Genomic DNA, 142,848 nt, shown 5'->3' with positions numbered 1-142,848 from the left:
GCAGTTGTTGATCCAGCTGTGGTAGATGTTGCTCCGGTGCTTGGGGCAGCTGTGGTAGATGTTGCACCAGTTGTAGCAGTTGTTGATTCAGCTGTGATGGCAGTTGCTTCAGTGATTAGGGCAGATGTGGTAGATGTTGCACCACTTGTAGCTGTTGTTGATCCAGCTGTGGTAGATGTTGCACCACTTGTAGCAGTTGTTGATTCAGCTGTGATGGATGTTGCTTCAATGAATGTTGCAGCTGTGGTAGATTTTGCACCACTTGTAGCAGTTGTTGATTCAGCTGTGATGGATGTTGCCCCTGTAGTTCTAGATTGCAATTCAGCTGTGGTAGATGTTGCACCACTTGCAGCAGTTTTTGATTCAGCAGTGATGGATGTTGCTCCTGTAGTTGTAGTTAGCAATTCACCTGTGGTAGATTTTGCACCACTTGTTGCAGTTGTTGATTCAGCTTTGATGGATGTTGCTCCTATAGTTTTAGTTAGCAATTCAGCTGTGGTAGATGTTTCACCACTTGTAGCAGTTGTTGATTCAGCTGTGATGGAAGTTGCTCCAATGATTGGGGCAGCTGTGGTAGATGTTGCACCACTTGCAGCAGTTGTTGATTCAGCTGTGATGGATTTTGCTCCAATGATTGGGGCAGCTTTGGTAGATGTTGCACCACTTTCAGCAGTTGTTGATTCAGCTGTGATGGATGTTGACCTTGTAGTTGTAGTTAGCAATTCGGCTGTGGTAGATGTTGCACCACTTGTAGCAGTTGTTGATCCAGCTGTGATGGATGTTTCACCATTTGCAGCAGTTGTTGATTCAGCTCTGATGGATGTTGCTCCACTTGCAGCAGTTGTTGATTCTGCTGTGATTGATGTTGCTTCGATGATTGGGGCAACTGTGGTAGATGATGCATCACTTGAAGCAGTTGTTGATTCAGCTGTGATGGAAGTTGATTCAGTGATTGGGGCAGCTGTGGTAGATGTTGCACCACTTGGAGTAGTTGTTGATCCAGCTGTGGTGGATGTTGCAACACTTGCAGCAGTTGTTGATTCAGCTGTGATGGATGTTGCTCCACTTGAAGCAGTTGTTGATTCTGCCGTAATTGATGTTGCTCCGGTGATTGGGGCAACTGTGGTAGATGTTGCATCACTTGAAGCAGTTGTTGATTCAGCTGTGATGGATGTTGACCTTGTAGCTGTAGTTAGCAATTCTGCTGTGGTAGATGTTGCACCACCTTTAAGAGTTGTTGATTCAGCTGTAATGGACGTTGCTCCACTTGCAGCAGTTGTTGATTCAGCTGTGATTGATATTGCTCCAATGATTGGGGCAGTTGTGGTAGATGTTGCATCACTTGAAGCAGTTGTTGATTCAGCTGTGATGGAAGTTGCTTCAGTGATTAGGGCAGCTGTGGTAGATGTTGCACCACTTGTAGCAGTAGTTGATCCAGCTGTGGTAGATGTTGCACCACTTGTAGCAGTTGTTGATTCAGCTGTGGTAGATTTTGCTCCAGTGCTTGGGGCAGCTGTGGTAGATGTTGCACCACTTGTAGCAGTTGTTGATTCAGCTGTGGTAGATTTTGCTCCAGTGCTTGGGGCAGCTGTGGTAGATGTTGCACCACTTGTAGCAGTTGTTGATACAGCTGTGATGGAAGTTTCTTCAGTAATTGGGGCAGCTGTGGTAGATGTTGCACCACTTGTAGCAGTTGTTGATCCAGCTGTGGTAGATGTTGCACCACTTGCAGCAGTTGTTGATTCAGCTGTGATGGATGTTGCTCCAGTGATTGTGGCAGCCGTGGTAGATGTTGCACCACCTGCACCATTGGATGTTTCACCTGTAGTTGTAGTTAGCAATTCTGCTGTGGTAGATGTTGCACCAGCTGTAAGAGTTGTTGATTCAGCTGTAATGGATGTTGACCCAGTAATTGGGACAGCTGTTGTAGATGTTGCACCACTTGTAGCAGTTGTTGATTCAGCTGTGATGGATGTTGCTTCAATAAATGTTGCAGCTGTGGTAGCTGTTGCACCATTTGTAGCAGTTGTTGATTCAGCTGTGTTGGATGTTGCTTCAATGATTTGGGTAGCTGTGGTAGATGTTGCAGCACTTGTAGCAGTTGTTGATTCAGCTGTGATGGATGTTGCTCCACTGATTGGGGCAGCTGTGGTAGATGTTGCACCACTTATAGCAGTTGTTGATACAGCTGTGATGGAAGTTTCTTCTGTGAATGGGGCCGCTGTGGTAGATGTTGCATCACTTGACTTAGTTGTTGATTCAGCTTTGATGGATGTTGACCTTGTAGTTGTAGTTAGCAATTCGGCTGTGGTAGATGTTGCACCACTTGTAGCAGTTTTTGATCCAGCTGTGGTAGATGTTGCACCACTTGCAGCAGTTGTTGATTCAGCTGTGATGGATGTTATTCCACTTGAAGCAGTTGTTGACTCAGCTGTGATTGATGTTGCTTCGGTGATAGGGGCAACTGTGGTAGATGTTGCATCACTTGACGCAGTTGTTGATTCAGCTCTGATGGATGTTGCTCCACTTGCAGCAGTTGTTGATCCAGCTGTGGTAGATGTTGCATCACTTGACGCAGTTGTTGATTCAGCTTTGATGGATGTTGACCTTGTAGTTGTAGTTAGCAATTCGGCTGTGGTAGATGTTGCACCACTTGTAGCAGTTGTTGATCCAGCTGTGATGGATGTTTCACCATTTGCAGCAGTTGTTGATTCAGCTCTGATGGATGTTGCTCCACTTGCAGCAGTTGTTGATTCTGCTGTGATTGATGTTGCTTCGATGATTGGGGCAACTGTTGTAGATGATGCGTCACTTGAAGCAGTTGTTGATTCAGCTGTGATGGAAGTTGATTCAGTGATTGGGGCAGCTGTGGTAGATGTTGCACCACTTGGAGTAGTTGTTGATCCAGCTGTGGTGGATGTTGCAACACTTGCAGCAGTTGTTGATTCAGCTGTGATGGATGTTGCTCCACTTGATGCAGTTGTTGATTCTGCCGTAATTGATGTTGCTCCGGTGATTGGGGCAACTGTGGTAGATGTTGCATCACTTGAAGCAGTTGTTGATTCAGCAGTGATGGATGTTGACCTTGTAGCTGTAGTTAGCAATTCTGCTGTGGTAGATGTTGCACCACCTTTAAGAGTTGTTGATTCAGCTGTAATGGATGTTGCTCCACTTGCAGCAGTTGTTGATTCAGCTGTGATTGATATTGCTCCAATGATTGGGGCAGTTGTGGTAGATGTTGCATCACTTGAAGCAGTTGTTGAGTCAGCTGTGATGGAAGTTGCTTCAGTGTTTGGGGCAGCTGTGGTAGATGTTGCACCACTTGGAGTAGTTGTTGATCCAGCTGTGATGGATGTTTCACCATTTGCAGCAGTTGTTGATTCAGCTGTGATGGATGTTGCTCCACTTGCAGCAGTTGTTGATTCAGCTGTGATGGATTTTGCTCCAATGATTGGGTTAGCTGTGGTAGATGTTTCACCACTCTCAGCGGTTGTTGATTCAGCTGTGATGGACGTTGCTCCAGTGCTTGGGGCAGTTGTGGTAGATGTTGCACCACTTGTAGCAGTTGTTGATCCAGCTGTGGTAGATGTTGCACCACTTGCAGAAGTTGTTGATTCAGCTGTGATGGATTTTGCTCCAATGATTGGGGCAGCTGTGGTAGATGTTGCATCACTTGCAGCAGTTTTTGATTCAGCTGTGATGGAAGTTACTTCAGTGATTAGGGCAGCTGTGGTAGATGTTGCATCACTTGTAGCAGTTGTTGATCCAGCTGTGGTAGATGTTGCTCCGGTGCTTGGGGCAGCTGTGGTAGATGTTGCACCAGTTGTAGCAGTTGTTGATTCAGCTGTGATGGCAGTTGCTTCAGTGATTAGGGCAGATGTGGTAGATGTTGCACCACTTGTAGCTGTTGTTGATCCAGCTGTGGTAGATGTTGCACCACTTGTAGCAGTTGTTGATTCAGCTGTGATGGATGTTGCTTCAATGAATGTTGCAGCTGTGGTAGATTTTGCACCACTTGTAGCAGTTGTTGATTCAGCTGTGATGGATGTTGCCCCTGTAGTTCTAGATTGCAATTCAGCTGTGGTAGATGTTGCACCACTTGCAGCAGTTTTTGATTCAGCAGTGATGGATGTTGCTCCTGTAGTTGTAGTTAGCAATTCACCTGTGGTAGATTTTGCACCACTTGTTGCAGTTGTTGATTCAGCTTTGATGGATGTTGCTCCTATAGTTTTAGTTAGCAATTCAGCTGTGGTAGATGTTTCACCACTTGTAGCAGTTGTTGATTCAGCTGTGATGGAAGTTGCTCCAATGATTGGGGCAGCTGTGGTAGATGTTGCACCACTTGCAGCAGTTGTTGATTCAGCTGTGATGGATTTTGCTCCAATGATTGGGGCAGCTTTGGTAGATGTTGCACCACTTTCAGCAGTTGTTGATTCAGCTGTGATGGATGTTGACCTTGTAGTTGTAGTTAGCAATTCGGCTGTGGTAGATGTTGCACCACTTGTAGCAGTTGTTGATCCAGCTGTGATGGATGTTTCACCATTTGCAGCAGTTGTTGATTCAGCTCTGATGGATGTTGCTCCACTTGCAGCAGTTGTTGATTCTGCTGTGATTGATGTTGCTTCGATGATTGGGGCAACTGTGGTAGATGATGCATCACTTGAAGCAGTTGTTGATTCAGCTGTGATGGAAGTTGATTCAGTGATTGGGGCAGCTGTGGTAGATGTTGCACCACTTGGAGTAGTTGTTGATCCAGCTGTGGTGGATGTTGCAACACTTGCAGCAGTTGTTGATTCAGCTGTGATGGATGTTGCTCCACTTGAAGCAGTTGTTGATTCTGCCGTAATTGATGTTGCTCCGGTGATTGGGGCAACTGTGGTAGATGTTGCATCACTTGAAGCAGTTGTTGATTCAGCTGTGATGGATGTTGACCTTGTAGCTGTAGTTAGCAATTCTGCTGTGGTAGATGTTGCACCACCTTTAAGAGTTGTTGATTCAGCTGTAATGGATGTTGCTCCACTTGCAGCAGTTGTTGATTCAGCTGTGATGGATGTTGACCTTGTAGTTGTAGTTAGCAATTCTGCTGTGGTAGATGTTGCACCACCTTTAAGAGTTGTTGATTCAGCTGTAATGGATGTTGCTCCACTTGCAGCAGTTGTTGATTCAGCTGTGATTGATATTGCTCCAATGATTGGGGCAGTTGTGGTAGATGTTGCATCACTTGAAGCAGTTGTTGATTCAGCTGTGATGGAAGTTGCTTCAGTGATTAGGGCAGCTGTGGTAGATGTTGCACCACTTGTAGCAGTAGTTGATCCAGCTGTGGTAGATGTTGCACCACTTGTAGCAGTTGTTGATTCAGCTGTGGTAGATTTTGCTCCAGTGCTTGGGGCAGCTGTGGTAGATGTTGCACCACTTGTAGCAGTTGTTGATTCAGCTGTGGTAGATTTTGCTCCAGTGCTTGGGGCAGCTGTGGTAGATGTTGCACCACTTGTAGCAGTTGTTGATACAGCTGTGATGGAAGTTTCTTCAGTAATTGGGGCAGCTGTGGTAGATGTTGCACCACTTGTAGCAGTTGTTGATCCAGCTGTGGTAGATGTTGCACCACTTGCAGCAGTTGTTGATTCAGCTGTGATGGATGTTGCTCCAGTGATTGTGGCAGCCGTGGTAGATGTTGCACCACCTGCACCATTGGATGTTTCACCTGTAGTTGTAGTTAGCAATTCTGCTGTGGTAGATGTTGCACCAGCTGTAAGAGTTGTTGATTCAGCTGTAATGGATGTTGACCCAGTAATTGGGACAGCTGTTGTAGATGTTGCACCACTTGTAGCAGTTGTTGATTCAGCTGTGATGGATGTTGCTTCAATAAATGTTGCAGCTGTGGTAGATGTTGCAGCACTTGTAGCAGTTGTTGATTCAGCTGTGATGGATGTTGCTCCACTGATTGGGGCAGCTGTGGTAGATGTTGCACCACTTGCAGCAGTTTTTGATTCAGCTGTGATGGATGTTGCTCCAGTGATTGTGGCAGCCGTGGTAGATGTTGCACCACCTGCACCATTGGATGTTGCACCTGTAGTTGTAGTTAGCAATTCTGCTGTGGTAGATGTTGCACCAGCTGTAAGAGTTGTTGATTCAGCTGTAATGGATGTTGACCCAGTAATTGGGACAGCTGTTGTAGATGTTGCACCACTTGTAGCAGTTGTTGATTCAGCTGTGATGGATGTTGCTTCAATAAATGTTGCAGCTGTGGTAGCTGTTGCACCATTTGTAGCAGTTGTTGATTCAGCTGTGTTGGATGTTGCTTCAATGATTTGGGTAGCTGTGGTAGATGTTGCAGCACTTGTAGCAGTTGTTGATTCAGCTGTGATGGATGTTGCTCCACTGATTGGGGCAGCTGTGGTAGATGTTGCACCACTTATAGCAGTTGTTGATACAGCTGTGATGGAAGTTTCTTCTGTGAATGGGGCCGCTGTGGTAGACGTTGCATCACTTGACTTAGTTGTTGATTCAGCTTTGATGGATGTTGACCTTGTAGTTGTAGTTAGCAATTCGGCTGTGGTAGATGTTGCACCACTTGTAGCAGTTTTTGATCCAGCTGTGGTAGATGTTGCACCACTTGCAGCAGTTGTTGATTCAGCTGTGATGGATGTTATTCCACTTGAAGCAGTTGTTGACTCAGCTGTGATTGATGTTGCTTCGGTGATAGGGGCAACTGTGGTAGATGTTGCATCACTTGACGCAGTTGTTGATTCAGCTCTGATGGATGTTGCTCCACTTGCAGCAGTTGTTGATTCTGCTGTGATTGATGTTGCTTCGGTGATTGGGGCAACTGTGGTAGATGATGCATCACTTGAAGCAGTTGTTGATTCAGCTGTGATGGAAGTTGATTCAGTGATTGGGGCAGCTGTGGTAGATGTTGCACCACTTGGAGTAGTTGTTGATCCAGCTGAGGTGGATGTTGCACCACTTGCAGCAGTTGTTGATTCAGCTGTGATGGATGTTGCTCCACTTGAAGCAGTTGTTGATTCTGCCGTAATTGATGTTGCTCCGGTGATTGGGGCAACTGTGGTAGATGTTGCACCACTTGTAGCAGTTGCTGATTCAGCTGTGATGGATGTTGCTCCAATGATTGGGGCAGCTGTGGTAGATGTTGCACCACTTGTAGCAGTTGTTGTTTCAGCTGTGATGGCAGTTGCTTGAGTGATTAGGGCAGCTGTGGTAGATGTTGCACCACTTGTAGCAGTTGTTGATCCAGCTGTGGTAGATGTTGCACCACTTGTAGCAGTTGTTGATTCAGCTGTGGTAGAATTTGCTCCAGTGCTTGGGGCAGCTGTGGTAGATGTTGCACCACTTGTAGCAGTTGTTGATTCAGCTGTGATGGATGTTGCTCCAGTGATTGGGGCAGGTGTGGTCGATGTTGCACCAGTTATAGCAGTTGTTGATTCAGCTGTGATGGATGTTGCTTCAATAAATTTTGCAGCTTTAGTAGCTGTTGCACCACTTGTAGCAGTTGTTGATTCAGCTGTGTTGGATGTTGCTTCAATGATTTGGGTAGCTGTGGTAGATGTTGCACCACGTGCAGCAGTTGTTGATTCAGCTGTGATGGATGTTGCTCCAGTGATTGTGGCAGCCGTGGTAGATGTTGCACCACCTGCACCATTGGATGTTGCACCTGTAGTTGTAGTTAGCAATTCTGCTGTGGTAGATGTTGCACCAGCTGTAAGAGTTGTTGATTCAGCTGTAATGGATGTTGACCCAGTAATTGGGACAGCTGTTGTAGATGTTGCACCACTTGTAGCAGTTGTTGATTCAGCTGTGATGGATGTTGCTTCAATAAATTTTGCAGCTTTAGTAGCTGTTGCACCACTTGTGGCAGTTGTTGATTCAGCTGTGATGGATGTTGCTCCACTGATTGGGGCAGCTGTGGTAGATGTTGCACCACTTATAGCAGTTGTTGATACAGCTGTGATGGAAGTTTCTTCTGTGATTGGGGCCGCTGTGGTAGATGTTGCATCACTTGACACAGTTGTTGATTCAGCTTTGATGGATGTTGAGCTTGTAGTTGTAGTTAGCAATTCGGCTGTGGTAGATGTTGCACCACTTGTAGCAGTTGTTGATCCAGCTGTGATGGATGTTTCACCATTTGCAGCAGTTGTAGATTCAGCTGTGATGGATGTTGCTCCACTTGCAGCAGTTGTTGATTCTGCCGTAATTGATGTTGCTCCGGTGATTGGGGCAACTGTGGTAGATGTTGCACCACTTGTAGCAGTTGTTGATTCAGCTGTGATGGAAGTTGATTCAGTGATTGGGGCAGCTGTGGTAGATGTTGCACCACTTGGAGTAGTTGTTGATCCAGCTGTGGTGGATGTTGCACCACTTGCAGCAGTTGTTGATTCAGCTGTGATAGATGTTGCTCCACTTGAAGCAGTTGTTGATTCTGCTGTATTTGATGTTGCTCCGGTGATTGGGGCAACTGTGGTAGATGTTGCATCACTTGAAGCAGTTGTTGATTCAGCTGTGATGGATGTTGACCTTGTAGTTGTAGTTTGCAATTCTGCTGTGGTAGATGTTGCACCACCTTTAAGAGTTGTTGATTCAGCTGTAATGGATGTTGCTCCACTTGCAGCAGTTGTTGATTCAGCTGTGATTGATATTGCTCCAATGATTGGGGCAGTTGTGGTAGATGTTGCATCACTTGAAGCAGTTGTTGATTCAGCTGTGATGGAAGTTGCTTCAGTGATTGGGGCAGCTGTGGTAGATGTTGCACCACTTGGAGTAGTTGTTGATCCCGCTGTGGTAGATGTTGCACCACTCTCAGCAGTTGTTGATTCAACTGTGATGGACGTTGCTCCAGTGCTTGGGGCAGTTGTGGTAGATGTTGCACCACTTGTAGCAGTTGTTGATCCAGCTGTGGTAGATGTTGCACCACTTGCAGAAGTGGTTGATTCAGCTGTGATGGATTTTGTTCCAATGATTGGGGCAGCTGTGGTAGATGTTGCATCACTTGTAGCAGTTGTTGATCCAGCTGTGGTAGATGTTGCTCCGGTGCTTGGGGCAGCTGTGGTAGATGTTGCACCAGTTGTAGCAGTTGTTGATTCAGCTGTGATGGCAGTTGCTTCAGTGATTAGGGCAGATGTTGTAGATGTTGCACCACTTGTAGCTGTTGTTGATCCAGCTGTGGTAGATGTTGCACCACTTGTAGCAGTTGTTGATTCAGCTGTGATGGATGTTGCTTCAATGAATGTTGCAGCTGTGGTAGATTTTGCACCACTTGTAGCAGTTGTTGATTCAGCTGTGATGGATGTTGCCCCTGTAGTTCTAGATTGCAATTCAGCTGTGGTAGATGTTTCACCACTTGTAGCAGTTGTTGATTCAGCTGTGATGGAAGGTGCTCCAATGATTGGGGCAGCTGTGGTAGATGTTGCACCACTTGCAGCAGTTGTTGATTCAGCTGTGATGGATTTTGCTCCAATGATTGGGGCAGCTTTGGTAGATGTTGCACCACTTTCAGCAGTTGTTGATTCAGCTGTGATGGATGTTGCTCCAATGATTGGGGCAGCTGTGGTAGATGTTGCACCACTTGCAGCAGTTGTTGATTCAGCCATGATGGATGCTGCTCCAGTGCTTGGGGAAGCTGTGGTAGATGTTGCACCACCCTTAGCAGTTGTTGATTCAGCTGTGATGGAAGTTGCTTCACTGATTGGGGCAGCTGTGGTAGATGTTGCACCACTTGTAGCAGTTGTTGATCCAGCTGTGGTAGATGTTATTCCACTTGCAGCAGTTGTTGATTCAGCTGTGATGGATGTTGCTCCAGTGACTGGGGCAGCTGTGGTAGATGTTGCACCACCTGCACCATTGGATTTTGCACCTGTAGTTGTAGTTAGCAATTCTGCTGTGGTAGATGTTGCACCACTTGTAGCAATTGTTGATTCAGCTGTGATGGATGTTATTCCAGTGATTGGGGCAGCTGTGGTAGATGTTGCACCACTTGCAGCAGTTGTTGATTCAGCTGTGATGGAAGTTGCTTCAGTGATTGGGGCAGCTGTGGTAGATGTTGCACCACTTATAGCAGTTGTTGATCCAGCTGTGGTAGATATTGCACCACTTGCAGCAGTTGTTGATTCAGCTATGATGGATGTTGCTCCAGTGATTGGGGCAACTGTGGTAGATGTTGCACAACTTGTTGCAGTTGTTGTTTCAGCTGTGATGGATGTTGCGTCAATGAATGTTGCAGCTGTGGTAGATGATTCAACACTTGCAGCAGTTGTTGATTCAGCTGTGATTGATGTTGCTTCAATGATTTGGGTAGCTGTGGTAGATGTTGCACCACTTGTAGCAGTTGTTGATCCAGCAGTGGTAGATATTGCACCACTTGCAGCAGTTGTTGATTCAGCTGTGATGGATTTTGCTCCAATGATTTGGGCAGCTGTGGTAGATGTTACACCTCTTGTAGCAGTTGATAATTCAGCTGTGATGGAAGTTGCTTGAGTGATTGGGTTAGCTGTGGTAGATGTTGCACCACTTGCAGCAGTTGCTGATTCAGCTGTGATGGATGTTGCTCCAGTGCTTGGGGCAGTTGTGGTAGATGTTGTACCACTGGTAGCAGTTGTTGATCCAGCTGTGGTAGATGTTGATTCATCTGTGATGGATTTTGCTCCAATGATTGGGGTAGCTGTGGTAGATGTTGCACCACTTGCAGCAGTTTTTGATTCAGCTGTGATGGAAGTTTCTCCATTGATTAGGGCAGCTGTGGTAGATGTTGCACCACTTGTAGCAGTTGTTGATTCAGCTGTGGTAGATGTTGCTCCAGTGCTTTGGGCAGCTGTGGTAGATGTTGCACCACTTGTAGCAGTTGTTGATTCAGCTGTGATGGATGTTGCTCCAGTGATTGGGGCAGCTGTGGTCGATGTTGCACCAGTTATAGCAGTTGTTGATACAGCTGTGATGGAAGTTTCTTCAGTGATTGTGGCAGCTGTGGTAGATGTTGCACCACTTGTAGCAGTTGTTGATCCAGCTGTGGTAGATGTTGCACCACTTGCAGCAGTTGTTGATTCAGCTGTGATGGATGTTGCTCCACTTTCAGCAGTTGTTGATTCAGCTGTGATGGATTTTGCTCCAATGATTGGGTTAGCTGTGATAGATGTTTCACCACTCTCAGCAGTTGTTGATTCAACTGTGATGGACGTTGCTCCAGTGCTTGGGGCAGTTGTGATAGATGTTGCACCACTTGTAGCAGTTGTTGATCCAGCTGTGGTAGATGTTGCACCACTTGCAGAAGTTGTTGATTCAGCTGTGATGGATTTTGCTCCAATGGTTGGGGCAGCTGTGGTAGATGTTGCACCACTTGCAGCAGTTGTTGATCCAGCTGTGGTAGATGTTGCTCCAGTGCTTGGGGCAGCTGTGGTAGATGTTGCACCACTTGTCGCAGTTGTTGATTCAGCTGTGATGGATGTTGCTCCAATGATTGGGGCAGCTGAGGTAGATGTTGCACGACTTTTAGCAGTTGTTGTTTCAGCTGTGATGGCAGTTGCTTGAGTGATTAGGGCAGCTGTGGTAGATGTTGCATCACTTGTTGAAGTTTTTGATCCAGCTGTGGTAGATGTTGCACCACTTGTAGCAGTTGTTGATTCAGCTGTGGTAGATTTTGCTTGAGTGATTGGGTTAGCTGTGGTAGATGTTGCACCACTTGCAGCAGTTGTTGATTCAGCTGTGATGGATGTTGCTCCAATGATTGGGGCAGCTGAGGTAGATGTTGCACCACTTGTAGCAGTTGTTGATTCAGCTGTGATGGATGTTGCTTCAATAAATTTTGCAGCTGCGGTAGCTGTTGCACCACTTGAAGCAGTTGTTGATTCTGCTGTAATTGATGTTGCTCCGGTGATTGGGGCAACTGTGGTAGATGTTGCATCACTTGAAGCAGTTGTTGATTCAGCTGTGATGGATGTTGACCTTGTAGTTGTAGTTTGCAATTCTGCTGTGGTAGATGTTGCACCACCTTTAAGAGTTGTTGATTCAGCTGTAATGGATGTTGCTCCACTTGCAGCAGTTGTTGATTCAGCTGTGATTGATATTGCTCCAATGATTGGGGCAGTTGTGGTAGATGTTGCATCACTTGAAGCAGTTGTTGATTCAGCTGTGATGGAAGTTGCTTCAGTGATTGGGGCAGCTGTGGTAGATGTTGCACCACTTGGAGTAGTTGTTGATCCAGCTGTGGTAGATGTTGCACCACTCTCAGCAGTTGTTGATTCAACTGTGATGGACGTTGCTCCAGTGCTTGGGGCAGTTGTGGTAGATTTTGCACCACTTGCAGCAGTTGTTGATTCAGCTGTGATGGATGCTGCTCCACTTGAAGCAGTTGTTGATTCAGCTATGATGGAAGTTGCTTCAGTGATTGGGGCAGCTGTGGTAGATGTTGCACCACTTGGAGTAGTTGTTGATCCAGCTGTGGTAGATGTTGCACCACTTGCAGCAGTTGTTGATTCAACTGTGATGGATGTTGCTCCACTTGAAGCAGTTGTTGATTCAGCTGTGATGGATTTTGCTCCAATGATTGGGTTAGCTGTGATAGATGTTTCACCACTCTCAGCAGTTGTTGATTCAACTGTGATGGACGTTGCTCCAGTGCTTGGGGCAGTTGTGATAGATGTTGCACCACTTGTAGCAGTTGTTGATCCAGCTGTGGTAGATGTTGCACCACTTGCAGAAGTTGTTGATTCAGCTGTGATGGATTTTGCTCCAATGATTGGGGCAGCTGTGGTAGATGTTGCACCACTTGCAGCAGTTTTTGATTCAGCTGTGATGGAAGTTACTTCAGTGATTAGGGCAGCTGTGGTAGATGTTGCATCACTTGTAGCAGTTGTTGATCCAGCTGTGGTAGATGTTGCTCCAGTGCTTGGGGCAGCTGTGGTAGATGTTGCGCCACTTGTAGCAGTTGTTGATTCAGCTGTGATGGATGTTGCTCCAATGATTGGGGCAGCTGTGGTAGATGTTGCACCACTTGTAGCAGTTGTTGTTTCAGCTGTGATGGCAGTTGCTTGAGTGATTAGGGCAGCTGTGGTAGATGTTGCACCACTTGTAGCAGTTGTTGATCCAGCTGTGGTAGATGTTGCACCACTTGTAGCAGTTGTTGATTCAGCTGTGGTAGATTTTGCTCCAGTGCTTGGGGCAGCTGTGGTAGATGTTGCACCACTTGTAGCAGTTTTTGATTCAGCTGTGATGGATGTTGACCCAGTAATTGGGACAGCTGTTGTAGATGTTGCACCACTTGTAGCAGTTGTTGATTCAGCTGTGATGGATGTTGCTTCAATAAATTTTGCAGCTGTGGTAGCTGTTGCACCACTTGTAGCAGTTGTTGATTCAGCTGTGTTGGATGTTGCTTCAATGATTTGGGTAGCTGTGGTAGATGTTGCACCACTTGTAGCAGTTGTTGATACAGCTGTGATGGAAGTTTCTTCTGTGATTGGGGCCGCTGTGGTAGATGTTGCATCACTTGACACAGTTGTTGATTCAGCTTTGATGGATGTTGACCTTGTAGTTGTAGTTAGCAATTCGGCTGTGGTAGATGTTGCACCACTTGTAGCAGTTGTTGATCCAGCTGTGATGGATGTTTCACCATTTGCAGCAGTTGTTGATTCAGCTGTGATGGATGTTTCTCCACTTGCAGCAGTTGTTGATTCTGCTGTGATTGATGTTGCTTCGGTGATTGGGGCAACTGTGGTAGATGATGCATCACTTGAAGCAGTTGTTGATTCAGCTGTGATGGAAGTTGATTCAGTGATTGGGGCAGCTGTGGTAGATGTTGCACCACTTGGAGTAGTTGTTGATCCAGCTGTGGTGGATGTTGCACCACTTGCAGCAGTTGTTGATTCAGCTGTGATAGATGTTGCTCCACTTGAAGCAGTTGTTGATTCTGCTGTAATTGATGTTGCTCCGGTGATTGGGGCAACTGTGGTAGATGTTTCATCACTTGAAGCAGTTGTTGATTCAGCTGTGATGGATGTTGACCTTGTAGTTGTAGTTTGCAATTCTGCTGTGGTAGATGTTGCACCACCTTTAAGAGTTGTTGATTCAGCTCTGATGGATGTTGCTCCACTTGCAGCAGTTGTTGATTCTGCTGTGATTGATGTTGCTTCGATGATTGGGGCAACTGTGGTAGATGATGCATCACTTGAAGCAGTTGTTGATTCAGCTGTGATGGAAGTTGATTCAGTGATTGGGGCAGCTGTGGTAGATGTTGCACCACTTGGAGTAGTTGTTGATCCAGCTGTGGTGGATGTTGCAACACTTGCAGCAGTTGTTGATTCAGCTGTGATGGATGTTGCTCCACTTGAAGCAGTTGTTGATTCTGCCGTAATTGATGTTGCTCCGGTGATTGGGGCAACTGTGGTAGATGTTGCATCACTTGAAGCAGTTGTTGATTCAGCTGTGATGGATGTTGACCTTGTAGCTGTAGTTAGCAATTCTGCTGTGGTAGATGTTGCACCACCTTTAAGAGTTGTTGATTCAGCTGTAATGGATGTTGCTCCACTTGCAGCAGTTGTTGATTCAGCTGTGATTGATATTGCTCCAATGATTGGGGCAGTTGTGGTAGATGTTGCATCACTTGAAGCAGTTGTTGATTCAGCTGTGATGGAAGTTGCTTCAGTGATTAGGGCAGCTGTGGTAGATGTCGCACCACTTGTAGCAGTAGTTGATCCAGCTGTGGTAGATGTTGCACCACTTGTAGCAGTTGTTGATTCAGCTGTGGTAGATTTTGCTCCAGTGATTGTGGCAGCCGTGGTAGATGTTGCACCACCTGCACCATTGGATGTTGCACCTGTAGTTGTAGTTAGCAATTCTGCTGTGGTAGATGTTGCACCAGCTTTAAGAGTTGTTGATTCAGCTGTAATGGATGTTGACCCAGTAATTGGGACAGCTGTTGTAGATGTTGCACCACTTGTAGCAGTTGTTGATTCAGCTGTGATGGATGTTGCTTCAATAAATTTTGCAGCTGTGGTAGCTGTTGCACCACTTGTAGCAGTTGTTGATTCAGCTGTGTTGGATGTTGCTTCAATGATTTGGGTAGCTGTGGTAGATGTTGCACCACTTGTAGCAGTTGTTGATACAGCTGTGATGGAAGTTTCTTCTGTGATTGGGGCCGCTGTGGTAGATGTTGCATCACTTGACACAGTTGTTGATTCAGCTTTGATGGATGTTGACCTTGTAGTTGTAGTTAGCAATTCGGCTGTGGTAGATGTTGCACCACTTGTAGCAGTTGTTGATCCAGCTGTGATGGATGTTTCACCATTTGCAGCAGTTGTTGATTCAGCTGTGATGGATGTTGCTCCACTTGCAGCAGTTGTTGATTCTGCTGTGATTGATGTTGCTTCGGTGATTGGGGCAACTGTGGTAGATGATGCATCACTTGAAGCAGTTGTTGATTCAGCTGTGATGGAAGTTGATTCAGTGATTGGGGCAGCTGTGGTAGATGTTGCACCACTTGGAGTAGTTGTTGATCCAGCTGTGGTGGATGTTGCACCACTTGCAGCAGTTGTTGATTCAGCTGTGATAGATGTTGCTCCACTTGAAGCAGTTGTTGATTCTGCTGTAATTGATGTTGCTCCGGTGATTGGGGCAACTGTGGTAGATGTTGCATCACTTGAAGCAGTTGTTGATTCAGCTGTGATGGATGTTGACCTTGTAGTTGTAGTTTGCAATTCTGCTGTGGTAGATGTTGCACCACCTTTAAGAGTTGTTGATTCAGCTGTAATGGATGTTGCTCCACTTGCAGCAGTTGTTGATTCAGCTGTGATTGATATTGCTCCAATGATTGGGGCAGTTGTGGTAGATGATGCATCACTTGAAGCAGTTGTTGATTCAGCTGTGATGGAAGTTGATTCAGTGATTGGGGCAGCTGTGGTAGATGTTGCACCACTTGGAGTAGTTGTTGATCCAGCTGTGGTGGATGTTGCACCACTTGCAGCAGTTGTTGATTCAGCTGTGATAGATGTTGCTCCACTTGAAGCAGTTGTTGATTCTGCTGTAATTGATGTTGCTCCGGTGATTGGGGCAACTGTGGTAGATGTTGCATCACTTGAAGCAGTTGTTGATTCAGCTGTGATGGATGTTGACCTTGTAGTTGTAGTTTGCAATTCTGCTGTGGTAGATGTTGCACCACCTTTAAGAGTTGTTGATTCAGCTGTAATGGATGTTGCTCCACTTGCAGCAGTTGTTGATTCAGCTGTGATTGATATTGCTCCAATGATTGGGGCAGTTGTGGTAGATGTTGCATCACTTGAAGCAGTTGTTGATTCCGCTGTGATGGAAGTTGCTTCAGTGATTGGGGCAGCTGTGGTAGATGTTGCACCACTTGGAGTAGTTGTTGATCCAGCTGTGGTAGATGTTGCACCACTCTCAGCAGTTGTTGATTCAACTGTGATGGACGTTGCTCCAGTGCGTGGGGCATTTGTGGTAGATGTTGCACCACTTGTAGCAGTTGTTGATCCAGCTGTGGTAGATGTTGCACCACTTGCAGAAGTTGTTGATTCAGCTGTGATGGATTTTGCTCCAATGATTGGGGCAGCTGTGGTAGATGTTGCACCACTTGCAGCACTTTTTGATTCAGCTGTGATGGAAGTTACTTCAGTGATTAGGGCAGCTGTGGTAGATGTTGCATCACTTGTAGCAGTTGTTGATCCAGCTGTGGTAGATGTTGCTCCAGTGCTTGGGGCAGCTGTGGTAGATGTTGCACCAGTTGTAGCAGTTGTTGATTCAGCTGTGATGGCAGTTGCTTCAGTGATTAGGGCAGATGTGGTAGATGTTGCACCACTTGTAGCTGTTGTTGATCCAGCTGTGGTAGATGTTGCACCACTTGTAGCAGTTGTTGATTCAGCTGTGATGGATGTTGCTTCAATGAATGTTGCAGCTGTGGTAGATTTTGCACCACTTGTAGCAGTTGTTGATTCAGCTGTGATGGATGTTGCCCCTGTAGTTCTAGATTGCAATTCAGCTGTGGTAGATGTTGCACCACTTGCAGCAGTTTTTGATTCAGCAGTGATGGATGTTGCTCCTGTAGTTGTAGTTAGCAATTCACCTGTGGTAGATTTTGCACCACTTGTTGCAGTTGTTGATTCAGCTTTGATGGATGTTGCTCCTATAGTTTTAGTTAGCAATTCAGCTGTGGTAGATGTTTCACCACTTGTAGCAGTTGTTGATTCAGCTGTGATGGAAGTTGCTCCAATGATTGGGGCAGCTGTGGTAGATGTTGCACCACTTGCAGCAGTTGTTGATTCAGCTGTGATGGATTTTGCTCCAATGATTGGGGCAGCTTTGGTAGATGTTGCACCACTTTCAGCAGTTGTTGATTCAGCTGTGATGGATGTTGACCTTGTAGTTGTAGTTAGCAATTCGGCTGTGGTAGATGTTGCACCACTTGTAGCAGTTGTTGATCCAGCTGTGATGGATGTTTCACCATTTGCAGCAGTTGTTGATTCAGCTCTGATGGATGTTGCTCCACTTGCAGCAGTTGTTGATTCTGCTGTGATTGATGTTGCTTCGATGATTGGGGCAACTGTGGTAGATGATGCATCACTTGAAGCAGTTGTTGATTCAGCTGTGATGGAAGTTGATTCAGTGATTGGGGCAGCTGTGGTAGATGTTGCACCACTTGGAGTAGTTGTTGATCCAGCTGTGGTGGATGTTGCAACACTTGCAGCAGTTGTTGATTCAGCTGTGATGGATGTTGCTCCACTTGAAGCAGTTGTTGATTCTGCCGTAATTGATGTTGCTCCGGTGATTGGGGCAACTGTGGTAGATGTTGCATCACTTGAAGCAGTTGTTGATTCAGCTGTGATGGATGTTGACCTTGTAGCTGTAGTTAGCAATTCTGCTGTGGTAGATGTTGCACCACCTTTAAGAGTTGTTGATTCAGCTGTAATGGATGTTGCTCCACTTGCAGCAGTTGTTGATTCAGCTGTGATTGATATTGCTCCAATGATTGGGGCAGTTGTGGTAGATGTTGCATCACTTGAAGCAGTTGTTGATTCAGCTGTGATGGAAGTTGCTTCAGTGATTAGGGCAGCTGTGGTAGATGTCGCACCACTTGTAGCAGTAGTTGATCCAGCTGTGGTAGATGTTGCACCACTTGTAGCAGTTGTTGATTCAGCTGTGGTAGATTTTGCTCCAGTGATTGTGGCAGCCGTGGTAGATGTTGCACCACCTGCACCATTGGATGTTGCACCTGTAGTTGTAGTTAGCAATTCTGCTGTGGTAGATGTTGCACCAGCTTTAAGAGTTGTTGATTCAGCTGTAATGGATGTTGACCCAGTAATTGGGACAGCTGTTGTAGATGTTGCACCACTTGTAGCAGTTGTTGATTCAGCTGTGATGGATGTTGCTTCAATAAATTTTGCAGCTGTGGTAGCTGTTGCACCACTTGTAGCAGTTGTTGATTCAGCTGTGTTGGATGTTGCTTCAATGATTTGGGTAGCTGTGGTAGATGTTGCACCACTTGTAGCAGTTGTTGATACAGCTGTGATGGAAGTTTCTTCTGTGATTGGGGCCGCTGTGGTAGATGTTGCATCACTTGACACAGTTGTTGATTCAGCTTTGATGGATGTTGACCTTGTAGTTGTAGTTAGCAATTCGGCTGTGGTAGATGTTGCACCACTTGTAGCAGTTGTTGATCCAGCTGTGATGGATGTTTCACCATTTGCAGCAGTTGTTGATTCAGCTGTGATGGATGTTGCTCCACTTGCAGCAGTTGTTGATTCTGCTGTGATTGATGTTGCTTCGGTGATTGGGGCAGCTGTGGTAGATGTTGCACCACTTGGAGTAGTTGTTGATCCAGCTGTGGTAGATGTTGCACCACTCTCAGCAGTTGTTGATTCAACTGTGATGGACGTTGCTCCAGTGCGTGGGGCATTTGTGGTAGATGTTGCACCACTTGTAGCAGTTGTTGATCCAGCTGTGGTAGATGTTGCACCACTTGCAGAAGTTGTTGATTCAGCTGTGATGGATTTTGCTCCAATGATTGGGGCAGCTGTGGTAGATGTTGCACCACTTGCAGCAGTTTTTGATTCAGCTGTGATGGAAGTTACTTCAGTGATTAGGGCAGCTGTGGTAGATGTTGCATCACTTGTAGCAGTTGTTGATCCAGCTGTGGTAGATGTTGCTCCAGTGCTTGGGGCAGCTGTGGTAGATGTTGCACCAGTTGTAGCAGTTGTTGATTCAGCTGTGATGGCAGTTGCTTCAGTGATTAGGGCAGATGTGGTAGATGTTGCACCACTTGTAGCTGTTGTTGATCCAGCTGTGGTAGATGTTGCACCACTTGTAGCAGTTGTTGATTCAGCTGTGATGGATGTTGCTTCAATGAATGTTGCAGCTGTGGTAGATTTTGCACCACTTGTAGCAGTTGTTGATTCAGCTGTGATGGATGTTGCCCCTGTAGTTCTAGATTGCAATTCAGCTGTGGTAGATGTTGCACCACTTGCAGCAGTTTTTGATTCAGCAGTGATGGATGTTGCTCCTGTAGTTGTAGTTAGCAATTCACCTGTGGTAGATTTTGCACCACTTGTTGCAGTTGTTGATTCAGCTTTGATGGATGTTGCTCCTATAGTTTTAGTTAGCAATTCAGCTGTGGTAGATGTTTCACCACTTGTAGCAGTTGTTGATTCAGCTGTGATGGAAGTTGCTCCAATGATTGGGGCAGCTGTGGTAGATGTTGCACCACTTGCAGCAGTTGTTGATTCAGCTGTGATGGATTTTGCGCCAATGATTGGGGCAGCTGTGGTAGATGTTGCACCACTTGCAGCAGTTGTTGATTCAGCTGTGATGGATTTTGCGCCAATGATTGGGGCAGCTTTGGTAGATGTTGCACCACTTTCAGCAGTTGTTGATTCAGCTGTGATGGAAGTTGATTCAGTGATTGGGGCAGCTGTGGTAGATGTTGCACCACTTGGAGTAGTTGTTGATCCAGCTGTGGTGGATGTTGCACCACTTGCAGCAGTTGTTGATTCAGCTGTGATAGATGTTGCTCCACTTGAAGCAGTTGTTGATTCTGCTGTAATTGATGTTGCTCCGGTGATTGGGGCAACTGTGGTAGATGTTGCATCACTTGAAGCAGTTGTTGATTCAGCTGTGATGGAAGTTGCTTCAGTGATTGGGGCAGCTGTGGTAGATGTTGCACCACTTGGAGTAGTTGTTGATCCAGCTGTGGTAGATGTTGCACCACTCTCAGCAGTTGTTGATTCAACTGTGATGGACGTTGCTCCAGTGCGTGGGGCAGTTGTGGTAGATGTTGCACCACTTGTAGCAGTTGTTGATTCAGCTGTGATGGATTTTGCGCCAATGATTGGGGCAGCTTTGGTAGATGTTGCACCACTTTCAGCAGTTGTTGATTCAGCTGTGATGGATGTTGCTCCACTTGCAGCAGTTGTTGATTCTGCTGTGATTGATGTTGCTTCGGTGATTGGGGCAACTGTGGTAGATGATGCATCACTTGAAGCAGTTGTTGATTCAGCTGTGATGGAAGTTGATTCAGTGATTGGGGCAGCTGTGGTAGATGTTGCACCACTTGGAGTAGTTGTTGATCCAGCTGTGGTGGATGTTGCACCACTTGCAGCAGTTGTTGATTCAGCTGTGATAGATGTTGCTCCACTTGAAGCAGTTGTTGATTCTGCTGTAATTGATGTTGCTCCGGTGATTGGGGCAACTGTGGTAGATGTTGCATCACTTGAAGCAGTTGTTGATTCAGCTGTGATGGATGTTGACCTTGTAGTTTTAGTTAGCAATTCTGCTGTGGTAGATGTTGCACCACCTTTAAGAGTTGTTGATTCAGCTGTAATGGATGTTGCTCCACTTGCAGCAGTTGTTGATTCAGCTGTGATTGATATTGCTCCAATGATTGGGGCAGTTGTGGTAGATGTTGCATCACTTGAAGCAGTTGTTGATTCCGCTGTGATGGAAGTTGCTTCAGTGATTGGGGCAGCTGTGGTAGATGTTGCACCACTTGGAGTAGTTGTTGATCCAGCTGTGGTAGATGTTGCACCACTCTCAGCAGTTGTTGATTCAACTGTGATGGACGTTGCTCCAGTGCGTGGGGCATTTGTGGTAGATGTTGCACCACTTGTAGCAGTTGTTGATCCAGCTGTGGTAGATGTTGCACCACTTGCAGAAGTTGTTGATTCAGCTGTGATGGATTTTGCTCCAATGATTGGGGCAGCTGTGGTAGATGTTGCACCACTTGCAGCAGTTTTTGATTCAGCTGTGATGGAAGTTACTTCAGTGATTAGGGCAGCTGTGGTAGATGTTGCTTCACTTGTAGCAGTTGTTGATCCAGCTGTGGTAGATGTTGCTCCAGTGCTTGGGGCAGCTGTGGTAGATGTTGTACCAGTTGTAGCAGTTGTTGATTCAGCTGTGATGGCAGTTGCTTCAGTGATTAGGGCAGATGTGGTAGATGTTGCACCACTTGTAGCTGTTGTTGATCCAGCTGTGGTAGATGTTGCACCACTTGTAGCAGTTGTTGATTCAGCTGTGATGGATGTTGCTTCAATGAATGTTGCAGCTGTGGTAGATTTTGCACCACTTGTAGCAGTTGTTGATTCAGCTGTGATGGATGTTGCCCCTGTAGTTCTAGATTGCAATTCAGCTGTGGTAGATGTTGCACCACTTGCAGCAGTTTTTGATTCAGCAGTGATGGATGTTGCTCCTGTAGTTGTAGTTAGCAATTCACCTGTGGTAGATTTTGCACCACTTGTTGCAGTTGTTGATTCAACTTTGATGGATGTTGCTCCTATAGTTTTAGTTAGCAATTCAGCTGTGGTAGATGTTTCACCACTTGTAGCAGTTGTTGATTCAGCTGTGATGGAAGTTGCTCCAATGATTGGGGCAGCTGTGGTAGATGTTGCACCACTTGCAGCAGTTGTTGATTCAGCTGTGATGGATTTTGCGCCAATGATTGGGGCAGCTTTGGTAGATGTTGCACCACTTTCAGCAGTTGTTGATTCAGCTGTGATGGATGTTGCTCCACTTGCAGCAGTTGTTGATTCTGCTGTGATTGATGTTGCTTCGGTGATTGGGGCAACTGTGGTAGATGATGCATCACTTGAAGCAGTTGTTGATTCAGCTGTGATGGAAGTTGATTCAGTGATTGGGGCAGCTGTGGTAGATGTTGCACCACTTGGAGTAGTTGTTGATCCAGCTGTGGTGGATGTTGCACCACTTGCAGCAGTTGTTGATTCAGCTGTGATAGATGTTGCTCCACTTGAAGCAGTTGTTGATTCTGCTGTAATTGATGTTGCTCCGGTGATTGGGGCAACTGTGGTAGATGTTGCATCACTTGAAGCAGTTGTTGATTCAGCTGTGATGGATGTTGACCTTGTAGTTGTAGTTTGCAATTCTGCTGTGGTAGATGTTGCACCACCTTTAAGAGTTGTTGATTCAGCTGTAATGGATGTTGCTCCACTTGCAGCAGTTGTTGATTCAGCTGTGATTGATATTGCTCCAATGATTGGGGCAGTTGTGGTAGATGTTGCATCACTTGAAGCAGTTGTTGATTCAGCTGTGATGGAAGTTGCTTCAGTGATTGGGGCAGCTGTGGTAGATGTTGCACCACTTGGAGTAGTTGTTGATCCAGCTGTGGTAGATGTTGCTCCACTCTCAGCAGTTGTTGATTCAACTGTGATGGACGTTGCTCCAGTGCGTGGGGCAGTTGTGGTAGATGTTGCACCACTTGTAGCAGTTGTTGATCCAGCTGTCGTAGATGTTGCACCACTTGCAGAAGTTGTTGATTCAGCTGTGATGGATTTTGCTCCAATGATTGGGGCAGCTGTGGTAGATGTTGCACCACTTGCAGCAGTTTTTGATTCAGCTGTGATGGAAGTTACTTCAGTGATTAGGGCAGCTGTGGTAGATGTTGCATCACTTGTAGCAGTTGTTGATCCAGCTGTGGTAGATGTTGCTCCAGTGCTTGGGGCAGCTGTGGTAGATGTTGCACCAGTTGTAGCAGTTGTTGATTCAGCTGTGATGGCAGTTGCTTCAGTGATTAGGGCAGATGTGGTAGATGTTGCACCACTTGTAGCTGTTGTTGATCCAGCTGTGGTAGATGTTGCACCACTTGTAGCAGTTGTTGATTCAGCTGTGATGGATGTTGCTTCAATGAATGTTGCAGCTGTGGTAGATTTTGCACCACTTGTAGCAGTTGTTGATTCAGCTGTGATGGATGTTGCCCCTGTAGTTCTAGATTGCAATTCAGCTGTGGTAGATGTTGCACCACTTGCAGCAGTTTTTGATTCAGCAGTGATGGATGTTGCTCCTGTAGTTGTAGTTAGCAATTCACCTGTGGTAGATTTTGCACCACTTGTTGCAGTTGTTGATTCAGCTTTGATGGATGTTGCTCCTATAGTTTTAGTTAGCAATTCAGCTGTGGTAGATGTTTCACCACTTGTAGCAGTTGTTGATTCAGCTGTGATGGAAGTTGCTCCAATGATTGGGGCAGCTGTGGTAGATGTTGCACCACTTGCAGCAGTTGTTGATTCAGCTGTGATGGATTTTGCGCCAATGATTGGGGCAGCTTTGGTAGATGTTGCACCACTTTCAGCAGTTGTTGATTCAGCTGTGATGGAAGTTGATTCAGTGATTGGGGCAGCTGTGGTAGATGTTGCACCACTTGGAGTAGTTGTTGATCCAGCTGTGGTGGATGTTGCACCACTTGCAGCAGTTGTTGATTCAGCTGTGATAGATGTTGCTCCACTTGAAGCAGTTGTTGATTCTGCTGTAATTGATGTTGCTCCGGTGATTGGGGCAACTGTGGTAGATGTTGCATCACTTGAAGCAGTTGTTGATTCAGCTGTGATGGATGTTGACCTTGTAGTTGTAGTTTGCAATTCTGCTGTGGTAGATGTTGCACCACCTTTAAGAGTTGTTGATTCAGCTGTAATGGATGTTGCTCCACTTGCAGCAGTTGTTGATTCAGCTGTGATTGATATTGCTCCAATGATTGGGGCAGTTGTGGTAGATGTTGCATCACTTGAAGCAGTTGTTGATTCAGCTGTGATGGAAGTTGCTTCAGTGATTGGGGCAGCTGTGGTAGATGTTGCACCACTTGGAGTAGTTGTTGATCCAGCTGTGGTAGATGTTGCACCACTTGTAGCAGTTGTTGATCCAGCTGTGGTAGATGTTGCACCACTTGCAGAAGTTGTTGATTCAGCTGTGATGGATTTTGCTCCAATGATTGGGGCAGCTGTGGTAGATGTTGCACCACTTGCAGCAGTTTTTGATTCAGCTGTGATGGAAGTTACTTCAGTGATTAGGGTAGCTGTGGTAGATGTTGCATCACTTGTAGCAGTTGTTGATCCAGCTGTGGTAGATGTTGCTCCAGTGCTTGGGGCAGCTGTGGTAGATGTTGCATCACTTGTAGCAGTTGTTGATTCAGCTGTGGTAGATGTTGCTCCAGTGCTTGGGGCAGCTGTGGTAGATGTTGCACCAGTTGTAGCAGTTGTTGATTCAGCTGTGATGGCAGTTGCTTCAGTGATTAGGGCAGATGTGGTAGATGTTGCACCACTTGTAGCTGTTGTTGATCCAGCTGTGGTAGATGTTGCACCACTTCTAGCAGTTGTTAATTCAGCTGTGATGGATGTTGCTTCAATGAATGTTGCAGCTGTGGTAGATTTTGCACCACTTGTAGCAGTTGTTGATTCAGCTGTGATGGATGTTGCCCCTGTAGTTCTAGATTGCAATTCAGCTGTGGTAGATGTTGCACCACTTGCAGCAGTTTTTGATTCAGCAGTGATGGATGTTGCTCCTGTAGTTGTAGTTAGCAATTCACCTGTGGTAGATTTTGCACCACTTGTTGCAGTTGTTGATTCAGCTTTGATGGATGTTGCTCCTATAGTTTTAGTTAGCAATTCAGCTGTGGTAGATGTTTCACCACTTGTAGCAGTTGTTGATTCAGCTGTGATGGAAGTTGCTCCAATGATTGGGGCAGCTGTGGTAGATGTTGCACCACTTGCAGCAGTTGTTGATTCAGCTGTGATGGATTTTGCGCCAATGATTGGGGCAGCTTTGGTAGATGTTGCACCACTTTCAGTAGTTGTTGATTCAACTGTGATGGACGTTGCTCCAGTGCGTGGGGCATTTGTGGTAGATGTTGCACCACTTGTAGCAGTTGTTGATTCAGCTGTGATGGATTTTGCGCCAATGATTGGGGCAGCTTTGGTAGATGTTGCACCACTTTCAGCAGTTGTTGATTCAACTGTGATGGACGTTGCTCCAGTGCGTGGGGCATTTGTGGTAGATGTTGCACCACTTGTAGCAGTTGTTGATCCAGCTGTGGTAGATGTTGCACCACTTGTAGCAGTTGTTGATTCAGCTGTCATGGATGTTGCTTCAATGAATGTTGCAGCTGTGGTAGATTTTGCACCACTTGTAGCAGTTGTTGATTCAGCTGTGATGGATGTTGCCCCTGTAGTTCTAGATTGCAATTCAGCTGTGGTAGATGTTGCACCACTTGCAGCAGTTTTTGATTCAGCAGTGATGGATGTTGCTCCTGTAGTTGTAGTTAGCAATTCACCTGTGGTAGATTTTGCACCACTTGTTGCAGTTGTTGATTCAGCTTTGATGGATGTTGCTCCTATAGTTTTAGTTAGCAATTCAGCTGTGGTAGATGTTTCACCACTTGTAGCAGTTGTTGATTCAGCTGTGATGGAAGTTGCTCCAATGATTGGGGCAGCTGTGGTAGATGTTGCACCACTTGCAGCAGTTGTTGATTCAGCTGTGATGGATTTTGCGCCAATGATTGGGGCAGCTTTGGTAGATGTTGCACCACTTTCAGCAGTTGTTGATTCAACTGTGATGGACGTTGCTCCAGTGCGTGGGGCATTTGTGGTAGATGTTGCACCACTTGTAGCAGTTGTTGATCCAGCTGTGGTAGATGTTGCACCACTTGCAGAAGTTGTTGATTCAGCTGTGATGGATTTTGCTCCAATGATTGGGGCAGCTGTGGTAGATGTTGCACCACTTGCAGCAGTTTTTGATTCAGCTGTGATGGAAGTTACTTCAGTGATTAGGGCAGCTGTGGTAGATGTTGCATCACTTGTAGCAGTTGTTGATCCAGCTGTGGTAGATGTTGCTCCAGTGCTTGGGGCAGCTGTGGTAGATGTTGCACCAGTTGTAGCAGTTGTTGATTCAGCTGTGATGGCAGTTGCTTCAGTGATTAGGGCAGATGTGGTAGATGTTGCACCACTTGTAGCTGTTGTTGATCCAGCTGTGGTAGATGTTGCACCACTTGTAGCAGTTGTTGATTCAGCTGTGATGGATGTTGCTTCAATGAATGTTGCAGCTGTGGTAGATTTTGCACCACTTGTAGCAGTTGTTGATTCAGCTGTGATGGATGTTGCCCCTGTAGTTCTAGATTGCAATTCAGCTGTGGTAGATGTTGCACCACTTGCAGCAGTTTTTGATTCAGCAGTGATGGATGTTGCTCCTGTAGTTGTAGTTAGCAATTCACCTGTGGTAGATTTTGCACCACTTGTTGCAGTTGTTGATTCAGCTTTGATGGATGTTGCTCCTATAGTTTTAGTTAGCAATTCAGCTGTGGTAGATGTTGCACCACTTGTAGAAGTTGTTGATCCAGCTGTGGTAGATGTTGCACCACTTGTAGCAGTTGTTGATTCAGCTGTGGTAGATGTTGCTCCAGTGCTTTGGGCAGCTGTGGTAGATGTTGCACCACTTGTAGCAGTTGTTGATTCAGCTGTGATGGATGTTGCTCCAGTGATTGGGGCAGCTGTGGTCGATGTTGCACCAGTTATAGCAGTTGTTGATACAGCTGTGATGGAAGTTTCTTCAGTGATTGGGGCAGCTGTGGTAGATGTTGCACCACTTGTAGCAGTTGTTGATCCAGCTGTGGTAGATGTTGCACCACTTGCAGCAGTTGTTGATTCAGCTGTGATGGATGTTGCTCCACTTTCAGCAGTTGTTGATTCAGCTGTGATGGATTTTGCTCCAATGATTGGGTTAGCTGTGATAGATGTTTCACCACTCTCAGCAGTTGTTGATTCAACTGTGATGGACGTTGCTCCAGTGCTTGGAGCAGTTGTGATAGATGTTGCACCACTTGTAGCAGTTGTTGATCCAGCTGTGGTAGATGTTGCACCACTTGCAGAAGTTGTTGATTCAGCTGTGATGGATTTTGCTCCAATGATTGGGGCAGCTGTGGTAGATGTTGCACCACTTGCAGCAGTTTTTGATTCAGCTGTGATGGAAGTTACTTCAGTGATTAGGGCAGCTGTGGTAGATGTTGCATCACTTGTAGCAGTTGTTGATCCAGCTGTGGTAGATGTTGCTCCAGTGCTTGGGGCAGCTGTGGTAGATGTTGCACCACTTGTCGCAGTTGTTGATTCAGCTGTGATGGATGTTGCTCCAATGATTGGGGCAGCTGAGGTAGATGTTGCACCACTTTTAGCAGTTGTTGTTTCAGCTGTGATGGCAGTTGCTTGAGTGATTAGGGCAGCTGTGGTAGATGTTGCATCACTTGTAGAAGTTGTTGATCCAGCTGTGGTAGATGTTGCACCACTTGTAGCAGTTGTTGATTCAGCTGTGGTAGATTTTGCTTGAGTGATTGGGTTAGCTGTGGTAGATGTTGCACCACTTGCAGCAGTTTCTGATTCAGCTGTGATGGATGTTGCTCCAATGTTTGGGGCAGCTGAGGTAGATGTTGCACCACTTGTAGCAGTTGTTGATTCAGCTGTGATGGATGTTGCTTCAATAAATTTTGCAGCTGTGGTAGCTGTTGCACCACTTGTAGCAGTTGTTGATTCAGCTGTGTTGGATGTTGCTTCAATGATTTGGGTAGCTGTGGTAGATGTTGCACCACTTGTAGCAGTTGTTGATTCAGCTGTGATGGATGTTGCTCCACTGATTGGGGCAGCTGTGGTAGATGTTGCACCACTTATAGCAGTTGTTGATACAGCTGTGATGGAAGTTTCTTCTGTGATTGGGGCCGCTGTGGTAGATGTTGCATCACTTGACACAGTTGTTGATTCAGCTTTGATGGATGTTGACCTTGTAGTTGTAGTTAGCAATTCGGCTGTGGTAGATGTTGCACCATTTGCAGCAGTTGTTGATTCAGCTGTGATGGATGTTGCTCCACTTGCAGCAGTTGTTGATTCTGCTGTGATTGATGTTGCTTCGGTGATTGGGGCAACTGTGGTAGATGATGCATCACTTGAAGCAGTTGTTGATTCAGCTGTGATGGAAGTTGATTCAGTGATTGGGGCAGCTGTGGTAGATGTTGCACCACTTGGAGTAGTTGTTGATCCAGCTGTGGTGGATGTTGCACCACTTGCAGCAGTTGTTGATTCAGCTGTGATAGATGTTGCTCCACTTGAAGCAGTTGTTGATTCTGCTGTAATTGATGTTGCTCCGGTGATTGGGGCAACTGTGGTAGATGTTGCATCACTTGAAGCAGTTGTTGATTCAGCTGTGATGGATGTTGACCTTGTAGTTGTAGTTTGCAATTCTGCTGTGGTAGATGTTTCACCACCTTTAAGAGTTGTTGATTCAGCTGTGATGGATGTTGACCTTGTAGTTGTAGTTTGCAATTCTGCTGTGGTAGATGTTGCACCACCTTTAAGAGTTGTTGATTCAGCTGTAATGGATGTTGCTCCACTTGCAGCAGTTGTTGATTCAGCTGTGATTGATATTGCTCCAATGATTGGGGCAGTTGTGGTAGATGTTGCATCACTTGAAGCAGTTGTTGATTCAGCTGTGATGGAAGTTGCTTCAGTGATTGGGGCAGCTGTGGTAGATGTTGCACCACTTGGAGTAGTTGTTGATCCAGCTGTGGTAGATGTTGCACCACTCTCATCAGTTGTTGATTCAACTGTGATGGACGTTGCTCCAGTGCGTGGGGCATTTGTGGTAGATGTTGCACCACTTGTAGCAGTTGTTGATCCAGCTGTGGTAGATGTTGCACCACTTGCAGAAGTTGTTGATTCAGCTGTGATGGATTTTGCTCCAATGATTGGGGCAGCTGTGGTAGATGTTGCACCACTTGCAGCAGTTTTTGATTCAGCTGTGATGGAAGTTACTTCAGTGATTAGGGCAGCTGTGGTAGATGTTGCATCACTTGTAGCAGTTGTTGATCCAGCTGTGGTAGATGTTGCTCCAGTGCTTGGGGCAGCTGTGGTAGATGTTGCACCAGTTGTAGCAGTTGTTGATTCAGCTGTGATGGCAGTTGCTTCAGTGATTAGGGCAGATGTGGTAGATGTTGCACCACTTGTAGCTGTTGTTGATCCAGCTGTGGTAGATGTTGCACCACTTGTAGCAGTTGTTGATTCAGCTGTGATGGATGTTGCTTCAATGAATGTTGCAGCTGTGGTAGATTTTGCACCACTTGTAGCAGTTGTTGATTCAGCTGTGATGGATGTTGCCCCTGTAGTTCTAGATTGCAATTCAGCTGTGGTAGATGTTGCACCACTTGCAGCAGTTTTTGATTCAGCAGTGATGGATGTTGCTCCTGTAGTTGTAGTTAGCAATTCACCTGTGGTAGATTTTGCACCACTTGTTGCAGTTGTTGATTCAGCTTTGATGGATGTTGCTCCTATAGTTTTAGTTAGCAATTCAGCTGTGGTAGATGTTTCACCACTTGTAGCAGTTGTTGATTCAGCTGTGATGGAAGTTGCTCCAATGATTGGGGCAGCTGTGGTAGATGTTGCACCACTTGCAGCAGTTGTTGATTCAGCTGTGATGGATTTTGCGCCAATGATTGGGGCAGCTTTGGTAGATGTTGCACCACTTTCAGCAGTTGTTGATTCAACTGTGATGGACGTTGCTCCAGTGCGTGGGGCATTTGTGGTAGATGTTGCACCACTTGTAGCAGTTGTTGATCCAGCTGTGGTAGATGTTGCACCACTTGCAGAAGTTGTTGATTCAGCTGTGATGGATTTTGCTCCAATGATTGGAGCAGCTGTGGTAGATGTTGCACCACTTGCAGCAGTTGTTGATTCAGCTGTGATGGAATTTACTTCAGTGATTAGGGCAGCTGTGGTAGATGTTGCATCACTTGTAGCAGTTGTTGATCCAGCTGTGGTAGATGTTGCTCCAGTGCTTGGGGCAGCTGTGGTAGATGTTGCACCAGTTGTAGCAGTTGTTGATTCAGCTGTGATGGATGTTGCTCCAATGATTGGGGCAGCTGAGGTAGATGTTGCACCACTTTTAGCAGTTGTTGATTCAGCTGTGATGGATTTTGCTCCAATGATTGGGGCAGCTGTGGTAGATGTTGCACCACTTGCAGCAGTTTTTGATTCAGCTGTGATGGAAGTTACTTCAGTGATTAGGGCAGCTGTGGTAGATGTTGCATCACTTGTAGCAGTTGTTGATCCAGCTGTGGTAGATGTTGCTCCAGTGCTTGGGGCAGCTGTGGTAGATGTTGCACCACTTGTCGCAGTTGTTGATTCAGCTGTGATGGATGTTGCTCCAATGATTGGGGCAGCTGTGGTAGATGTTGCACCACTTTTAGCAGTTGTTGTTTCAGCTGTGATGGCAGTTGCTTGAGTGATTAGGGCAGCTGTGGTAGATGTTGCATCACTTGTAGAAGTTGTTGATCCAGCTGTGGTAGATGTTGCACCACTTGTAGCAGTTGTTGATTCAGCTGTGGTAGATTTTGCTTGAGTGATTGGGTTAGCTGTGGTAGATGTTGCACCACTTGCAGCAGTTGCTGATTCAGCTGTGATGGATGTTGCTCCAATGTTTGGGGCAGCTGAGGTAGATGTTGCACCACTTGTAGCAGTTGTTGATTCAGCTGTGATGGATGTTGCTTCAATAAATTTTGCAGCTGTGGTAGCTGTTGCACCACTTGTAGCAGTTGTTGATTCAGCTGTGATAGATGTTGCTCCACTTGAAGCAGTTGTTGATTCTGCTGTAATTGATGTTGCTCCGGTGATTGGGGCAACTGTGGTAGATGTTGCATCACTTGAAGCAGTTGTTGATTCAGCTGTGATGGATGTTGACCTTGTAGTTGTAGTTTGCAATTCTGCTGTGGTAGATGTTGCACCACCTTTAAGAGTTGTTGATTCAGCTGTAATGGATGTTGCTCCACTTGCAGCAGTTGTTGATTCAGCTGTGATTGATATTGCTCCAATGATTGGGGCAGTTGTGGTAGATGTTGCATCACTTGAAGCAGTTGTTGATTCAGCTGTGATGGAAGTTGCTTCAGTGATTGGGGCAGCTGTGGTAGATGTTGCACCACTTGGAGTAGTTGTTGATCCAGCTGTGGTAGATGTTGCACCACTCTCAGCAGTTGTTGATTCAACTGTGATGGACGTTGCTCCAGTGCGTGGGGCAGTTGTGGTAGATGTTGCACCACTTGTAGCAGTTGTTGATTCAGCTGTGATGGATTTTGCGCCAATGATTGGGGCAGCTTTGGTAGATGTTGCACCACTTTCAGCAGTTGTTGATTCAGCTGTGATGGATGTTGCTCCACTTGCAGCAGTTGTTGATTCTGCTGTGATTGATGTTGCTTCGGTGATTGGGGCAACTGTGGTAGATGATGCATCACTTGAAGCAGTTGTTGATTCAGCTGTGATGGAAGTTGATTCAGTGATTGGGGCAACTGTGGTAGATGTTGCATCACTTGAAGCAGTTGTTGATTCAGCTGTGATGGATGTTGACCTTGTAGTTGTAGTTTGCAATTCTGCTGTGGTAGATGTTGCACCACCTTTAAGAGTTGTTGATTCAGCTGTAATGGATGTTGCTCCACTTGCAGCAGTTGTTGATTCAGCTGTGATTGATATTGCTCCAATGATTGGGGCAGTTGTGGTAGATGTTGCATCACTTGAAGCAGTTGTTGATTCAGCTGTGATGGAAGTTGCTTCAGTGATTGGGGCAGCTGTGGTAGATGTTGCACCACTTGGAGTAGTTGTTGATCCAGCTGTGGTAGATGTTGCACCACTTGTAGCAGTTGTTGATCCAGCTGTGGTAGATGTTGCACCACTTGCAGAAGTTGTTGATTCAGCTGTGATGGATTTTGCTCCAATGATTGGGGCAGCTGTGGTAGATGTTGCACCACTTGCAGCAGTTTTTGATTCAGCTGTGATGGAAGTTACTTCAGTGATTAGGGTAGCTGTGGTAGATGTTGCATCACTTGTAGCAGTTGTTGATCCAGCTGTGGTAGATGTTGCTCCAGTGCTTGGGGCAGCTGTGGTAGATGTTGCATCACTTGTAGCAGTTGTTGATTCAGCTGTGGTAGATGTTGCTCCAGTGCTTGGGGCAGCTGTGGTAGATGTTGCACCAGTTGTAGCAGTTGTTGATTCAGCTGTGATGGCAGTTGCTTCAGTGATTAGGGCAGATGTGGTAGATGTTGCACCACTTGTAGCTGTTGTTGATCCAGCTGTGGTAGATGTTGCACCACTTGTAGCAGTTGTTAATTCAGCTGTGATGGATGTTGCTTCAATGAATGTTGCAGCTGTGGTAGATTTTGCACCACTTGTAGCAGTTGTTGATTCAGCTGTGATGGATGTTGCCCCTGTAGTTCTAGATTGCAATTCAGCTGTGGTAGATGTTGCACCACTTGCAGCAGTTTTTGATTCAGCAGTGATGGATGTTGCTCCTGTAGTTGTAGTTAGCAATTCACCTGTGGTAGATTTTGCACCACTTGTTGCAGTTGTTGATTCAGCTTTGATGGATGTTGCTCCTATAGTTTTAGTTAGCGATTCAGCTGTGGTAGATGTTTCACCACTTGTAGCAGTTGTTGATTCAGCTGTGATGGAAGTTGCTCCAATGATTGGGGCAGCTGTGGTAGATGTTGCACCACTTGCAGCAGTTGTTGATTCAGCTGTGATGGATTTTGCGCCAATGATTGGGGCAGCTTTGGTAGATGTTGCACCACTTTCAGCAGTTGTTGATTCAACTGTGATGGACGTTGCTCCAGTGCGTGGGGCATTTGTGGTAGATGTTGCACCACTTGTAGCAGTTGTTGATCCAGCTGTGGTAGATGTTGCACCACTTGTAGCAGTTGTTGATTCAGCTGTGATGGATGTTGCTTCAATGAATGTTGCAGCTGTGGTAGATTTTGCACCACTTGTAGCAGTTGTTGATTCAGCTGTGATGGATGTTGCCCCTGTAGTTCTAGATTGCAATTCAGCTGTGGTAGATGTTGCACCACTTGCAGCAGTTTTTGATTCAGCAGTGATGGATGTTGCTCCTGTAGTTGTAGTTAGCAATTCACCTGTGGTAGATTTTGCACCACTTGTTGCAGTTGTTGATTCAGCTTTGATGGATGTTGCTCCTATAGTTTTAGTTAGCAATTCAGCTGTGGTAGATGTTTCACCACTTGTAGCAGTTGTTGATTCAGCTGTGATGGAAGTTGCTCCAATGATTGGGGCAGCTGTGGTAGATGTTGCACCACTTGCAGCAGTTGTTGATTCAGCTGTGATGGATTTTGCGCCAATGATTGGGGCAGCTTTGGTAGATGTTGCACCACTTTCAGCAGTTGTTGATTCAACTGTGATGGACGTTGCTCCAGTGCTTGGGGCATTTGTGGTAGATGTTGCACCACTTGTAGCAGTTGTTGATCCAGCTGTGGTAGATGTTGCACCACTTGCAGAAGTTGTTGATTCAGCTGTGATGGATTTTGCTCCAATGATTGGGGCAGCTGTGGTAGATGTTGCACCACTTGCAGCAGTTTTTGATTCAGCAGTGATGGATGTTGCTCCTGTAGTTGTAGTTAGCAATTCACCTGTGGTAGATTTTGCACCACTTGTTGCAGTTGTTGATTCAGCTTTGATGGATGTTGCTCCTATAGTTTTAGTTAGCGATTCAGCTGTGGTAGATGTTTCACCACTTGTAGCAGTTGTTGATTCAGCTGTGATGGAAGTTGCTCCAATGATTGGGGCAGCTGTGGTAGATGTTGCACCACTTGCAGCAGTTGTTGATTCAGCTGTGATGGATTTTGCGCCAATGATTGGGGCAGCTTTGGTAGATGTTGCACCACTTTCAGCAGTTGTTGATTCAACTGTGATGGACGTTGCTCCAGTGCGTGGGGCATTTGTGGTAGATGTTGCACCACTTGTAGCAGTTGTTGATCCAGCTGTGGTAGATGTTGCACCACTTGTAGCAGTTGTTGATTCAGCTGTGATGGATGTTGCTTCAATGAATGTTGCAGCTGTGGTAGATTTTGCACCACTTGTAGCAGTTGTTGATTCAGCTGTGATGGATGTTGCCCCTGTAGTTCTAGATTGCAATTCAGCTGTGGTAGATGTTGCACCACTTGCAGCAGTTTTTGATTCAGCAGTGATGGATGTTGCTCCTGTAGTTGTAGTTAGCAATTCACCTGTGGTAGATTTTGCACCACTTGTTGCAGTTGTTGATTCAGCTTTGATGGATGTTGCTCCTATAGTTTTAGTTAGCAATTCAGCTGTGGTAGATGTTTCACCACTTGTAGCAGTTGTTGATTCAGCTGTGATGGAAGTTGCTCCAATGATTGGGGCAGCTGTGGTAGATGTTGCACCACTTGCAGCAGTTGTTGATTCAGCTGTGATGGATTTTGCGCCAATGATTGGGGCAGCTTTGGTAGATGTTGCACCACTTTCAGCAGTTGTTGATTCAACTGTGATGGACGTTGCTCCAGTGCTTGGGGCATTTGTGGTAGATGTTGCACCACTTGTAGCAGTTGTTGATCCAGCTGTGGTAGATGTTGCACCACTTGCAGAAGTTGTTGATTCAGCTGTGATGGATTTTGCTCCAATGATTGGGGCAGCTGTGGTAGATGTTGCACCACTTGCAGCAGTTTTTGATTCAGCTGTGATGGAAGTTACTTCAGTGATTAGGGCAGCTGTGGTAGATGTTGCATCACTTGTAGCAGTTGTTGATCCAGCTGTGGTAGATGTTGCTCCAGTGCTTGGGGCAGCTGTGGTAGATGTTGCACCAGTTGTAGCAGTTGTTGATTCAGCTGTGATGGCAGTTGCTTCAGTGATTAGGGCAGATGTGGTAGATGTTGCACCACTTGTAGCTGTTGTTGATCCAGCTGTGGTAGATGTTGCACCACTTGTAGCAGTTGTTGATTCAGCTGTGATGGATGTTGCTTCAATGAATGTTGCAGCTGTGGTAGATTTTGCACCACTTGTAGCAGTTGTTGATTCAGCTGTGATGGATGTTGCCCCTGTAGTTCTAGATTGCAATTCAGCTGTGGTAGATGTTGCACCACTTGCAGCAGTTTTTGATTCAGCAGTGATGGATGTTGCTCCTGTAGTTGTAGTTAGCAATTCACCTGTGGTAGATTTTGCACCACTTGTTGCAGTTGTTGATTCAGCTTTGATGGATGTTGCTCCTATAGTTTTAGTTAGCAATTCAGCTGTGGTAGATGTTTCACCACTTGTAGCAGTTGTTGATTCAGCTGTGATGGAAGTTGCTCCAATGATTGGGGCAGCTGTGGTAGATGTTGCACCACTTGCAGCAGTTGTTGATTCAGCTGTGATGGATTTTGCGCCAATGATTGGGGCAGCTTTGGTAGATGTTGCACCACTTTCAGCAGTTGTTGATTCAACTGTGATGGACGTTGCTCCAGTGCGTGGGGCATTTGTGGTAGATGTTGCACCACTTGTAGCAGTTGTTGATCCAGCTGTGGTAGATGTTGCACCACTTGCAGAAGTTGTTGATTCAGCTGTGATGGATTTTGCTCCAATGATTGGGGCAGCTGTGGTAGATGTTGCACCACTTGCAGCAGTTTTTGATTCAGCTGTGATGGAATTTACTTCAGTGATTAGGGCAGCTGTGGTAGATGTTGCATCACTTGTAGCAGTTGTTGATCCAGCTGTGGTAGATGTTGCTCCAGTGCTTGGGGCAGCTGTGGTAGATGTTGCACCAGTTGTAGCAGTTGTTGATTCAGCTGTGATGGCAGTTGCTTCAGTGATTAGGGCAGATGTGGTAGATGTTGCACCACTTGTAGCTGTTGTTGATCCAGCTGTGGTAGATGTTGCACCACTTGTAGCAGTTGTTGATTCAGCTGTGATGGATGTTGCTTCAATGAATGTAGCAGCTGTGGTAGATTTTGCACCACTTGTAGCAGTTGTTGAATCAGCTGTGATGGATGTTGCCCCTGTAGTTCTAGATTGCAATTCAGCTGTGGTAGATGTTGCACCACTTGCAGCAGTTTTTGATTCAGCAGTGATGGATGTTGCTCCTGTAGTTGTAGTTAGCAATTCACCTGTGGTAGATTTTGCACCACTTGTTGCAGTTGTTGATTCAGCTTTGATGGATGTTGCTCCTATAGTTTTAGTTAGCAATTCAGCTGTGGTAGATGTTGCACCACTTGTAGCAGTTGTTGATCCAGCTGTGGTAGATGTTGCACCACTTGTAGCAGTTGTTGATTCAGCTGTGGTAGATGTTGCTCCAGTGCTTTGGGCAGCTGTGGTAGATGTTGCACCACTTGCAGCAGTTGTTGATTCAGCTGTGATGGATGTTGCTCCAGTGATTGGGGCAGCTGTGGTCGATGTTGCACCAGTTATAGCAGTTGTTGATACAGCTGTGATGGAAGTTTCTTCAGTGATTGGGGCAGCTGTGGTAGATGTTGCACCACTTGTAGCAGTTGTTGATCCAGCTGTGGTAGATGTTGCACCACTTGCAGCAGTTGTTGATTCAGCTGTGATGGATGTTGCTCCACTTTCAGCAGTTGTTGATTCAGCTGTGATGGATTTTGCTCCAATGATTGGGTTAGCTGTGATAGATGTTTCACCACTCTCAGCAGTTGTTGATTCAACTGTGATGGACGTTGCTCCAGTGCTTGGGGCAGTTGTGATAGATGTTGCACCACTTGTAGCAGTTGTTGATCCAGCTGTGGTAGATGTTGCTCCAGTGCTTGGGGCAGCTGTGGTAGATGTTGCACCACTTGTCGCAGTTGTTGATTCAGCTTTGATGGATGTTGCTCCAATGATTGGGGCAGCTGAGGTAGATGTTGCACCACTTTTAGCAGTTGTTGTTTCAGCTGTGATGGCAGTTGCTTGAGTGATTAGGGCATCTGTGGTAGATGTTGCATCACTTGTAGAAGTTGTTGATCCAGCTGTGGTAGATGTTGCACCACTTGTAGCAGTTGTTGATTCAGCTGTGGTAGATTTTGCTTGAGTGATTGGGTTAGCTGTGGTAGATGTTGCACCACTTGCAGCAGTTGCTGATTCAGCTGTGATGGATGTTGACCTTGTAGTTGTAGTTTGCAATTCTGCTGTGGTAGATGTTGCACCACCTTTAAGAGTTGTTGATTCAGCTGTAATGAATGTTGCTCCACTTGCAGCAGTTGTTGATTCAGCTGTGATTGATATTGCTCCAATGATTGGGGCAGTTGTGGTAGATGTTGCATCACTTGAAGCAGTTGTTGATTCAACTGTGATGGAAGTTGCTTCAGTGATTGGGGCAGCTGTGGTAGATGTTGCACCACTTGGAGTAGTTGTTGATCCAGCTGTGGTAGATGTTGCACCACTTGCAGCAGTTGTTGATTCAGCTGTGATGGATGTTGCTCCACTTGAAGCAGTTGTTGATTCAGCTGTGATGGATTTTGCTCCAATGATTGGGTTAGCTGTGATAGATGTTTCACCACTCTCAGCAGTTGTTGATTCAACTGTGATGGACGTTGCTCCAGTGCTTGGGGCAGTTGTGATAGATGTTGCACCACTTGTAGCAGTTGTTGATCCAGCTGTGGTAGATGTTGCACCACTTGCAGAAGTTGTTGATTCAGCTGTGATGGATTTTGCTCCAATGATTGGGGCAGCTGTGGTAGATGTTGCACCACTTGTAGCAGTTGTTGTTTCAGCTGTGATGGCAGTTGCTTGAGTGATTAGGGCAGCTGTGGTAGATGTTGCACCACTTGTAGCAGTTGTTGATCCAGCTGTGGTAGATGTTGCACCACTTGTAGCAGTTGTTGATTCAGCTGTGGTAGATTTTGCTCCAGTGCTTGGGGCAGCTGTGGTAGATGTTGCACCACTTGTAGCAGTTGTTGATCCAGCTGTGGTAGATGTTGCACCACTTGCAGCAGTTGTTGATTCAGCTGTGATGGATGTTGCTCCAGTGATTGTGGCAGCCGTGGTAGATGTTGCACCACCTGCACCATTGGATGTTGCACCTGTAGTTGTAGTTAGCAATTCTGCTGTGGTAGATGTTGCACCAGCTTTAAGAGTTGTTGATTCAGCTGTAATGGATGTTGACCCAGTAATTGGGACAGCTGTTGTAGATGTTGCACCACTTGTAGCAGTTGTTGATTCAGCTGTGATGGATGTTGCTTCAATAAATTTTGCAGCTGTGGTAGCTGTTGCACCACTTGTAGCAGTTGTTGATTCAGCTGTGTTGGATGTTGCTTCAATGATTTGGGTAGCTGTGGTAGATGTTGCACCACTTGTAGCAGTTGTTGATACAGCTGTGATGGAAGTTTCTTCTGTGATTGGGGCCGCTGTGGTAGATGTTGCATCACTTGACACAGTTGTTGATTCAGCTTTGATGGATGTTGACCTTGTAGTTGTAGTTAGCAATTCGGCTGTGGTAGATGTTGCACCACTTGTAGCAGTTGTTGATCCAGCTGTGATGGATGTTTCACCATTTGCAGCAGTTGTTGATTCAGCTCTGATGGATGTTGCTCCACTTGCAGCAGTTGTTGATTCTGCTGTGATTGATGTTGCTTCGATGATTGGGGCAACTGTGGTAGATGATGCATCACTTGAAGCAGTTGTTGATTCAGCTGTGATGGAAGTTGATTCAGTGATTGGGGCAGCTGTGGTAGATGTTGCACCACTTGGAGTAGTTGTTGATCCAGCTGTGGTGGATGTTGCTCCGGTGATTGGGGCAACTGTGGTAGATGTTGCATCACTTGAAGCAGTTGTTGATTCAGCTGTGATGGATGTTGACCTTGTAGTTGTAGTTTGCAATTCTGCTGTGGTAGATGTTGCACCACCTTTAAGAGTTGTTGATTCAGCTGTAATGGATGTTGCTCCACTTGCAGCAGTTGTTGATTCAGCTGTGATTGATATTGCTCCAATGATTGGGGCAGTTGTGGTAGATGTTGCATCACTTGAAGCAGTTGTTGATTCAGCTGTGATGGAAGTTGCTTCAGTGATTGGGGCAGCTGTGGTAGATGTTGCACCACTTGGAGTAGTTGTTGATCCAGCTGTGGTAGATGTTGCTCCACTCTCAGCAGTTGTTGATTCAACTGTGATGGACGTTGCTCCACTGCGTGGGGCAGTTGTGGTAGATGTTGCACCACTTGTAGCAGTTGTTGATCCAGCTGTGGTAGATGTTGCACCACTTGCAGAAGTTGTTGATTCAGCTGTGATGGATTTTGCTCCAATGATTGGGGCAGCTGTGGTAGATGTTGCACCACTTGCAGCAGTTTTTGATTCAGCTGTGATGGAAGTTACTTCAGTGATTAGGGCAGCTGTGGTAGATGTTGCATCACTTGTAGCAGTTGTTGATCCAGCTGTGGTAGATGTTGCTCCAGTGCTTGGGGCAGCTGTGGTAGATGTTGCACCAGTTGTAGCAGTTGTTGATTCAGCTGTGATGGCAGTTGCTTCAGTGATTAGGGCAGATGTGGTAGATGTTGCACCACTTGTAGCTGTTGTTGATCCAGCTGTGGTAGATGTTGCACCACTTGTAGCAGTTGTTGATTCAGCTGTGATGGATGTTGCTTCAATGAATGTTGCAGCTGTGGTAGATTTTGCACCACTTGTAGCAGTTGTTGATTCAGCTGTGATGGATGTTGCCCCTGTAGTTCTAGATTGCAATTCAGCTGTGGTAGATGTTGCACCACTTGCAGCAGTTTTTGATTCATCAGTGATGGATGTTGCTCCTGTAGTTGTAGTTAGCAATTCACCTGTGGTATATTTTGCACCACTTGTTGCAGTTGTTGATTCAGCTTTGATGGATGTTGCTCCTATAGTTTTAGTTAGCAATTCAGCTGTGGTAGATGTTTCACCACTTGTAGCAGTTGTTGATTCAGCTGTGATGGAAGTTGCTCCAATGATTGGGGCAGCTGTGGTAGATGTTGCACCACTTGCAGCAGTTGTTGATTCAGCTGTGATGGATTTTGCGCCAATGATTGGGGCAGCTTTGGTAGATGTTGCACCACTTTCAGCAGTTGTTGATTCAGCTGTGATGGATGTTGCTCCACTTGCAGCAGTTGTTGATTCTGCTGTGATTGATGTTGCTTCGGTGATTGGGGCAACTGTGGTAGATGATGCATCACTTGAAGCAGTTTTTGATTCAGCTGTGATGGAAGTTGATTCAGTGATTGGGGCAGCTGTGGTAGATGTTGCACCACTTGGAGTAGTTGTTGATCCAGCTGTGGTGGATGTTGCACCACTTGCAGCAGTTGTTGATTCAGCTGTGATAGATGTTGCTCCACTTGAAGCAGTTGTTGATTCTGCTGTAATTGATGTTGCTCCGGTGATTGGGGCAACTGTGGTAGATGTTGCATCACTTGAAGCAGTTGTTGATTCAGCTGTGATGGATGTTGACCTTGTAGTTGTAGTTTGCAATTCTGCTGTGGTAGATGTTGCACCACCTTTAAGAGTTGTTGATTCAGCTGTAATGGATGTTGCTCCACTTGCAGCAGTTGTTGATTCAGCTGTGATTGATATTGCTCCAATGATTGGGGCAGTTGTGGTAGATGTTGCATCACTTGAAGCAGTTGTTGATTCAGCTGTGATGGAAGTTGCTTCAGTGATTGGGGCAGCTGTGGTAGATGTTGCACCACTTGGAGTAGTTGTTGATCCAGCTGTGGTAGATGTTGCACCACTCTCAGCAGTTGTTGATTCAACTGTGATGGACGTTGCTCCAGTGCGTGGGGCATTTGTGGTAGATGTTGCACCACTTGTAGCAGTTGTTGATCCAGCTGTGGTAGATGTTGCACCACTTGTAGCAGTTGTTGATTCAGCTGTGATGGATGTTGCTTCAATGAATGTTGCAGCTGTGGTAGATTTTGCACCACTTGTAGCAGTTGTTGATTCAGCTGTGATGGATGTTGCCCCTGTAGTTCTAGATTGCAATTCAGCTGTGGTAGATGTTGCACCACTTGCAGCAGTTTTTGATTCAGCAGTGATGGATGTTGCTCCTGTAGTTGTAGTTAGCAATTCACCTGTGGTAGATTTTGCACCACTTGTTGCAGTTGTTGATTCAGCTTTGATGGATGTTGCTCCTATAGTTTTAGTTAGCAATTCAGCTGTGGTAGATGTTTCACCACTTGTAGCAGTTGTTGATTCAGCTGTGATGGAAGTTGCTCCAATGATTGGGGCAGCTGTGGTAGATGTTGCACCACTTGCAGCAGTTGTTGATTCAGCTGTGATGGATTTTGCGCCAATGATTGGGGCAGCTTTGGTAGATGTTGCACCACTTTCAGCAGTTGTTGATTCAACTGTGACGGACGTTGCTCCAGTGCGTGGGGCATTTGTGGTAGATGTTGCACCACTTGTAGCAGTTGTTGATCCAGCTGTGGTAGATGTTGCACCACTTGCAGAAGTTGTTGATTCAGCTGTGATGGATTTTGCTCCAATGATTGGGGCAGCTGTGGTAGATGTTGCACCACTTGCAGCAGTTTTTGATTCAGCTGTGATGGAAGTTACTTCAGTGATTAGGGCAGCTGTGGTAGATGTTGCATCACTTGTAGCAGTTGTTGATCCAGCTGTGGTAGATGTTGCTCCAGTGCTTGGGGCAGCTGTGGTAGATGTTGCACCAGTTGTAGCAGTTGTTGATTCAGCTGTGATGGCAGTTGCTTCAGTGATTAGGGCAGATGTGGTAGATGTTGCACCACTTGTAGCTGTTGTTGATCCAGCTGTGGTAGATGTTGCACCACTTGTAGCAGTTGTTGATTCAGCTGTGATGGATGTTGCTTCAATGAATGTAGCAGCTGTGGTAGATTTTGCACCACTTGTAGCAGTTGTTGATTCAGCTGTGATGGATGTTGCCCCTGTAGTTCTAGATTGCAATTCAGCTGTGGTAGATGTTGCACCACTTGCAGCAGTTTTTGATTCAGCAGTGATGGATGTTGCTCCTGTAGTTGTAGTTAGCAATTCACCTGTGGTAGATTTTGCACCACTTGTTGCAGTTGTTGATTCAGCTTTGATGGATGTTGCTCCTATAGTTTTAGTTAGCAATTCAGCTGTGGTAGATGTTGCACCACTTGTAGCAGTTGTTGATCCAGCTGTGGTAGATGTTGCACCACTTGTAGCAGTTGTTGATTCAGCTGTGGTAGATGTTGCTCCAGTGCTTTGGGCAGCTGTGGTAGATGTTGCACCACTTGTAACAGTTGTTGATTCAGCTGTGATGGATGTTGCTCCAGTGATTGGGGCAGCTGTGGTCGATGTTGCACCAGTTATAGCAGTTGTTGATACAGCTGTGATGGAAGTTTCTTCAGTGATTGGGGCAGCTGTGGTAGATGTTGCACCACTTGTAGCAGTTGTTGATCCAGCTGTGGTAGATGTTGCACCACTTGCAGCAGTTGTTGATTCAGCTGTGATGGATGTTGCTCCACTTTCAGCAGTTGTTGATTCAGCTGTGATGGATTTTGCTCCAATGATTGCGTTAGCTGTGATAGATGTTTCACCACTCTCAGCAGTTGTTGATTCAACTGTGATGGACGTTGCTCCAGTGCTTGGGGCAGTTGTGATAGATGTTGCACCACTTGTAGCAGTTGTTGATCCAGCTGTGGTAGATGTTGCACCACTTGCAGAAGTTGTTGATTCAGCTGTGATGGATTTTGCTCCAATGATTGGGGCAGCTGTGGTAGATGTTGCACCACTTGCAGCAGTTTTTGATTCAGCTGTGATGGAAGTTACTTCAGTGATTAGGGCAGCTGTGGTAGATGTTGCATCACTTGTAGCAGTTGTTGATCCAGCTGTGGTAGATGTTGCTCCAGTGCTTGGGGCAGCTGTGGTAGATGTTGCACCACTTGTCGCAGTTGTTGATTCAGCTGTGATGGATGTTGCTCCAATGATTGGGGCAGCTGAGGTAGATGTTGCACCACTTTTAGCAGTTGTTGTTTCAGCTGTGATGGCAGTTGCTTGAGTGATTAGGGCAGCTGTGGTAGATGTTGCATCACTTGTAGAAGTTGTTGATCCAGCTGTGGTAGATGTTGCACCACTTGTAGCAGTTGTTGATTCAGCTGTGGTAGATTTTGCTTGAATGATTGGGTTAGCTGTGGTAGATGTTGCACCACTTGCAGCAGTTGCTGATTCAGCTGTGATGGATGTTGCTCCAATGTTTGGGGCAGCTGAGGTAGATGTTGCACCACTTGTAGCAGTTGTTGATTCAGCTGTGATGGATGTTGCTTCAATAAATTTTGCAGCTGTGGTAGCTGTTGCACCACTTGTAGCAGTTGTTGATTCAGCTGTGTTGGATGTTGCTTCAATGATTTGGGTAGCTGTGGTAGATGTTGCACCACTTGTAGCAGTTGTTGATTCAGCTGTGATGGATGTTGCTCCACTGATTGGGGCAGCTGTGGTAGATGTTGCACCACTTATAGCAGTTGTTGATACAGCTGTGATGGAAGTTTCTTCTGTGATTGGGGCCGCTGTGGTAGATGTTGCATCACTTGACACAGTTGTTGATTCAGCTTTGATGGATGTTGACCTTGTAGTTGTAGTTAGCAATTCGGCTGTGGTAGATGTTGCACCATTTGCAGCAGTTGTTGATTCAGCTGTGATGGATGTTGCTCCACTTGCAGCAGTTGTTGATTCTGCTGTGATTGATGTTGCTTCGGTGATTGGTGCAACTGTGGTAGATAATGCATCACTTGAAGCAGTTGTTGATTCAGCTGTGATGGAAGTTGATTCAGTGATTGGGGCAGCTGTGGTAGATGTTGCACCACTTGGAGTAGTTGTTGATCCAGCTGTGGTGGATGTTGCACCACTTGCAGCAGTTGTTGATTCAGCTGTGATAGATGTTGCTCCACTTGAAGCAGTTGTTGATTCTGCTGTAATTGATGTTGCTCCGGTGATTGGGGCAACTGTGGTAGATGTTGCATCACTTGAAGCAGTTGTTGATTCAGCTGTGATAGATGTTGACCTTGTAGTTGTAGTTTGCAATTCTGCTGTGGTAGATGTTGCACCACCTTTAAGAGTTGTTGATTCAGCTGTAATGGATGTTGCTCCACTTGCAGCAGTTGTTGATTCAGCTGTGATGGATGTTGCTCCACTTGAAGCAGTTGTTGATTCAGCTGTGATGGATTTTGCTCCAATGATTGGGTTAGCTGTGATAGATGTTTCACCACTCTCAGCAGTTGTTGATTCAACTGTGATGGAAGTTGCTTCAGTGATTGGGGCAGCTGTGGTAGATGTTGCACCACTTGGAGTAGTTGTTGATCCAGCTGTGGTAGATGTTGCACCACTTGCAGCAGTTGTTGATTCAGCTGTGATGGATGTTGCTCCACTTGAAGCAGTTGTTGATTCAGCTGTGATGGATTTTGCTCCAATGATTGGGTTAGCTGTGATAGATGTTTCACCACTCTCAGCAGTTGTTGATTCAACTGTGATGGACGTTGCTCCAGTGCTTGGGGCAGTTGTGATAGATGTTGCACCACTTGTAGCAGTTGTTGATCCAGCTGTGGTAGATGTTGCACCACTTGCAGAAGTTGTTGATTCAGCTGTGATGGATTTTGCTCCAATGATTGGGGCAGCTGTGGTAGATGTTGCACCACTTGTAGCAGTTGTTGTTTCAGCTGTGATGGCAGTTGCTTGAGTGATTAGGGCAGCTGTGGTAGATGTTGCACCACTTGTAGCAGTTGTTGATCCAGCCGTGGTAGATGTTGCACCACCTGCACCATTGGATGTTGCACCTGTAGTTGTAGTTAGCAATTCTGCTGTGGTAGATGTTGCACCAGCTTTAAGAGTTGTTGATTCAGCTGTAATGGATGTTGACCCAGTAATTGGGACAGCTGTTGTAGATGTTGCACCACTTGTAGCAGTTGTTGATTCAGCTGTGATGGATGTTGCTTCAATAAATTTTGCAGCTGTGGTAGCTGTTGCACCACTTGTAGCAGTTGTTGATTCAGCTGTGTTGGATGTTGCTTCAATGATTTGGGTAGCTGTGGTAGATGTTGCACCACTTGTAGCAGTTGTTGATACAGCTGTGATGGAAGTTTCTTCTGTGATTGGGGCCGCTGTGGTAGATGTTGCATCACTTGACACAGTTGTTGATTCAGCTTTGATGGATGTTGACCTTGTAGTTGTAGTTAGCAATTCGGCTGTGGTAGATGTTGCACCACTTGTAGCAGTTGTTGATCCAGCTGTAATGGATGTTTCACCATTTGCAGCAGTTGTTGATTCATCTGTGATGGATGTTGCTCCACTTGCAGCAGTTGTTGATTCTGCTGTGATTGATGTTGCTTCGGTGATTGGGGCAACTGTGGTAGATGATGCATCACTTGAAGCAGTTGTTGATTCAGCTGTGATGGAAGTTGATTCAGTGATTGGGGCAGCTGTGGTAGATGTTGCACCACTTGGAGTAGTTGTTGATCCAGCTGTGGTGGATGTTGCACCACTTGCAGCAGTTGTTGATTCAGCTGTGATAGATGTTGCTCCACTTGAAGCAGTTGTTGATTCTGCTGTAATTGATGTTGCTCCGGTGATTGGGGCAACTGTGGTAGATGTTGCATCACTTGAAGCAGTTGTTGATTCAGCTGTGATGGATGTTGACCTTGTAGTTGTAGTTTGCAATTCTGCTGTGGTAGATGTTGCACCACCTTTAAGAGTTGTTGATTCAGCTGTAATGGATGTTGCTCCACTTGCAGCAGTTGTTGATTCAGCTGTGATTGATATTGCTCCAATGATTGGGGCAGTTGTGGTAGATGTTGCATCACTTGAAGCAGTTGTTGATTCAGCTGTGATGGAAGTTGCTTCAGTGATTGGGGCAGCTGTGGTAGATGTTGCACCACTTGGAGTAGTTGTTGATCCAGCTGTGGTAGATGTTGCACCACTCTCAGCAGTTGTTGGTTCAACTGTGATGGACGTTGCTCCAGTGCGTGGGGCATTTGTGGTAGATGTTGCACCACTTGTAGCAGTTGTTGATCCAGCTGTGGTAGATGTTGCACCACTTGCAGAAGTTGTTGATTCAGCTGTGATGGATTTTGCTCCAATGATTGGGGCAGCTGTGGTAGATGTTGCACCACTTGCAGCAGTTTTTGATTCAGCTGTGATGGAAGTTACTTCAGTGATTAGGGCAGCTGTGGTAGATGTTGCATCACTTGTAGCAGTTGTTGATCCAGCTGTGGTAGATGTTGCTCCAGTGCTTGGGGCAGCTGTGGTAGATGTTGCACCAGTTGTAGCAGTTGTTGATTCAGCTGTGATGGCAGTTGCTTCAGTGATTAGGGCAGATGTGGTAGATGTTGCACCACTTGTAGCTGTTGTTGATCCAGCTGTGGTAGATGTTGCACCACTTGTAGCAGTTGTTGATTCAGCTGTGATGGATGTTGCTTCAATGAATGTTGCAGCTGTGGTAGATTTTGCACCACTTGTAGCAGTTGTTGATTCAGCTGTGATGGATGTTGCCCCTGTCGTTCTAGATTGCAATTCAGCTGTGGTAGATGTTGCACCACTTGCAGCAGTTTTTGATTCAGCAGTGATGGATGTTGCTCCTGTAGTTGTAGTTAGCAATTCACCTGTGGTAGATTTTGCACCACTTGTTGCAGTTGTTGATTCAGCTTTGATGGATGTTGCTCCTATAGTTTTAGTTAGCAATTCAGCTGTGGTAGATGTTTCACCACTTGTAGCAGTTGTTGATTCAGCTGTGATGGAAGTTGCTCCAATGATTGGGGCAGCTGTGGTAGATGTTGCACCACTTGCAGCAGTTGTTGATTCAGCTGTGATGGATTTTGCGCCAATGATTGGGGCAGCTTTGGTAGATGTTGCACCACTTTCAGCAGTTGTTGATTCAGCTGTGATGGATGTTGCTCCACTTGCAGCAGTTGTTGATTCTGCTGTGATTGATGTTGCTTCGGTGATTGGGGCAACTGTGGTAGATGATGCATCACTTGAAGCAGTTGTTGATCCAGCTGTGGTGGATGTTGCACCACTTGCAGCAGTTGTTGATTCAGCTGTGATAGATGTTGCTCCACTTGAAGCAGTTGTTGATTCTGCTGTAATTGATGTTGCTCCGGTGATTGGGGGAACTGTGGTAGATGTTGCATCACTTGAAGCAGTTGTTGATTCAGCTGTGATGGATGTTGACCTTGTAGTTGTAGTTTGCAATTCAGCTGTGGTAGATGTTGCACCACTTGCAGCAGTTTTTGATTCAGCAGTGATGGATGTTGCTCCTGTAGTTGTAGTTAGCAATTCACCTGTGGTAGATTTTGCACCACTTGTTGCAGTTGTTGATTCAGCTTTGATGGATGTTGCTCCACTTGAAGCAGTTGTTGATTCTGCTGTAATTGATGTTGCTCCGGTGATTGGGGCAACTGTGGTAGATGTTGCATCACTTGAAGCAGTTGTTGATTCAGCTGTGATGGATGTTGACCTTGTAGTTGTAGTTTGCAATTCTGCTGTGGTAGATGTTGCACCACCTTTAAGAGTTGTTGATTCAGCTGTAATGGATGTTGCTCCACTTGCAGCAGTTGTTGATTCAGCTGTGATTGATATTGCTCCAATGATTGGGGCAGTTGTGGTAGATGTTGCATCACTTGAAGCAGTTGTTGATTCCGCTGTGATGGAAGTTGCTTCAGTGATTGGGGCAGCTGTGATAGATGTTGCACCACTTGGAGTAGTTGTTGATCCAGCTGTGGTAGATGTTGCACCACTCTCAGCAGTTGTTGATTCAACTGTGATGGACGTTGCTCCAGTGCGTGGGGCATTTGTGGTAGATGTTGCACCACTTGTAGCAGTTGTTGATCCAGCTGTGGTAGATGTTGCACCACTTGCAGAAGTTGTTGATTCAGCTGTGATGGATTTTGCTCCAATGATTGGGGCAGCTGTGGTAGATGTTGCACCACTTGCAGAAGTTGTTGATCCAGCTGTGGTAGATGTTGCTCCAGTGCTTGGGGCAGCTGTGGTAGATGTTGCTCCAGTGCTTGGGGCAGCTGTGGTAGATGTTGCACCAGTTGTAGCAGTTGTTGATTCTGCTGTGATGGCAGTTGCTTCAGTGATTAGGGCAGATGTGGTAGATGTTGCACCACTTGTAGCTGTGATTGATCCAGCTGTGGTAGATGTTGCACCACTTGTAGCAGTTGTTGATTCAGCTGTGATGGATGTTGCTTCAATGAATGTTGCAGCTGTGGTAGATTTTGCACCACTTGTAGCAGTTGTTGATTCAGCTGTGATGGATGTTGCCCCTGTAGTTCTAGATTGCAATTCAGCTGTGGTAGATGTTGCACCAGTTGTAGCAGTTGTTGATTCAGCTGTGATGGCAGTTGCTTCAGTGATTAGGGCAGATGTGGTAGATGTTGCACCACTTGTAGCTGTTGTTGATCCAGCTGTGGTAGATGTTGCACCACTTGTAGCAGTTGTTGATTCAGCTGTGATGGATGTTGCTTCAATGAATGTTGCAGCTGTTGTAGATTTTGCACCACTTGTAGCAGTTGTTGAATCAGCTGTGATGGATGTTGCCCCTGTAGTTCTAGATTGCAATTCATCTGTGGTAGATGTTGCACCACTTGCAGCAGTTTTTGATTCAGCAGTGATGGATGTTGCTCCTGTAGTTGTAGTTAGCAATTCACCTGTGGTAGATTTTGCACCACTTGTTGCAGTTGTTGATTCAGCTTTGATGGATGTTGCTCCTATAGTTTTAGTTAGCAATTCAGCTGTGGTAGATGTTTCACCACTTGTAGCAGTTGTTGATTCAGCTGTGATGGAAGTTGCTCCAATGATTGGGGCAGCTGTGGTAGATGTTGCACCACTTGCAGCAGTTGTTGATTCAGCTGTGATGGATTTTGCGCCAATAATTGGGGCAGCTTTGGTAGATGTTGCACCACTTTCAGCAGTTGTTGATTCAGCTGTGATGGATGTTGCTCCACTTGCAGCAGTTGTTGATTCTGCTGTGGTAGATGTTGCACCACTTGTAGCAGTTGTTGATTCAGCTGTGATGGATGTTGCCCCTGTAGTTCTAGATTGCAATTCAGCTGTGGTAGATGTTGCACCACTTGCAGCAGTTTTTGATTCAGCAGTGATGGATGTTGCTCCTGTAGATGTAGTTAGCAATTCACCTGTGGTAGATTTTGCACCACTTGTTGCAGTTGTTGATTCAGCTTTGATGGATGTTGCTCCTATAGTTTTAGTTAGCAATTCAGCTGTGGTAGATGTTTCACCACTTGTAGCAGTTGTTGATTCAGCTGTGATGGAAGTTGCTCCAATGATTGGGGCAGCTGTGGTAGATGTTGCACCACGTGCAGCAGTTGTTGATTCAGCTGTGATGGATTTTGCTCCAATGATTGGGGCAGCTTTGGTAGATGTTGCACCACTTTCAGCAGTTGTTGATTCAGCTGTGATGGATGTTGCTCCAATGATTGGGGCAGCTGTGGTAGATGTTGCACCACTTGCAGCAGTTGTTGATTCAGCCATGGTGGATGTTGCTCCAGTGCTTGGGGAAGCTGTGGTAGATGTTGCACCACCCTTAGCAGTTGTTGATTCAGCTGTGATGGAAGTTGCTTCACTGATTGGGGCAGCTGTGGTAGATGTTGCACCACTTGTAGCAGTTGTTGATCCAGCTGTGGTAGATGTTATTCCACTTGCAGCAGTTGTTGATTCAGCTGTGATGGATGTTGCTCCAGTGACTGGGGCAGCTGTGGTAGATGTTGCACCACCTGCACCATTGGATTTTGCACCTGTAGTTGTAGTTAGCAATTCTGCTGTGGTAGATGTTGCACCACTTGTAGCAATTGTTGATTCAGCTGTGATGGATGTTATTCCAGTGATTGGGGCAGCTGTGGTAGATGTTGCACCACTTGTAGCAGTTGTTGATTCAGCTGTGATGGAAGTTGCTTCAGTGATTGGGGCAGCTGTGGTAGATGTTGCACCACTTATAGCAGTTGTTGATCCAGCTGTGGTAGATATTGCACCACTTGCAGCAGTTGTTGATTCAGCTATCATGGATGTTGCTCCAGTGATTGTGGCAGCTGTGGTAGATGTTGCACCACCTGCACCATTGGATGTTGCACCTGTAGTTGTAGTTAGCAATTCTGCTGTGGTAGATGTTGCACCACCTGTAAGAGTTGTTGATTCAGCTGTAATGGATGTTGACCCAGTAATTGGGACAGCTGTTGTAGATGTTGCACCACTTGTAGCAGTTGTTGATTCAGCTGTGATGGATGTTGCTTCAATAAATGTTGCAGCTGTGGTAGCTGTTGCACCACTTGTAGCAGTTGTTGATTCAGCTGTGTTGGATGTTGCTTCAATGATTTGTGTAGCTGTGGTAGATGTTGCACCACCTGCACCATTGGATTTTGAACCTGTAGTTGTAGTTAGCAATTCTGCTGTGGTAGATGTTGCACCACTTGTAGCAATTGTTGATTCAGCTGTGATGGATGTTGCTCCACTGATTGGGGCCGCTGTGGTAGATGTTGCATCACTTGTAGCAGTTGTTGATCCAGCTGTGGTAGATGTGTCACCACTTGTAGCAGTTGTTGTTTCAGCTGTGATGGAAGTTGCTTCAGTGATTAGGGCAGCTGTCGTAGATGTTGCCCCACTTGTAGCAGTTGTTGATCCAGCTGTGGTAGATGTTGCACCACTTGCAGCAGTTGTTGATTCAGCTGTGATGGATGTTGCTCCAATGATTGGGGCAGCTGTGGTAGATGTTGCACCACTTGTAGCAGTTGTTTTTTCAGCTGTGATGGAAGTTGCTTCAGTGATTAGGGCAGCTGTGGTAGATGTTGCCCCACTTGTAGCAGTTGTTGATCCAGTTGTGGTAGATGTTGCACCACTTTCAGCAGTTGTTGATTCAGCTGTGATGGATGTTGCTCCAATGATTGCGGCAGCTGTGGTAGATGTTGCACCACTTGTAGCAGTTGTTGATCCAGCAGTGGTAGATGTTGCACCACTTGCAGCAGTTGTTGATTCAGCTGTGATGGATTTTGCTCGTATGATTTGGGCAGGTGTGGTAGATGTTACATCATTTGTAGCAGTTGATAATTCAGCTGTGATGGAAGTTGCTTGAGTGATTGGGGCAGCTGTGGTAGATGTTGCACCACTTGCAGAAGTTTTTGATTCAGCTGTGATGGAAGTTTCTCCATTGATTAGGGCAGCTGTGGTAGATGTTGCACCACTTGTAGCAGTTGTTGATTCAGCTGTGATGGCAGTTGCTTCAGTGATTAGGGCAGCTGTGGTAGATGTTGCACCACTTGTAGCAGTGCTTGATTCAGCTGTGATGGCAGTTGCTCCAGTGATTGGGGCAGCTGTGGTCAATGTTGCACCAGTTATAGCAGTTGTTGATACAGCTGTGATGGAAGTTTCTTCAGTGATTGGGGCAGCTGTGGTAGATGTTGCACCACTTGTAGCAGTTGTTGATCCAGCTGTGGTAGATGTTGCACCACTTGGAGCAGTTGTTGATTCAGCTGTGATGGATGTTGCTCCAGTGATTGTGGCAGCTGTGGTAGATGTTGCACCACCTGCACCATTGGATGTTGCACCTGTAGTTGTAGTTAGCAATTCTGCTGTGGTAGATGTTGCACCACCTGTAAGAGTTGTTGATTCAGCTGTAATGGATGTTGACCCAGTAATTGGGACAGCTGTTGTAGATGTTGCACCACTTGTAGCAGTTGTTGATTCAGCTGTGATGGACGTTGCTTCAATAAATGTTGCAGCTGTGGTAGCTGTTGCACCACTTGTAGCAGTTGTTGATTCAGCTGTGTTGGATGTTGCTTCAATGATTTGGGTAGCTGTGGTAGATGTTGCACCACCTGCACCATTGGATTTTGCACCTGTAGTTGTAGTTAGCAATTCTGCTGTGGTAGATGTTGCACCACTTGTAGCAATTGTTGATTCAGCTGTGATGGATGTTGCTCCACTGATTGGGGCCGCTGTGGTAGATGTTGCATCACTTGTAGCAGTTGTTGATCCAGCTGTGGTAGATGTTGCACCACTTGCAGCAGTTGTTGATTCAGCTGTGATGGATGTTGCTCCAGTGATTGTGGCAGCTGTGGTAGATGTTGCACCACCTGCACTATTGGATGTTGCACCTGTAGTTGTAGTTAGCAATTCTGCTGTGGTAGATGTTGCACCACCTGTAAGAGTTGTTGATTCAGCTGTAATGGATGTTGACCCAGTAATTGGGACAGCTGTTGTAGATGTTGCACCACTTGTAGCAGTTGTTGATTCAGCTGTGATAGATGTTGCTTCAATAAATGTTGCAGCTGTGGTAGCTGTTGCACCACTTGCAGCAGTTGTTGATTCTGCTGTGTTGGATGTTGCTTCAATGATTTGGGTAGCTGTGGTAGATGTTGCACCACCTGCACCATTGGATTTTGCACCTGTAGTTGTAGTTAGCAATTCAGCTGTGGTAGATGTTGCACAACTTATAGCAGTTGTTGATACAGCTGTGATGGAAGTTTCTTCTGTTATTGGGGCCGCTGTGGTAGATGTTGCATCACTTGACGCAGTTGTTGATTCAGCTCTGATGGATGTTGACCTTGTAGTTGTAGTTAGCAATTCGGCTGTGGTAGATGTTGCACCACTTGTAGCAGTTTTTGATCCAGCTGTGGTAGATGTTGCACCACTTGCAGCAGTTGTTGATTCAGCTGTGATGGATGTTATTCCACTTGAAGCAGTTGTTGATTCAGCTGTGATGGATTTTGCTCCAATGATTGGGTTAGCTGTGGTAGATGTTTCACCACTCTCAGCAGTTGTTGATTCAACTGTGATGGACGTTGCTCCAGTGCTTGGGGCAGTTGTGGTAGATGTTGCACCACTTGTAGCAGTTGTTGATTCTGCTGTGATTGATGTTGCTTCGGTGATTGGGGCAACTGTGGTAGATGATGCATCACTTGAAGCAGTTGTTGATTCAGCTGTGATGGAAGTTGATTCAGTGATTGGGGCAGCTGTGGTAGATGTTGCACCACTTGGAGTAGTTGTTGATCCAGCTGTGGTGGATGTTGCACCACTTGCAGCAGTTGTTAATTCAGCTGTGATAGATGTTGCTCCACTTGAAGCAGTTGTTGATTCTGCTGTAATTGATGTTGCTCCGGTGATTGGGGCAACTGTGGTAGATGTTGCATCACTTGAAGCAGTTGTTGATTCAGCTGTGATGGATGTTGACCTTGTAGTTGTAGTTTGCAATTCTGCTGTGGTAGATGTTGCACCACCTTTAAGAGTTGTTGATTCAGCTGTAATGGATGTTGCTCCACTTGCAGCAGTTGTTGATTCAGCTGTGATTGATATTGCTCCAATGATTGGGGCAGTTGTGGTAGATGTTGCATCACTTGAAGCAGTTGTTGATCCAGCTGTGGTAGATGTTGCACCACTTGCAGAAGTTGTTGATTCAGCTGTGATGGATTTTGCTCCAATGATTGGGGCAGCTGTGGTAGATGTTGCACCACTTGCAGCAGTTTTTGATTCAGCTGTGATGGAAGTTACTTCAGTGATTAGGGCAGCTGTGGTAGATGTTGCATCACTTGTAGCAGTTGTTGATCCAGCTGTGGTAGATGTTGCTCCAGTGCTTGGGGCAGCTGTGGTAGATGTTGCACCAGTTGTAGCAGTTGTTGATTCAGCTGTGATGGCAGTTGCTTCAGTGATTAGGGCAGATGTGGTAGATGTTGCACCACTTGTAGCTGTTGTTGATCCAGCTGTGGTAGATGTTGCACCACTTGTAGCAGTTGTTGATTCAGCTGTGATGGATGTTGCTTCAATGAATGTTGCAGCTGTGGTAGATTTTGCACCACTTGTAGCAGTTGTTGATTCAGCTGTGATGGATGTTGCCCCTGTAGTTCTAGATTGCAATTCAGCTGTGGTAGATGTTGCACCACTTGCAGCAGTTTTTGATTCAGCAGTGATGGATGTTGCTTGAGTGATTGGGTTAGCTGTGGTAGATGTTGCACCACTTGTAGCAATTGTTGATTCAGCTGTGATGGATGTTGCTCCACTGATTGAGGCCGGTGTGGTAGATGTTGCATCACTTGTAGCAGTTGTTGATCCAGCTGTGGTAGATGTTGCACCACTTGCAGCAGTTGTTGATTCAGCTGTGATGGATGTTGTTCCAGTGATTGTGGCAGCTGTGGTAGATGTTGCACCACCTGCACTATTGGATGTTGCACCTGTAGTTATAGTTAGCAATTCTGCTGTGGTAGATATTGCACCACCTGTAAGAGTTGTTGATTCAGCTGTAATGGATGTTGACCCAGTAATTGGGACAGCTGTTGTAGATGTTGCACCACTTGTAGCAGTTGTTGATTCAGCTGTGATGGATGTTGCTTCAATAAATGTTGCAGCTGTGGTAGCTGTTGCACCACTTGTAGCAGTTGTTGATTCAGCTGTGTTGGATGTTGCTTCAATGATTTGGGTAGCTGTGGTAGATGTTGCACCACCTGCACCATTGGATTTTGCACCTGTAGTTGTAGTTAGCAATTCTGCTGTGGTAGATGTTGCACCACTTGTAGCAATTGTTGATTCAGCTGTGATGGATGTTGCTCCACTGATTGGGGCAGCTGTGGTAGATGTTGCACAACTTATAGCAGTTGTTGATACAGCTGTGATAGAAGTTTCTTCTGTGATTGGGGCCGCTGTGGTAGATGTTGCATCACTTGACGCAGTTGTTGATTCAGCTCTGATGGATGTTGACCATGTAGTTGTAGTTAGCAATTCGGCTGTGGTAGACGTTGCACCACTTGTAGCAGTTGTTTTTTCAGCTGTGATGGAAGTTGCTTCAGTGATTAGGGCAGCTGTGGTAGATGTTGCCCCACTTGTAGCAGTTGTTGATCCAGCTGTGGTAGATGTTGCACCACTTGCAGCAGTTGTTGATTCAGCTGTGATGGATGTTGCTCCAATGATTGCGGCAGCTGTGGTAGATGTTGCACCACTTGTAGCAGTTGTTGATCCAGCAGTGGTAGATGTTGCACCACTTGCAGCAGTTGTTGATTCAGCTGTGATGGATTTTGCTCCAATGATTTTGGCAGCTGTGGTAGATGTTACACCACTTGTAGCAGTTGATAATTCAGCTGTGATGGAAGTTGCTTGAGTGATTGGGTTAGCTGTGGTAGATGTTGCACCACTTGCAGAAGTTTTTGATTCAGCTGTGATGGAAGTTTCTCCATTGATTGGGGCAGCTGTGGTAGATGTTACACCACTTGTAGCAGTTGTTGATTCAGCTGTGATGGCAGTTTCTTCAGTGATTAGGGCAGCTGTGGTAGATGTTGCACCACTTGTAGCAGTTGTTGATTCAGCTGTGATGGCAGTTGCTTCAGTGATTAGGGCAGCTGTGGTAGATGTTGCACCACTTGTAGCAGTTGTTGATTCAGCTGTGGTAGATGTTGCTCCAGTGCTTGGGGCAGCTGTGGTAGATGTTGCACCACTTGTAGCAGTGCTTGATTCAGCTGTGATGGCAGTTGCTCCAGTGATTGGGGCAGCTGTGGTCAATGTTGCACCAGTTATAGCAGTTGTTGATACAGCTGTGATGGAAGTTTCTTCAGTGATTGGGGCAGCTGTGGTAGATGTTGCACCACTTGTAGCAGTTGTTGATCCAGCTGTGGTAGATGTTGCACCACTTGCAGCAGTTGTTGATTCAGCTGTGATGGATGTTGCTCCAGTGATTGGGGCAGTTGTGGTAGATGTTGCATCACTTGAAGCAGTTGTTGATTCAGCTGTGATAGAAGTTGCTTCAGTGATTGGGGCAGCTGTGGTAGATGTTGCACCACTTGGAGTAGTTGTTGATCCAGCTGTGGTAGATGTTGCACCACTCTCAGCAGTTGTTGATTCAACTGTGATGGACGTTGCTCCAGTGCTTGGGGCAGTTGTGGTAGATGTTGCACCACTTGTAGCAGTTGTTGATCCAGCTGTGGTAGATGTTGCACCACTTGCAGAAGTTGTTGATTCAGCTGTGATGGATTTTGCTCCAATGATTGGGGCAGCTGTGGTAGATGTTGCACCACTTGCAGCAGTTTTTGATTCAGCTGTGATGGAAGTTACTTCAGTGATTAGGGCAGCTGTGGTAGATGTTGCATCACTTGTAGCAGTTGTTGATCCAGCTGTGGTAGATGTTGCTCCAGTGCTTGGGGCAGCTGTGGTAGATGTTGCACCACTTGTAGCTGTTGTTGATCCAGCTGTGGTAGATGTTGCACCACTTGTAGCAGTTGTTAATTCAGCTGTGATGGATGTTGCTTCAATGAATGTTGCAGCTGTGGTAGATGTTGCACCACTTGTAGCAGTTGTTGATTCAGCTGTGATGGATGTTGCCCCTGTAGTTCTAGATTGCAATTCAGCTGTGGTAGATGTTGCACCACTTATAGCAGTTGTTGATCCAGCTGTGGTAGATGTTGCACCACTTGCAGCAGTTGTTGATTCAGCTGTAATGGATGTTGACCCAGTAATTGGGACAGCTGTTGTAGATGTTGCACCACTTGTAGCAGTTGTTGATTCAGCTGTGATGGATGTTGCTTCAATGAATTTTGCAGCTGTGGTAGCTGTTGCACCACTTGTAGCAGTTGTTGATTCAGCTGTGTTGGATGTTGCTTCAATGATTGGGGCAGCTGTGGTAGATGTTGCACCACTTATAGCAGTTGTTGATACAGTTGTGATGGAAGTTTCTTCTGTGATTGGGGCCGCTGTGGTAGATGTTGCATCACTTGACACAGTTGTTGATTCAGCTTTGATGGATGTTGACCTTGTAGTTGTAGTTAGCAATTCGGCTGTGGTAGATGTTGCACCACTTGTTGCAGTTGTTGATCCAGCTATGATGGATGTTTCACCATTTGCAGCAGTTTTTGATTCAGCTGTGATGGATCTTGCTCCACTTGCAGCAGTTGTTGATTCTGCTGTGATTGATGTTGCTTCGGTGATTGGGGCAACTGTGGTAGATGATGCATCACTTGAAGCAGTTGTTGATTCAGCTGTGATGGAAGTTGATTCAGTGATTGGGGCAGCTGTGGTAGATGTTGCACCACTTGGAGTAGTTGTTGATCCAGCTGTGGTGGATGTTGCACCACTTGCAGCAGTTGTTGATTCAGCTGTGATAGATGTTGCTCCACTTGAAGCAGTTGTTGATTCTGCTGTAATTGATGTTGCTCCGGTGATTGGGGCAACTGTGGTAGATGTTGCATCACTTGAAGCAGTTGTTGATTCAGCTGTGATGGATGTTGACCTTGTAGTTGTAGTTTGCAATTCTGCTGTGGTAGATGTTGCACCACCTTTAAGAGTTGTTGATTCAGCTGTAATGGATGTTGCTCCACTTGCAGCAGTTGTTGATTCAGCTGTGATTGATATTGCTCCAATGATTGGGGCAGTTGTGGCAGATGTTGCATCACTTGAAGCAGTTGTTGATTCAGCTGTGATGGAAGTTGCTTCAGTGATTGGGGCAGCTGTGGTAGATGTTGCACCACTTGGAGTAGTTGTTGATCCAGCTGTGGTAGATGTTGCACCACTTGCAGCAGTTGTTGATTCAGCTGTGATGGATGTTGCTCCACTTGAAGCAGTTGTTGATTCAGCTGTGATGGATTTTGCTCCAATGATTGGGTTAGCTGTGGTAGATGAATCAACAACTGCTGAGAGTGGTGAAACAACTGTGATGGACGTTGCTCCAGTGCTTGGGGCAGTTGTGGTAGATGTTGCACCACTTGTAGCAGTTGTTGATCCAGCTGTGGTAGATGTTGCCCCACTTTCAGAAGTTGTTGATTCAGCTGTGATGGATTTTGCTCCAATGATTGGGGCAGCTGTGGTAGATGTTGCACCACTTGCAGCAGTTTTTGATTCAGCTGTGATGGAAGTTACTTCAGTGATTAGGGCAGCTGTGGTAGATGTTGCATCACTTGTAGCAGTTGTTGATCCAGCTGTGGTAGATGTTGCTCCAGTGCTTGGGGCAGCTGTGGTAGATGTTGCACCAGTTGTAGCAGTTGTTGATTCAGCTGTGATGGCAGTTGCTTCAGTGATTAGGGCAGATGTGGTAGATGTTGCACCACTTGTAGCTGTTGTTGATCCAGCTGTGGTAGATGTTGCACCACTTGTAGCAGTTGTTGATTCAGCTGTGATGGATGTTACTTCAATGAATATTGCAGCTGTGTTAGATTTTGCACCACTTGTAGCAGTTGTTGATTCAGCTGTGATGGATGTTGCCCCTGTAGTTCTAGATTGCAATTCAGCTGTGGTAGATGTTGCACCACTTGCAGCAGTTTTTGATTCAGCAGTGATGGATGTTGCTCCTGTAGTTGTAGTTAGCAATTCTGCTGTGGTAGATGTTGCACCACCTGTAAGAGTTGTTGATTCAGCTGTGATGGATGTTGCTTCAATGATTTGGGCAGCTGTGGTAGATGTTGCATCACTTGAAGCAGTTGTTGATTCAGCTGTGATGGATGTTGAGCTTGTAGTTGTAGTTAGCAATTCTGCTGTGGTAGATGTTGCACCACCTTTAAGAGTTGTTGATTCAGCTGTAATGGATGTTGCTCCACTTGCAGCAGTTGTTGATTCAGCTGTGATTGATATTGCTCCAATGATTGGGGCAGTTGTGGTAGATGTTGCATCACTTGGAGTAGTTGTTGATCCAGCTGTGGTAGATGTTGCACCACTTGCAGCAGTTGTTGATTCAGCTGTGATGGATGTTGCTCCACTTGAAGCAGTTGTTGATTCAGCTGTGATTGATGTTGCTCCAGTGATTGGGGCAGTTGTGGTAGATGTTGCATCACTTGAAGCAGTTGTTGATTCAGCTGTGGTAGATGTTGCCCCACTTTCAGAAGTTGTTGATTCAGCTGTGATGGATTTTGCTCCAATGATTGGGGCAGCTGTGGTAGATGTTGCACCACTTGCAGCAGTTTTTGATTCAGCTGTGATGGAAGTTACTTCAGTGATTAGGGCAGCTGTGGTAGATGTTGCATCACTTGTAGCAGTTGTTGATCCAGCTGTGGTAGATGTTGCTCCAGTGCTTGGGGCAGCTGTGGTAGATGTTGCACCAGTTGTAGCAGTTGTTGATTCAGCTGTGATGGCAGTTGCTTCAGTGATTAGGGCAGATGTGGTAGATGTTGCACCACTTGTAGCTGTTGTTGATCCAGCTGTGGTAGATGTTGCACCACTTGTAGCAGTTGTTGATTCAGCTGTGATGGATGTTACTTCAATGAATATTGCAGCTGTGTTAGATTTTGCACCACTTGTAGCAGTTGTTGATTCAGCTGTGATGGATGTTGCCCCTGTAGTTCTAGATTGCAATTCAGCTGTGGTAGATGTTGCACCACTTGCAGCAGTTTTTGATTCAGCAGTGATGGATGTTGCTCCTGTAGTTGTAGTTAGCAATTCTGCTGTGGTAGATGTTGCACCACCTGTAAGAGTTGTTGATTCAGCTGTGATGGATGTTGCTTCAATGATTTGGGCAGCTGTGGTAGATGTTGCATCACTTGAAGCAGTTGTTGATTCAGCTGTGATGGATGTTGAGCTTGTAGTTGTAGTTAGCAATTCTGCTGTGGTAGATGTTGCACCACCTTTAAGAGTTGTTGATTCAGCTGTAATGGATGTTGCTCCACTTGCAGCAGTTGTTGATTCAGCTGTGATTGATATTGCTCCAATGATTGGGGCAGTTGTGGTAGATGTTGCATCACTTGGAGTAGTTGTTGATCCAGCTGTGGTAGATGTTGCACCACTTGCAGCAGTTGTTGATTCAGCTGTGATGGATGTTGCTCCACTTGAAGCAGTTGTTGATTCAGCTGTGATTGATGTTGCTCCAGTGATTGGGGCAGTTGTGGTAGATGTTGCATCACTTGAAGCAGTTGTTGATTCAGCTGTGATGGAAGTTGCTTCAGTGATTGGGGCAGCTGTGGTAGATGTTGCACCACTTGTTGCAGTTGTTGATCCAGCCTTGGTAGATGTTGCCCCAGTGATTGCAGTGATTGGGGCAGCTGTGGTAGATGTTGCATCACTTGAAGCAGTTGTTGATTCAGCTGTGATGGATGTTGACCCTGTAGTTGTAGTTAGCAATTCTGCTGTGGTAGATGTTGCACCACCTTTAAGAGTTGTTGATTCAGCTGTGATGGATGTTGCTTCAATGATTTGGGCAGCTGTGGTAGATGTTGCATCACTTGAAGCAGTTGTTGATTCAGCTGTGATGGATGTTGCCCCTCTAGTTGTAGTAAGCAATTCAGCTGTGGTCGATGTTGCACCACTTGTAGCAGTGGTTGATTCAGCAGTGATTGATGTTATTCCAGTAGTTGTAGTTGGCGATTCAGCGGTGGCTGATGTTGCTCCAGATTTTGTAGCAACTGCTATGGTTGTTGAAGTATTTGTAGTTGATGCTGAAGCATTTGATGAACATTTGATTCCTAAAGTTGAATAAATATTCCAGTCAGTGCCACATTCACAGCTAATTTTTAATGTTGTAATTAACATAGAAATTTAAGCTTACCAGCCAAAAGAAGTAAGATGGCAAAAATCTTCTTCATCCTTTTGCTATATCTTTTCCGTGTTATAAACACAACAGTTTATTAAAATGTATTTAAAGAAATTATTTAAATAGTAATTTCAAATTCTCTATAACTTCCTATAATACTTTTTAGTATCAATTTTTCAGTGTATTCAGAAGCAGAACTTTTACATTGCATTTCCACTGTCCTTACTGTAATACTATTCTACATCAGTGGAAAAAAAAACTAAAATTCCGTTTTCTTGTAAGACAAATGTTTTTCAGGCTCACCTATTTTACTGTGGTTGCTTCAGAAAAAAAGTGACAGTCAAATTAATTTAATTACAGACAAATCAATAATTTCTTTTAATTTCTAAATAAAAATACATCATAGCAATGGATAAAATTAAACTAATGAGGAGTACTTACAGACTTTGTTTGGTGAATAATCGTGTCTCCTGCAGTGACTGAAGTTGTGATGCTCACCAATTCTCCCTTGTTTTCTGTTGGACTGTAACTGGTGTCCTATGTTAGGATGAAGCTTTTATAGCCACACAGTCCAAGTGCAATGACATCAGAGCAGAACAAAGATGTAAATTATCTGAACGAGTAATATGGTATAATGGTTCATTTAGGAGTGGCCACCTATTTGAAAGCTTTTATTAATTGCACCTGTTTTGTCTTAGAACTGGTTGAGCTGCATTTCTCCTTATGTTTGACATAAGTATGTGACTTTGGATTTTTTGATGTTTTCTTGTCAAAATATCGGACGGTATTTTTGTCCAGATTCCACTTGTGAAGCTTTTTCTTTTTTAAGAACATGACATGACATACAAACACTGGCAAGTTGTGATGAAAAATATTATGAATAGGTATTCTAACGTTGACATTTTTGGTCTTAACTACAGACAACTTTTTTGAAATAGTTTTCATCTTTCTGTCCTCTCGGGTCTTTAAGTCCTTATAAAGTAAAAGCAATGCTGTATTCCAACAAGCAAATAAGCCTTTCATGTATGTGGTCAATTAGAGCTTCATATTTCCTATAAAAATGTTCAGCAAGAATGGCTGTTTATCCATTAATAGATTCAGAGCTACACTCCTATCATCAAAGCTAAAATGTATATTTATTTTTCTTATTTTGTCATATTTAGGAATGTTTTATACCTTGGTGCTCTCTACGTCCAAAACATCCCATGGGAGGGAACCACTCTGTTGAGCCAGAGCATTTTTTTAGTCGCCAGACCTCATATCAGTAAAAATACTCCTTTCACCATAGCTTTATGCTGACATAAATATACACTTTACCAGTTAGAATAATGACACAAGTGAATGATTTTAATTCATTTTGATAGTGCCATGTTTCTGCTCTGAAGTAAGCAGGTATCACTGTGTTTTAACCAATCATCCAGGCAGCGACTGCATTATAACAAAGACATCTTTTGGTCTGTCTCTAGTTTGAATAAAAATCTCATCCACACCAAGTTCATGTTGCAAAGAACAGGTTTGAGTTAATTAACTGAAGTCAGGCAAACTTGAAATCTCTGTGTTTTAAAAGTAAAAGCATTCTTTTATGATTCATCTCTTCGAATTTTAGTGGAATTTCTCATGTCAAGTTTTTTCTACAAACTCATGAACTTGTAGCTTCCTCAGATTTATAAAGTTCTGTCAGTTCTATAAGCTGAACTGTCTGTGGTCACTCTGGTTAAAAAAAATCATTCTACAGGAGGCAACATGGTTTTTTTTTGTTTGTTTGTTTGGTTTGTTCTTTTGAAGTAAAGCCAACTTGTAAAATTTTACAATTAATGTTTTAGTTAGGTTGGTGGTTTGCAAATGTGGGACAGTCTTCACTGAGACGATTTTCCATGTGGAAGATTGGAGCAAGAGCTAGACGTACTTTCCAAACATTTCACATGGTATTAAAGACGACTAGTCCAAGTTGCCATGACTAAATAAAACAGTCTAATGGTTTTCACCTTGAAATAAAATATAATCTCACAGTTTCCTCTAAATCCTGCACACAAAGTCTGTAAGTTTTATCTTTAAATGCTAATTCGAAGGGTTTTTTTTTCTTTCTTTTGTAGGGTAAAAAGCTGTTTCATCCCTCTAATCATCAGTATCTTTGCAACTTGTGTAAAATCAGCATGATATTCATGAAATGAATCTGCATTACTACAGAGGAATGTATAATATCTGATGTAAAGCGCTGTGACGTGAAAAGAAGTCTAATGTAAATACTTAGTCATACCTGATTACATCATAGTCTACTCAAGCATTAAATCATATTATATAAGACTGGGCAAATGTTTAACTTAATGCAAGCGTTGTCAAAGAAAAAGAAATCTAAATAAAATCTCAACCAGTCAGTGAGTTTCTACTGTTTTATCATTTAACAGTTATTTTGCCCCCTCCCTGAGCCGTCACCTTATTGTGGTGGAGGGGTTTGTGCGTCCCGAAGATCCTAGCAGCTATGTATTCGGGGGCTTTATGCCCCTGGTAGGGTCACCCATGTCAAACAGGGGTCTAGGGGAGGGACCAGACCAAGCACGGCTCATCGACCTCTATGATGACGACCAACCTGGGCATGAATGTTCCCTTGCCCGGACGCGGGTTACCGGGACCCCCCTCTGGAGCCAGGCCTGGAGGTGGGGTACGAGAGCGAGCGTCTGGTGGCCGGGCCTTCGCCCATGGGGCCCGGTCGGGCTCAGCCCGAAAGGGTTACATGGGCCCCACCTCCCGTGGGCTCACCATCTGCGGGAGGAGCCGTAGGGGTCGGGTGCAGTGTGAGCTGGGCAGCAGCAAGGGGCGGGGACCCTGGCTGTCCGATCCCCGGCTGCAGAAGCTGGCTCTAGGGACGTGGAACGTCACCTCTGTGGTGGGGAAGGAGCCTGAGCTTGTGCGCGAGGTTGAGCGGTTCCGGCTAGATATAGTTGGACTCACCTCGACGCATGGCTTGGGCTCTGGAACCAGTACTCTCGAAAGGGGCTGGACTTCTTCCACTCTGGAGTTGCTCATGGTGGGAGGTGCCAAGCAGGTGTGGGCATTCTCATCAGCCCCCAGCTTGGTGCCTGCACGTTGGGGTTTACCCCGGTGGATGAAAGGGTAGTTTCCCTCTGCCTCCGGGTGGGGGGACGGGTCCTGACTGTTGTCTGTGCTTATGCGCCGAACAGCAGTTCAGAGTACCCACCCTTTCTGGAGTCCTTGGAGTGAGTGCTGGAGGGTGCTCCTTCTGGGGACTCCATTGTTCTGCTGGGGGACTTCAATGCTCACGTGGGCAATGACAGTGAGACCTGGAGGGGAGTGATTGGGAGGCATGGTCCCCCCCCCATGAACCCAAATGGTGTTTTGTTATTGGACTTCTGTGCTCGTCATGGATTGTCCATAACGAGCACCATGTTCCAACATAAGAGTCTCCATATGTACACCTGGCATCAGGATTCCCTGGGCCGCAGTTCGATGATCGATTTTGTAGTCGTATCGTCGGACCTGTGGCCACATGCCTTGGACACTCGAGTGAAGAGGGGGGCGGAGCTGTCAACTGATCACCACCTGGTGGTGAGTTGGCTCAGGTGGTGGGGGAGGAAGCCGGTTAGATCTGGCAGGCCCAAACGTGTTGTGAGGGTCTGCTGGGAACGTCTGGCTGAGTCCCCCGTCAGAGCGAGCTTCAACTCCCACCTTCAGCAGAGCTTCAACCATGTCCCGAGTGAGGTGGGGGACATTGAGTCCGAATGGGCTGTGTTCCGTGCCTCTATTGCTGAGGCGGCCGGCCGGAGCTGTGGCTGTAAGGTCGTTGGTGCCTGTTGTGGCGGTAATCCCAGGGCTCGTTGGTGGACACCAACAGTGAGGGATGCCGTCAAGCTGAAGAAGGAGTCCTATCGGGCCTTCTTGGCCTGTGGGACTCTGGAGGCAGCTGGTGGGTACCGGCGGGCTAAGCGGCATGCGGCTTCGGCTGTTGCCGAGGCAAAAACTCGGGCATGGGAGGAGTTCGGCGAGGCCATGGAGAAAGACTTCCGGACGGCTTCGAGGAGATTCTGGTCCACCATCCGGCGGCTCAGGAGGGGGAAGCAGTGCTCCATCAATGCTGTGTACAGTGGAGGTGGGGAGCTGCTGACCTTGACTCGGGACGTAGTGGGTTGGTGGAAGGAATACTTCGAAGACCTCCTCAATCCTACCAACACGTCTTCCGATGAGGAAGCAGAGCTGGTGGACTCAGGGCTGGACTCTCCTGTCTCTGGGGCTGAAGTCGCTGAGGTGGTCAAAAAGCTCCTTGGCGGCAAGGCCCCGGGGGTGGATGAGATCCGCCCGGAGTTCCTTAAGGCTCTGGATGCTGTGGGGCTGTCCTGGCTGACACGCCTCTGCAGCATTGCGTGGACATCGGGGACAGTACCGCTGGATTGGCAGACTGGGGTGGTGGTCCCCCTTTTTAAGAAGGGGGACCGGAGGGTGTGTTCCAATTACAGGGGAATCACACTCCTCAGCCTCCCTGGTAAGGTCTATTCAGGGGTCCTGGAGAGGAGGGTCCGCCGGATAGTCGAATCCCGGATTGAGGAGGAGCAGTGTGGTTTTCGTCCTGGTCGCGGAACAGTGGACCAGCTCTATACCCTCTTTGGGGTCCTGGAGGGGGCATATGGGAGTTTGCCCAACCAGTCTACATGTGTTTTGTGGACCTGGAGAAGGCATTCGACCGTGTCCCCGGGGACTCCTGTGGGGGGTACTCCGGGGGTATGGGGTACCGGACCCCCTTGTACGGGCTGTCTGGTCCCTGTACGACAGGTGTCAGAGCTTGGTCCGCATTGCCGGTAGTAAGTCAGATTCGTTTCCGGTGAGGGTTGGACTCCGCCAAGGCTGCCCTTTATCACCGATTCTGTTCATAACTTATATGGACAGAATTTCTAGGCGCAGCCGAGGTGTTGAGGGGATCCGACTTGGTGGCCTCAGGATTGGGTCCCTGCTTTTTGCGGATGACGTGGTCCTGTTGGCTTCATCTGGTCGTGATCTCCAGCTCTCGCTTGAGCGATTCGCGGCCGAGTGTGAAGCGGCTGGGATGAGAATCAGCACCTCCAAATCTGAGACCATGGTCCTCAGCCGGAATAGGGTGGATTGCCCTCTCCGGGTCGGGAGTGAGGTGCTGCCTCAAGTGGAGGAGTTTAAATATCTCGGGGTCTTGTTCACGAGTGAGGGAAGGATGGAGCGCGAGATCGACAGATGGATCGGTGCGGCGTCTGCAGTAATGCGGGCTCTGCGCCGGTCTGTCATGGTGAAGAAGGAGCTGAGCCAGAAGGCGAAGCTCTCGATTTACCAGTCGATCTACGTTCCTACCCTCACCTATGGTCATGAGCTGTGGGTCGTGACCGAAAGAACGAGATCTCGTATACAGGCGGCTGAAATGAGTTTCCTCCGCAGGGTGGACAGGCTCACCCTTAGAGATAGGGTGAGGAGCTCGGTCATCCGGGAGGGGCTCAGAGTAGAGCCGCTGCTCCTCCCCATCGAGAGGAACCAGTTGAGGTGGCTCGGACATCTGGTCAGGATGCCTCCTGGACGCCTCCCTGGTGAGGTGTTCCAGGCACGTCCCTCTGGGAGGAGACCCCGGGGAAAACCCAGGACACGCTGGAGGGATTATATCTCTCAACTGGCCTGGGAACGCCTCGGGATCCCCCCCCCGCAGAGTTGGCAAATGTGGCTGGGGAGAGGGAAGTCTGGGCTTTTCTGCTTAGGCTGCTACCCCCGCGACCCGACCCCGGATAAGCGGCAGAAGATGGATGGATGGATGGACAGTTATTTTGCATTTAAGCTTATTTTTTCCTTTGTGACGAGTAAATCACAGATACCAACAGATCTACTACTGAAATATGCTTTGACAGGGAAACTTTGTGCACTAAATGTGCAAATAAGCTATGCAGAAACAGGAAATATGGACCCCAAGAAATATTAATTATACCAAAAAAAGATACAGGAAAGACTTAAACAACACATCTTAGATCTTAGATGAATTAAATGTTCCTGTTGAAAATCTTTATTCATTACACATTGCAATGTGCTGAAAACAAAATAACATCAGCATAATCCATGGAAATCCAAATTATTAAGCCCTGGAAGTCTGGAATCAGACTCATACTTACAATACAAGTAGAAAGATCAGATCACAGGATGACCCAGTGATTGTGGAAATTCCTCAGGACAGTTCAGTATGATGTTAAGTGTGTGTGTGGGCTCCATGTGCCTGTATGCGCTGCCTACAACCTCTGGGCTGATCCTGATAAGACAACAGATGCTCTCCTGAGGGATCTCCTCACACCTGTATCAGAGTCATCAGTCAACCCCCGGACAGCCCGTGGTGCAACGTAATGGCTGAATGAGACATGATGTCCCAGAGGGACTCGATTAGTTTCAGGTCAGGTGAACAGGCACGCCAGTCCACAGCATCAATGCCTTTGTCATGCAGGAACTGCTGACACACTCCAGCCACACAACATTGGTTATTATGCTGGTCACAGCAACAGTTCACTATCTAGGATTCCTAAGAAGGACTCCTTCTTAGTAACGGGTACCATGTTTGTTAGCAAGCCCTGCAAATCCTCAACCATCACCATCCCCACTCTGTCTTCAGTCTGTGTCAAAGCCCGAAACACTGCAGACCTTTTGTTCCTTCTTTATCCATGTCACAGCTTTAAGCACCTCCATTTTATTTGTTATTTATCTCTCATTGCACACGACTAAATGATTTGAAGTCTTTTTTTTTTTTTCTCATGTTTCAAATCCATGACATCCTCTTTTTCAATTTGTCTGGATCTTAAGTCTTATATTAATCTATAACTTAGGCTTCACAAAATTCAATTCACTGCTCCCCCACGCAAACAACTTTCCCATTGACATGGTGATTTCTTATGGTGAAAAAGTGACTAAATTTGTTGTTAATAACTACTTAAGAAGGCCCTGTGATGGACTGGTTACTTTTCCAGGTGTTCCTTGCCTCTTGCATAAAGATTGCTGGGACAGGCTGCAGCTCCCCTGCGACCCTTAATCAGAATGAGCAGTTCAGAAAATGAATAAATGAATAACTACTTAAGAAAAAAATAACTTAACTAAACGATTATAAGTGTAGGTACAACAATAAACAGTAGTACAATACAGATATGTGACGAAGAAACAATGTTGTCTTAATTTTCCAGAATAATGAGTTCAGGATGCTAAAAGACAACTTTCTGAACTGAATAAAAAAGAGCCTTTAAACCAGATTTTTATTTTATTTCAGAAACAAAGGTGCAGTTTGGTCAAATATTTTATCGCCAACTATATTTTTTATGTCAGTAAGTTCAGTCATTTGCAAACATATATATAGAATCTCATCAAATTTTAAATGAAATCTTATGCAGAAACCAGTGGTTTGATTCCCAGTTGGAAATGAAGACTGGATGTTAGAAACAGAGCCAAACCGACACGCCTGAAATTTCTTCAAGTGACTCAGAGTCCCAAAGCTCCTGCAGGCAGAACTGTAAGGACATCTATACACCTGTGGTCACACCTGCAGAGCCACACCTACAATTCACAGAAAAGCAGTCTTGTTGCAAAGCGACCAGAATCATCTTTTGATGAACTGTCGATCACTTAATCAGCCAAGTTGATGCATTTAAACTCACTCAGTAACGTGCAATTAATACGTAATTGACTACATTTTATTTTCAAGGTGCTTACACACATTATAATTATTATATTATTATGATTATAAAATGTTGCCAATAGTTTGCAATCTTGAATCCATGCAGATATGTAAATATGTCCAGACTGATTGGAAATACTGACCTAATATTATGTTTCTTCACTAAAAAGCAGTGAATTAGATTACCAATATGTTATAAAACTGACTTCACCTTTGAGGATAATTGCACATTAATGTCTGTTTTTATATAACATGAGCTCTCCAAGGCAACATGCTACTCCTTAGAAACCAACAAGGCCGGCTCTGAAAATGAATTTCCATCTAAGATAACAAAATGGTTTTATTTTTTATTTTCCTTTCTTTTCTTAATGTTTTCTTGTCAGAAAAGGTCATCTGAACTGCAAATTGTTGTCAATTTACCAGTGATAGGAGCCTTTTTTAGTTATTATTAAACACATCTAGATGCAAAGATGTTTAGTTTTTTTATCTGGCCAATATTTCCATGATGTTTTAGTTAAAAATTCCCATTTAGAAGCCTCCATTTTAACTGTGACTCGGTGCTGGTAAAGCTCACCGGGTGCTTGAAATAAAAATTGGACACTTTTGGTTCTTACAGCCACAGTATAATGAATGATGGAAATCTTCAAAACAGGTGGAAAATGACGGCAAGTTGATCACGTCCACGTCGATGCTGTTTGAATCTGAAGCTGAGCTTTTACAAAGCAGGGTTGGTGATGCGGTCCAGAGTTATCAATGCGGAAAATAATTTTTTTTTTCAGTTTGTTTCCCAAAACATCAAATATTCTGATTCTTTTTTTGATGATTTTTTTAAATGTCTCTTGCTTAATTGGGGTTTAGAGAAAAGGGCCATTTCTTTCTCTTTAAAACGAAAACAAAAACATGAAACTATGTCATTTGGTTCTTTGTGTCTTTCCGCTGCTGGCATCAGAAAAATGTTCATGAACCGACAAAACTGAACATGAACTGACAAAAATTTCTTTGTGCTGTTTTAACCTCGCTGCTGGATACCAGCGTGTTGACCTTTAACAAAGCCTGTTAGTTTGTGCGTATTTTGAAATGTTTATGGTAGCACACCTATCCACACCCAATGTACAAAAATCTTCTTTGCTGTGGGCTGATAATATTCTGTTTATAGCAAGAGGCAAATAATAGAACAGATACTGGTGCCTCCAATATTCACAATAAAAGAATTAACCATCGGTTCAATAGAGGGCTTTGTCTCATCCTGCTTGTCCACTTTATTAAGGGTATCATATCAAAACATGCGCAGTAAAATGGAAGAAGCCTCTGTGATGTTGGCTGCTTATTTTTTTTATTTCACAATTTACCTCATTTTTAAATTCTTAGGTATGTTTCATGAAAAATCCCCTGAGAAGTCTATGTTTCAGCAACCACTACACAGAAGAACATGGGAATTAACAGACATTAAACAGGTGTAAACAGAAGAAAACCTGAAATATTGATAAACTAAACAGTAAAGTTTCATTAGATCAGTTCATTTGACAAGAAAATTGCTCAGTGACCAAATAAATGTTCAGCTCAACATGTTTATTTACAACCCATTTAAAAAAAAAAAAAAAAAAAAAGGTTTGGATGCTGAGCAGAAAACAAAGTATTGATTCCTAATAAAACATATCAGATTTCTTATAAGACTTAACGGAACAAGGCAACATTTTTCCAGGCCTAGTTGTGGAAAGCCTTTGCCTGCTGCAGTCGTGTTCTTCCTGCTTTCACTGAGAAAAGTAAAGTTTGACATGTTTTCCAGCTGTAACAGAACATCCACCTCGAGGCTGGGCGAGATGCACGTCTGAGCTGCTGTTCTGCTTAACTTAAAAACAATCTACAAATCTCTTTCCAGTTCCAACCAGTCTTACTCCCAGTTCAGTTCTGCTTGAAATAATAACAAAACAGCAATAACACAGTAATGATTAAATAAAAGATGAGCTCTTCCTAAGTTATGTTTCTATTAGTTGCAGTGTGTCTGTGACTAAAATATCACAGCAACCCTATAGAAAATATGGGTGTTTTGACTTTCGGTGGAAATGTCATGAGCTGTGATTGTGAAAGAACATGGAAGCCATCAACTGTCATAGTTCACGTACAAACAAACATGCTCCACCCATGTTTTGACACATTTTTGAAAACAAATCGTTGTGACAGGTGGTTGGTACCACCCAGGAGGCTCTGACAGAATTGAGCGTCATTTTCATAACTCAGGGGAAGCAGTTGACTTTTGTTGCAATGAAGTATCAGAAACCAAGAGTCAAGGAATAGTTTTTTGTTGTTTTTTTTGCCTTGTTACTATATACATAAATATACTGTGTATATACATATACATATACATATATATATGTGTATATATATATATATATATATATATGTATATATATATATATATATATATATATATATATATATATATATATATATATATACCCACCTTTCAGAAACTTTTCAGGAACTTTAAGGCCAAAGGCGAGCGTGTGAATGACTGAATTGCAAGAACTCAATTCTTTTTTAGATTGCAGGAATTTACCTAGGCTCAAGCTCTTGGCATGCAGTAAGGTTTGGGAATAAAAAGAGTTTATAAAATTCACGAAGAGGAAAAATGCCATCATGCTGCAGGGTTAAAACTTTTCTCACGTTGATTAAAAAACCTTTGAGACTTAAACTCGCCAAAAAGGAAAAGACCTCAAAGCCAATTCTTATAAAAAACAGTTTTATGTAAAAAAAAATTAAGTAGCCAACCTGTACTTAACATAAACATAAATTATTTGTTAACATAAGCCTAATCATGTAATCTAAACCAACAAAACATAATGTGCTGAGGCTCAAACTGTCTTTAAACCTGATCACTCACATTCTTTTTAAACCAGCCTTTAGAGATCTCTGCCAACAGCCCACAGTCTATGGATTGAACAAGAAGGAATGGCTGCAAGGTGGATATTCATTTATTTATTGAATAAATATTATTGCTCTTATGCCCATTTATTTTTCACTCTTTATTGTTTTACTGTATGTATTTGTTGATGTAAAACCAAAAAGTTTTGTCTATAATTAAAGGACGAAGCCTCTGCATCCAACTGGTTTACCTGTTTAATCTACTGGCTTCTTTGACTCAAACATATATTTTAAATGTGCAAGGTGTAATAATATCCAAAGGCCAATGGCTGAAAAAGTACCATATCTTTTATAAAAAAAAACAAACAAAAAAAAAAAACTGTTTCTATTGGTTCCTAATCTCTTTACTGAAATAACTCTTGTGATTTTAGTCTCTTAGAATGAGCTTGCTGCGAGTCCACATTTCAGTTTCTCCAAATGGACAAAAATTGTGAAGAGAAAACCTGCTTTAAAACTAGATTTGTTTGATCAGTACTACTCCACAGTTTTGGATTAATAACATCCTAAAAGGCAAATAAAAGAGGACAGTACATGTACACAATTTCAAAGTAGTAGTCGGTTCTTAACTCCCCATACTCTGAAGGCACTGAAACTAGCAGTCCACTGCTCTCTAAGCTTCAACATTTAATCTAATGAATATGTAGACGAAGTGAATCCATATTGCAATACAAAAATTGTCCACTGGGGGTCAGTGTCGCATAGAAAGGGTGAGCAGCTCCCGGGGAGGAAAGGAGTTGTTCCGGGGAGAAGAAGATGACGAAGAACGATGGCTACAGCTAATGATAGCTAGCTTTAATGATCGAAAAATGTCGTGCTCTTGTTCATTTTTCTGTTCATAATCTCGTGCCAAAACTTAAGAGAATCCCCCCCCCCCATAAACCTTGTAAAGCATCAGGCTAGACGTACGCTCCGACGTGTGTTGTTGGAGCGATTTAGTGAGTGATTTGTCGGAAAGCTGCGTGTGCGTGTGTAAGGGTGTGTGTGTGTGTATCCTGTCAGCTGTCAGTCAAACATCAGGTGGGTCTCTGCCTTTTATCCTTTCCCCATCCCTAGAAATAAGTTAATATCCACTTATTAACATAGTTGTTTATGTTTAGTAAGTTTATTTTATGGTGGAAAAAAGTTTACAAACTTATTAACCACTGCGGATCGTGACGACGTGTTAGTTTCCTAGTTTAAAGTTTTGTTATTACCTGAAGTTAGTCTGTTTTTTCTAAGACAATTAAATAGTTTAATTCTCTGTTGTTGTATAGTTCTCTTTTAACTTGTGTTAAAGCTTTGACATTAATTCTAATCCGTTTAGTGATCCCTAATATTTAAAACAGAAGATGGTTTTCAAAGACATTTAATTTTTTTAGGCTGACATGCTTTCTTTGCCTCAGTGTTACTGAATGCTATTGAGAATCAATAATACATATTTATGATGTTCTGATGGGGAATGAATCTGAATAAATCTACTGCTTTGTTGTAATAGTAAAATTGTGCAATATTTGTGATGTGAAACAAAGAAAGTAAAGCCCCTTGTCTCCTACCTGCACCCAGATCAAATATCTGTTTAAATGCTGCAATTTTGGAATTAATAATTTCAGATCAAACATATCAGACCAAAAATTCTAAAATGTGAATCTTCTCTGTCTCTTAGTCCAGAAAGGATTGTGGGAAACGGCAGTCATGGCAGCTCCTGTAAACATCCAGACTCCCAGTAAGACCTGGGAGCTGAGTCTATACGAACTACACAGGAGCCCTCAGGTAAGTCTGTGTGTGTTTTGTACGTTTTCTCTTCAAAGAATGTCCTGAAATTATGTTATTTTTTAAATACATTCTCTTAAAAGGACATTTTTTCTCACAATTTTTCTGCTGTTGTGTACTATGTTTTTTTCTCAGCCTTGCTGGGAGTTTATCCAATCTGATTGGTGTAAAATAACATATGTTTGAATAGAAAATATATGATTTGGTTGAAGTTTTAAATATATATATATATATATATATATATATATATATATATATATATATATATATATATATATATATATATATATACATAGGTTATTAATTAGGTCACTAAACCTGAAAATTCATCCTGTGGTATTATGAAATCATGGATGCAAAAAGTGAAAACATTAACTTGTTATCAGTATTCTGGGTTCAAATTTTCACTTTCCCTGATTTTTCATTGCTGTACATTATAGACTTCTTTAGTATTGTTGGAAATGACATAAACAAAATTTTTTCTGTCAAATTATTATTTGTTGCCCAGTGCTCAGTCAGTGCTGAAGAGCCTCTGATAAACTCAACATCAAAAGTGTTTGTTTTATATGACAGTAAACTAATACTAAATACTATGTTGCTAAATTTAATAATTCAAACAATTTAATAATTTAAAGTGAATAACAAACTTGAAATAACAAAATCAGCAACACAGCTGTTATCTGAATCTGCTTGAGAAAATTATAACAATACCTTTAATTTTAAATTAAGCTACAAAAAAGCTATACTAGCCAAGGTCGGGAACGAAGTGTTGTATATTATTTGTGTGTGTCTAGGAGGCCATCGTTGATGGAACAGAGGTGGCAGTGTCTCCACGCTCGCTTCACAGTGAACTGATGTGCCCCATCTGTTTGGACATGCTTAAGAACACAATGACCACCAAAGAGTGTTTGCACCGCTTCTGCTCAGACTGCATCGTCACGGCTTTGCGATCTGGGTGAGATAAACGCAGCAGTCCCTAATCATTTTAATCATTTAATTTAGGTAGACATTTAGGAACGTTACTGAAGATTTAGAAATGTGGCATCAAGGTTTCTACCAGTGGGGTCATTTTCATGTTGTCAACAGAATTTGTAGGACATTTGGTGAAAATCTTCTTGAATGACATCAATATTAAAAGTTTTGCATTGCATACTGTGAATAAAATGAGATTTGAGAATGATTTGTCCCTCCTCAGGAACAAGGAGTGTCCAACCTGCCGGAAGAAACTGGTCTCTAGGCGCTCGCTGCGTAGAGATTCCAACTTTGACGCCCTGATCTCTAAGATATATCCAAGTCGCGACGAGTACGAGGCCCACCAGCGCAGCGTCCTCGAGAGGCTTAACAGGCTGCACAATAAGGAAGCTCTGAGCTCCAGCATCGAGGAGGGGCTCCGGCAGCAGGCCCGCTACAGGTCTGAGAGGTGGGGGAGGAAAGACAAATGGCTGGCGGTTTATGACACACATCAAAAACATTACAACTAAGGCTATGTCCACATGAAGACACGTTTTGAAGCATCCGCTAAAGTTTTTATATCATTTTGAGACTCTATCCAAATGTAACCAGTAGGCCTGGGAAATTAATCGGATTTTAATCTCAATTACGATCTGGGTTTTCAACGATCATAAAAATAAAAGGATGCAATTATTTTTCTCTTTGCAGTTTCGTCTCCTGCTGTCTTCAGTTGCCAACCGAGCGTCACTGGCATTGCAGCGCTGTGCTGTAAACTCCTCCCACAGCCGCTTTGCTTTCATTCAGCCGCTGTTGCCAACTTGGCGACTTTCTCGCTAAATCTGGCGACTTTTTTTTGTTAAAATCGACTAGCGACAAATCTAGCAACTTTTACTAGAGTTATTGTAGACTTTTCTGGTGTTTTGGCGACTGACTTGAAGGCACATATTGTTCTGCAGTTACTGTAACAAACTACATAAAATAGTTCCTATATACGCGGTAAAAGTGGATTAAACAACTCGGAACTGTACATTAGATGGTTATAATGCACAATGAGTCTTGAACACCACGACGCGCAGCGTTGTTTAAAAATACTGGATAATTGTGTTGAATAATTGAGATCTCAATTTCAGGAAAAATAATGGTGATTATAATTTTTGTCATAGTCAAGCAGCCCTAGTAACCAGTATTTTGGAAACCAGAAAACACTCATTTTTTTAAAACTGGTTTGTGAGGTGAATACACCTGAATACATTACTGTTATTTTGTTTCCATGTTTACGATCTTTTCTGACACCAGTACCCCATCTCCCCCCTCCCCTGGATGTGCCGACCTTCTACAGGACTTTCTGCTCATACGCCATCTCTTCTTTTTCTGTTGTCCATGTATTTCTGTGGAAGTGTTACAGCGCCACTTACAGGCTTGGCATACATACTACAGCATGTTAAGCTGATTTGTGTGGACGCACACATTTCTTGAAATTTTTCGCTCTGTATGGAAAAAGCTTTTGAAAGAACATCAGTTTTGTCTCCATGTGGACGTAGCCTAACTGTGTGTAAAGCAGCCAAAATAGAGAAATCCCTGGTTGTTTAATATGTTTGATTTGTTTCATAATGTGAACATTTCTCTAATCTCATTGGGATAAATACGTTCTGTTAAATGTCAGTTTGTGTTTCAGGGGAACATCCTGCAATTGCAACATGTTTTTTGATCGCAGATGTGAATATTTTACTCCCCCCATCTTCTGCTCTCCTTCAAATATTTGAGGCGTCTTTGCAGCACTGAACATTAAGACTTTTTATACTGATGCAATCTTCCAACACGTGCTGCACAATAACTGATAACTGAGCACAATGACCAGTCACTATAAATTCTTCCCTGAGGGATCTCGTCCATCTGTGTTTACTGCGTCTTTGCAGGAACCACCGGGTGAAGAAGCCCACTCAAGAGAGCGACAACACCACCTTCAGCGGTGGGGAGGATAACGGTGACTCCCGCTCCCACCTGTCCCATGACTCGGCTCCCTCAAACACCCCTCACCCACGGGGTCAAACTCCCCCAGAGCCAGGGCCAAGTCGTAAGCGCCGGCGTGCTTCTGATGACGGTTCAGGTCCCGAGGCCGACAGCGAGAGCCCGACTCCTCCACTTAGACGCCATAAAGAGGGGCCGGCATCAGAGATCGAGCTGGTGTTTAGACCACACCCACAGCTGGTCCAGGCTCAGGACTACAACCAGACCAGGTGAGGCTGGTAATGCTTCCATTAAATAAAGAAAAAACATGTACATTTATGAATTTCCGAAGGTATTTTGTTTCTTGAAATGGAAGTTTATGCATAGTTAAAAGTATTTTCTGCTTTGAGTGGAGTGATGGCTGAGTGCCTTTCCTGTTACCCACAGTCTACATCCTCAGTACGATACATTCGTTGAGCGTCACCTTGTGCACCAAAAGGACTAATGATAAGTTTCTAATTCCAAACTCAGTTATCACAATAGTGGGAAACAGCTCACTGGTTGTATTTCTTTAAATGTTAAACCTATAAGGCGGTAAATGTGTTCACAATTAACCTCTGCTACTTCTAAGAGGTTAAAAAAAACTGATTGTGGTTGAAATCTATTGTATTTTAACATAAATGTTTTTATAATATAGAAAATGTCCCCAGGTACCCTCATTTTTCCACGTTTTCTTCAACTATCCAGATTTGTAAAGACAACCGCTAACGCCACAGTGGACCATCTGTCAAAATACCTGGCACTACGCATCGCTCTGGAAGACAGACGAGCTGACGGTGAGGCAGAGGAGAGAGGAAGAGAGGAGGCAAAAGGGGAGGAGAAAGGAGTAGAGGCGGGAGGTGAAACTGGAGGAGCGTCAAGAGGCGGAGAGGGGACGAGCCTGAGCAACATCAGCGAGAAACAATACACCATCTACATCACGACAAGGGGAGGACAGTTCTCTGTAAGCACATTAAGCTTTGTTTGGTATTCAACATTTATCATCATATTAAAGGTGGAGTATGTAAGATTTTCAATATTTTCAAAATGAATTAACTAATAAAATAATTACAATCATAATTAGAAAGTTTTTTGAACATGTAGGTTCCAGTCTGTTCATATTTGATGCGTTATTAAATTACAAGTTTAGTTAATGACAAATGACAAAAAGCACTTTTTTTTTACTGGTAGGCAAACACTTAAGAAGGGTCTTTGTCATCAATTAAACTTGTAATTTAATAACGCATCAAATATGGACAGACTGGAACCTACATGTTTAAAAAAAACTATCTAATTATGATTGTAGTTATTTTTTAGTTACTTTTTTTTTTTTTAAATATTGAAAATCTTACATACTCCACCTTTAAGGGGGAAAAAAAAAACCTTGGCACAAGTTTTGCACATGAACATTTCTCAATCTTAACATCTACTTAATATTCAGTTGGTCTTATAATAAGGTAGAATTTGGCAGGGCTGTGACAAAATCTCTCCATGAGTCTCTAATGAGTGATATTTGTCCATGATGTGAACGGCATGTGAAGGTAACATTCCTGAGAAATGACAACTACAGTGGCTGCATTATAGTGACGACAGGGCCGCATGGTGGCTGTGGGAGAATTGTTAGGTTAAACTAGAAGTGAATGTGACCTTTAATGGTTGTTTGGTTCTCTGTGTGGACTGCAGTGGACCGGCGACCTGTTCAGGGTGTACCCTTCATCTCGTCCGATGATTACTGGAAGCTGCGGCTTCCCTGCAATCCTTAACTGGACTAAGAAAATATCTACAGTCGTCACTAGACAGTTAAGGTTTATTTTTTCAGCTGATAGTCTAGAAGAGATGAGGGTAACCGCTTTGATAACGCTGATTGATTTGTTTACTCACATTGAAGCACAGAGTTCGGTGTTTTGCTGTCAGGTTGGTGTTTTTGGAAACTGAAACGATGAGAATTAGATTTACCTGATAACCCCTTGACCAGTTGTTTGTGAGTCCCAACATGGCCTCACCTTAAAGCAAGCTTTCTTATACAGCATTAGTCAAAGGTTTGGACACACTAATGTGGCTCAGATATCTGGTTAGGATACCTCCTGGACCCCCCGGAAGACCCAGGACACACTGGAGGGATTATATCTCTCTCCTGGCCTGGATTCCCCCCCCGCAGAGCGGGCAAAATGTGGCTTAGGATAGGGCTGCTGCCCCTGTGACCTGACACCAGATAAGCAGTGAAAAATTGATGGATGATGGAAATTTAGATGTTTTTAACTGAACTGGAAAACCAGTCGACTCATGCTCTGTTACAGCAACTATTACAACTTGTTTGTTCATTTACTTTTATTTTCTTACATTTGTTTCTTGCACAGTCAAAAAAGCCCATTTATTTAAACTGCATTTTTTATTTAAGATGTTAAATTGTTATTTAAGATGTTAAATTTTTATTTAAGATGTTAAGTTGTGCTCATATGTATTAAGACGCTTTCATTAAAGAAAATGCTGAATTTACAATAGTTACTCAAATAACTGGAGACTTTAAAAAGGAACAATAAATAAAAATTAGCAAAAATATAATTTAGTAATATAAGACACTGGTTTTTCATTTAATTGAGTTGAAGAAAAGAAAAAAAAAACAAACAAAACAAATTGGTCCTGGACAAGTTAGAGCACTTTTCTGTTGAACAGTGGGACAAAATACCTGTCAACAGGTGCAGAAGTCTGACAGAGAGGAACAGAAAACACCTGACTGGAGCAGAAACATGAAAGGATTGTTCAACTAAATATTAGTTTATGAGTAATGTAATGTGTGATAAATTATCTTCTTTGTTTGCTTTTTGAAACAAATATTTCTATTGAACGAGAATTAGAAAATAATGTAATGATTTTCATAAATTATTTTATTTATTATTACTTCAGTCAATTTCAGCTTATTTTACAGGCAGCTGATTTTTTTCCTACTTTAATAAAAGGTCATGAATTAATATGAGCACAACTCTCTCTCTCTCTCTCTATATATATATATATATATATATATATATATATATATATATAAATTTCTTTTTAAAGTTTATTCATCTACTAAATGGCTCTTACAAGTTTTTGTCTGTCATTATGAAACATTTTGTGCCATTTGCAACACAAAAATGCTCCATAGATTAAATGTACTTCCTTATCTCTTCCCTCCTTCACAGACACTCAATGGCTCTTTGACCCTGGAACTGGTCAATGAGAAATACTGGAAGGTCAGGAAGCCTTTAGAGCTCTACTATGCTCCCACCAAGGACCAGCAGCAGCCACAACCACCACAGCAGCAGCAGCAGGCCCAGCAGAAGTCCCCTCCCCCACAGAAGGAAGGATGAGGAAGAGCAATAGGCTTTTTTTCCCCCCCCTTTTCTTCAAGCCACCACATATATTAACACCTTATCTCCTCTCAGCTGCCACATTATTATTATTATTATTAAAAGCATAATTTTTGTTGATAAATTAGCATTAAGTTGAAATTATTTAAAGACAGTTTTTTTTACGTTAACCATCATCTGATGGGTAGTTTGTAAAGCATCTAGGTCAGTTTTGGCCTCACCAGATTATCATCTGTAGCTGCTGGACACAAAAAAAAGAAAAAAAAGTGGAGTTTGCTCTTTTTTATTTTTAGTGGAATATCTCTGTCACTCCTTAATATGAGAAAATGATTTGAGCATTAATTACAATCTTGTTTTTCTCTTCAAATTACTTATCATGCCTTTCTTTTTTTTCTTTTTACAGATGACCACCTTGACATAATAAATAAACCAATTTGTTTTAAGCTAAAAAGTTGTGGAAACCATTTCCACCAGTAAAAAGAATTTAACAGTAGTAACAATTTGAGGGGCAAACACTTGACAAGTTTCCTTAAGCGGTCTTTGACCTTGATCACACCTAACCTCTTGTGTATGAGTTCTGCCACTTTCTGGTTCTTAGCTCATTTATTTTTGGTTGATAAGTATCTGTATTGAATTTTATATTCAATTTTCCATTTTATGTTTTATTCTTAGTAAATGGTCCTTATGTCGTTATTTCTTCGTCAAAAGTGATGCTGAATATTGCAGCAAACTCCTCTGACCAGGTTTGAAACAGTTATCTATTATTTTTTTTCCTTTTTTAATGTTTAAAAACATCACATGCTTTTCCTGTAATATCGACGGAGAACCGATCAAACTAAGAGAAGACCCGAGTTTTTGCGCTTTATTTGCCAGAGAACATATTTATGAAATATTTAATTGCTTGTAAGACCATCTGACTTATCTAGATGGTCTTGAGATTGGACAGCTTGTCACTACATATTGTATGCATTTAAAATGGACAGATTTTCATTTTAGTTACAAGCTTAATATTGGTCCATAATAAAGTTTTATGCTATTAAATGCAAATTTCATTGTTAAAATTCATTCAAGTGATTCTTTTCTTTAGTAAAAAGATAATTCAAGACAGCATGCATTAGAAACGGCATGGCTGTGCACTTTATTTGGAGCTATATATTTTTAAGAGAAGTGTCGTTTTAATTTCCTGTTACACTTCTCATACAGATTATGTCCATGTCGTTTGCAGATTTTGCTTGTACAGATCCTTAATATGAATAGACATGGACAGGATATTAAACTTGCTTCTAACATGATTATTTTCTGACTTTACATAGTTGTAGATTAAATCTTTTTCTCCTTGAACAGGAACAAACCTGTTTTTCCATTCATTTTGTTACATACACGTTTTTCTCTGTAAAAGCCATAAAACCCAAAATAAGATTTAATCCAAGTTGAATGCTAAATGTGTTTTTTTTGCACTTTACATTTCTTGCAGCCAGTTTCCTACATTCATCTTATAATACAACTGCATTTGTCTTGTTACATCCATCTGTATCTTTCCCTTTTGTGAGCTGTGCAAAAATAAATTAAACAAATATTTTACAAGATGTCTAATTTATCTAATTTAAATTTATTTTTTGGTGTGACACATCCTCTCTCCTTTATAATCCCTTACATATAAAACAAAGGTAAATTCACAAACCTGTCAGGAATATTTCAATAATGAATGCAGGAGATGTACATTTTTGTGAATTGTGGCATTTTATTGAAACAAAGGGAAGCAGGGCAGTTTACTTCTTCTTGGACACACCAACGGTGCGACCACGACGGCCGGTAGTCTTGGTGTGCTGACCACGCACACGCAGACTGTAGGGGAGAAAGGAAAGGCGAAATGTTAAGACATGATTTAAACAAAGTTATGGCCATTTTAACTAAAGCAAAAGTGCCTTTTATAGTTTTTTTTCCAAATCAAACCACTAATTATACTGGATGTAATGAGTTTTTATTGGACAGTAACAGAACTTAAATGTCAGTAAGCAGGTGTTGTCTCTGCAAACGCTCCCATCCGTATTAAGCTGCTGTACCTGCATGCAGGTTGAAACTGAAAAAGATTCCACATCAGGTTCCTACAGAGCTGTCAAGATTAGTCATGATCACATCAACTAATAAAATAATCAACTTATTTAATAACCCACATAATCTTAATTTTTAAAGCTTGGTTTTTTTTCCCTCTCATAATTGATGGCTGTTCCTTGATGTACATGAGCAGTTGTGGCAACTGAGGTCAGCCGGGACGTCACTGGAAAACTGTTGCCAAAGCAACAGTATCGTAGCGAGCCAGAAACAAGAGTGCATGAGTTTGGGAGCATTTTATAAAAATTCAAGAATAGCAATATAACACAAAATTTGCAAAGTAGAACTTGCTTTCTATGACGGTACGAAGGCAAAGCACGAGCATCTTGAAAGGAAACAAGCTGTGGCTGATTTCATATCAGACTACCGCGGACACTGATCTTGGCGAGCTCTTTGGATAGTTAGCTGCCAATGCTGATGATAACACTCAGCTAAAACTTTTTGTGGGCAATTTATTTAGGTTTCAGGTGCCAAAATACTTGGACATGTAACTACGTTAGATGCCACAGACAAATGAGGTTAAGTTGGTTTTTCTTTAAGCTCAACAATGTGTTTTTCTTGTTTTACAAAAAGTTGCAAAGTTTAAAGTTGGTGAATGAGGCCATCATATTGTCTTTATTTTTATATAACATTTAAACAATAGATCAAACTACAATCAAATGAAGGTTATAGAAGTGCAACTGCATGCTGTGTTAATATAATTGGTCCACTAATCACCACAATAACTAGTGACTAGTCCATTATGAAAATAATCGTTTCAAGTCCTCGAAGAAGCGAGAACCCTTTCTCCGCACTTGAGGCCATGAGAACAAAATGACGTCATTTTGTTATTGTGGACACGGTTAGGACCATCTTGCGGCTTCTTCTTGATGCATCAGCTGAGAAGAACTTTATTCTCACAGGCTCCGAGAAGCATTGAGTAATTGTTCCGATATATGAGATGAGCACGTTTAACAAGGAAAGTGTGACCCTAAAAGTTGTTACAGTTGATGCAAAGTCGAACAGATAGCTTTAACAGCTAATGGAGGGGGTGAGAAAGTAAAAAAAAAAAAAAGCATACCACACGAGGCATTGCAAGCTTTAGACGACCCCATGCACATGACCCCAAACTACTACAGACCAAGTTTATCGCAGAGTATGAAGGGAAAAAAATGTATCAAATCAACAGGCAAGTAATTTGATATAAAAACCACAGAAACCAGCACGCTTCCATTAAGCCCAGTTCTTCCACAGCATCCAACATCGCACCAAACTGGCACACTCACATTCATGCGCCCACAGATGTTTCGGAAAAGCTTTGGAAGAAATGTTTGTGTGTATGGAAACCTCTCAGTGAACAATTCAAGTGTTTTCAGGAATAGGCTCTCTCTGCACCGCATGTCCTCTGTTACCCACAAACATCATCTCAGGTGCCTACAAACCTCTTCAGTTATATTAACTGTTTTAATTTTAATTTAATCTTGTTCTTATTTCTATGTTATGTAAGTATACTTGCTGCTATGCGTGTGTCTTACTGCTATGTGTGTGTGTTTATGGGACCTATAGTAATACTGTATTTATATTTTTAATGTACATGCTACTGCTACAATTTAAATAAATAAATAAAATTACTATTAAATTAAGTAAATCTTAATCTTAAATATGACACTGTCATCAAATTTTTTTAATCAAACTTCCATGGAGACATGTTTAACTAGGCTGTAAGCCAACGATATAGTAGAATCCCACACAGCCAGCGAATTGAAGCATTTTGGCTCAACTTTCAGGACTGAGTTCAGGAACTACAGATATAGAGGGCATCTTTGCCAGGTGTAGTCATTGGGGCCTCTTCAAAGGATCCATTTTGACACACACACGCAGCCAAATTGACTTTCCATATACAGAAACCACAGAAGTCATTTTTGGTGTCTTTGGCGGTGAATGTTTAGATCTGAAAGCCAGTCAATGAGTTAATACCAGCTCCTTTGTAACAATGGTTTTTCTGTGCAGTTAGAACTGCACTTTCTGGTAAACAAGAGGATCAAGCAGTGCAGAGCTGTGGTTGGTCATCCTCACAGGACAAATCCATCCAAACAGAGAATGTGACCAGATCTTACCCCCAGAAGTGCCTGAGACCACGATGAGCTCTGATCTTCTTCAGCCTCTCCAAATCTTCTCTCAGCTTGTTGTCCAGACCGTTGGCGAGGACCTGAAACAAGACAAAGGAAGGATTGATCGATGTTTATGTTACAAAAAGAAGCAACAACAATCCTGAGAGTAAACGAGCTAATCTTTCCCTTGCTGTGTTTTGGAAATGGTTCAACTTCTGATTAAACAAAGTTGACCACGTACCTGGCTGTACTTGCCATCCTTGACGTCCTTCTGCCTGTTCAGGAACCAGTCTGGGATTTTGTACTGGCGAGGATTCTGCATGATGGTCACTACCCGCTCAACCTGTAAAACACACACGAGGTTAAATAACATTAACGCTGCAACATGAAAATCCATTGACAGAAAATGTGTGATGGGGTGAATTAGGAAAAATACATTGCTAGTCAACAAACCACTTCATGTTTCCCTGCATTCTTTTTAGACACCTTCCACATGAAATGTGAAACACAGGTTTGGTCGGGGGTCAGGCTCTGATACGACTTAAATATTAAAATCAGGTCAGTCAGGAGCTAACAGACACCAGAGTCTTTCATTCTCACTGAACTTTATTTTGTTATAAAGTTCCATATTGAGGAACTTGATCCTTTTCGGCACCAGCATAGCTGTGACTCCCCATCACCAACAAGACTCTGCACCAGCTTTTGGTTTTCTTTGTTGCGTAAACTGCATCTTGAACTCCACCGTATTAACTGGCTGCTGAGTCTACCTCCTTGATATATACACATTACCAGTTTAAAGTTTGGACTTACCAATGGGTAAGCATGTCCAAACCTTTGACTGGTAGTGTTCATCTCAAGTAACAGTATAGATGATAGAAAGGCGATTAAAATAAAAACCAATCAACCTGGTGATGGTTAAAAAGCCGGTGTGCCGAGTTAAGGTCCTTGACAGCAACAATTCTGCAGGTTTTCAATGCACCCATGTTCAAACACACCTGACTCTTAATGAGCCGCTTTGCAAAGAACTGCATAGCCTGTTCGATCCAGTTAATTTCAGGCAGGAATACACTGAAAACCTGCAGAACAGCGACTTTGGACAGCCCACGTTATAAAGTAAGTGAACATTGAATGCGATGACATGCTTGTGAGAACCAAGATTCACAGCTGTCGTGCTACGATTAGGGCTGTACAGAAGAGACAGTTGGCTTCCATGGTTGCTTCCAACAAGTTAAATTGTTGGGACCAAACTCAGTCACAAAGTGTACTGAGCTTATCAAAAGCTTTTGTAATCAGCATTTCCAGACAGATTTTGAACTGTACTTGCTATTCAGTTTAGAAATGCTGCATTTGTGTATGCAGTGATCAACAGCATTGATGCACGCTACTGGCTAGATCAAAACATCTTACAGGAAGACTAACTCATTGACTTCAATACTAGTTTGGATTTCACATCCTTGAGCTATTCATTTTTTCCAGACAGGCAACTAAAAGCAAAATTAGACTTTTTAATATAAGTAGAAAAAGGATCCATTATGCCTTTAACCCACTGTCCAAGTATTTCTTCAATGTTAAATATTATCTGCTGTGACATCTATAACCCACCATCAAGGCATACATCTGTTACAAATAATCCTTATTCAACTGATTTTTTAACAGCCATCAACCTATAAAGCAAATTTGTCCTAATATTTTTCTCCTTTGTTACCTCCTCCTCTGTCAGCTCTCCAGCCCTCTTGTTGAGGTCAATGTCAGCCTTCCTCAGAACGACATGAGCATAACGTCTGCCAACACCCTGAAAGCAGACAGAGAGCAAGAATGTTAAAAATCTCACCTAGCATAAGGAAAGCATGCACATAAATGGATACCTTTTTTTTTTTTTTAATTCTCAGAATACTAAACAGCACTTTGATACTAAACCACTGTAATAAGCTGTTCATGAATGCAAGCTTACCTTGATGGCAGTGATGGCGAAGGCAATCTTCCTCCTACCATCAATATTCGTGTTAAGAACACGAAGAATGTGCTGGAACTTCTCAGGGATGACTAGAGACTGAAAATAACACAAAAGCACATTAGTATTGCAAGAGTCTTAAGAAGCGTTGCATATTTATGAAGACAACTACACAACAAAGTACATGCAGGACAATTTTACATAGAAACAAATCAACATGCTAAGATGGTGTTAATGGGGCACAGCAAAATGCTCAAATTATTGAACATTGTTTATTTAAATATCAAAATATGGAAGAAACACAAATCACCTCCCAACTTGAACATCCAACCTCAACACGGAGAGGCTAAAGCGAGTTAGCTTTTAAACTCAGCCGCCTAAACTTCTGTCTGGTAAAACACGCCAATGTAAACGTCGCTGCCCAGTCAAATCTCTCTATTAAGTCTAGAATAAATCTAAAAGAAGTTTCTTATGTTGATCTAACAATTTACAGTAGCTTGTCTCAGTCACCATAGCTTAGTGAGTGCTAATAGCAAGTTGCGCAAATACTTCGGTAGTATCCATAATATCTGAACGATTCAGTGTGACTCTATTCGGGCACACTGATTATGATTAATTATACACTTTAACCATCAAAACAAATGCAATTTAGGCTGGATGATTGCAGATTTAAAAACTATCCCATGTTGGTGGAAAAGAGACTCACCATCTTGGAAGTAGGTTCCGCGCAAAGAGGAAGACGAGGCGGTCTCGCGAGAGTTTGGGTGCGTTTCAGAAGGGAAGTTTGTCCTTCACCTTTAATATGTTCGGCTAAAACAACTAAAAGGGTTTTTTAAAAAAAACAAAACAAAACAAATATTTCGTTAAGTTGAATTAATAAAGTATTTTTAAGTATAACATTTTAATAGGGGCCTGTCCAAGCTTAGCTGTATACAATTATTCAATACAATCCTATCAACATACTGTTTGGTGTATTCGAGGAGAACGAAGTGGAACTTAAAACTTGTTGAGTTTTTTTTCTACGTTGGCATAAAATTCGTCGCAATGGCGGACGGTGTAGCAGGTACCTTGGGAGCTGGTTCCGATGTAAACACAGCTGCTGCTAATCCAACTGAAATCGCCATGGCATATCTACAAGACGAGGTGACAATTAATTGTTTCGGCCTGACAGTTTTTGTGAGGAAAAGGTTCAGTATTTAGTTCTTTCTATGTGCTGTTAGTGCCGCATCCTGTTAGCATTACAGGTGATCTGTCAGATTTACTAAAACATTTACTTTAGTGTTTTAAAACGTTTTCTCACCCTCATGGTAGATGAAAGTATGTATTTTTTTATTACTGTTTGTTTGTAAAGCAGAATGTCTGTCATTTAGCATGAAATATTTTGTAACATCATCAAAACATACCAATTTTGTTGTTGATTTACTCATGTTGTCTTGACGCATTTAATGTATTACTTATGTTAGATTTTACCTTCAAACGTTACGTAAGTAAATGAGTAAAAAATCAAAATACAGTAGTAGCACAGCAGGCATGACATGACATTAGAAGACACTATCTTGTAACTTGTAATCGACCTTTTTTTTTTTTTTTTAAATGATTATTTACAGCCAGATTGTGTTTGTTTTACTTTATATTAATTGTAAATCGCCGTTTCTGCAGCAAAGATATTGAGGTTAAATCCACACCACACATCAAGAAGTTTTCAGCTTCCCCCTTGAGATCAAAAGCGTTTGTTTGTTTTTTAAATAAAATCTAAACAGAATAGTTAAAAATCCGTTCATAATAAAAATGGTAAATTACAAATATAAACAATACAAAGTTCATGAAAGCTTTCTGAACTCATTTTTGTGATCTTGTGTGTGTTGCTTTTCGTTTTTTGTTTTCTTTCTCCAGAAAACTGATGGAGATATTGCAAACCTCAGCCTGGGAGAACTGGATCTCACCACAGATGAGTTTATCTTAGATGAAGTGGATAGTAAGTCAAGACGTATTTAATTCAAATATATTAAAATATCTCCTATTTTCCCAACGTTGAACCATTACATACACATTGTCTTGTGTGATCGTAGTGAACTACACTGTCAAATGTTTATTAGTTTTAGAGAATAGATCCTGTTTGGTGAAAACCATCTAGTTTGTAACATTTTAACAAGACTTTCTTTAGACATTAAATATATTTACCTTGTTTTTTTAAATTTATTTTTTCCCTGCAGTCCATATTCAGGCCAATCTGGAAGATGATCTTGTAAAGGAGGCACTTAAAACGGTAAAAACATCCCTGCACAAACATATAATAGTGTATTCTTTTCAAATCTGCAATTTTAAGTTAAAAGTTTTGGTCATTAATATTTTCTTGCTGTTTTCTAATTTGTACAATATAGACTCATCTCACTAAAGTTAAAATATTCAAGAATATTTTTTTCATGCAAGCAGTTCTTCGCTTCCTTTTGGTTTTCCTCTGCAGAGATTTCTTTTTAAAGTTTGATTTCCACAGTCTCATCTTGATGTTAAGATGTGTTGACTGCATCAGCTTTGCAATCTATTAACGTGGTTTCAATATAAAATGTCATTACTAGATTTCTAAGGCCCGTCATTTAAAAATATTCCTCTTCCGCAGCTAGGGGAAGATTCAGTCTTCCTTTAGTGGATAGGTTATTTGTTGAGCACTTCTCATCTCAGTGGTTTTGACAATTGAAATTTCTGAAATCTTTTATTTACTTTAAGAAATAAAAGTCTGACTTTTCTTTTGCTTTGAGGATTCTTGTGTGTGCCGAGAATACTTCGACCCTGCACAAGTGTTGTTTAATTAAGAAAGGGGGGAAAAAAATGACACCACTTTTATCTTGGCAAGACTTGCCTATTTATGTTAAAGACTTTACTGACTCTCTAATGAAATTGGTTTATAGTAACAGTGCACATGGGATATGAAGAGGGGGTGTGCAAACGTTTCACATAATTGTAAAATCTATAAAGCTTTTTTATAAGATAAGATAATCCTTTATTAGTCCCCCACAGGAAAAATTCACGCGTTATAAGTGTGTTTTTAACTTGTGCGAATCCCTGTTGAAGTAAAAATTACAAAAGTATTTATATCTCTGTTTTAATGGTGGAATTTCCTCTTGCATGTTTTCAGGGAGTTGATCTCCGTCAGTACTCCAAACAGGTGGAGACAGAGCTGCAGAAGATTGAACAGGCCTCCATTAAAGACTGTATCCTTTACAGCTCACTGATGTATCAATGATGTACACGTTATGACACTGTTTCCTATAACACATAAATTGAGCAATGAAGCCACATGATTTGCTCTTCATAAGCTTATGTGTCTATTTGGCCTTAAACAAGATTTTTTTATATATAAAGGAACTCAATCAAGTTTGTCCTCAAGAGTAACTTGGTAACAGTGCTGTTGGTAGTTTATTTGATGACTAGTTTATTTGATTTGAGTTGTTGGAGAAAACTGATACTACTGTATGTTTTTATAAGGGGGATGTGCTGGTAATTAGGCATTGAATTATAGCACCAAACATTTATTTTACCAGGGAAGTTGCTTGTTTTCAAAGGTAATGCTTGTGCTTCCATTCACATCCCCTGAAAAGCAGTCAAGTATATACATTACAGCTCCACATCGGAATCATCACACTGATTGCATGACTAACACTAGTATATAAAAAATGTCTTATCAACAATTCTATTAAATGAAATAGTTAAATATGAAAGTTTTACCAGTTCACTTTAAATTTGACGGAAAAGATAAATGAGCGAAAGGCAACAATCAGTTTTCTGTTCATTGACTATGTGATGCAACTTTATTTATGACTTGTAAGTTGCATTGTTTCAGTGAACCCAAGTGAGGACGATCGGTGGTGGGAAGATTAAAAACTCATCTAGATACAGTGATAATGTGTGTAGTTCTCCTGAGCACCCAATCCCAGACATTAAGGAGAGTCAGAACATCGCTCTTCTGCATAACCAGATCACCGCATGTGATTCAATCCTTGAGGTAAGACCACACAATCATCATCCTGCATCACACTGCAAGTCAAGGTCAGTATTTGTCTTACTGGTGGTAAATCCTCATAACCAATATTCATCCAGGTAAGACTCTGAGTTAAAACCTGGTTTTATTCCACTAATAATCCCAGATATTAAATTATGTTTTATATAGTAAAATAAAAAGGTTTTATCTGGATTAGATTAAGTGTTTTTGTTTTGGTGAAAGGAGTTCCAGGTGAAAGGGACACCAACTTTCCAAGCTCAGCTATGACATGAGAAACAACACAGTGATTGAAATGACTGTTATTAAAAAGATGACATAATGATAATATATTTGTTTTTAATTTGCTGGATTAGTTCAGTTTTATCTGTTGAAGTGGAGTAGATATCTACGTTATGTTACTTCTTTCCCTAATGCTTTACTCAAACCTGCTCTTCTTCATTCTAAAATATAAACATTAAAGCTTCGATCAGGGGAGAGACTGAGTACTTTGTTTTCCAGCGTATGGAGGGCATGCTGAGCGGCTTCCAGAGTGACCTGTCCTCCATCAGCAGTGAAATCCAGACCCTGCAGCAACAGTCAGTCAGCATGAACATCCGGCTGAAGAACAGGCAGGCCGTTCGCAGCCAGCTCAGCCAGCTGGTGGATGAGCTGGTTGTGCCCGGAGCCATGATCTCGTAAGTTTAACAGCTGCAAACACAATAATTAAAACCTCACTGAATGATTGAGAAAACTCCATGAGTAATCCTGTTTCTCATGTGGTGCTTTTTGCCGTCTCCACTCAGAACCATCCTGGACAGTCCGGTCACCGAGCAAGAGTTTCTGGAGCAGCTCCACGAGCTCAACAACAAGATCAACTTTGCCAAAGAGCTGAGCTTCAGGGAAACTCTGGCCTGCTCCGACATTCAGGACATTGTTGACCGCTTAAAGCTCAAGGTGACTCACTGAGAGACAACTAGGAACTTTTTTTTTTTTACCAAAGTATTTTCATTTACTATGAGTTAAGTGTAAAACAATAAGTCTGAATCAATTGAAAACTATATTTAAGACAAAAACCTAAAATATTTGTTCATAAAAAAACCTTTTTATTTACCAAGTTGTCTGTAGAGGAACACATTTCAGTAAAAAAGTTTTAAATAGAAATGTATGCACACTGAGATATGAAGTTAAAAGAGAAGCCAGTGTTCATTGATAAATATATATAAACAGGAATGAATGGAATATTACTGATTTTATTTAATCTTATTTCATTTTAGTCTTAAAACTTAAAAATAACAGAGTAATCTTCACTTCAGGCTGTTTCAAAGATCAGAGAGTTCATTCTTCAGAAGATCTACTCCTTCAGGAAACCAATGACAAACTACCAGATCCCACAGAACACTTTGCTGAAATACAGGTGTGTACAGGCGGACTATGATGGTTTCCATAGTAAGTGCTGTGTGTAGCTGTGTATTCCAGCTTTCTGAGAGTTTTCTACATTTATTTCACCTTTATGCCATGTCTTTGTCATAACAGTGTATTTTTAATTTATTATAAGATGGAGAAGTTAGCATGGATGTTATAGTTCTTATATTTGAGATCAATTATAGTTCAAATCTAATGTTGTTGCTTGTTTCACTGCAGGTTTTTTTATCAGTTTCTTTTGGCCAACGAGCGAACGGTCGCGAAGGAGGTGAGAGATGAGTACGTGGACACTATGAGCAAGATTTACTACAGTTACTTTAAGTCATACAGCGGCAGGCTGCTGAAGGTGCAGGTCAGTCAGTCAGCTTCTTCTTTAAAACCAAAGATCATGACGTCCATGAGCTCATTTCTGTTTTTTAATGCTGCATGCGTAAAAATGTCTGAGGCCATTAAGGGTCGAGGATCACTTTAAATCCCATTTCTCTGTCCTGCTGCAGTATGAGGAGGTGGCAGATAAAGATGACCTGATGGGAGTAGAAGACACAGCCAAGAAAGATATCCTTTTATTTCTCTTTTGGTCTATTTAAAAATAAATTTAAAAAAAAAAACTTTTACACACTTTTTACATGCAGGAAAACTGGTTTGAAGTGAAAGGACAACAGACAAGTTCTAACATTGCTCTAACTGAGTCACAAGCTGTGGAGAAGTCTCCCCAGTGTGGATTTCTTTTTTCCATTTTAGCGATGAAGCATAAAAGTTCAGTGTGTGTTGCTCCTTGACTCAGCGGTGCAGGTTTCTTCTCCAAGCCATCTTTGAAGAGCAGGAACACCATCTTCACTTTGGGCCAGAGGGGGACCATACTGAGCCCTGCGGAGCTGGAGGGACCCATTCTGGTTCCACATACGGCTCAGAGAGGAGACAGCAGGGTGAGATCCAGCATACATTCAGAACACCTGGTAAAGTGACACAATAACAACAAAAAGAAGAGAAGAGATGTTACAGCGCCACCCTGTGACTGGGGCTGCTGGTTGTCCTCAGTAACACCTGCACACGTCTTTTTCCTTCCTACAGTAATTTTTTTTTATTTTTATCTTCAGTTTTATGTGTGAACATCTGTAAAAACTGCCACGTCGAACTCCTTAAAGCCCAGTAAGAGGGAAAAAGAAGCAGGTTAATGTCAAACTGATTAAAGTCTTTATTTACTTGCAAAGTAAAACTCAACTAGAGACGTTTTATAAAGTTTTAACACTTGCATGTATTTGATATTACACAGTTTCAGCACACATATTTCACAGTTGAGCCGATGAGACATTAAGATTAATGTAAGTTGTTAGTTCTTCTCATTGCTCAGTCTTTGTGTCTTTCAGTATCCCTATGAGACGCTGTTTCGCAGTCAGCACTACGCTCTGCTGGATAACGGCTGCAGAGAATACCTCTTCCTGTCTGACTTCTTCATGGTGGCAGGAAACTCAGCCCTCGACCTCTTCAACAGTATCATGGGAAAAACTCTCAGCATGTTTTTGGTATGAAAGCGTTCTCTTATAAATGTTGTAGTTTGTAAAACTGTTCAAATTAAATTCAGGTGTATTCTTGTAGCGCAGAACCATTTTATCCATAATTTTTTCAAGTTACGCTGCAGTAACAGTCAAAAAATTAAAGATTTTATTTTATTAGTTATTAAGCAATTACAAACCAGATTCCAAAAAAGTTGGGACACTTTAGAAATTGTGAATAAAAACTGAATGCAATGATGTGGAGGTGCCAACTTCTAATATTTTATTCAGAATACAACATAAATCACAGGTCAATAGTTTAAACTGAGAAATTGTATGATATTAAGGAAAAATATGCTCATTCAAAATTTCATGGTGTCAACAAATCCCAAAAAAGTTGGGACAAGAACCTATTAGAGGCTGGAAAAAGTCATTTGAGCATACAGCAAACACCTGGAAGACCAATCAGCACTAATCAGGTCAATTGGCAATATGATTGGGTATAAAAAGTGCTTCTTAGATTGGCAGTGTCCCTCAGAAGCCAAGATGGGTAGAGGATCACCAACTCCCACAATGTTGCGTAAAAAGATAATGGAACAGTATCAGAGAGGTGTTACCCAGCGAAAAATTGCAAAGAGTTTGCAGTTGTCATCATCAACTGTGAATAATATCATCAGAAGATTCAGAGAATCTGGAAAAATCTCTGTGCGTAAAGGTCAAGGCCGGAGAACCATACTGAATGCCCGTGATCTCCGGGCCCTTAAACGACACTGCATCAAAAACAGGAGTGCTACTGGGAAGGAAATCGCAGCATGGGCTCAGGAGTACTTCCAGAAACCATTGTCAGTGAACACAATCCACCGTGCCATCCGCCGTTGCCAGCTGAAACTCTATTCTGCAAAGAAGAAGCCATTTCTAACAAAGATCCACAAGCGAAGACGTTTACACTGGGCCAGGAGTCATTTAAAATGGAGTGTGGCAAAATGGAAGACTGTTCTGTGGTCAGACGAATCACGTTTTGAGGTTCTTTTTGGAAATCTGGGGCGCCAGGTCATCAGGACCAAAGAGGACAGTGACAACCCAAGTTGCTATCAACGCTCTGTTCAGAAGCCTGCATCTCTGATGGTATGGGGTTGCATGAATGCGTGTGGCATGGGCAGCTTGCACATCTGGAAAGGCACCATCAATGCAGAAAAGTATATTCAGGTTCTAGAACAACATATGCTCCCATCCAAACGTCGTCTCTTTCATGGAAGACCCTGCATTTTTCAACAAGATAATGCCAGACCACATTCTGCATCAATCACAACATCATGGCTGCATGGGAGAAGGATTCGGGTACTGACCTGGCCAGCCAACAGTCCAGATCTTTCACCTATAGAAAACATTTGGCGCATCATTAAGAGGAAGGTCAGACAAAGAAGACCCAAGACGATTGAACACTTAGAGGCCTGTATTAGACAAGAATGGGAGAACATTCCTATGTCTACACTTGAGAAGCTGGTCTCCTCAATGCCCAGACGTCTGTTGAGTGTTGTAAGAAGAAGGGGGGGTGTCACACACTGGTGAAAATGGCCTTGTCCCAACTTTTTTGGGATTTGTTGACACCATGAAATTTTGAATGAGCATATTTTTCCTTAATATCATACAATTTCTCAGTTTAAACTATTGACCTGTGATTTATGTTGTATTCTGAATAAAATATTAGAAGTTGGCACCTCCACATCATTGCATTCAGTTTTTATTCACAATTTCTAAAGTGTCCCAACTTTTTTGGAATCCGGTTGTATTTGCTGTATCTATAATCATCCAAACATAGTCAGAAACGATTGTCCAGTCCAGGTGGTAGCAGCTGAAATCATTCAATTTTGCTTCAAATGACTATTTTGATCAATTTTCCTTGATTAGACTTCTTATTTTAATTGCAAACTATATCTAACATGGATGTAGAGGTAAAAATGTACCCTGAAACTAAGTAGGCTAGCTACAGTAACATACGTACAGAAATGCAGACGGTGAACTAGCTCTGCATCGTGTCCTTTGTCTCCTGCAGAAGAGCATGTCCACCTACGTCTCAGACTGCTACGACAGCATCGCCATCTTCCTGTGTATCCACATCATCCTCAGGTTCAGAGCCATCACAGCGAAGAGGAACATCCCTGCTCTTGACAAGTCAGTGTCTCGTTGGAAGGAACGATGCGTATAGAATTCTTTTAAAAGATCATTTTAAGCTTCTCCTTTGTGAACTTCTTTGCAAGTATCTCTTCATCACAACCAAAGTAAAGAATGGACAGCAGGTAGTCGCATAAAAGACAGATGTAAAAATAAGAAAATAAGATTTTGTTTGTGATGGTTGACACTCAAATAAAGGAACACGAGTGGAATGTGCGACTCAAATCAACAATTTATTTATAAAGATACTTAAAAGTACGGGCTATAGATAATTTCTAACTACTGAGTACTTATTAAAATACTTAAAAGTCCTTAAAGTACTCTCACTAGACCAGCGGTAGGCAGGTTTTGTCCTTGAGAGCTGCAGTCTTGCAGGTTTTTAGATGTTTTCTCTTCTCTCACACACCTGATTCAAATGTAATGGATCCAACAGCTTAACATCTTCTCAGGAACTCATTCATTTGAATGAGGTTTGTTGGTGGAAACTGAACTTATCTGCCCCTGACCACTAACTAAAGTACAGCAGCATCTTTTTGCCTTGTGCTTCGATAAATAAAGCAAACAAGTTGGACTACGACATCTTCTGATCAGGCTAACACCAGTCTGCTGAACAGCAGTACAGTAGACAGAAAACCACTTCATGTTAGACGTTCTGTAATAAGATTGAGGAGATGATGTAATACTGGAGTCAAACAGTCATCATAATAATACCAATCATAGTTTGAAGGGGGGGGCAGCCGAGTACTAGATGCTGATAAAAACCCACTGACTGCAAGCTGAACTGATTTAATGTTAGGTAAGAAAGCCATTTCCAGTGAATATGGATCTGTTGTGAATGAAAAGAATAACTGTTTAAAAGTGGCAAATTACTAATGAATTTATTTAACATGAAGATATATTTGTAAGTTATTCAGGGGGAGGAAAAAGAAGGTGATCTTTGGAAGCACCTGCTCATTCCCAGCAGCTTGCATGACAACAAGAACATTGATTGTGATTCATGCTGGTGTGTGTTGGTGACTCTTCCCTCAGTTCTTCATTTTTGCAGCTTTTTAAGGAAATATTTGACTGTTTTTGTTGCAAATAACTGTGTTTGTTAGCAGGGTTCGCACTGCTTTGTGTGGCGAGGCTCCTGCAGAACAGCAGGGCACGATGTCATGAAGCTGAAAGCAGATGTCACATGAGGCCCCAAGTCACCAAAGAGAAAAGAAAAGGTTATTTCTTCAAGAATGAAGATGTAACTGAATCCTCATGTGTGTTTTTCAGATACTGGGAGGCCGTGTTGGAGCTGCTGTGGCCGAGGTTTGAGCTGATTCTGGAGATGAACATCCACAGCATCAGAAACACAGATCCACAGAAACTGGGCCTGCTGGACACCAGACCACACTACGTATGTTCACTCAGAGAGAAAATGCTTCTTTGTGTTTTCTGCAATGACTGTCATCACATAAAGCAGTGCCCATAAGTGATGCGAGCGTATGTGTGGTCATTTCAGATCACGCGCCGATACGCAGAGTTCTCATCGGCCATCGTCAGCATCAACCAGACGTTTCCCAACGAGAGGACAAATGCTCTGCTGGGACAGCTGCAGGTGATCCACTTTTTTTTTTTTTTTTTTTTTACCCAAATCTTCTTGTAGTTTGTTGCCAGGTTGTTCTGACGTCTTTCTGTCCTGCACCTCAAAAGCATTGAAATCTATCAGATAAATTCCGTTTGACATTCATGGTTTCCTCGTCTTTTGACTGTTATCGGCGCAGCCTCTCAAACTCACTGAAAAAAGTAAAAACAATAAATTTATAAGAAACAAAGTTTTGTTTGTACAGTTGATAAAAGCTTCTGTGTGCTTCTGCTTCCATTGTTTTTTACTTTGGCTCAGCAGGAATGTGAATATTTCTTTCCAGGTTGAGGTGGAAAACTTTGTGCTGAAGATGGCCGCAGAGTTTCCCTCCAGAAGAGACCAACTCATCTTCCTCATCAACAACTATGACATGATGCTCAGTGTCCTGATGGTGAGTACGACTCTTCTGTAACAGTGTGTGTATGATGCATGTTGTTTTTATCTCAAAAGCATGATTTAGTACTACATAAACACAGTGCATTATGAATTATTATTATTATTATTATTGTTGTTATTGTTGTTGTTGTTATTATTATTATTAATCTATGTGTGTCTGTAGACTTTTAGTTTTTATGGTTATAAACTGCTGATCTCGTGTTCTGGTTGTTTTTCTCTGGTTTGTCCAGGAGAGGGCAGCAGATGACAGCAAAGAGGTTGAAGGATTCCAGCAGTTGCTCCTGGCCAGAACGCAGGTCAGTCGGATTAAAAATAAGTTATTTACACGATTTATGATTGTAAGGCAAAAATCTTTGTGAGCTCAAATCAATGTCATTAAGATTTTGTGAGTGTAAATGAATATTTACAATGTCTGTAGTTGTAAATCAAGCTTTATTACCCTGCAAAAGGAGGAAAATGACCTTAGAAGTTTGGGTTTGTTGTGTTTTTCTTACAAGGCTAAGGATGTGTACTCCTTCTGTACAGGAGTAGCAGCTGGTTGTCTGGTTTGTTTAATTGCAGTTGCTTTGGTTTGTTTTCTACCATTTAATTTTAATTTTTCTATATTTTTTCTTGCCATTTCTTCTCTGTCCACCCTTTTCATTCTGCTGTTTCTCTGGTCTGCCCAGTTCAGGATTTGTAAGCAGAGGTTGCAATTCCTGGTCCAGAAAGTAAAAATCCTGCCTTGTTTTTAGATCTACTTGTACATTTAGAACAGGTGTTTTCACTAATAGGCTCATTTACCTGGCAAATAAACTCTGCTCATTAAATTCAGCTCGTTTGGCGACTGGTCGGAACAGCTGCTGGACAGCACTTTTACTTTCTAGACCAGGAACTGCCACATCTGTTTGTAAGCTAAATTGACAAGAAACCTTTTTTAAAAAAAACAAAATAATGATAATGTAAATTCAAGGAGAACTCCATACCAGGAAGGCTCCCATTGGCAAAGCAAATGTGTTTGTCACAATATGGCAGCCAGACGATCACCAGGACAGGTTAAAAACAAAAAAAAATTAATCTGTGTGTGTGCATGTGCATATATTTTCAATTTTTAAAAAAGTGAAGAGACACAAAGGTGATAAGTAGCTTAAAATGTTTTAATACTATGTCTTCACTCTTTTAATAGTCTTGATGTTGACATGTCAATCAACATGTCCAGTCAGAGGTCAGATGGCTTTGTCACCTTCACACTGCTACAGGTTCTTAAATGGGAGTAGATTTTAAAGTCTGATCTTGGTGTGACGACTTCTGTAACTCAAGTTGGTTATAGCCTATTTGCCTGTGAGAAATAAAGTTACCTTTTAACCCTCAGGTTAAAAAGAAAATCACATTTTCTGTCCTTAAGGCCTTTTTTGGTGACTTTCTTTTCTTTTTTTCCAACATTAGCTCATCATCATCATCATGTCTTCATCATGTACAACACATGTAAATTCATTGTCATCGTTTTAATGCCAGTTTATTTACTTCGAGCCGGAAGAAATTGTTTTCTAACTTATGAATGCAAAAGTTGTTTTGTTTCTTTTTTGTTTACTTCTTTTCTTTTTTTTTTATCCTCTGGGATGATCTGTCTGGAATATCAACAACTATCAAACACTGATCTTAATAGATTATTGATTTTTGTGCATTTAAAATAAACAAACCCTCATGCTTTCCAGGCACAGTCACAATGGCACTGAGATTTCTGGGTTGCATTACGAGGCTCATCTTCCATTTACCGCCACAAAATCTTTCTGCCAAATCTCTTGACATCTGAAGTTTTGATGTTTCCTCTCCGCTTGTCTTCGATGGCCTTCTTCTAGGAGTTCATTGAGGAGATTCTGTCTCCACCCTTCGGAGGGATGATTGCCTTTGTGAAGGAAGCCGAGGCGTTGATGGAGAAAGGCCAGCTCGACCGACTGAAGAATGAGGAAGGTAAGACAAACGGTTGAAACTGATTTACGGTCAAAGAGTCTGGCAATCCACATATTTTTTTTTTTGTGCTAATTAAAACTTCAATTAATATAAAGAGTTTTTCTTCTACGCTTATTGTTTAGCTTTTATAAAACAGGACAAATTTTGTGATAAGAAAAAAACCAAGTTATAATTTATTAGTTTTCTGTTTTGTGAGTTGTGATCATAACGTTTAATTCTCATGAAATAGCCTCATATCACAAAAGCAGCAGAGATTCAACTTTATCTTTTAGTTTCACTGTGTTCCTGGTCAAATACATGTTGTTTTTGCACTTCATAGTTAAGTTTTGTTTTACAGAGTAATGAGCCACTCCCCTTCGACGCTGTTCAGTTTTGTTTCTTTGTTCTCTGAGTGGCGCTACAGAATCGCCACCTCAGCTTCCCACATCCTTTTTTTTTTTCTTCTATAAAGTCACTGTCCCGGTTTCCGTCCACATTCGCATATCTTTAAAGCTGCTTGTTTCACCCATACGGGTAACCACACAGGAAAACGGCCCAACAGTGACATGAGAGCATAAAAACCAACCAAACTGATTCCTCGTTCACTAGAAACGGCGCTCAAGCCGCTGACTGCGGTGTTAACTGTTATCTGCATGTGTCTTTGTGCAGCTCGCATCACTCAGCTCGTTCGGGGGTTTTCCGGCACATGGAAACAGTCAGTTGAGTCGATGAGTCAGGACGTCATGAGGTCCTTCACTAACTTTAAAAACGGGACCAGCATCATACAGGTGAGCGAGGCAGCAGGCCTGTCATGCAGTTGCACACAACAGCCTTCTCCTTTTAGAGTTGCTGTCCACCATGATGGGATGATCTGTTTGTCTGTCCAGAAACTTCTGCCTGAGCTTTTCTCTGTCTGTTCAGATACTATTTCCTAAACTGTGACCAACTCATTGTTGTTTATTATGTCATGTATGACAGTACAAAAGAGGAATGTGTATCATGGATCATGTGCGCCGCTGCTGTTGTCTCAGCAGATTCATTGTAAGGACACAACAATGAGAGACTGAACTTCCTTTATTTGGTTTGAGATAATTATGAGGCAGAACAACAGTGTGAAATGGATCTTTGTGAGATGACTCACAAAAGGTCACAAACAGAGTAAATACTGATGCTGGTCAAGGTGTGAAATCCCCACAACCGCGGTAAACAGCTATATTAAAAAAAAAAAACACACACACAGGGAGGCATTCAGTTTTAACAAAAGGAAGCACAACATGACTAAAAGGAGACATAAGATAACTGCAGTTGATCAGAGATATAAAATCCCCACGATGAGAGGATATGTTGTAGATTCTCTGACGGTAAACTTTGGACCAGGAATAAACTCAACTAGACTTCTTTTTCTTGGTTCTTGAAGATGTTTCATGTCTCGTCCAAAATGTTTCCTCAGCTTTAACTAATCAGGAGGAAGTTAAGACAAGAAGTAGAGATCTTCATGCACCACATCAGCTGTGTGGATCAGTTTCACCTGGGGGGGGGATGTGAAAGACAAGTGGGCCTCCTTTGAACTGTGCAGGAGGATGGAAGTCTCATCACTAAGGTTTATTAGAAACATATACACACAGATCTATATGTACTTTTGTCCAGAACTTTTAATTGACAAGTCTAAACAGCTGCTTCAGGAACACATGACATAACACAGGAAAGTCGACTCTTCAGCCGACTCTTCAGGTCAGGACTAAATGGTTTATAAGCATCTCATGGACAAGGCAAACTTGACACTCATCACAGACAGTAAAGTTTTAGAAAGGTATCAGATTTCTCTGAACAGAAGACGTGGCCTCAGGCACCACTTTCCCTTTCACCTACTCTCCTCCCCTGGTGGTTTCTCAGCTTCTCACATGACCAAAACAGTTTTAGTTCAGCTGGTAAACATCTCACAGGCGACAATAGTGACATGTCACCATAACAACCTTCCAAGAATCAAAGTTAATCGAAACTTTCCAGAGAATACTAAGAACTAAAGAAACCTTTCAAATGAGAGTTAAAATGTCTTTCAGAATCAACAAAGCAAACTCCAGTTTACTTATTAAAGCTTTTAGGATTTTAAAAAAAATGCCAGATTTACATGAAATGAAAGAGTTGAGAAAAGCAGCATCTGTAGAATCAATGTAAAGCAGCAGTTGCTTAAGATGCATAGAAAGTCAATAAGCAGCAAATAACCATAAAATGATTTAAGATGAGCACCAAGACATTAAAGATTACAGTCCTTAAATCTTATGCATAAGGAACGGCGTCATACAGAGGAGGAGGATGTGTCTAACTTTTATCTACAGACAGAAATTCCAGATGGGAAAAGGTGGACAAAGAATCAGAAGATGTGTGCCTGAGGGTCCTGTTATTTTGTGTAAAGCAGGTGTCAGTGGAGGCGTGTGAGAACCGGAACAAGCTGCGAGCAGAAATAGTTTTGCGAAAACAGAAGTCAAAATATTTTTCCTTTCTACACAAAACATTCCTGCAGATATCCAGACTCTTTCTGTTCTACATGAAATGAAGTCAGATCTTTTTTTTTTAGTGCATTTTCTTTTTCAAGTCATAAAAACAAAGTCTCTTACAAAACCAAACAAGCTTATCTGAATTTGTTGAGTCCTTTAACACATCTGTTTAGATGTTTTGGGTTATTATTATTATTTATTATTATTATTATTATTATTAAATGTGTTATGTTCGTCTGTATTTTGTTCTGCTTTCAGGAGTAACATTTGAGTAACCACTTGACTTTTATTTAGAATCTCTAAGCCGATGATACAGTTCTGAGGAAGCAAAAAACATTCCTAATTATAGATTTTTATCTTATTTTAATTGAGAGTTTGCGTTATGTGTTTGGTTTTGAGTTTTAATGATATTTTAATGAACTATTTCTGGGAGGGATTTTTGATGTCAAACAGAATTTCCGCTTTCTTTGGGGCTTAAATGCCACAAAGATTTTATTTAAATGTTATGAGACGGTTACTTAGCAACCTATAGTATCAGATGCTGAAGTTTCCAACTTATTTTTAACCAGTAAAGGAGTTTTAGAAACTGTGGTTTAATGATTAATAGGGGTAGTTGCTAACTGTTAAGTGTGGCAAAGTTCGATCTAGCGTGCGTGTTCACCCGTCTGTACATCCTGTGATCGGTCCTGTTACCATAGAGGTCGGCGGGATGTATGCAAAGGGGAAAAAGGAGATGTTTAAGGCAAATCTTAAGCACCCACCATCCTCACGTAGGAGGAAATTAAGAAGAGAGTGATGCACAGATCTTGCTCTTTATCTACCCCCCCTTCATGCAGGGCGCCCTGACACAGCTGATCCAGTACTACCACGGCTTCCACAAGGTTCTGAACCAGCCGACCTTTCGCAGCCTGGCGGTCCGATCTGAGCTCATCAACCTCCACCACCTCATGGTCGAGGTCAAAAAGCACAAACCCAACTTCTGATAGCAGCTTCTTCATAGCCGAGGTTGGCGACGTTCCTTCTGGCTTATCTATCTTTATTTTCTCAGTCTCTCAAATCAGGACTTTTTTTTCCTCACCCGGCGCCTCACAGATCAGTGAGGCGCTGATTTCCTGTCTGGATCTGAAGGTTTATTTTATTGTAGACATAACAGTCATTTAACTCATGATGTTTAACTCCTCTGATCTTCACTACGTATAAATAATAAATATAATATATGACCAAAATGCAATGTATAAAGACTGAGTGTGTCCTGGATACTTTGAAAGTGGTACAGTGACCAACAAGATTTGCGCCCAATAACCTGACAAATAGTCAGTTTTTACATCTTCGCTTTTAAATGATCCATCAGATTTAGAGAGAAAAAGGAAAAAGATGAGTCTTTCCTGAGCCAGTTCTGAAAAGCAGGTAAAGGAAAGCTCCTTTCTTGTCTAAAAGTTAAAAGTGCAATCATGAAACACTGAAATATTTTTCTCATTTTTGCTGACTTGAATAGAAGCTGAGCATTTTGTTGGTTAAAATTCTGAATGAAGTGTTTACCTGTGTGTAAGCGAAAATGTGAAGTCTTTCTGCTTTTCTTTCCCAGCTAAAGGAAACTTTTTGTTTTTATGTGATTTACAACACTGCACGAGAATCTCTTACAAGCATACTTGAAAAGCTGAGCACTGGACTCTGCAGGAGACAATAAAGGGTCATTTTCTTTCTATGTTGGCAAATCTCGTGTTTAGTCTCGAACCAGCAACATGGGAAGATCTCAAAACTAAAGACTGGCGTCCTCCGCTTACCAATGTTTTTATTTTAATTGTTGAGTATCCACATTCAGCTCCTTTGTAACAACAGCACAACATTGAAGACAACACATAATACGAGCTGTATGTTTGATTTTTTTTTTTTGTGTTTCTTTGTCTTTATTGGGATTTGCAAACAAAAAGAAAGCTGATCCTGTGGAAGCTGCGCTCCTCCAGAGTGATACAGATCAAACTGGGCATGTTTGTTCAAGTTGTTGTGTGCCTTTGCTCTTCATTCCAGCTGTGTTGCAGTTCATTCCCATGTGCATTTACATTCTGTTGAGTTTAACAATGAACAGTCAAAAATACAACACAGACGTTTCCTTGTTTTTTTTAATCACTTTATTTAATTATCAAAAACCTAAATAAATATATGTATCACACTGCATAAATCACAACAAATGTCTCCAAAATGGATATGAACAGTGATGAACATTCCCCACGTTTAGCAGCTTTTAGTCAAATTTGAGTGTGTTTGAATGACATCAGAAAATAACATTTACATTGATAAGTCAAAAATCTTCTTAATAATACTTTTTTTTTTTTTTTTTTATTAAACCCGTTGGTCAGATAAGTGTCAGAGACAAAAGATTACAGTGAAATTACTCTTGTTTTATGCAATAACGCAAATTAAACCTGGCTGGAAAAGCTATTTGCAGGTAAATTTAATTGAAAAGTATATAATGGCATGTGGTAACATCATTTTGTAATTTCCTGCTTTGACATTTTAAATGAATTAGCTTTTTTTAAAAGGCTATGTTAAATTTCAGTCAATAGTCAAATTTTACTACATTATAACTAAACATTGGAGGAAATGCTCAACAACTGACTAAATGTGGAGTTTTATAGATGAAAATTTGAACGGCTATTTTACTATAAATGACTTGTGTTCTACAAGCTTGAAAATGGAAAAAAACACCCCTTTGATTGCCGTATTAGATACTTTAAATTGGGTATACAAGCAAAAAGAGTTTCTTATGTTTCTAGTTTCAACCCAAACCGACTCCCAGCTGGCTGATAAGCAACTAAACATGCCAGTGTGACTACATGAGCCTGTTTTATTTGGAAATGAAAAAAGTAGATATAGAACATGTGACTCATTGTTACCATCACCAAGGTTGATTGAAGATGAAATTAACATTTTGAAACTTGGAACTTTGAAAATGGAGAAACAGAAATCTGAAAGATTTAAATAACTCAACTTTGGATCGTATCTTCTTATAAGGGATAACAGACATTTATGAGCTGTTAGTGATTAATTTCAGGCTAATCTTTTATTAGTGGTTCACAGACTTACATTTAAAGACAAAAAAAAAACCAACAAAAAAACAAATCCTTCAAAGTGACATTTTAGGTTGTCTTCGGTTCATAATGGACACACTTCAAATGAGCTGTTCAACCACTCATCTCTGAAAAGAGTTTACAGTAAATCCTCCCCAAAGTCCATTAGAGCAGTGTTTGTCAGTCCTGGTCCTTGAGATCTACTTCACTGCATTTTTCAGATGTTTCCCTGCTCTGACTTTTTGAACAGGTTGTCATTAAGCTCTTTTGTCAAGCCCATTGATGAGCCATTGAAGCAGGGAGACGTCTAAGACACGCAAGGAAGTAGTACCCAAGAAGCAGGATGGAGACACAACTATTCAGAGACTTTTTATTAGCATATTCAACTAAAACTCTGTATAACCAGTTATTATCTTATACTTAACTACCCATCACTGACAGTATTTGTCTTACATGAACTAAATGTGACTCTTTTAAGAGTTTCCCATGTTTTTGACTAAATGCAGTATTAATACAGATTTGGATGTCCATATTTGCTGTAGGGGTGTCCAAAACTAGTCCTCCAGGGCCACTGTCCTGCAGGTTTTGGATGTGTCCCTCTACAGCAAACCTGAATCAGATTAAAGGGTCATTTACATGCTTTTGTCAGACTTGCTGTCAAGGAAACCAATGTAATTTGAACATGGTGTTTTAGAGATGGGAATCATTTAAAACCTGCAGGACTGCAACCCAGGAGGACACACTTTGGACAACCCTGACATACATTAACACTGTGACATCATTAACAACAATCCAATAGCAAAAAGAGTCTGGTGAATTTAATGGCAAGGGATGTCCAAACTTAGAGATATGGCATCTTAAATAAATGTTAAATTTTCTTGAATTTGTAAGAACATCAATTTATTAGAATAGAAAAAAAAATGACATTGACAAAAAGAAAATTCTTTCAAGCTTTTTTACGTACTGAACCCTTTGTCAATTCTCTAGCTGTGAGATAGCTAATACGCTACAAGTTAAAAGTTTGGACGCATTTTCCTATGTGTACAAACTTTACTGGTGCTGAAAGTGTATTTTAGTCCAGATTAAACATAAAAGTGGTCGAAGAGTTTATTTGAAGAGTTTCGATAATGAATTATAAAACCCCAAAGACTGTGTGTCACGATGTAGGATTTGTTTTGTTTGTTTTTTGGTAATAACTAAGGTATAAAACAGTAGTAAATAACTTGTTTATAACCAGCGTAACGTGTTACAGCTGGGAAACATCGTCATGTGAGAAATCAAACATAGCGGGTTATTTGTGAACTTTGCAAGTGTTTGTATAACTTTCAAAACTGCAAACCAACCCAAATTAACTAAGCTACAAACTTTTTTCAGATGTAAACTAGAATACATGCACACAGTCGCTCACTTTTAGCTCACACTAACAATTACACAGATTATTATATTTCACAATGTCTGCTGGTTATAGTATGCAACGTTTATGGCTACTGTATGTACAGTTTTTCTGCAAGGAAAACTCTCAGACAAGACGAGAAATTTGGAAGCTGGAGACAAGAACAGACAAGACGAGAAGAGCTGAGTAGCTGCTTTTGGCAGCAGCATCTGAAATGACATCAGCATGGAGACAAAGTTACTCCGGGTCAAGTTGTCTCTTCACCTGAATCTGCAGTTCAGCTTCAGTTAGAAGCAAAAACAAAACCTTTCAAAAGTCTATTAGCATCGATATTTACATGACACCTTCCCTGTACAGGATTGAGAAAAGAAAACTAAAGCAAGTCCATACTTTTGTCCCCTCCCCCGTTTTAAAGCTCAAACTTAAGTGTTTATAAAGCATAAATGTGGGTTTTCCACTTTTATAAATCATTCATTCTCACCTGTTGGGATGTTTTCCTGTTTCTGGTGGGCTCTGAAAGTTGGCAGGTTTTCTGTGGAGGAGATCAATTTCACACACGTTTATGTGCAAATTATAGTTCATAATAAAGAATTACATTCAGAGATAAATATTTCATAGTCAAATGAGATGTGCAAATGACCTATTTGATTAAATCATACGTCATCAGGCGTTCTTATGAAACTGCTTTGTTAAACGTTTTTCCTCCACCTGCTTCAATGAGCCTGGACAGCAATAAGTTCGAATTTAGTCTTTGAAATGCCTGACTGGTCCTTTTATAGTGAATTAGTGACAGATTATGTGCATGGTTTTGTTTCTCAACAAAGATACAGTGTAATAAGAGATAAGGGAACACGGGTGGGTAAACAATCAAAAATCAAAGTTTTTTTTGCTCATAAATTAAAATGAGGATGCATTTGTACTGACTGAACAGTGCAAATTAGAGGGAGTATAGAGGAGCACAGGAAAAGTGAAAACCAACAAATAAAGAGATCAAATACGAAGGAAAAGTAACTGAAGTGTACGAGGTCGATAAAGCCTGAGACCTGGGCAAACACGGTCCAGCAGCGGCACAACTGAAGCACTGTAAACGTCATGTGGTCCGCCTGGTGAAGCCCAGGCCCGTGTCATCTCTAGAGGAAGGTTGGGAGGCTGAAGACAGGCTTGAAGCCACTGCAGGATCCCTCTGGAGGTTCAGACAGGAGACCAGTTGGCAGGCAAATGGGACTCCAGTAGCCAAGGCGTAAAACTAATGTGAACAATCACCCACCAGACTGACTTCAGATTGAGGAAGTAGATGCTCCATGGGTTGGGCTGCTGTTGCCGCAGGTCTCGAAAGGCTGTTGTCTCGCATATCTCCTCGGAGAGTAGATGCAGCTATCCTAAACCTCCTTGGAGACTGGCAGATAGGTACTGGAAATTCCCTCAGAGATTGGTAGGGTGGCTTGCTCTTATAGTTACGGGTAGTCTAGCCAACCATTACTTATGTAGCCATGGGGATGTTACCTGATGCACTGAGAAGTACCTCGCTCTATTTCTCTAATACATTAATGTATAAATATATGCCAATATTACCGTCTCTAACTTATTTCTCCTTTTTTCCGCAGTCTTCCTGAATAAGTGCAGTTGTACGTTGATCTGTCTTTCCTGTCCTCTCCACCCCAACCAGTCGAGGGAGATGGCTGCCCTCCCTGAGCCGGGTTCTGCCGGAGGTTTGCTTCCTGTTAAAAGAGAGTTTTTTCCTTCCCACTGTCGCCACATGCATGCTCAGGATGGGGGATTGGATCAAAGTCATGATTCGATGCAATCAGTTGGTTTCTATTATAGGATATGTATGAATTGGTTTGGTGATGTTCAGCTACGCATTGTGTGTGAAATGTCTGGCAAATGTCCATTCCGGGTCAGGAGAAGGCTCTGGTGAGACGCGCAAAATCAGATGGATTTTTGGTTTTTGCCAGGAAGAGTGTATGTTCAGGTGAAAACCGGTGCAATTTGCAGGCTGTGTGAAGGACTCTGATGAAGGCTGTTTTGAAGACAATGGCAGGATTTGTGGCATTATGCCAGCTGGGTCTTGCAGGATGTTGGTTGTCGCTGACACAGTTGCAGGAACTTAACAAACAGGATCACTTCATGGCACCAGAACTGAAGAGGCAGCTAGAATCCTGCTGAAGATGCAACGGTACAGTGCATCCCCCCCTAGATGAGAGATGAGGTCTAAAGGGATTTCCTGGACTCTTTCAGCACACTGAAAGATGTTGCAAACCCTCCAAGAAAATGCATGAAAGTTTCCACTGTCCAGCACTGAAGCAGCTATAAAGCCTGAGTCCACTAAGCCAGAAACAGGAGAGGCTCCATTGACCTTCCAGGGAAAGTTAGAAGCTCAGGATCTGGAGGTTTGCTGGGTGCTGAAAGCAAGACAAAGTGGTATTTCTCTTCAATTCATGACGGCGGTTCAGCTCCCAGATGGCTTCAAAAACCATGGCCTGGCGATTTCCAAGTTAAATACAGCCATTACGTTTTCCTCCATGCAGGATGAGCCTTTCAAGCTTTCAGCTTAGTGAAGGATAAAAATCCACCAGTAGGAAAAACTATTTCTCTCGGATCACTGCCTGATAACTCCAATATCAGAGTTCATTTCCTGCAATTGGTCTATTACAGGAAGGCAATCTATCCAGCAGACAAACAGAGTATTACCAGCAATAAGAAGAAAACCGAAAGTTAATAATTAGCTCAAATAAACAGGCAAAGGCTGATTATAAACAGAGAAGTAGAGGTAATAAGGTGAAAACAAAGGTGAAGGTTTGTAAACTACAATCATGAAGCAAAAAACTCATCCAGGGTTTACAAACTTAACTTATTAAACATCTTCTGGTATGAATACATTATAGGACCATTTGCACTGGACAGAAGACGCACTGAAGATCAACAAAAATGACATTTCCCGATGAATAATGATCACAGTAGAAACAAGGTCGTCCTGCAACTACCCAATGAAGTCCAACCTAATCAATATGTTTCTCATAGTGGTTAAAATAAAAAAAAAGTCCTACATGATCCAAAATGTTAAATCTCCACCGGTTTCATTTCTGCTGCTTCGTGCTGAACATGCAGACTGAGTTTCACCTGGTTAAATAATTCAGCCTGACATGTTATTTCTCACAGTTCTACCGTTATGTCAGACAGGTCAATTATTTGGAGGCTGATGATTGAAACTTGACTAATCAGTATGGATCTTTAGGTACAGGACAAAAGAAACAATTGATCAAATACACAACGTTGCATATTTAATGTTTGAAAGATAGATGACTGGATTTTCCCAAAGCACTCTTTGAGAAAGGATCAGTTTCTCTTTTTTTCTGCTTCATTTTTAACCCTTTTTTTAACCCTTTGAATTTTTTTTTTTAAGTTAAATACATTTCAATTTACAACTTGATGAGAAAATGTTCATATTTGAGTCAGAACCAGGTTGTTTTGCAATGTTTGAACTAAAAATAAAAGATCAGCTGTCAACAGCTGGAGCTCCACTTATAGATAAACCTTCTTCAGCATCAGGGGGGGGAGCTGGGATCTCACCTTCCACGGAGAGCTGCACGGTGCTGACGGCGAGGCCTTGCTCATCTATGACCTTGTAGGTTCCTTCATCTGAGCTTGTTAGCTTTTTCAATGTTAACTGTTCGAGATTGGGATGTTTCTTCAGACGTGGATTGTTTTCACCCCCCCTCATCCACAAGTCTGACCACTTTGAACTGTTCCTGTAAGGAGCAATAAAACACTGTTAAACTAGATAAAAACAGGCCGAGTTAATTAGATAAAACTTCAATTTGTATCATGTCCATCGTTGTTTGTCAGAACTGTTTTGTACCTTCATTTACACAGTCGTAATGTCTAAAGTTAGAACAACATGGATTTGTTTTTATTATTACAGATATAGCGGTGTGTCTGATGTAGCTGTGGTAGTTACTGTTACCTTTTTTGACATTTACATGAGGTGTTTGTTTTCAACTGCACTGTTCAAAATGTTTACATCCATATCCTCTCTCATATTATCAGCCTTTTATGTTAGGATCTTGTATTTAAACCCTTATAAAAAGAAGAGAATAGGATTAAAGATCTATTTTTTTTCCTCCTTGCATTTTCCTGAATCTGGCAGAATTCCACTGTTTATGTTTCCAAGCCAGAAGCATTTCTGTTGTTATGACTCAGATAAGCATCAATAATACGCTTCTGCTACAAAGCATGTGACTTATCAGATAAGAGGAAAACTAAGTTACTGTTCAAAAAAGTAACTTTTTCAAATGGTATTACTTTAAAGCAAGGGTGGCCCAGTCTGGTTGTCCTATCCTGCCACGTTTAGATGCAACCCTCCTCAGTCACACCTTAATCAAATTGCTGAACACACTCATCTGCGTGCCAGTAATAATCTGCTTTAAATTGATTCAGGGTGTTAGAGAAGGGTTGCATCTAAAAGTTGCAGGATAGAAGATCTTGAGGACGAGACTGGGGCACCTCTGCTGTAAAGCACAGCTACACTTTTAAACCTACACCTGCGCATTTTGTCATTAAAATACAGTTTAAACTGAAGCACTTTGCAACATCTATTGTGATTTTTATTACAAATACTTAAAAAAAAAAATCATCTAAATCTAAAATGAGCCTGTGGATGAGCCTCACACTAACTCTGAGAAGACAAAGAAAAAGCCTAAAGTGTCTTTTTAGGTTATGTTGTGTTGGTGGTATTCAATTTATTTTGTAAATCTCCTTTTAGTTGTCTTTTTATTCTTTCAAAACAGGAGACTAACTTTCCAGCTTGCGCTTCGTGAGCTGGAAGAGTGGCAGCGGTATCGTCTGTCCCGCAGACTACAGCATCTTTACTGCCAACCAGAAGTGACCGTTTTAACTTGTCTGCATGGTCACCACAGCAAAACGGTGTCTATCAGGAGCTGCAGCAGCACTACAGAAACAAACGCACCACTGTTGCCATGGCAACTTAAGCTGGCTCGTGGAACTCGCAGCTATTGGACGTTTGATTGGGCGCAGCTGTAGTTCAGGAGGAAGCTAAGTCGTCTTTCAACTGGAAAGTTGGGAGATCGATTCCAGGCTTTCCCTGCTGAAGTGTCCTGGGGCAAGACCCTGAACCCCAAGTTGCACCCCAATGTGCCTATTGGGGTGTGTGTGTGTGTGTGTGTGAAAGAGTGAATGTAACAAGTAGTGAAAAGCGCTTTGAGTGGTTGGCATGACTGGAAAAGCACCATTTAAGTACAAGTACTTTAACACACTTTCAGATTCTGTTTTGACGTTCTAGCAGCTTGTATGGAGCAATTTAACATCTTCAAAAATTTCACAGGCTGAGTAATATCTAACATATGAGGAGGATGTATTCTTTACACTTAATGAATGTTTAATAATTTACATTTAAACTGTGGGGAAAATGTGTGAACTTGTCACAAAAGGCAGCTAACTGGGAGGAAAATATCAAAAGAAACGAAAGAGCGAGCGGCTTAGCTGTCCTTATAACTGTGTAATTACCTGTCTGAAGTGACTCGTTTAATAACTGCTTGGAAGGAAGCTGTGTGATGTGTAAATAATACGTCTGTGCCTCTGTGTCTGCTGTGCTCCAACACATTTAAATTCAACAGCGTGTGTTCAGGACGTGCGTTTTCCATTGGTAATTGAAGTTTATCTCAATTTGTCTCAATGAATACGAACCCTGAAATGTAAATAAATGCAGAAGAATGTGTTCTATATCAGATTTACAGCTTTAATTGTTTGGAAAATCTTATAAAATATTTATTTTCCCAACCAAGCCCACACAGACTGCTTCATGTGATCTCTTCAGACAATGAGTCATGACCGCACTAGGTGGCTGTTGTATTCTTTGCTCTGATGCGAATGGTAATTTTATGGGGGTGGAGGCATAATTTGTTAATAAGAGGAAAGCTGGTGCTGATTAAGGCGCATCAGCGGAGATGAGGCAAACAAAGAAGTCATGATGAGAACCCACACAAACAAAGAGGCAAAAAAAATGGACTCAAAGTTTACATTTGTGCAAAGTTTCTGTCACTTTTTCATACAACCTGGAAAAGCTGCTGTTTTTTTATGGGTTTTTTTCCCAGATAAGCAGCTCACCTGCTTTGGAAAACCACTCTAAATGAGTGGGGTGTGTGGAGCTCCAAAACCAAGTCTTCACCTGGACGATGAGAATGCTGGGATTTGTGGTCTGACAGGGAGAAAATAAGTAAAAACATATCAACAAGACCTGTTTGCCTGTAAAAATAAGAATCACACAAGACATTAGGATCTATACTAAACAGAAAAATGGAAATGGAGAGAGGAAGATAAATGGGAAGAGAAATAGCCAAGTATAGGTGAACCAAAAATGAAGAATTTTTATCTATTTATATGTCAAAACTGGAGAAAATGAAAGGGACAAAGTAAACTGGGGAAGAACAGCTGGAACCATTGTCAGAGTGAATATAATTAAACATTTCTAAAGAGTTAAATGGCTGAAAAATATATATTTAAAAATACCAGAAGCTGATACTTTAAAAACAACAGTGTTGTTTCAAACTTTGTAAAAAAGACACTTTCAAATAAAAAGGTGAAAGTTATCAAAATAAAGAAAAGAAAGATGAAAAATCCTTCAGACTCCATACTAACCGTTCACTAAGAGTTTGACACTTTGAATGAAAACCCGCCTTTTAACCCCCCCGTCCAGCACCATGAAGCTCTCGTATCTCCCCGCGTCGACGATCTGAACATCCTGGATGATCAGAGAGCAATCCCCAGACTCCAGCTTCTCCTCTGGCACCACTGCCCGGCCCTTGAACTCCACCGCCTGCCATTCTGCATCCCCCCACCTTTCAAAGATGGTCTTGGGTGGAGTTTCCCACTGGAGATGGCAGGTGGAAGGGTTCAACTCCCCCAGGGTTGTCTTCCATCTGCAGGGAAGAACTGCCTGGCTCCCCACCATGGAAATGACAGGCAGGGGATGGGCGGCGGAGGGCAGAATAGAGGAGTCTGAAAGAAAGAAGTGCAGTGATGTTGCCCACCTTTCTACTCAATTTCTTGATGTCAAAAATGTTTCAGAGAAAGAAAATTGTAAAATGCCTCATTTTACAGCTGTGATTAAATTTAAAATCATTTTCAAAATGAAAAGAAATTACAATTCAAGCTTATATCCGTTATAAGAACAAAGCATCACCACCTCTGCCTTCTTTATTGTCACCATCTCACCTGTGTCCCATAAAATATAGATACTGTGTGAATATTTTCTTCTGCTTTGGATCAGTAAGTATTTAGACATTTAATTGTTTATGCTTATATATTGCAGTAAAACATTATTATTACTTATTGTTATTATTGGTAAAATCTTATTGCTAAAAAAAAAAAAGCCAGATATTAAATAGTTTTAAAAAAAAATCATCCCACTTCCAATTTCATATAAAATTTTCATGTTTTAGAAGGTAAACTAATTAAACTCCATTAAAAATACAATTAATAATAGTTTTAACTGATTCATATTAATTCTATCAAATATAATTTTTAATATTAATATTTACTCATATATTAGTTTTTCCCAATAGATCAAGTATTTTATTGAATATGCATGATCTATCAGGAAAGAAAGTGATGTTTTTAAAGTTGATGGTTAATGTTTGCAGTATTAGTTAAACATCACACCCTGCCTGACAGGACATTGACCTAGACAGGGGCTGAAAAGGACAAAAAAAAAGGAAAAAAAATATCAATGTATTTTTATAACAATAATAATTATCCTGTGTTTTTTATTTATTTTTAGTAATTATTTTGAGTAGAACTGAGAAGCAGGTTTCTTCTTTTTATTGCCTTTTGGTTTGTTTTTTAATCCTTAAAATATGCTTTTGTCTGTCTGATTTATTGTTCTAGTCCATCTTGGGATCTTATCTTATCTTGTTTATTATTTTATTTCTGGCAATATTACATATCCAAAGAGGGAACTATAATTTACAAGTTCACTGACACTAAACACACAACCCTAGCTTACATATTATGAGTATTGTGTTATTATTACACAAAGACTTTCCCTAAAACGGAACATGTCAAAACAACAGGTAGTTAAGAGGCTTTTATGAGAAGAGGCTTCAATGTTCTGACAGCGTTTCCTGTTTTTTTGTTTTGTTTTGTTTTGTTATTGTTGTTCTTTTTTAAATCAGTAACATTTTAAGGTTTATGGTTTCATGTTCATGTTTGTTAGTCAAGAAACTTCTCCTGAAAACACAACTTCATATTAGAGAAAGTACTGACTTCAGGACAGATGTCAAATTTGATTATTATTATTATGATTATTATTATTATTATTATTTTGATCCATTATACTCACCAACTAAAGAGCCAATCAGGAGACACTCCAGTTGTATGAAAAGCCTGAAAGAAACAGCATAAAAGCACCACATTAGATGAAAACAGACACAACGATATTTACACATACTTTACACATATTTACAAATGGTGTCCTTTTCAGCCTTAGTGTTTTTCTTTGTAAAGGATACAACTCACAGGGAGGTTAAAAAAAAACAGTATTTTGACTATTTTTTAAAGTGAATATTCATATTACATATACTACATATAATACCTGCTCAATAGAATTTTACAAATATTATCTGTACTGTTTAGTTAAGATACTAAAAGTAATACGCGATACAATAGATTTAATCTTTTTTAAGCATAAACAGTCTCATAAACCTTTTTATTCTGCCATTAAATTTTATATTTATATATATATATATATATATATATATATATATATATATATATATATATATATATATATATATATATATATATATAAAATATCAAGAGGAGTGAAACTAACCATTAATAGAAACTTATTTCTAGCCATGATTTCCCAGAAAACGAAACTGATCAGCGCGGTGTCGCGCGCGCCTCCTTGTGGATAAATCTGCAGCTGAAACGCTCTGATTTAGATGTTTTCTGCAGATATTCAAAGCCTGCACACTAATTCCTGACATTCCTGCTACAATTAATGCTTTTTCAATTAAATGCATGATATGTAATACCATATGACATATAAAATAAGCAAATATATGCAAAACATTAAAAAGGTATTAAGCTGTTTTTCTTTACTTATTCTATCCACGAAGTACAGTTTCTTACCAAACTTTTATTTTGATCCTTTTCATTGTGTCTTCTTGTTGGAAACTCAGTTCAGTCTTCTTCTCTGTCCCCCGCGGTCCCGTATGTCTGTGTTTACAATTTGCTGTTACCTCAATTTAAGGACGTTTAGGTTTCCATTTCCGGCAGACGTATTCCAAAATAAAAGCAAAATGACATTCTTTTGGGGGTTTTTTTTTTCCTCAACTTTTTTTCTTGTATTGACAAATTACAAAGAAAAACAAAAATAAGGGGGGAAAAAAAGGCATGCAGCCATTCAGAAGGAGATTGTGTAACATGACAATACCTTCAGGATTTTGAAAAGAAGAGGATTCCCTGTGCATGGAAAAGAAACCAACACAACAAGAGTGACTGGACAAGACAAAGAAAAAAAAGAAAGAAAAACAATTCAGAGTGACATTCATCAACTCCTGGTTGAGGAATGGGATTGCATCTCAAATTATGAGCAGTTAACACAATCCTCCAATGTCTGCCAAGCAACAAGGAACAAGAAAATTGACTCCCAACATAATCTTTCACATTTCGGTACATTACTTTGGAGACAGACACCACACCTGTGACTGTTTCTCGTTCCACAAATGCATGATCCATTACAAATTGTAATAAAACTCATAGCAAAGGCAAGGCTGGATTATCCAATGGGCATTGTAGGTGTAGGCCCACTTGGGGCCCATGTGGAGCCCACTAGGGCAAACACCAGCAGTTTGGACATAAATCAAAATGTACATAAATGTACATAAAAGATAGTTACACCACAGTGTCTAGTATATTGCTGAGAGATGTTAGAAAGGTCGTTTCGCAGTGTATCATTCACAATTTTTCACAATGTTGTGGTGAAGGGGGGCCCTGGAACACTCTGGGCCCAGGGGCCTGTACACTTTTAATCCTGCCCTGAGTAAAGGTGACTCATCAGGCTTGCCAAAAATGTACAATAAACACCAATTGGTCTCATTAAAGATAAGATTTTTCTATACGCTTATTTTGAAATGATTTCCGGTCACACGCGCTATTCAAACGCTGACAAATCAGCACAGAAACGAAACTTGAGCTGTTTTGGATGGTTTAGTTTCGTTTATAGGTGAAGCCACCTCTGCAGAGGAGGTGTTAGGAATATGAATGTTTGTGCGTGGAACTCCGCTTCACAGGAAAATCTTCAGTCTTCCGTTTTCTGCCTCGAGACGCGTTCGTGTCTGACCGTCCTGTTAAAGTGAATAACCCACAACCCCACTCATTTCCTCCCACTAAAATCTGTCCCCTCATGAATTACTCAGTCACTTGACAACTTGCCTTCAGTTCTTCCATCTCACCCCGCAGATTATTGGAAACATGGCAGTTTTTCTCTGGATCCTTTCTTTTCTTTGTAAGTTACTTATTTACATTATTTAGTTGCAATTCATGTGTTCTTGTGATGTGCTGTGGTGCGTTTGTATTGATCTTGATCTGACTTATCTTGGATCTTGTGTTTTTTGTTAGATCTTGATCTTGTGGTTTTTGTGAGATCTTACATTAAACTAAATGTAAACTCTGACTGGAAAGAAACAGGGTCGAACATCGATCATGCCTTATATTCATTAAAATCCGCAAACAGGCTTTTGGGTTTTTGACATTGGATATTTGCACAAGGTTTCCAGATACCCAATAATCCCATTACATTTACAATTCAATATGATTGATTGGCAACCTTGCACTGCCTTATGTCTTATCTTGGCCATCCCATTAAAAGTTGACTGGATACGCCACTGCTTGTCTGGACTGGGACATGTATCCCAGGGTCAGTTTGATCCCACAACTTTTGTTTGCATCTCACACTGCATGTAAAACTTGCAGCTTTAGTTGCAGGATGGTTCCAAGAATAAGTGTCAGTCTTCATTTGTTTGACAGTCAACTTTCTGTTTCCTTTCATAAGAAAAATTCAAGAATACACTCCAAATGTAGCTGGTTAGGGAACACTTTTCTATACCTTTTTGCAAAATGTTTTTTTATTTATATATTTTAAAGGTGAGAATTTTAGGGTTACCTGGTTTGCTTTTTAAAGAATTAAAAATATCCTTTTATTTTGAAAATTAAGTGTTTTTTCTGTAGGAGAGATTCATTAGAACTACCAGCTCAGAAATAAACAAATAATCACGAAAGAACTTCACACCGTCTGAGAACATAAGTCATTTCAGTGCTGTGTGGGTGAACATGATCTGTTCAAGGAGGTTGGATCAGACCTGCATGGTGGAACTCCTGCAAAGAAGCTGAAGCAAAGGAAAGAGGATGAACAAAAAATCAGATGAGACGAGTGGAAATCTGGAGATGAGTTTAATGAGATCAAATGTGCAGTCCCTGGTTTGCATATGAAATGTGTTTTTAGCATTTTCTCTAAAAAAAATAAATGTGCATGTTTATTAAAATGTTATTCTAAAAAGTTAAAAATGAGGAACTGCAAAAAAAATTAAAAAAAAAAAATGAGACGGAGCAATAAAATTAATATCTATGATAAAATAAAAAAAAAAAAAAAAAAAACCATAAACAACTTTTTCATATGTTTAATCAGTCTTTTGTTGATTTCTTAGGTATATCTCAACATATTTACTATAAATATCAGGTATGTGATAAGCATTAAAATTTCATGTCCATACTTCGCAGGTGCTACAGGATGTCACCTGTCATCATCCTCGCCTGTTCTCCGCTCTGCCCTGGTGGTCCAGACAGGTCAGAATGTGTCTCTGATCTGCAACATAACGACCAGCACAGAGATCACCTGGTACCAGCTGTGTGCAGACCAGCTGCTGCCTCTGCTCACAATAAAAAGCAGTAAATTCCCAGGGGGGGACTCAGTCTCCTTTCACACTGCAGACATTAAACACTTCCGCTGGTCAGGAGACATGCGTAAAGGCCTGGTTAGTCTGGAGATCCTGGCAGTAGAGGAGAAGGATGCTGGGCTGTATTTCTGTGCTGGGCGGTTGGCAGACACTGTGCATGTTAATGCAGGAGTTCGCCTGCAAGTGAATGGTAAGTATTAATCTCTTGTGTTCACATCAGCTTAAGTTTTTATTCAAAGCTAAATCTTAGATAGCAATGATTATCGCATCAGAAGATTAGACTTTGCAAAATTAAAATATTAGAAATATAGCTTTTTTTGTTGGTTTGTGTATGTTTTATTCATTTTAGAAGGTTTGTTACCTGGTTGTGTTTGAAAAACACACACACACCTAAAGATAGGTGTGTGTTTGACTTTCCGTAGGCATCTGAAACATCTTGTGCAACTTTCACACTAGTCTAGGTGTACAAATCTTCATATATAAATAGTTAAAGTTACTTACTATCACACACTTATTTACGTTTTATAAATACAGATTTTTAAGAACTAATTTAAATAAGTTAAAGATTGATTTTTCATAATAGAAAATCTTAAAGCTGCCCAGTGGTGTGATGTAAATGTAAGGATCAGCCTTTCTACCACATCTTCTACACTTGTTGTCTGTTAAATTCCTCTTGTTGATACCAGACTAAGTTAGTTTCTCAGGCCGTCGGCTCTTTAGCCCCAGAAACTCCTGACTATCAAGAGTTTTAGATTATATCATCTGCGCTGCATTACCTAAAAGAATAAAGAAATTTTTTTTAGGGTTATTTGAAAAGTCCTGCTAGTTTTGGCTTAAGGCGTAACAGTAGTCTGCTCTTGTTTACCAAATGTCTTTAGCAAGATGACTTACAGTCACCGTAAAAGAAACCACTCCCTAACACCCATTTATTTATATATATGTATATATATATATATATATATATATATATATATATATATATATATGGCAGCAAGCTATTGCCTCTAATTTCAGATTTTTTTTTAAGCTGGTTTAGTTTTATGAAGGCAAATTAATTATTCTCACTTTAGGTATCTACTTCATAGATTCTGTGACTTTTGCTGCTGTGACACATCTGACATGACCTCAAACTGAAAGTTACAAGTGCCATGCAACATAGTCGCTGTTAAACCTCATGATCACTATCCCGTGTTATCTTGTAGGCCTGCTTGCCATCAGTGTAGGGTGGTAATGCCGTTAGTTTTGTCAGTAATTTATACTCTAATGCATTATTAGAGTGACTCAGCGTTACCCTACGGTGGGTCTGTGGCCAGCAACTGTGCTCTTCTTGCTGTTTACGGCCGTGATGCAGCATGACACGAGCAGTGTTGCCAAATCTGCTTGTTTGGTTTCCTTTCCTGTGAAGTAGCTTATTAATATCATCAGTTCCAGGAATTTGGGTACTTTTTAAAAAATATATTTATCCAAATCCTCTGACTGAAATAAATTAGTGTTGAAGAATTAATTTGTGTTGCCGTTTGTATTATATTTCGTACTAAGTACTAAGTAAGTTATCAGGATAACAATAGGAGCATTTTTAAGGAAGTTCTTTTCAAAAAGTAACTAAAAACAGTAACACTTTACTTTTTGGTGTTACTAATCAACAAAGTAACTGACATAAGTAGCTAGTAACTGTAACTAGTGTAACTAGCACAACTGGTCACCAAACCTGATATTATAAGCTTTGTTTGCTGACTCTGTGAAGGGTGCTGTTATTAAAACAAATGTGTTGTAGTGTCTGCACGTAATGAGAATTTTGATTTTAATAAAAAGGGGGGAAAAGAAGCAAGTGCTTTTTCATAGAAACATGTTATTACAAATTAACTAAATTAACTTCTACTGACAGAGAATAAATCATAAAATTGCAATTGTGATGCAAAATACCAGCAATTTTTCAACAATAACCCAGGAGTCTTTTTATATTCTATACTTCTTCCGCAATGATGATATTTTTAAAACATTTATTTGGATTGAAAAGTCTGTTCTTCTTTGTTAAAGGGGTGCTATTATGGGATTTGGAGTTTTCTGAGCTTTCTACAGTGTTACAGTGTAATCCTCATCAGACATGTGAACGGCACTGTTTTTTTTTTTTATCACCTAAACGCATGTTTGAGTTTGAGTTTGAGTTCCAGCACGCTCTCCGTTCGGTTTCCATGGCAACGAAAACCGCGTCGTTTTAGAGAGTTTTTTCTACTTTGAAATCCTTGTGACGTCCCGGGGGATAAAGTTCGGTGATTGGTTACCTTCTACTGGTTAACAAGGGCATGTACAAATACATCAGGCGGGTGGAAAACGTGGGATAAAGTTATTTCCAACGATGGCTGGTGAGTTTACCAAAGAGAGACATCCTGCTGCATTCGTTGCTGTGGGTTGCTGTTTTCCACTTCGTTTTCAGGGTCTGATTCAGGTTCCAACATGTAGGGCTGTACGCTATGTGTTGACATTGTATTTTTTTTTTTTTTTATTGAGTTCATATTAGCCTAATCCTTCTGTTTATGAGATGTTACAATGACGGCGAAAGCAGGTGCGGTGCACGCTCCCGATGTAGCGCGGTGGCGGGAGGCGGAGCTTAATGCGGAAGAGTCTCAATCCACTCGTTTTGCCCGCAGGCTGATCTGACAGCCTACGGAGAGGGTCGGTCTGAAGTAAATAAAGTGGTTTGTGACAATAACTCGATCAATCCCAGCCCTTCTGGTCTCATAAATAAAAATAAATTAGCCTGAAATGCGCATAATAGTTCCACTTTAATGACTTGTCAGATGCTGTGTTGCATCAAATTTAGTCTAAGCTAGGGGTGGACAACTCCGGTGTTCAGGGGCTGCAGTCCTGCAAGTGTTCAGAGCTGCAACACACTTGACTCATATCAGTGGGTAACTAGCAAACATGTTCAGAGTTTCACCTCAAGCTCTGCATCAGTCTGCTAATTAAATCTGACAAGAATCAGGATGTGTTGCAGAAAGAAAACTCCCCACACTTGCAGTTGCCCACCCCTGGTCTAAGCATCAAAGTTGGCTATTTTCACTAATGCAGAATTTTTTTATCAAGACCTAAATCTTTTTATCTATTTAATAAAGTCATCAGGTTAGGTAACTGCTGGTTACTCTGAAATAACCGCATCTCTTATGCACTCAAAACATTGTAGAACTGTCACACCAAGAGGTTAAAGCTTTTGGAATATGGAACAAATAAGGAAAATGATCCCAAAATCATCACTTCCATTTGCATCAGTCGCCTCCAAAGTTTACTGGAAACTAAAAATGAAGAGTAAAACTTTGTCATTCCAGCGCTGTAGCTTTTTGCAATCTTTGGGGGAAAGTGAAGTTTTCTAATGCAACATTGTAAAGAATTATAAATGGTGATTAAATGGCTTGTCATCAGTCGTATTCCTGCTTTTCTCTTGTTTCCCAGGAGGTGAGGAGGCGCCTGCTGGAAACAGAATGGGTCTGCCATGTTGGAATCTGGGAATCTGTCTCCTTCCAGGTGTACTTGCTCTGTGTTTGATCATCGTGGTTGGGATCTGCCTGCGCTCAGGTAGGTGTCACGTTGTATTTTACTGCAGCTGCATGACAGTCGAATGCTGCAGTGCAACCTCTGAAGCTTGTTATATTTATGTGTTTATCATTGAATGCATATAAAAATAGCACCTAATGGTATTTTAATATTTGACATAAATAGCAGAAGTTCTGGCAGTATAATTTTATTCTGAGATGATGTTATGGATCTGAGTAAATGCTTAACTCCTGTGACTTGATGCCATAACATCATTTCTTTGTTTACACAATTATGTTGCCATCTATTGGTACCTGCAGGAACTGGGCTCACTCACCAAAAACTGATCACCATTATGAAATTTAGACAACGGATTGCATAGTTTTAGCTCCATGATAGCAGATATATGTGATTCAGATGGTCCCGATACTTTTGGATAAGCTCCATTTCTGACCTTTTTGTTTGATGCGTAGCTAAACATGTTGTAAGTTGCAATAACTAGAGTTTCGTTTTCTGCAGTATTTCACCTAAAATGAAACATGCTCACTCTTAAACTCAGTTGAAAATTATTTGATCTACTTTAAAGTCCAGAATAAGAATGCTAAGACTAAATATGAAGGCCTCTTTCACTTTCCTCCTCCTAAGATTCATTATGTACGAAAAACAAGTTTTACCAGCAATGATGCCAGCTTTCCAGTGAAACGAAAGGAGTACAAGGCAAAACAATGAACTCTGTTCGCCAACAGCTTCTATGCGTGCTTAATCTTGATGTACAAACACAAAAAGATGAGATAGATGACAACGTCACAACATAGACATAAATAATGAAACGTTTTTCTCACATCAGAATCTTTTCATGCAGTTTATTTCCATTCATACTTGTTCACAGAGCATTGGACATGCAAGAAAAACAGTGAGATGCAGTTATAATTCCTGAAGTGCAAACTATTTCTTAAAAGAAGATTGTATTTTTTCCCCCGTATGGACAAAATAACATAAATCATGGATTTCAACCAGACAATTCATAAACATCACTAAAAGTTGGATAGAAAAGAAAAACAAAGTGAGCAGAAGTGCTGTGAAAAACATCAGAAAATGTCATCATACCTCACAGCAACATTTATAATTCATAGAAAAAAAACTAAATCCATGCTTAATAAACTGAAATATGGCACTCTGGAAATTTTACAAACACTTTAGGTTCAGCCTCTACTTGTTTGCAAAGTCAGCTCAGTTATGTGCAATAAAGCAAAAGAAATTAGGATATTGCAATCACACCATTTCCACACTGTAAAACAGTGTTTTTCAACCACTGTGTCGTGGTACACTGGTGTGCCATGAGAAATCATCAGGTGTGCCATTAAAAATTATCCAATTTCACAGAATTTATCTAAAAAGTCGCTCTGTGTCATTCCAAACAGATCCAGGCCTGTGATTTCAAGACACTTTGACAAGATGGACTTTATATTATTTATATAGGCCTTTTTTTTTTAAAACAAAAAAAAAACATTGTTGGTTCGTCGTGTGCCCTGTGATTTTGTGAGTGAAAAAAGTGTACCTTGGCTTGAATAAAGTTGAAAAACACTGCTGTAAAAGATCCAGTGAGAAGGAAAATACCACCAGACACCACCAGATGGCAGCATAAAGCAACCCTTAAACACAGAGAGTCTCATCAGGGATTTCCTCGCTTTCTCTTTCCACTGATAAGTTTCGATGCAAGTCAAGTGCTTGACTGATAGGTCAGTGATGCTGTTGTTTACCAGATTCCCAAAGTTCCCAGACTACAAGTCGCAGTTGCTACTGATCCTTTCCTGCAACGTCCAAGTTTAAGTCAGTGATAGATGATGAGGCAGTTTTGTGTCTGATTTAAAAAAAAAAAAAAAATCAAAGGCTTCGCTGTAAATTCAGCTTTTACAGCCACTGGTTTGATCCCACCTATGAGGGCAGTGTTTCAGCTCGTTTCCTGAAGACGTTTCAACATTGTGGGAGCTCGGCTCACACCTGCTTCAGCAGCAGTCCGTACGGGCGAATGGACTCCTGAACGATGGCCCTCCTCTGGATGTCGTTGCTGTCTTCAGGGATGTAAACCACCCAAACATTCTCTCTCTGGCACTCATTCCTTTTGTCAGGGTTGATGCGGTTCTGAAGAACCACTTTGTACGTCTTCCCGTCCACTTTGGACTTGAACGTCTTGCAGTACTTCTCCGCCAGCTTGACGTCTGGAGTAGAGTAGACACCCTTGCCCCTAGTCTTCTCGGCGATCAGAGAGGCGGCACCGGCTTCCAGAAAGTTTGGCTCGTCGTCTGGGTTTCCATCCCGGGTGAGGATGATGCCTTGGGCACCGTCCATGTTGTGTCCCTGGTAAGAGACAGGCCAGGCGTCCTTCCCGGTCCCTAGCCAGCGGTCCCCTCCATCGTACTTGTTTGTGACGCGCAGGGCAACACGATTCCATCCGCACGGACGAACGTACTGCTCATTACCACGCAGGAACTTCTTGTCACCATCCTGGAAACAAGCAAAGGGTTAAAAGTCAAACCTTAAACCATGGACTTTTGTCCCGTCCCCATGAAAACAGCACCTCCTGTCTATTAAAACTTTCATGATTTCACTCAGCTGTGCCCTTTTTTTTCATCATTTTCAATCAGTTGCTCATGTTTTTCCACTCACACACATTTATTACTGTATTTCCATTCTTATTATTTTCTATCTATAGACTACAAAGAGCCAAAATACCCTTAAATCAGTGATTAAAATGCTTTATCATTAAACTTCAACTGTACCAGTATCCTGCATTTTGCCTTTAGACGTTTTGTCTGGCCTGTTGCATGACACCTGTCACATTTAACCCCTTAAAAGCAGATAAGAAGGGCTTCATTGTCACTCACCTTTATGTTGGTGAAGTCATAGTCATACTGAGAATGGAAGAACTCCTCGACATTGATTTTCACCGAGGTTGTGAGGCTTTGCTCGGGCGCAGCCAGTGCCAAGGGAGAGCTGTACATTTCCATGGAGTCCACGTCTTGGAGAGATAAAGTACCTAAACTCGGGTATTCCAGCTCTTTAAAGCCCTCCTGCTTGTAAAACTCCCTGAGGGCCACAACGTTGACGATGTCCTGCGGAACCAACTGGGAGGCTCCGCTGGTCGACTCGACCCGGCAGCCGGAAAGAGCAGACAAGGCCTCGAGGCACAGGTTCGGGTCCGGCATGGTGTTGGAAGAGGTAGTTGAAGGCAAGACGGTGGGAAAAAACGATCTTCTCCCTCGGAGAGATGTGGGACAGCAGTTTCTCTGTCTTCTCGGTTGTTTTAGGAGGTTTTTTTCTTCAGGACAAACTGGAGACGAAGACCAGGACGCGGAGTCGCCCCGAGAAGAAAGTCAAACCAAACCGTTTCACTTTCGTTCTCACTTAGTTTCTGCAAGTCGGTTTTATCAGCTGGGTGTGTGTGTGTGTGTACGGACTCAGCGGATTTTTTTTCAGTCCAACTTCCCCGAAAAAACACGTTTAATCACGTTCCCTCAATTAAAACTCAGCCTGCATGAAAAAGCTCAGACAACTCAGTTAAGCAACCCCATGAAGGTATCAGCTGTCAGAGAAGTCGCTGCCAGGAGCATCAGCTGGTACGGAAGCCGAAGTGAGCGGGATTGATTTTTTTTTAAATACTTTTAAAAGTTAGTTTGGCCATTTTAATGATCATCTCTCTATCTTATATATATATATATATATATATATACATATATATATATATATATATATATATATATATATATATATATATATATATATATATATATATATATATATATATATATATATATATATATATACACACACAAAATGATAAAATTCCTCCATCATCCCTCCCATCTCCCCAGGGTAGGGCAGTGGCTGTCCATCTCTAAAGCTCGGTCTCTTGAGAGATTAACAGCCACCCCGCCCTACTCTGAGAGAGAGAAAGAGAACAATAAAAAAAAAAAATATATGTACACAGTATATATCTTGCTAAATGTATATGCATGATCTCTCACACAGCTGATCCTTCACATTGCTTTTTCAAGGTAAATTTTACCCAGACCAAGTTTCATGTTTATTGTTCTCCCTCTGCTTTGTCTTCAGGTAAACCAGCTGTTTGTAGATGTAAGCCAGTAGGATGGAAGGCCAGCTTGAGAACTGCAGAGGTCAGTAGATTTCCATGTAACATACTGATGAGCTACTACTATTATTCTTATTCTTAGTAGTAAAAGTAGTAGAAACATTTGCTCTTCAAAAAGCGCTTAAATCTGAATTACTTCTCTGAAACATAAAATTAGTCCAGCTGTTTAAGAGCTAATGTCTTTTGAGTAATATTCTGATCTTATAAGTTATTAACAAAAGTAAGGAAATGTGCGGTTGTTCACTTATTTTTTTCATTTCAATAATATCATTATTATACATCACTAGAAAGTCTTATTAGTTAGCTTTACGTTAAGGTACAACTTGTAAGGATTTTGCTTCAGTGGAATGAAAACGCAACTAAATGAATGAGTAGGTCATCCAGAAAATGTGCCATAATTCCCAAAATTTCGTTCCTTTTCTGATTGAAATATTGCAACTCTTCTACAATGACGACAGGAAAACAACATAATGACTTTTCCTAAACTATATTAATTCAGCATTGTCTGTGAGCTTAGTTACATTTGAATGATATTTTATAATTTTGGAGTTGATAAAGCCTCTTCATTACTACGGGATCACCTGCTATCCAATAGTAACCCTCTTCATTATCCTGTGATAATAAAAATAAAAAGTTAAAGTTAAGTTACAATATTTAAAGTGGTTTGTATTATTCATTCCATATGATAATTATAGTTTAGTTTCTTGACATTCAAAAGTGATCAAATAAATATTTTAATAAATGTTATTTGATTTTATAGTGTTGAAAATAGCCATGTTGTGTGCTGAATGTGCATTTAAGAAGATAATTTATTTATTACAAACAGAAGTTTAAGTAGAGATCAGATTTAGTCAATTAGCTGATTTACCATTTAGATTTCATTTCATTAACACTGTTTTCATAATAACTACATATTGTTTAATCTATTTATATTCTATCGTTTGTCCTTTGGCAATAATAAGCACAAACATCAAACAAGTTTTCATGTTTGCATGATAAGACTTGGCAGGAATTTTGAAGTAATGTTAACCTATAGTTTAATCTGATTACTGTCTCTGCAGGAAGAGTCTTTGCAATATTCCAGTCTGAGGCATCCAGACAAGCTCCGTCCACCTGTCAGGGGACGAACTGGACTGGCAGAAGAACCTGTCACATACTCCACGGTTGCCGCTCGCAAAAACTTCATTGAAATGCATGACCACAGATAAGCTTTTGTTGTTGAGCAATTCAGGCAGTAAAATAGTTTTGCAGTCAGTTTTACTGACTTTTTAGAACAATTTTTATTTCTCTCTTTCCTTTGTTTTCTGTGTTCTCTTTTCTGTTCTCTTTCTGCTCCTTTTCTACCCTTTCCGGTCAGGTCCAGCAGCATAAACTCTGTAATACAAACTATTATCCAAAACAAATAGGAAAATAAAATAAGAATCAAGAAATACAAGGGGATCATTACATCTATAAAAGTTCCCCTTGGCAAAATAAATTTGCTCAGCAGAACACAGCATCCAGAACATCAGTCTGCTTGCTTAAATGCTGGACAAGACACAAACAAACAAACAAAAAAAAAAAAAAAAAAAGAATTTTTATTTGGAAATTTGAAACAAATAGTTTTTATTCATAATATTTCCATAAGACATAGTGATTCTTATTCATAACATGATTAAATTAATGAATCTGCGTAGTTTATTTGCAAAAAACAGATCTAAATAGAGTAAAAAATTAGATTTTAAAAGTAACTTTGGTCAACAAAAAAATGTATTCATTTTAAAGCAACAACAAGTAATTGGTGGCTGTTGCTCAGGAGGAAGAGCTTATAACTGGAAAGTTGGGAGTTTGATTCCAGGCTTCCCCTATGTGCCGAAGTGTCCTTGGACAAGACTCTGAACCCTTAGTTGGCCCCCGATGTGTGCCTATTGGGCTATGAGTGTGTATGTAAGTTGTTTTGGATAAAAGCATCCGCTAAATGACTGTAGGACCGAATAGAATAGAATAGAATAGAATAGAATAGAATAATTTCACACATTGCATTTTAAGCTAAGTAAAAGGTGTTTCAGTTTCACCTAAAACTTTTTCACGTATAAACACATGTAAATACTGTTGATATCCACACACCACAAATAACAGGTCACTTTGAATGTATATGCTAAAAGACGTAAATACACTTTAACAGACAGAAAAAAAAGACTTGGTGGAACAGATACAGAATTGTCATCAGTTCATGTTCAACATTTCTTGTCAATCTAAACAGACTTATAAAGCATGTCTGTGATTTCCTGGATGGTCTTTATAAACGGCAGCCAGAATGTAACTAAATGTTTTGCTTTTGCTGATCTGTGTTTCTTACATGTTCTGTCCTGCTGCTAGAAACATTGATAGACGTTTTCTCTACTCTCTGTGACAACATGAAGCTTCCACAAGAAATACAATAAGACCCAAAACACAACAAGACTTGATTATTATTATTATTATTATTATTATTATTATTATTATTATTATTATTATTATTATTATTATTATTATTATTATTATTATTATTATTATTATATAATTCATTAAGATCTAATCAGTGTAATATGCAAAAAACACAAAGGTTAGGGATTTTTGGCTGTTTTTATTGTCAAAATGTACCTAATTTCCACAATAACCATTGTTGACATTTTATGATGTGGTGTACCCCTCCACAATTTTTTTTCAACAAATGGTTTGAAATGAAGAACCACTTTATCACTGCTTAAACATTTGACAGTCCTACACCATTGCCGTAGGATGAACTGTTTATGTTTTTCCACAAATTTCACCTGAAAGTTGAACATCTGTAACTCTTTGTACAGATATACAGGGATCCTCCATCCTGATCCTCGAGGGTCGGTGTCCTGCAGGTTTTCCAAGTGTCCCCGCTGCAACACACCCGACTCAGACAAGCTCTGCACAAGTCGTCTAAATACACATTGACCTGAATCAGGTGTGTTGCAGCGGGGAAACTTGGAAAGCCTGCAGCACTCTGGTCCTCGAGGACCAGGATGAGAAACCCTGGTGTATGTGGTCTGACTATGAATAAACAAAATAAAATGACAATGTAGATTTACCGGTTTGTATAGCTCAGAAATGCCAATCAGTTCAACACACACAAACACACACAAAAAAAAAGGATTTTCTGGTTATACTACCAAGTATAATTTTCTGATTTATTATAATCTTTTGTGGCTGGTAACGTCAGGAGTTTCAGGTTGTTGCAGAGAAAGAAAATAGAGATTATGAATGTAAATGTAATGAACTGTTGCCAGAACTTAGATGAATGTGTAGACATATGATGCTCTGATGATGGATGAAACTAATTCATGCAATAGCAGAAGTTATGTGCACTGTAAATAATGTTTATGTAAAGAAATTTAACGTTTTTAATCACCTGTACAATCCTGTTCACTTTCTCCCCTTTAAACTGCTTTTGACAACACTGGAATTAGATTTTTTTTATTTTATTTTTCAAAATAAAGATTTAAAAGCAGTTAGCTTTGGGGAAAAATATTTATTTTCCCTCTTTGTCCGAGGTTGTTTTTGCAGATTTAACTGGGCGAAGAGGGAAAGCCAAACAGCTCTCTCCCTAACAACACTTTCCAGCTCTTCCTGATGCCAGAAAGGAGATATCATCCATTTAGTGATCTGTGGGTCTGCCACAGGGTTTCCTCCAAAAGGAGGCAACCAGGAAATATAATGAGATTGTGGAACCATCATTGATTTAACTGCATAAATATAATTATTACTCTTCACATGTTTCTATGTAGACCATTAAAAGGACAGTCTTACTTTTCTTTGCTAAAAACTAAACCATCCAGGTTATAAGAGAAACGTGCAAAAGCCCTTGCAGGACAATGCCTAACTTAACTCTTAATGTAATACAACAGCAAGGCCTCAGAGAAAGAGTGTTTGCTTGTCTCGCCTGCCTGCAATCCATAAGATGTCCTACTGAAAATGTGTGAAGCATAATGAGGAAGAGATTCAGACAGCAACCACAGTCGTTGTGCATCTAAAGTTTTCAGCAAGAATGAACGCGCTTCCTTTTGCAAAACTCGAGCCAAAAGTTTCCTCAGTCCCAAATGATCAAAGAGAAAAAAAAAATGCAATTTAATATTGTGTTTATTATCAGTGTACAGATTGCATAAGATAGATTTTTTTCTCCCCATCAATCTATCCATTTCCTTAACCGCTTAGTCCAGTTCAAAGACAATGTTAATGCAGAGAACTTCAGGAAAAGTTCAATAGATTCAGCAGACCATGTTTCTGGCTGCAGTTCCAGTGATGACAGAGGAATAAACAACACTGTGAAGACTCTGATCAGGTGGAGACCGGTTGGGTCGCTCCCTCCAGTTTTGTCGGCCCAAAGAGGCGTAGTGGATTGTTTCCTCCTCCAGGTGTGGACTCGCACTCATCTCACACTCTGCAAACAGACAACATATAGTAAGGTTTCTTTAAAGAAACAGATCTGAGGAATGCTTTCCTAGCAGTGTTACCATTTTGTGTGCTGGACGTCCTCCACAGCTGCAGCTCTGTGTCTTCATGTCTCTGTGCTGCTGCAGAGAAAGCAGCAAATAGTTGATAATGAAAGCTGAGAGGGTTTAACATGCCTTACTGCTGTATAGAAACAGACTTAACAGCTATCGTGTCTTCTAAATACAAGCACATAATCTTCAGTATTTTTCATTTTCTGTATCAGTTACTCAGAAGTCAAAGGGTATTTTCTGTCTTTCTGGTGGACAAAATCTATTACTGTTTTATAGTTTTAACAACAGTATTAATGTTTTTCTTTACTGATGTGGCAACACGTAACTGAAATAAATAAAAATAAATGGGAGGAGTAAATGTCTAATTATGTTGAAAATATCAACTTTTCATCAGTTTAAGGAGAAAATACAGATTTTTCTGTGAATGTGACTATTTCTAAGTCTATTCAAAGTTAAAGTCACTATTGTGGACATTTTGACAATATAATTTTCATGTTTTTTATAAAGAAAACTTTACAGCAGCCTCCACTGCAATTTCTCTCATGATCTCATGTTAATATTAAAATAATATGAATTTTAAAAAATTGCTGTAATTTTACCTGTGTGTTTGTATTTCCTCTTCCTCTTGCACTTCATGCTTGTGAGTGAAGCACAAACTACTGCCATTAAGATGATCATCAACCCCAAGCCGACAACAGCGATCAGCAGCAGAGCTGAGAGCAATCACAGAGAAAACACCTGATAAACAAACACTCCGGATGTTCCTTATGTATTAACATGGGTGTTTGTGGATGTGTAGCAGTGGACCAACCATTTTCAGGTCTTTTCTTTGTCTCATTCTTTTTTTCATCCACATCTGATAAACAGAAAAGAAACATCAAGATAGACACAAATTCAGAATGATCATAATGTAAAAGGATATTTTTCCTCCTTTTTCCTTAACTTTCTGACACATCTACACAGCTTAATGAAATTAAGCTCAATTATTTTAAATGTGTGATCCAGTCCATGTGCGATAAGCATTTTTTTCTTCTTAATTTCACCATAGCTTGAAGATGGAGAAGAAAATTCCTATTAAAGTTAATAAATATGATGAACAATGTATGTGAGGGTTTTTGCAAAATAAACTTAATGACATTGTCTTCAGAAATCCACTAAACTTGACATGTTTGCAGAGAAAATTTAGCAACTAAGGCAAATTTGGTTTAAAAAAAAAAAATCACTATAAATGTCCACATACTACGTTTTTTTCCTCAGCTGCTGTTACTTTCAAGGCTGCTGTAAAAGTCCTACCTGTCTTTGTCACAGTGGACACTGGAGTTGTACTGGTGGATGCTCGGATGCTGGTTGCCTCTGGTTGTCCTGGCATGAGAAACACTTGTTAGTTCTAATATTAGTCAAGTACAATATGGTATTGTTTAAGGGTACAGCAGATAGTACTTTACATATGGTAAAGAAGTGAAGAAAGCCGCCCTTTACCCTTTAGGTGCCAGGTTGTTTAAAAATTCTAAAGGCTACTGTAAAGCAGAAAATCACTCAATTTGAACCAGACTTTACAAGTGGCTCAAGTTTGGGTCCTCAACTAGATTCCTACAGCTTGAGGGTTTTCTGATGACTGCGTCACTCTGTATTAAGATGTCTGATGTTTCTCATATATATATATATACATATATATATATATATATATATATATATATATATATATATATATATATATATATATATACATATATATATATACATATATATATATATATATATATATATATATATATACATATATATATATACATATATATATATATATACATATATACATATATATATATATATATATATATATATACATATATACATATATATATATATATACATATATATATATATATATATATATATATATATATATACATATATACATATATATATATATATATACATATATATATATATATATATATATATATATATATATATATATATATATATATATATATATACATATATATATATATATACACATATATATATATATACATATATACATACATATATATATATACACATATATATATATACATATATACATACATATATATATATACACATATATATATATACATATATACATACATACATATATATATATATATATATATATATATATATATATATATATATATATATATACATATATATATACATATATATATATATATATATATATATATATATATATATATATATATATATATATATATATATATATATATATATATATATATATATATATATATATATATATATATACCAGTTTGTGTTCCTATATGTAATCTACTCTGCATCATAAACTATGAACGTTGCATCCTTCAGTTCCATAAAGTCTTTCAAATTATATTTCCTTAGACTTTGACTAACCCACCCCCTCTTTCTCACCTTCTGTCCCCTGCCTCTCCTCCCATCTCACATTGCAGGGTCACATGTCTGCCATTTAGTGGTTGAAAATGGGAAGGGTTTAATCTCTCTTTTTAGAGCAGGGTCCAGTCTTCAGGAGCTACTATCCTGCAACATTTGATGCAACCATTGTCAACACATCTGGATCAAATGTCCTCATCTGTCATTCAGCTCTGCAGAGGTCTGGTAAAGAACCATTCATTTGATTCAGGTGGTTTTAAGAAGAGATTCATATAAATGTTGTTGGATCAAGGCTCTAGGACTTGACTTTGGCACCTTTTAGTGCCCTTTAGTGCTTGTCGGATTCTTGATTTTAATATAGTGTTAAAATGTGTCATTTGTATTTCTCAAATGACATCAGTTATTGTAATTTTGTTTATTTAAATCAGATTTATCACTATTTGTATTTTGGTTAAAAAAAATCCCCATAAGGTATAAAGACTGAAGTATATCAACCTGTTAAGACAGTAACTTTGGCCTGCAGCACTCCATTGCAGAAATACTCTCCAGCATCATCTGGCTGCAGGTTCTCGATCTGCAGGGCATCATTGGTGTAGCTGAGTCGACTCTCATCCATCTCCCATTTCTCTATACCATTTCTGAAACGAGTGAAGATGGCTTCTCGCTTCTCTCCTTCTCTCTGACGAAACCACCTCTGTTTGGGTCTGAAGAAGCCGCTGCAGGGGAGCAGCAGAGTCCGGCCTGCAGACACTGTGAAGTCATGGCCTGGGGGTTAAGAAACAGAGGAACAATGGATGATTGTTTCTGAGCCGGGAAAACGGAGGGAGTTTTCCTCTTACAATGGTTTTAGTGCAGTAAGTAGTTTATTGTCTTAAAGATATTTTTACTGTGGTAAAATTTCATATGCAACTTTCTACTTTTAACAAAGCATTTAAAAAATATTTATAGCAGTCTGTTGTGAACGGAACAAATTTAGCCTGCGAGAACATAACTTCCTTATTTCAATCACAGTTCCTTCACTTTTTTTTTTTTTTTACCCCCACCTTCAAACTCCTCTTTTACAAAAAAACATTAAATCTCCCTTTCTTGACACAACTGTTTAATTTCTAATAAGACATTTTAGTCAAACTGATTATATCGTCACTTTTATACAATTTTGCTACTGGAATGTCTTCAGTGTTTTTTTTTGTTTTTTGTTTTTTTTTTTTTTACGTGTAACACATTTAAAGCAGTTTCTAATTAGTCTAGTAAATGTTCTCTAATGTGACTTGCAGATAAGACAAAACAAATAAAACCAGACTTTAAATGTGAGGAACAAGTCAGACCATATCAAATCTAATGAAAATAAGTGAGCTGAAACTGAAGGATGTTTTGTAATTTTGGTTGTTTGTCTGTTAACAGTATTAAAAGCTCACATCCACAAATTCATGCCTCATTTGTTTTCAGCAATTATGTAATTTCATATACACACTCATAATGATAACACTCATTTTGACACAATCTATCTGTTAGAAAGACAAAGTTTTTGGTCAATTATCCTACTATAACCTATTATGACACCCTTACCAGGCAGCAAGTTATTTTCTTACTGTAATACCTTTCAAAATAACGTTATTTGTATAAAATTTATACATAAAAATGATTATTTTATTTGTTCTCTCCCAAGAAAAGAAAACTGATATCAAACCAAGTGCTAAATTTTAATTACCATTTAGAAAATATGTGGAAAACCCTTGAAACTTAGCCGTTTAAAATATACAACCTCTTAACTTAAATTCAACTCGCATCCTGAATGGTTTCAAGATACAGATGGTTATCCATGTTTTGATACATCAGTTTGTCCCCCCATCCCATAACAGACCACTTTTAGCTCCTTCTCCATCATACCTGAGAGCACCTGCAGTTCAGCCACTAGCTTGTGGTTACAGCGGTACTGTCCCCAGTCGGAGTCATCGAGCTTCAGCAGGCAGAGGCTGCCATCGGTCAGCAGAAGGTAGCGCTGGCGGTCCTGGTTGTTCTGAGAGCTACCCTCTCGGGTAACAAGGGCCTTCCTGTCCTGAAGAGTCCAGACCACATCAGAGCTGAACGAGCCTCCACATGATAGGCAGATGTGGTGATCTTCTGGGACTGAAAGATGCACCACTGCTGCAGAAGCACTCTTCATATATCTGAAGCTCTCCTGAACGCCTGAGTTAGAAATAATTAACCTGTTTGTTTATATTTCTATTTTTAGGGCACATAAAGCAGAAAAAGCCTTTAATTTGCTTCTGATTTCAATACTAGAAATAAGTTTACATAGGAAAAAAAACAGCATATCCATTTTCCCATCAAAACATTTAGTTACTAAGAAATTAGTAGTAAAATTTAATAAAATGCACAATTTCAACACATTTTGCCAAGTTTGGTCAAATGTATAATTTTCTTATATATTTAATGACAGCACTGTTAGCTGTGGCACTCATATCATGCACTCAGTTTTTAGCCTTGTTTCCTGTTTTGTCTGCCATTCCTCTTTTATCTCATGGAAACAGGCTCACTGTCATCCAGTCAGACTAAAATAACTGCTGTTGTGTGAAAATTACAGAATTAATTGTTTTAAAACATAAAAAACACAAATCTAAAACATGAGCATTTTGAATAATCATTTAAATATGACAAAGTTGCTAAAGTATAACTAAAAAATATGCATTTAAACACACTGCAAACAAGGTACAAATGATAAACAAGAAAATATTGATCATTTTCCAGAATAAATGTTGCTAATAAATGTTAGCAAACAAATTAAAAGTCAGTACAAGTATTTATTTTTCCTTAAAGAAATATATTATAGGTTTTTACCTGTGGAGTTTTCTGCACAGCATATCAGATCTGTGAGCTGGAACCAAACATGACAGAAAATCACAAAACTAAGCATCTTCAGGAAAAACTAACCATGAACCGCAGAGCTGCTGCTGATCCGTCCGAAACTTGAAGCACAAGCGACACAGTTTTCTACACATCCCTACAGTTCTTCTTCCTCTTCCTCAAACAGCAACTTGGTGTGAAGCTTAATTTAGAATGGAGGAAAATGGAAAATATATGGAGAAGCAGAGGAGAATTAAGGACTGGTTGGATGGTGGGAGATTGTAAAATTTGACAAACTCGTGCGCCAACATTGATTGTAATTGAAAAAATCTTCCAGATATGACAGTAAACCTCATAGATTGGTGGCAAAATCACATGAGTGTTCAGCTGCTGTGTTTCTGCTCAAGGTCTTGATTGAAAATGCTTTTTTTTCAGCACACAAGTTCAAGAATTTTCATCATGTACTTTTTAAAGAAAACACTCCCTCATTGAAGGGTCGGGATTATTTTCCCATCTCTGCTGCACAAACTTGTAGTTGCCATGGCTACTGTCTGTTATGATGTGGTTGTTTGTGTTTTTTCCTTGGTTCAGGTTTCCTGTTTTATTTTGTAGTATTTCCTGTTTGGTTCCCTTGGTTCTTGTTTAGCTTCTTAGATTTTCTATTGATTTAGTTCACCTGGGTTCATTTAGTTAATTTGTTTCACCTGTGTCTCGTTTTGTTCTGTGTATTTATACTTTTCAGTTTGATTCCTTGTTTGCTGGATCATTTTGTTGCCTTACCTAGTTTAGTTAGTCCCTTGAGTGTTTTTTGGGAATAAACCTTCTGGAACCTACATCCCTGCTTCCATCATCTCTGCGTTTGGGTCCACATCTCCACTGCCACCATAACACTGTCCACAGTGTAGAGGGTCCTGTCCGGATTGGTACACCAAACCACCACCAGGGCAGTATCAGGTTTGTAGTATTAGGAGTACATGTGCATAAAACTGGCGGGGCTAGCTGTAGTATTGCCTCATGGGCTAAATCAGAATCACTTTATTCGCCATGTTTGTGCAAACAAACAAGGAATTTGACTCCAGTGGAAAGTTGCTCTTTGTACTTACAATAAATAGTTAAAGAATAAGCAAAAAAAATAAGAGAAGGGATAGACAGTAGAAATACACAGTAGAAATAAAGGAGAGCAGCTACATGGTTGCAAGCAGCAATGAACATTGGTTATTGGTTATTCTCAGCATTTGACAGCAATTCCAGGTCACATGGATGTGTGCAAATGTGTATCAGCGTGGAAATGTAATTACACTACAGGCCAAAATTGGCCCACAGCCCTGCATTTCACACATATATGCTAGAGAATGCCTACTTGATCTGCAGAGTCTCACAAGTATGAGGTTCTGGTGACATGGAGGACTTTGAAGTAAATGATACTTTTTACTTGTAATTGCCTGACGGTCCTTTGGCTTGAAGCTGAATGTGTCTGAATTCACCGTTGTAGGAACAAGAGATGCTCTGAGTGGTCATATTGGACAGAAACTCATCACCTTGGACAAGTACCAGGATGTCTCAGGCCTTGTCCACATGTACCCAGGTTTTTGTAAAACCAAATATCCCCCCCCCTCCCTCCCCCGGCCAGTAAAAACAATGAGCCCACATGAGCCTTGTTTTAAAAGCAGATCCATCCACACCTTTTTGCATAACTGCATTTTTAAGCACATGGTATGACATGGTTAGGTGGGAGAAAATAACGATTCCTGATCGTGTCCTTCACCTTCGGTCGTCTATGTGGAGCTGTACTGACAGCAGTGTAAAAACAAACACAAAGCACCTGGACAATTGATAACGCTTTTGAGGATGTTCATGCTGTAAAAACAAAGGTCACACATGTGACATCATGCTCATTTTTGTCGCAGATTGTGACGTTTCAAAACCTAAAACCTGAGTTATATATGAACACATACTGATGTGCAAACAGAATTCACAAATTTTTAGTTTGGTTGAAGGTTTTAGGGTGCATAAATCTGCACTTTTGTATGGATGACAGGCCAAATCAGAGAGAAATATCTTCGTTTTGTGAGATACCTGCTACGTGTGGACAAGGCCTCAGACAGAAGCAGCGCCAGATCAGTCCTGGTTTGCAAATTGTTGCTACAAACCCTAATAGGGTCCATTACTGGAATTTAGTTTTCTTCCAAAATGGAGGAAGGACTCAAATACGAGACAAGTATACTAACAATGATAATCTGACCATTAATGAACTGTTCTCTCCTGTTGCAGATATTGTTTCAACAATTATTTCAAGCCTTGAAATAAAATCAATGCTGAGACGGCATCTTGGGCAAAGCCACAAACAAGAACATGAAAGTACCAATATACTTTCACACATTGTGGCAATTCGATCAATTTGATTGTTGTTAGAGTGCATTCTAAATAAAGTCACAGTTGTAGTTACAATATTTTCACATCACCAGAATTAAATCATTTTCTTTTACTTCTGTTTTCTAGAGCTGGAAGATATAAACTGATCGAAGTTGGTTCATTATCTTGGTTTGACCAACTTATCATGATGTTTGCTTTTGGTCACTTTCAACTGTCATTTGCTCATTTTTTTTCATTTAATTATTTATTTGTCTTACCTAATTCTTCCCAGCAGAGGGCTTCAGCTTCTCATGTTTTTGTCCCACTTGACATTCGCCTCACCTGCTTCCTCCTAATCACCCCAGATGTAGCCATTTTTCTGATGATCTTCAGCTGTACTTAAACCTCTGATTCTCTATCACCTAAAACTCATTGGTTCCTCATCACTTCTGTTTATGTTGTCATTTTTTTTTATTACAGCAGATATTTGGTTTGACTGAAAGAGACATATATCATCTACCAGAAGAAATAAAAATCATAAATGCATGAAAAAAGTATTTTTAAAAAAAGGGGGCAATCAGGATTTAGTACAAAATAACATCTCAACTTCAACTTTATTTATTATCTATGTGTGTTTGAGTACTGTGTTCAAACTTTTTTTCTCATTAGTGCACTGTTTTATAGGCAACACTACTTTAACACACCTGAATGAAACAAAGGACTTGTTAACAGGCTGCAAAGAATATGATGACGTTCAATAATCTGAATCTGGTGCTTTGGAGGAGGATCATGTCTAAAAAAAAGGCAGGACAGGAGAACCTGAGGACCAGAATTGAGAAGAACTGCATTAATGGAGAGCAGTTTCCTGCAAAAATGGCTTTTTTTTAACTCTGTTTTTTTGTTTTAAGACAATGTCTCTATAATGCACATTTTCATTAACATGCAGGTAATAATCTTCTGAGATGATGCTATTCTGTGTAGTCAGACATTTGAAAGTGGCAGGTATTCTTTATAATAAGGATATTTTTAATCGCTTCCTGTGGCTGTCAGTAATTTGTGTGGCTGAATGACTTAATTTTCAATTGTTTTATATTCAAAGGTATTTGCTTGACTGCTTGTCAACCACACTAGCAAGGTTTATTGTATCACATCATCCAACCTTACAGCAGAGATCAGACGTGCACACTAACGGCCCACAATTTAAACCACAAAATAATCTCATTGTGTTGAGCAATTTATGGCAAAGTCAAAGTTTTTTTTTTTCTGGACTAGAATAAGAGTTTTTGAGGTAAAGTAGAGTTCATAGCTGCCATGACACAGACCTGCCAAAAATAATCCCAATTCCTGGCATCCAGTAGGGTTATTTCAGCTGTTTTTATGTTCTTCTTATTTTTACTATTCATAAGTAATTTAAGTAGAATTGGATCTTGTTTGTACTCTTAATTTGATTTAAATATTAGATAAAGCTTTTTTTTTTTCTTTTTTTTTTTTTAAGAATTGACTTTTGTAAACAAAGTTTCCTGATATCTAGATCTAATAAAACGTGTAGTTGCTGGTTTTTTTTTTCTTCTTTTATACACCCATCTCACCAATTTCTCCCCAGAATTTATAAGTATGTACTTAAAAAAAAAAAAAAAAAAGAAAAACTAATAAAAATCAAACACAAGAAGCAATGTCTGCTTTATAAGGTTGTTTTTTTTTTTAAACGGTACATCTTATTTTTTTAAAAATTTTTTTTTTTCTCTTTTTTTTTTTGTTTTTGTTTTTTTTGTCTTGTCCAGCATTTAAGCAAGCAGACTGATGTTCTGGATGCTGTGTTCTGCTGAGCAAATTTATTTTGCCAAGGGGAACTTTTGTAGATGTAATGATCCCCTTGTATTTCTTGATTCTTATTTTATTTTTCAATTTGTTTTGGATAATAGCTTGTATTACAGAGTTTATGCTGCTGGACCCGACCGGAAAGGACAGGAAAGGGGCAGAAAGAGAACAGAACGGTACATCTTAGCACACACAAAGACATAACTGTTAGAGGTCAGAATTTCATCTTCATCTTTTCTACTATGAACAACACAATTGGATTAAGAAGTGTCAAGAAGTTGAGTTGTTGAGGATAAACTTGGCCAGTGTGCTTCTCAACCACAAGCTAAAAACTGTATATGGAGCGTAGATGAAGTAAAAGTTTCAGAATGTGTGTGTACAGTTCATACACCCACCCTCACCTTTTAAACACGGAATAAGCCGAACATATCTAAAAAAAAAAATATGTACAGACTCATTAACATACCAATCCTTCTCTTCTGTAAACTATTATAATAGATTCAATTTAACTTTGTCAGTGAAAAAGCAAAGAATGTTTTCAGTTGTTGGAGAATACTAAGATTTTATGCATATTTTCAACCATGTTTGTGACATGATGTTCTTTACATTCGTGGCATTGGTTTGACTATGAAAATAGTCAGTCCATCCATCCATCCATCCATCCATCAATCCCTTTTTCCATCCATCCGTCTATCCATCCATCCATTCATCCATCTGTCCATCCATCCATTCGTCCTTCCATCCATCCATGCATCCATTTGTCCTTCCATCCATCCATCTGTCCATCCATGCATCCACCCATGCATCCATCCATTTTCTGAACTGCTTGTTCTAATTAAGGGTCGCGTGGAAGCTGGAGTCGATCCCAGCAATCACTGGGCGAGAGACAGGGTGGACAGGCATCCATTAGATGCTCCAAGCAGCTTGTCGTTCTGGGGTCGCTACATGAAACAGAATCACACCAAATACATAGATTAAAATTTAACTTCCACCATGCAAAACCCCAACCCACCCTACACACCGCATCACCTCCACCCCTACAAGATTTAGGACAAAAATATAATTAAAGATAAAATTGCATATGTTTAAAAATACTCAATCGAATAACAACACAAAACAGGAGACATAAAAATTTGTATTTTAAGTTTATTTTTAAAACTCATTATACTGATATGTGGTTTTTTGTTTTTGTTTTCAGGTAACATGACAACTTGTTCCATGAAGATGTATCTCTGAATAAAGCTGTTGATCTGTTCTTTCTCTTTGGTTTCCTCAGCAAACCACAACAATTGCAACTAATACAGACCACTGCAGGTGCCAGTGGTTGTGTGTGTGTATGCGTGTGTTTAGCTATTTTTAACAGCAAGTATAGATTGGTGTGCAGTTTTGTTTCCACCCTGACATTGTTTTCACTCGGCTTTGATGCACCTGTAGATAAAAACAAAACTAAAGTTACTGGAATGTTAGCAGATAAAATACCACGATGGCATAGATATATTACAGTTTAACGCATGGTATGATGTGAATTTAATTTGCCTTTTTAGAGATGCTGCTTTACATTGGCTTTAATTCGGGGAACTTTAGACTTTATCTGGCACAATTTATCAGAAAATGGGAGCTTATTGAAAATACCTTTATTATTTCAATAAGGAAATGTTGCACCAATCAACGAATACGGCGACTCTGTGGGAAGAAATGATGTACGATAAGTATGCACAGAAACATCTCTTCAGAAAAATGAAGTAAAGTGATATTGTGAAAGCAGATGACAGCGCAAGAGTTACCAGTTTCACACCGAGTCTGTGGCAGTGCAGTGATGATGGAGTATGTTGGATCAGTTTCTTTTGATGTACCTATGAAAAGAGGCAACAATCCTTCATAACCAGAATTAGACTTTGGAGGAGAGTGCTAAGGTGCAGCAGCAGGGTTTATATGTCTGTTTTCATCTGCATTTAGAGAATATAAATGAGAATATACTTAATATTAAAAAAAACAACTATATAGTGTGCAACTGAAATAACATGACTAAATTGATTCTGGTCTTAAATGTGAAATAACAAACTCACGTGACTGACTGGCATCTTCCCAGATATGATCTTATATCTCAGGTATTACCAGACATTTTTATTAACCTGTCCTGTCCAGCATTATGAGAGCAGAATGATGTCTGACTGTCAAATTATTCTGAACACATTTTCTCTGCCAGGGGGAGCCTGGCATCTAAAGCTTCTAAAACAACTCAACACACATTATCAGGAGGAAAAAACATGAACAACTATGAACGGAGCAGCAACCAGTATGTGTGCAGGGGTGTGGGTGTGTAATTACAAATGTTTTTCTGGGCAGGGGTGTAGATGTGTGATGAGTATGCGTGTGTATATTGGTGTGGGTGTGTGTCTATGTGTGTGTATGTTTGCCCCAAACAGTGACAGCTACAGTAAAATTATTCCTTTGTCAAAATAATTTCATCATTATGCACCGAAACACACAAAAATTGAAGGGTTGACGATTCAGTTGTAATAGCAACGAAAACGGAAAGTAAGATGTTTTTTTTCATTCATTATTCCTCACCCTTTGGCTGCAGTCCGATCACTTCTGGTACTTCCTCATAGATGTGGCATTGCAGTTCAGTTTCTGCTGAAAGATTAACAATATTATGTAACAAAAATAAACTCTTTTCCTGATTCATACTCTGAAAGCCAGGCTGCTCTGACCTATGCTATAACTATGCAGTACTTTAATGTTACATCATATTCACATTATTTACTTGTGAAAATTAAATAAAAATGTTATTTATCTAAATGTAGAAAGCAATGAAGGAAAACCCGAATAAATGAAATAGAAAAATCTTATTAAAGATTAAATAATCTGATGATATTCCTGTTATTTGAAATGCAGAAAGGTTTCACATGTATGTAGTTAACACTGAAGCCAGATTAGACTTTACTAACCTCGTGATTTGAATCTGCACCTCCAGGTAAAGTAGATGATGACGATACTGATGATCAAGAAGAGAAGACAACCTGCTCCGATCAGGTATATATGAAGATGGCTGACTACAAAAGATTGATCATGAAAAAAAAAACCCACATATTACATAAATTAATATCATTACCTTAAACATGGGGAAGCATGTCTGTCAATGTCTATTTTAATTCTATTGTTTATGAATTATTGGTAGATGTTAAAATATCTGCCATGTTTTAAAAAGCAGGAGGATCTCAAGTCATTCGGGCGTTTGCAGTCTTCAAACTAAGATGGAAAGTTGAATGTATTAGCCCGGGACTAAAGATGAATGTGGAACAATAATAACGTCTTGTTAGTAATGGTAGTTGAAGTAGTTCAACCAACAACAGACCAAAGGTGAGAAGTCTGAAACACTATATGCTCTGCAGTTTAGGGAGATGCACAAGTAATGAAATAGATTTCTAAGAGTCAACAAATTTTTGTGTAGAGCAGGAAGAGATTCATGTTTATGCAGAGATATAGAACTAAATTTCACAGTGCTGCTGGAGTTTGCACTTTTAGAAGAAGAATTAGACCAGAGTAGATTCTTTCAATGACAAAACAAAGGAGGACATGGTATGGAAGGTAGCTTGCCATAGTTCTACTGACATAACTTATTAAACTCCCTAAACTGCAGCTGACACAGTTTCAAATCCCCTTTCCTGTCAATCTACCCTATAAAACTTTGGGATGCTCACAAGACTTTTACAAGGATACAGCAGCTCATCGTAGATTACAGCTCCTATAGCCAAGCTTTCTCTCCCAATCACTCCTCGGGTGAAACGAAAAAGAACAAAATGGAGAAGAGAGAAGGCTGCGGTTATTTCTGATCTTCGAAGAGGAGAAGAGTACACTTTCATTTGTATTGAGTTATTTAGATAGATAGATAGGTAGATAGATGGACTCGCTCTTCCACCTCTCATAAGTATGTATTAAAATAATAAACTGAACAGACAGACAAAGGTTAAAATCACAATGAAACATGAAGATATGCCGCTCTCCCTAAAATGATGTCTGTACATGTGGGAATACAAGAAAAACAGCTTTCTCATGACCTCTTTGTATGTATTTCCTACATATGTATGTATTTCTGTAAGCATCAGTGGGTGAT

The 142,848-nt window shown here is 41.2% G+C and overlaps 6 protein-coding genes across 8 annotated transcripts; 3 read left to right on the top strand and 3 right to left on the bottom strand.

Annotated features, from left to right (window-relative positions):
• Nucleotides 1-71,763: 71,763 nt before the first annotated feature.
• On the top strand, nt 71,764-80,593 carry LOC306769609 (E3 ubiquitin-protein ligase RING2-A-like). Of its 3 annotated transcripts, none has more exons than XM_079258280.1 (7): nt 71,764-72,028; nt 72,659-72,760; nt 73,555-73,715; nt 73,956-74,180; nt 75,628-75,948; nt 76,406-76,661; nt 78,877-80,593. In XM_079258280.1, exons 2-7 carry the CDS (start codon nt 72,683-72,685, stop codon nt 79,042-79,044), a joined length of 1,209 nt encoding a protein of 402 aa, XP_079114406.1. In that variant the 5' UTR covers nt 71,764-72,028; nt 72,659-72,682; the 3' UTR covers nt 79,045-80,593. The 3 variants fall into 3 exon arrangements, with proteins under 3 accessions (XP_079114406.1, XP_079114407.1, XP_079114405.1); XM_079258281.1 differs by having other exon boundaries at nt 72,654-72,760; nt 73,956-74,171; XM_079258279.1 differs by having other exon boundaries at nt 72,654-72,760.
• A 168-nt stretch (nt 80,594-80,761) lies between these two features.
• On the bottom strand, nt 80,762-85,956 carry rps18 (ribosomal protein S18). Its single transcript, XM_079258932.1, has 6 exons — nt 85,904-85,956; nt 85,198-85,296; nt 84,952-85,038; nt 83,488-83,589; nt 83,253-83,344; nt 80,762-80,889 (listed from the first exon to the last, which is right to left on the bottom strand). The coding sequence occupies exons 1-6, from the start codon at nt 85,904-85,906 to the stop codon at nt 80,814-80,816; spliced, it is 459 nt and encodes a 152-aa protein (XP_079115058.1). The 5' UTR covers nt 85,907-85,956; the 3' UTR covers nt 80,762-80,813.
• Nucleotides 85,957-86,219: 263 nt separating this feature from the next.
• On the top strand, nt 86,220-102,684 carry vps52 (VPS52 subunit of GARP complex). Its single transcript, XM_079259033.1, has 20 exons — nt 86,220-86,340; nt 87,091-87,172; nt 87,411-87,463; nt 88,331-88,406; nt 89,130-89,197; nt 89,693-89,868; nt 89,977-90,127; nt 90,487-90,587; nt 90,815-90,947; nt 91,093-91,150; nt 91,388-91,521; nt 91,963-92,118; nt 94,142-94,260; nt 95,524-95,647; nt 95,753-95,848; nt 96,159-96,266; nt 96,502-96,567; nt 98,110-98,221; nt 98,870-98,988; nt 101,532-102,684. The coding sequence occupies exons 1-20, from the start codon at nt 86,242-86,244 to the stop codon at nt 101,676-101,678; spliced, it is 2,178 nt and encodes a 725-aa protein (XP_079115159.1). The 5' UTR covers nt 86,220-86,241; the 3' UTR covers nt 101,679-102,684.
• Nucleotides 102,685-103,763: 1,079 nt separating this feature from the next.
• igldcp (Ig-like domain-containing protein) lies at nt 103,764-114,417 on the bottom strand. The gene is made up of 7 exons (XM_079259032.1): nt 114,307-114,417; nt 113,513-113,556; nt 111,811-112,170; nt 111,280-111,370; nt 108,727-108,905; nt 105,638-105,688; nt 103,764-105,365 (listed from the first exon to the last, which is right to left on the bottom strand). Exons 1-7 carry the CDS (start codon nt 114,330-114,332, stop codon nt 105,283-105,285), a joined length of 834 nt encoding a protein of 277 aa, XP_079115158.1. The 5' UTR covers nt 114,333-114,417; the 3' UTR covers nt 103,764-105,282.
• Nucleotides 114,418-115,989: 1,572 nt separating this feature from the next.
• Nucleotides 115,990-126,017, top strand: LOC306770445 (uncharacterized protein; the record flags this gene model as incomplete). The annotated part of the gene is made up of 5 exons (XM_079259300.1): nt 115,990-116,095; nt 116,956-117,321; nt 120,579-120,701; nt 124,773-124,834; nt 125,871-126,017. The coding sequence occupies 5 exons, from the start codon at nt 115,990-115,992 to the stop codon at nt 126,015-126,017; spliced, it is 804 nt and encodes a 267-aa protein (XP_079115426.1).
• Nucleotides 121,578-124,200, bottom strand: LOC306770154 (uncharacterized protein). The gene is made up of 2 exons (XM_079258977.1): nt 123,545-124,200; nt 121,578-123,164 (listed from the first exon to the last, which is right to left on the bottom strand). Exons 1-2 carry the CDS (start codon nt 123,863-123,865, stop codon nt 122,655-122,657), a joined length of 831 nt encoding a protein of 276 aa, XP_079115103.1. The 5' UTR covers nt 123,866-124,200; the 3' UTR covers nt 121,578-122,654.
• Nucleotides 126,018-142,848: the final 16,831 nt, after the last annotated feature.

Source organism: Telmatherina bonti, assembly GCF_933228915.1.
Source record: "Telmatherina bonti genome assembly, chromosome: 19".
NCBI classification, from domain to species: domain Eukaryota; kingdom Metazoa; phylum Chordata; class Actinopteri; order Atheriniformes; family Telmatherinidae; genus Telmatherina; species Telmatherina bonti.
The sequence above is the reverse complement of the archived record's forward strand: the minus strand, read 5'-3'. Positions and strand labels throughout refer to the sequence as shown.

What these genes read in the sequence shown, in the direction of transcription:
- LOC306769609 (XM_079258280.1), top strand. Translation starts at nt 72,683, where the DNA reads ATGGCAGCTCCTGTAAACATCCAGACTCCCAGTAAGACCTGGGAGCTG. An exon ending in AACTACACAGGAGCCCTCAG is followed by an intron (nt 72,761 to 73,554) that starts GTAAGTCTGTGT and finishes GTGTGTGTCTAG; the next exon opens with GAGGCCATCGTTGATGGAAC. An exon ending in GTCACGGCTTTGCGATCTGG is followed by an intron (nt 73,716 to 73,955) that starts GTGAGATAAACG and finishes GTCCCTCCTCAG; the next exon opens with GAACAAGGAGTGTCCAACCT.
- rps18 (XM_079258932.1), bottom strand. An exon ending in TCGCCATCACTGCCATCAAG is followed by an intron (nt 85,039 to 85,197) that starts GTAAGCTTGCAT and finishes GTCTGCTTTCAG; the next exon opens with GGTGTTGGCAGACGTTATGC. An exon ending in AGGATGGCAAGTACAGCCAG is followed by an intron (nt 83,345 to 83,487) that starts GTACGTGGTCAA and finishes GTCTTGTTTCAG; the next exon opens with GTCCTCGCCAACGGTCTGGA.
- vps52 (XM_079259033.1), top strand. Translation starts at nt 86,242, where the DNA reads ATGGCGGACGGTGTAGCAGGTACCTTGGGAGCTGGTTCCGATGTAAAC. An exon ending in GTGCCCGGAGCCATGATCTC is followed by an intron (nt 89,869 to 89,976) that starts GTAAGTTTAACA and finishes GTCTCCACTCAG; the next exon opens with AACCATCCTGGACAGTCCGG. An exon ending in TGGACACCAGACCACACTAC is followed by an intron (nt 95,648 to 95,752) that starts GTATGTTCACTC and finishes TGGTCATTTCAG; the next exon opens with ATCACGCGCCGATACGCAGA.
- igldcp (XM_079259032.1), bottom strand. Translation starts at nt 114,332, where the DNA reads ATGAAAAGGATCAAAATAAAAGTTTG. An exon ending in CCTGATTGGCTCTTTAGTTG is followed by an intron (nt 112,171 to 113,512) that starts GTGAGTATAATG and finishes TCTTTCTTTCAG; the next exon opens with ACTCCTCTATTCTGCCCTCC. An exon ending in ACAGGAAAACATCCCAACAG is followed by an intron (nt 105,366 to 105,637) that starts GTGAGAATGAAT and finishes ATGTCATTTCAG; the next exon opens with ATGCTGCTGCCAAAAGCAGC.
- LOC306770154 (XM_079258977.1), bottom strand. Translation starts at nt 123,865, where the DNA reads ATGCCGGACCCGAACCTGTGCCTCGAGGCCTTGTCTGCTCTTTCCGGC. An exon ending in ATGACTTCACCAACATAAAG is followed by an intron (nt 123,165 to 123,544) that starts GTGAGTGACAAT and finishes GCTTGTTTCCAG; the next exon opens with GATGGTGACAAGAAGTTCCT.